Source organism: Leuciscus leuciscus (assembly GCF_965113295.1).
Source record: "Leuciscus leuciscus genome assembly, chromosome: 22".
NCBI lineage: Eukaryota > Metazoa > Chordata > Actinopteri > Cypriniformes > Leuciscidae > Leuciscus > Leuciscus leuciscus.
Genome location: NC_138746.1, coordinates 8640778 through 8770735, shown reverse-complemented (window position 1 = coordinate 8770735; position 129958 = coordinate 8640778). Strand labels below are relative to the sequence as shown.

Here is a 129958-nt window from a genome sequence, read left to right as displayed (position 1 = left end):
GGTTGTGAGAGTGAAATGCACAGACTGATGACACCCGAGTATCACTGTCAAGTACGACAAGAGCCAATTGAGATGGGGTGAAAAAGATTGTTTTGGTAGGTTTGTTTTGAGGCCATCAGATATCCAATCCTGTGTGCAGGTGCACACATCACATCCTCTGTAGCTTTACATCACACATTCCATGCATTCCCTAAGAGCACTCTTTCCTCTGAGAAAGTAAAAAGACTGAGAAAAAGATGGATGTTTGTTTGTGCACATGCGACACAAAAGAGTGCAAACACGCATTTCATTTTGTGCGACCTTAAAAACTGAATAATCTTAGGAAATTTGATTATAATTTTACATTTTAATGGCAAAATGCTACAGTAAAAACTAAGTCATCATGGAATCAAAATTGAAAATACTTTTTTTTATGGAAAATTGCAGCTGTTACAAATTATTTATCCGAATACTTTTTAATTAATGTGCTCTAGTAATCTTTAATCAAAATAGCTTCCCCTCCCTCTTACAATGATATCTCTTCTCTCCTCTGATGATGCGTTAACTGGCGCGAGGGCGGGGCAAACTGTCACTTACTTGAGATCGACCAATAGCAATCCACAAAACTATCCAACCATTCAATCAATTCCTGATGGACAAAATCGAATCCCAACCAAGAAGCCGTTTATAGGATATATGTCACAATAGGGAAAAAAGATGATCATATTTTCCTTTTCATCTATACGATGAAAACTGTAATAGATCTACTGAGATATTTCATGTAGTTTAACATTAAAATATTGTTAAATGTACAGTTTAAAAAAAAAATGTAAACTGACATTCCCAGAATTGTGTGGAAGCTCACATTTAATGTTTTTTTCATTGAACATTTATTCAGCTTTCTTATGAATTAGGTTTTGTTGCATCTTATGTTGTTAAATTTATGTCCATTGCATTATTTTAGTATTGTGTGTTACCATGATGGCGTTTTGCATTTGTGGGCACCTTTTATGTATTACGATTTACCTCAACTTGTGGAAAAGCTATTTGTGATTCACTTTGAAAAAGCAGATTTTATTTTATTTTTGTCAATTTAAAGGGGCTACATGTCGAATTCAGAAAGCCTTGTTATTAGCGACACCGGTGGTCGTTAAGTGAACTACAGCTCATGCACACCCTCCATAGTGATGCGAGTTTTAGATGGCCAAATCAGTCACATAACGTACAAGAGACTGAACATGATTCAAGGCCTAATTTACTCACAGGGAAGTTCTTGTTCGTTCTTTGCTATAAGTAAAAAGAAGTTGGAAATATCTTTGTAGTAATATACTGTTAACGGCATCCTGACACCATGAGAGCGACATTTAGATGAGTAAATATGTGCTGCGCATTTTCCTCTCAGTAATTCCAATTACAATATTGATTTTGTTTGGTCTTGGTTATTGTCTGTTATTGCTGCTGCAGAGCAAGTAAGGGACTTGCTACTGCCAATACATACAGAGTCACGCTGCTGTGAGCAGTAAGACATGCTGCTGCTGTACAATATAGTATACATGAATTACCCGAAGCAGATCTAGACAGGTGGAGCTGGGGAAGGTGGAGGGTTTCTGAAAGTGCGCTGCTACAGCAAATGCTGACCGAGTATTTGAAGGCTGAGCAACGAGCTAATTGGCTACTGATACAGCAGGAACCAATCAGCTGTGCTCTATAGAGAATGATGTGCTTGCAAGCAGTTAAGGACCTATATCAGCCTGTGCCATCTAGTTTCATGACAGAAGCATCTGATCATAGCGATGTGGATATTTTTGCACAAGCTCTGCAATTCACCGGCATAATGTCGACAGATGAAGTAATTAAAATGACACTGTTACGATAGTTTGATTAAAAAGTATATTTGAAACTATAGTTTGAATTAATCCCTTTTCTTTGCATTAAAAACTGCACAGAACGGCTCTTTTGGAATTATCCTGAACATTTTATAAGCATTCATTTCATTTGTCATTGAACAGACATAAACGTCACATCCTTTTGATTTTCCCGGCAAAAACGTCCAGAGTCATTACATGAAAATTCTTACATATAGCCCCTTTAAGTTCAATCTATAAAACTTAAATTGTTGCTACCATATTACCATATAAAATTCTGGCAACAACAGCTGCAGGTTTTTTATGATTATTCATATTTTTAGGTACATTTCACAGATCTTTACAGTGTGAACTGCTTTAAGCACAGTGGTGTAATGGAGAACCTATGGTAGGTAAACAAAAGCTTGTTGATGTAGAGTGCCACTCTAGTGGAACATGCTCGGCTGCTCGCTGCAAGAACTCAGTCTTCTGGGTTAACAAACTATTATAAAAAAAAATTATTAAAAAAAGTTGCAAATTGAAAGGATCCAGTTGAAAACTTTATCTTATGACAAATTACTGAATATATATGACAAGTGCAAGTGTGACACTACAAAGTGGGTGCATGTACAACAAGTAACTACACCAACACTGGAACAAAGAAAATGGTATTTTATGAAATATTTAGATAATTATTTTATTGTTTTTTCTGAAGATGAGAATAGATAAGCCAGACCTGTCTGTCACAGGACAGATCATATTCTCATAAACCTGATTCGGTCATAACTCGATTTTGACTAGATGTTTTTTCTTTACATGGCACTGTTGTGCTCACAGGAAATCCAATTTTAATTAGGCAAAACCCCATAACCATTTTTATCTTGATTTTGAAATTAAAGCAAAAGCTAACAAAAAGGTAAGAAAAAGCAACAATGTTCCCCTCATTAATCCGGTCGTGTGCATGTTGTGCAACTGTTTCTGTGTATGGCAGTCTAGCACGGTTAATGATTCTACATGCGGCTTCATGTCATGTCTCTCCTCACTACTGCCCACTGTGATCTGTTACCGTGACAACCAGGTAGAAAAACACACAGGTCCACTCCCTCACTCTAGCGATGGATCTAACGATAAAATAGAAGTTTACAGGAATCATTTTACAGCCCTGTCAAAGGAACTCAAACACATCCAAATAAAAGAAGATATAATCATCTAAAAACAATAGAACAAATGGATGGAAGAGGAAGAAAGTAAAGCGGGAATTGTAGACTTGTGTGCATTGTTTCCATTCATTAACCATGATAATAATGTTTTAAAGGATTTCTATGTATTTTCTCGAACAAAGCCAAAAGGCAAAAGCATGTGATTTTATCGTGCATTGAGTGCTTGTACTTACTGCATTGAAAGAAATTCTAGATAAAATCAACCGAGTCTTATAAAGTATGTTAGTACTAACTTGTATTAAACAGTTATAGAATAATCTTTCTGTAGCAATAGTGCATATTCTGCCATTCTGATATATATATAGCGCTGTCAAATCGTTTAATCATGATTAATCGCATCTAACATTAAAAAGTCTGTGTGTGTGTATATATATATATATATATGAGTGTGTGTATTTATGTGTATATACACACACGTATACATTTATATATATAGTGCTGTCAAATCGTTTAATCATGATTAATCGCATCTAACATTAAAAGTCTGTGTGTGTGTATATATATATATATATATATATATATATATATATATATATATATACACATGCACTCATATTTACAAAATTCGATTATTCCCAATGAATCGATTTATATATATATATATATATATATATATATACACACACACATTCTTCAGACTACAGTAGTTGCAGTAGTAAAAAGAGAAAAAAAATTATATTATAATGCCAAAAATGTAGCAAATAAGGTTTATTAAGTAATATAGATCATAACATAGAATATATCTTTTTCATATGTGAATTCATTATTTTATTTTTTAAATTTCAGTTTACATTCCTATTCATTCTGAGCAAGATTTGTGGTTCGTAAAGGAATTATAAGAAAATAACACAAAGGCAGCTGAATTCTGTGTAAACAAAATTTTTTCATGTTACAATACAAATTACAATACAGTTTAAAATATCAAAACTGGTTATTTATTGTTTTAAGGCAATTACTTTGCAAACATTATAATTACAGGCAGTTAGTACAGAACTGTTTGTGTGAGAAGGCTGATCATTATGTAAAATTGTAAGGTAGATCAGAGGGAAATTCAAATATCTTCAATTTGCCACTGCCATGTTCAAGTACAAGGCAAGAGGATGATTAGCACTGGTGTGAGTCTGTCTCTGTGTGTGGCTGGGAGAGGATTCACACACAGCAGGAACAATCCAGTGAGACGCAATCAAGATTTGCATTTTTACTGTTCGCATTAGAGATTTACAGTGAAGGACAAAGACATTAGTTGCAAGGTGTCAAGCATTTACTGGTTAAAGACCCTTGTTGTAGGTCAGGATCTTGCACTCTGTTGCAGCAGAGATCTCTGGCTCTAGCTCTGACACGTGGATCTGAGAGACAGAAAGCAGGTGCAAAACACTCTTCAGGTCAGCGTTTACAGCTCCATTAATACTTTATTAAAATGCTAATTTATATCTCAATTATATTCATTTAATTCAGCTTCAGCAGGAACAGAAAAACAACATCAAAAAGCGGCAGGATAAGGTTGTAAAATAAAATCGCCTCATATATGAATCTGCTGTTTTGATTACGGAGTGTTTTTATTTTTATACTGACATTAAGATTCAGATCTTTTGGCTACAGTGAGACAACCATTCACAGCAATCGTTAAGTCATTAAGATGTTTAAAATGTTTCATCAAATGAGAATTAAAAGTGTGCCATGTCTTTCCAGCCTCGAGCATTTTTCACAGTCAAAACTGACACTTCTGCCATCATAAAAAGCTAAAATGAAGCAGCGAGCACTGGTAAATATCCAAACCAGGGCCAAAACTTGCAATATTTTGCTCAGAAACAGATGGCAATGAGTGTGTGAGTGTGTGAGGCAGAATCTGAAACAGACATCCTGTGGGGTGTGAAAAGGTGGGGGGGACAGGAGTGGAGTTTTTTGGGAGCGATCGTCTGGAACCCTCGGAAAAGTGTAAAGAGGGAGCGAGAGAGTGAGAGGAGAGGAGGAGGGGAGGGGTGGGAGAGGAATAGAAGTAGTTGGCAGCACATATGTCTGCAGTTCAGTAACCATATGGATGAACAGCTTAATAAACACCATTTTAAACCATAACCGTCAGACAAAGAGAGGGGACGGAGAGAAAGTGAGAGGGAGAGCGAGAGCGGATGGATGGAGGGAGGCGTGTGCGAGTGCTCACCTGACTGTTTTGGGGGAACAGGCTGATGGCAACAGGCAGCGCCAGGCCGAATGCAGAGAGACACACCATGCTATGAACAGGCAGCGCTAGACGAGGGTGCTTCTGCAGTGAAGGGAGCCTAATGCACAAACACCCACAAAAATGCACACGTTATTGGCAGAACACACACCGAACTCTGAAAATCATGAGCATTCCCGCCATTATCGTTATTGAACTCGCTCGCTGACACTTTGGAACTGCTGTGCGCGATTGGTCTCTGACACCTCCCCCCTTCCCTCCCTGGCCGCAGTGTGTGTGTGTGGGGGGTTGTGGGATAGCATGCTCTGCAGGAGTCCTCCAGAGTAGCCCTGTTTTAATGAAGCCAGCGACTGCTTAATGATGACTTCATCAACACATACGCATGATGAGCTTTAATTGGCCACCAGACACTCTCTCTGTGCGCGCATGCTTGTGTGTATGTTAGGGAGAGAAAAGCTGCGGCGAGAAGGATCAAAGTACGTTAAAGACCTTTCATCGTGTCCGTCAACTGCTCTAAATAAATCACTCATCCGTCACACTTACGTGAAGAGGTCAAAGCCAAACTGAAGTGACAGAGCAAACAGTAGCCTAGTGCTGACTTTACACGAAATATACACAGAGGAATTCAATGTTTGCAGGACAGCCAGTCTACAGATGAATTGATCGGGGTGATGTATCCTTTGCTGCTTATGATATAAGGGATGCACGATATTTATTTTCATGTTTCAAACAAGAACCGATAAAATGGCAGTGAAAATTCTATAAACATTTTATTTAATTTTTTAAACAATGTAAACTAATACTGAAAACTAAATTCCATTTTAAATGCTACAAGTGAACGTATTGTATAAAAACTGGGTATTCATCTTGAGATTAGCTAAAGATTACATTTAACAGTTCTATTATCCACACATTTTGTGTTGCTTTACAGAAGAAATTAGTTCAGTTTGCATCTTTGATCATTTTCTTCCTTACATAACACAATACAATCTGTATTGTATTAAGCGCTATATAAACAAAGGTGACTTGACTTATTAAATTAGTGTTTTTGAAGATTAACTTTAAGTGGATTAGATGGCAAAGGTAATCTCAATGTAAAAATTAGTAAAAATGGCATACACAATTAAATCAATAAAATAAATGATATAATAAAAAATAAATATATTTTCGAATAATTTTGAAATGGTACAAATTACTATATTATTTATTGGCAGTCAATCCCTATAATATCAGCATCTGAAAGTAGAAAATTAAATCATTAATATCCTTTTTTTTCTCCAACTTGTAATATTTCAACCAACAAATAAGCATTGTAGTAATGAAATATTTGCTAGGTTATGGCTAAAGCTCACTTCAATTTCCTCCAGGTCATTTGATGTGAACCTATTTTCCCTATGGTCCTCCTGGGAAGTTCATATACGACATTTAAGTTACTTTTTTCGGAGTAAGATGGCAGTGTTCCTTCTCTTAATTAACTTCACAAAAATATAGCAAGGTTTTTTAACTATACTTCATGAAAATGAAGAACAAAGAATGCTCATCAGGTGTGTTTTGCTTATGTTTTTTGATTAATTTATGAAAATAAAAGTACCGTAAACTAGAAATGTTGAATCCACTAATTCCGCAATGTTTCTCACACACAGCCAACTCGGAAACTTGATGCTCAAAGAAAATCCTACGTTTCTCACTCATAATTCCGACTTTGTTGTGGCATTCATGTGCGCTCGGAAAATCTTTCCGACATGACTTGAACGCACCATTAGGCGGTACCTTCATGTAAAAATTCCGTCAATAAAGCCACTGACTGTTCAGCAAAGCAGCTGCCTTCGGACAAAGCAAGAGAAATAGGTGAAAGGTTGAAACGCCCCACATATATCACACAGACTCCTCTCAGCGCTCTAATTAATCAAGGATACCCCTGGCCCTGCCACTCGGTCTCACCCTTAAAGCAGTGACCCTCCTGCATCACTGTTCTTGCTCCATTGAGAGCCAGTGAGGGTGAGCTGACAGTCAGCATAGCAGAGCACAACTCACCATTTACTGCCGCTCACACAGACCTACACACACACATAACCGTACACACCTGCGAATCAGAGCAACAAGAATTTGAGGAGGTTGCAACATAGTCTATCAGTCATAAAACCTAACAAATTCTGTTGAAGAGTCGATCCTATACATGCAATGAGGCCCAGAAGTCACAGAGCAAGTGAAAATGTGCGTTTGCCTTTTATAATTTGATATAAAAGGAATTGTATTATCAGCATAGCAGTTTGAGTGGTTATAAAACTTTTTTCCCCATACATTCTAAAACTTCTCTTTAAACGGAAGTTTAATATATATATATTTAACCTAAGAGCTAAAATCTCATTCCAAAGTGTCTATGATTTTCTTTCCTCAGGGAAACATAAAAGTAGATAAACTACTGTTTAAATGTTTGCGCTCAGTTTCATTTTTTTTTAAAGGAGTCTCTTAAGCTTACCAAGGCTGTATTTATCATCCTGAAAATCAGTAAAAACAGTAATGTTGTGAAATATTATTACAATTTAAAATAACGTTTTTCTGTTTTAAATGTATTTTAAAATGTAATGTATTCCTTTGATGGCAAAGCTGAATTTTCAGCATCATTACTCCAATGTTCAGTTTCACATGATGTGAACTCCAATGTTCAGTTTCATCCTTCATAAATCAGTCTAATATGCTGATTTTCTGAAATAGAAATCTTTTGTAACATTATAAATGTTTTTACAGTCACTTTTTTATTAATTTAATGCATCCTTTCTGAATGAAACTATTAATTTCTTTCAACAAAACAAAATTTTGTTGAATGCTGACAGTAGTCGATGGGACCTGTGACTATTTTAACTATATTTTTACTGAATATTGAAGTTGCACAAAGTATATTTAAGAGCTGTGGTAAAGGGGAAGATTTTTGTGATTGTATGGCTTCAGAAGCATATTGTATGTACCACTGTTAAGGAACTTTTATAAATCATATTTTGAACTTGATTGACATCCAAAAACTATTTTTTTGTGTGAGTGCCATTTTGCATTTAATTTATGTAAGCTACTCCTTTAAACCCAAACACAAATGTGTTCACATCAAACTGTGAAATAAAAATATACCAGGACATATGGTACATATGGGTGTGTGAATTCCCGAGGTGATGGAGCTGTAAAAATAACTCTGAAATATCAAATTCACAAGATTTTCTCTGACCTCTCCAGTATGGCCATTACTAAAGGCGGCACCAGGAGAACAGGCATGGGCAGCACGACACGCGTCAGGGATGTCTCCATCAAAGCCTGAACAAAAAGACATTAATCAGAGCAGAACTCAGCTCTGTCATTTGCTAACAACCTTTCCCTTAACACATGAAAAATGTCCATACTCACATGCCTGGCAGCCAGCTTTGAGGTGCCCACCACATTGCCTTTGTCGTCCAGAACACTGATGCCCTCTGATAGCTCGGTGTGGCGCATCAGCAAAACATTACACACGTTGGCACTTGCTAAATGAAGGTAGAATTGCAGTTAGAAAACAAAGGGACTTCCATTTGATGACCAACTTTTCCTTATTTGGATCCAACACAGACAACTGATTATGATTGAAGAGAGAATCGTGTGAACTTGACTCTCTTTGTACGGTCACTATCCCGGATCCGTTTTGAAACAAGAAAACACACACAAATGTAAGAGGCAGTCAATGGATGAATGTCGCAGTGCATTTTAACTTAGGGGAGAATCATGGGGTGAGCTGTGCAATTTTATTTTTAAAATGTCCTCTAGGCCAGGAGAAATGAGACAAAACTAATATACCTAATTATATTTCAGAATACATCCTTTCAATTAGAAGAAAGCTTCTATAAAGTGGGGCCATAGAAAAAAATAGTAAGGGGTAAGCCGTGTCACGTGAAGGGAAAGTTAAATCACTGGGGAAGACATTAACAATTTCCATTTGAAATAAAAAATATAAACATAAGTCCTTATTTAGCAGAAGACAACTTACCATTTACTGCCACACATCAGTCAACATGAACTAACAATGAAAAATATTTCCAAAGCATTTATCATCACTGCATTGGTTATCTATAAAGCTCCGTATTAATTACAAGGTATTGCTACTGACTTATAAAGCTCTAAACGGCTTAGCTCCAGTCTATTTAACGGATCTTCTATCGCCCTATAATCCATCGCGCTCTTTAAGATCACTAAATTCAAGGCTTTTGGTCATACCTAGGATATCCAGAACCACCAAAGGAGGGAGAGCGTTTTCACATTTGGCTCCAAAACTCTGGAATAGTCTTCCTGATACTGTTCGTTGCTCAGACTCGCTCTCCCAGTTTAAAACTAGATTAAAGTCGCATCTCTTCAGCCAGGCATTCATATAATCCTACAGTTCAAACTACAATCCGTCCTCTAGCTCATAAATGCCAGAGGAGAACTGGCCCCCGACTGAGCCTGGGTTCTCCCAAGGTTTTTTTTCTCCATTAGGTCACCTGATGGAGTTTTAGGACACCATTAGGTCACTTGATGGAGTTTTTCGGTTCCTTGCCACTGTTGCCTTTGGCTTGCTCAGTTGGGGATATTTTGGGGATATTTAATTCAATTTTATCAATCAATAAATTCCTCTTGAAACAAACTTTGTTGTATTATTTTAATTTAATACTGTGAAGCTGCTTTGATACAATCTGTATTGTGAAAAGCGCTATACAAATAAACTTGACTTGACTTTATTAATCTCAGATAATGTTAATCTCAACATTTAATAATACATTATTAAAATCAAAAGTTGTTTCTGTTAACATTAGTTAATGAACCTGGACCAACACATTGGGGTAGATTGGGGGTGACACATCTTACCCTACTACTATATACTAAAAATACTATAGAACTAACAGAACAAATTAGAGTACTAATAATATGTTAGAGAGTCACCGCCTGTGAATATTGAAATAAAAGCAATCAAAACTGGAAGACATTCTTGATCTGGAACGTCTGTGTTAAGAGGGGTTAACTGGATATAAAACAAATAGTTTCATATGGTCATGTCAAAGTGCACACATGAATTACAAGCGTAAAAATGATTAGAATAATGATTTACTTTCTGGCATTATCATCTGTGGCATGTGGTGAGATTGGTGTGGGTGTGTGTGTGAACAGAGAAATAAAGAGAGCCTGAAGCATTTTTAATTTACAGACCTTGTGTTGTGAGTTATCAGTGTTCAGTGCTGCAGTGTTGTGGGGCTGAGTTAATTGGCTGAGTAAATAGCTATTCACCTCTGAGGGGTTCAGACCCAGGCCAATTAACCACACACACACACACACACACACACAGAGAGAGAGAGAGAATCAAAAATGGATAACAGTGAAAAACATATGCATACTAAATTTTACAAAGGAAGTCCTGCTTTAAGTCACCATATGGATGCCAAAAATCAATATAAACTGTCTTTATATGCGCTGATTCCAAGTGTGTCATTTTGAGGTTAAGAAAAATGATAAACGAATGCTGTTTTACATAAAATGTATATAAGTGTGAACGCAAAAAACTAAGCAAAATAAAATCCAAGGCAAATTTGTTTCCACTGCGTTTCATTAGCTGTGTTTGATTGCCTTTTATAACTAAACACTGAAAAACAACAACAACATGGCGGCCTGGAGACAGGGAGCCCAGTGCTAACACAGAGAGCACTTTAGGCCTAATTAACCAATTAGAGAGCGGCAGCCGAGAGCTAACAAGGTCCCGTTACTCCAGTCCAGAGAGGTGAGGGGGGAACCTGCTGATTTAATTAAAGGGGTGGGGTGGGGGACGAAAACAATTTAATTACAGCCAAGGATCCCCAAGGCATTGTGGGACAGTCTCCCTCAGCCCCTCTGGACCTGTTTGAGCCTCAGCACGCTAATGGAACACTGAGATAACATTTCAGTAGCGTCCCCCTCTGACAACAGGATCAGTCAAAACACAACATGAGAACAAACAACAATAAACAAACGCTCAAGGTTTAATGAAAGTCTGAGCCAATGCTCATTTAGAAATTGAGTGTCATTACAAATGCAAAGACGTGCGCTTTCAGACAGCAAAAGAGCTGATAGAAAACGGCATGCATTAATTAATATCGTACATTACTGAATCAATCATTTTATGTTTTACTAATCAGCAGTTTAGCAAGACCACATGACAGGAAGCCGTTGCTTGATTTGTGTCATAAACACATAAGGGTGCGGGAAATCAAGCTCACATTAAACGCTAACACGTACATAAGTACACTCTCGCACACCAACATACCAACGGCAGGGAACGGGATGAACCTCTGGACCAGGATTCTTGTAGCCGGACTGAAATGCTCAGCTTTCTTAATAAGAATATTCAGCCCCACCTGTGCACATAATTTCATTTAATTTTAGTATTTTTATAAAAAAAATAAAATAATTTTTTTATAAATTATTTTAACATGATAAATGTTTACATTTGTAGTTTTGGGTCAGTACAATTTTTTTTTATTTAAAAAAAAAAGAAAAAAGAAAAAATTATTCAGCAGAGGCATAAAAACTGATCAAAAGTGAGAGTAATAACTTTTATAGTGTTACAAAAGATTTCCATTTCAAATAAATGCTGTTCTTTTAACCTCTCTATTCATAAAAGAGACCTTAAATACCACAAAAATATGAAGAACACTAATATATTATTATTATTACTAATTAATACTATTACAACATTGACAATAAAATAATAATAATTGTTTCTTGAGCAGCAAATCATCATATTAGTATGATTTCTGAAGGATCATGTGACACCAAAGACTGGAGTAATGATTTGCATCACAGGAATTACATTTTAAAATAGATGAAAATGATAAATTATCTATTTTAAAATTAATTGTAAAAATATTTGATAATGTTACTGTTTTACTGATTTTTAATCAAATAAATGCAGCCTGGGTTAGCATAACAATTTTACAAAAACGCATATACACATATATACATACACATATATATATATATATATATATATATATATATATATATATATGTTAAAAGAATCTTACCAACCCCAAACTTTTGCACTGTAGTGTGTATATATTTTTTTATTAGAAAACATAATTTTTTTTTTTTTTTTTGAGTGCCCATGAACACAACAGCTTTCACATAAAAAAGCTGTGCCACAGCTCTGAACTGAATTGTTTTTTCCATGTCTTCAAATTCAAACTCAAATGAAAAACAGAAACATGTGCCTATAGTGAAACAATGAAAACTTACATTAATCTAATATGGCAAATATGACACGTGAAGTCAAAGTCGTTATGGTGACAATGAACACACATTTGTTTTCATAGTGACCTTAAAAAACTCCCAGTGGGCTTTATGACAGGTCGTGACAGGCTATGCTAAGTTGCTTCTGGTCTCGCCTTGTGAGTCTCTGGTCATCTCTGAGAGCCCGTCTAACAAACATCTGAGAACACATCGCTTCCCTTCTCAGCAGGGGTGTTCAGAGGGATTGTAGTTTTAATTAGTGCCCCCCTCCCGCATTTCTCACAGGCATGGGGCCATTTGTAGTTGTCGTCACCATGGTTCTGCTTGTCATGCCCCTGGGCATCAAACTGCCACCCAGCAGGGCAGCTAATTGGCTCTAGAGGACACATGGGCGTGACTAGAAGGATATGCAATTCAGCAAAGTGAAATACAGCATAGGGCTCTGTGTGCCTATACGTGATGCTATTAGACTCCATCAGTTTGCTTATTAAAATTAAATTCACATAGTACCAGAAAAGTCACGGATAACATTATTCTCTGTTAGCGTGAAATGGCAATTCAAAATGTAAGGATTAAAAGAGAATTCTTTCTACACATCAAATTACGTAATACAATTGTGTGTAGCAGACATGTGAACTCACTGCAATAGTAACTGCACTGCTGACTGCACCAAGATAACCCTGGAAAAATGTAGACATTGGTGTGGGCTGAAAACAAACACAAAAAATATATAAATTAATTTAAAAACAATATTAATATGGAATTTTTGGTAACAATTTCCATGAAGCCTGTATTTATAATGCATTATAAGTGTACTCTTACAGCATTATAAAGCATGAATAATGCCATAAAAAAAAAGTATCCCTTTACAAGGTCTACTTTGTAAATTAGTTAATGCATTAGTTAACTTGAACTAACCAGTATTATCTTACTCCTAAAAGTTATAACAACATGTTTTATTATGTATTAGAATAGTTTTTATGATTATTCATAAGATGATACAACATAGTATAATTAGTATAATATAATTTTTAGTACTTCCAGTTCCAAAGATCTGAAGTCAATGGGTTTTTTGAATGGGCGTTTGGTTAAATATCTGAAATAAGGTGTGTGGTTAACAATCTCAAGACATTTTCATGTTTTATTCTATGACATAAAATACATCCATAATACCACCTTGTGATTTTTTTAATCCTCATCATTTTTATACTGTGTTGCTAACAGTGGTTAACTGGGGTCGGTGAGGACAAGTCGAACAGGTAAACTCATCCACTCGCTAGTCCGCTTTCACAGTCTCGGTGTGTTTAATAATCATGCTCTTAAAAACTATTCTACCTCAAACTTTAAAAATTAAGACTGAAAGAGTCTTCAGAAGCTTAATGGTGGTGTATTTGAAGTCATGTGGCAGTGGTACAGTTCCTTATAGCCTACTTTTAGCTTTTTACGTGTATTTAGGGATCAAAAAGTTGTTCATATGTGAAGAATATTATGATGAACTTATTTTCTGCAATAATCTAAAAAACAATGTAAAAATCCTGTATTGGTTTTGTCGAGGGAACCAGGGTGATGCTAACTTATGGGTTGGCCTACAAAAATATATTATCTCTGCAGCACTCGTTTCATTGCTGCTGAACTTTAGTTTGCATGTGAACATAAATATGCCATGTCATCATATGTACTGGTCAAAATTACATTAGTTACACCATACCTTAGTTGCATTACGATTGCAGTAGTTGACACAGGCGTTGTGACTCTGGTTCAGCCACTGTGAGAAACAGTGAGAATGAGTTCATAGTAAAGCGAGTTTGAGGTTAAAGTCAAGCATAAAGACCAGAAAAACATGTATGAACCACACCTGCCAGAAGATGGTGGAAGCAAATGTCTGATTGGGTAAAAGAAGTCCCACAACCTATAAATGGAGGAATGAGTGATTTGACATTGATTTGATGTTAACATTTGGTGACCAAGACAAGGAAATGTTAAAAAAATGTCCACATTGACCTACCACTGGAGTACCAAAGGGCACAAAACCTGAAAGAAAAAGGAAAAACATGTGCCAACACAAAGAATAGGAAGGAGATGATTTCAGGAGAAAAAAAGAATCCTTATTCAATAATGGAATAACACTAAGAATGTAATTTTGACATTTGAATATGCTGGATGAGGCCACATAAGTACATTTCAAGTCATGTTTGGTTTAATAATCAGAATTATAGTCTCTCATATGACATTATGACTTTATTACTGACCTTTAACAGATTAACAAAATCCTCATTACTCATAAAAGATAGCATTGTTCAGAGGTAGCCATCATAATTGTCAGGCAGGTCTCTCCCTATCTGTTCTCCCTTTAAATAGTAGTGTTAAGAGAAGACTAAAATACTCCTATTTCTGAGTGGCCCAACAACACTTCCAGACAGCAGGAGGGAGAGGGTTTAATCAGAGCCCAGCTGAGTGTGACCTTTGCCAACAGATCGGTCCAGAGAGACCCCCTACCACCAAGCTCTAGTCTCCAGAGCTGGTAACAAGCAGAAAACTGCCTACCACCCATGACACAGACACACACACACACACACACACACGGAAAACACACTTACACCCTTACCTGACATGCGAAAGGGCATGGGGATCTTCTCTCCTGTGTCTGGATGGATGATGGCCTGAGGACATAATGAATCCACAGACAGCAGACAGGATGAAGAGGAGAAAACGAGAGAGAATAAGAGGTGAGAGCGGACTGATGGGAGAATTACCATGCTGAGTTTCTCCGCAATTCTCCTCTCATTACACCACTATTCAGAACCACAGCTTGCGAGTGTGTGTCACACTGCGCACGAAGATGTTGAGTGATTTGAGCGGGTTCTTTCATCATAAGAACCTGTAAAAAGGCTTTCAACGCTGTTCACACTCACCTGTTTAATCTTCTGTGCTTCCCAAAGCTATGTGAAAAACAGAGAGAAACATGCATTCCACATACATGAAACATTCTTTACAACTGAATTGTCAAATTCTGATAATCTGATTGGTTGATGTCTTCTATTCTAATTACATTCTCATTAGCTAGACACACTCTTTAAATACACTCTTTAACTGGCATATATGGCTCCATGAATAGCCTTTTACATCCAAGAAACCTTTTCATTCTTCATAGTGATTATTAGATTATTAAAATGTTCTCCACATAAGAAAAACATGGTTCTTTTAAGATCTGTTTGCTGAAAGGATCTTTGGGAAATCTAAAATAGTTCTACTGTGGGATCACTGTGAAAAAACCCATTATTTTTAGGAGTGTACCAAAAATGTACTTTTAAATGGGCCCCAAACTTACCTGTACATTAGTCACACCCGGAGGCAGAGTTCCATTTTTGAACTGATCCAGAAGTTTCATACATTCATTTAAATGTTTCTAAAATAAAAAGAGAGAACAGCATTCACAGATAAACTATCAAATCAATTGAGGCTTACATTTCAGGAGACTCTCGCTTACCTCTGAAACAAAGAGCGTTCGAGGGTCGATCACATTCAAGAAGTGTCTTAATCTGCCAGAAAATGAACCCTGAAGTAACAAAAAAAAACATTAAGAAATAAACCAATAAAATGCACTCCATTAACATGTTGGGAGTTTCAAAACACTCTCATGGCAATTCAGAACTACATTTTGGTGAACTGGTGCCTAATTCATATACATTTTATACAAAGATTAGGTTTAGGGGTGGACCTTTCATGCCTAAAAATCGTGGGTTTTCATACGAATCACATGGAACGGATTTATACGAAATTGTCACCTTGTAAAATAGTTAAGTTTTCTCATATCAGTTGGAAGTTAAAGGCTTACAGATTGTTTAAAGATCTTAAAAGTTGAGAGAATGCAATAAAAGTAGTAAAATCATCATAAAACCCCACTTGTCCAAAGAATATTAATTCCACCTAATTAGATTATAATATCATCTAATATAATTTATAAGTTAAACATCTGCAGTGCAGTGTCCAGATGAACCTGGTTTGTTAAGAGGGTCCATTGTTTTTAGTTTAAAATGCAATAGAGATAAATGCAGAATAGGAAACATAGGAAAAGTAAGACAATTTTGTATTTTATATGTCTTCCTTTTTACTGAGTATAGTGTAGTGGAGCAATTTAACTGTTTAAAATGGCATTGTGTGATCATCTAAGCCATTTGGCATCATATTTGAAAAGGTCAATGACAAATAATCAGATATTTGTCTCAGCTTACTTGAACTAACCCTATTACCACCATATCTTCTAAACTAAACTATCTTGTATTATTTATTGGTTAATTTTAAGCTTGTGATTGTTTAGATTGATTTGTTTACTTATTTATTGTGTGAAGAAAAAAGAAAAAGAAAAAAAAGATTCCCCCCAATGAATTCTACAAATACTAAGTTACAGGCAACTCATCTTGAGGGGCAGGTTTGAGTGGAACAAGAACAGTTCTCCCAAGAATAATAAGCATGATTATTAATAATCATATGTTCACAATTTCTTTAAATTATTCAACAAATTATTTCTGAGGTCCCAGAAACTTTCTCCAGACGCGGGAGTCAGCTGCTGATGCAGACTCTGACACCAGGGCCGAACCAGTTGTTTTCGCACGCCAGGTGTGTCCGCCTCATTATGCGTGCGCACCAACTGCTGCTGGCTGATCTGTGGACCTAAAAAAACTTCTTCCAATGCAATTAAAATGTTCAAATGTGTGTGAGAGAGAAAGATTTCAAAGCAGCACGCAACATATTCTCTGTTTATCACATCTAACAGGCGGCCCTTTACACATATGAAGGACGGTAGCGCTAGAGCAATAACAGCAGATGTGAATCATCTGTATTAAATAAATCAATGAATAAATAAATTACCTCTCAATTCCTCTTCCTCTGAGGTTAAAGTTATTGAATCACTAATGCATATAAAATGGCTTAAATTGTTTTTTTGTCGCAGTGAATGTTCGAGTTTCCACATGTTTTAGTGTTGCTAATGAACTTGCTTTGGCAAAAAAACAGTTGACGATGCTTTATCTCTTCATATTTGATGCTGAAGTTTGAAAAGAATTAATTGAGGCCGGGGTTTGAATTATAAGGGTCTGGGGCCTGACCTCAAATAAAACTTAACTACTAAAGACTGTCAAGAAAAAAAAAGTTTGCAAAGGGTCTCTAAATATGTAGTTTTTACATACAAGTTATGTTATGGTATGTTATGTTATATTATATTATATTATATTATATTATATATATATACAAAAAAAGTAACTCTGAAAAAAATAATCTGATTACGTAACTCATGTTACTTACGTGTTACCCCCAACACTGCGTGTTATATATATATATATATATATATATATATATTAATGCAAGTTATAATCCGATTACTTTTTTCAAATGTGAGCATGCATTTACTCACCTCACTTGCACAAAAACTGATTCAGTATTCCTCAAAATTAATAAAAACTGTAAAATGCAAACTCAGAATATTACACAAACCTGCAATAATTAAATGTTAAATAACACAATTTGTGTACTCTATGTATTTAAATTCACTTTATTAACCAATGTCTTTGCCTCTGACCTTCGATAATCCAATTCAACCATACTAAAATGACTTAAACATCACATTTGTGTTTCTTTTTTTCTTTTCATTGCTTAAGAAAGAGTGTTGAACTTTCTTCTCCTGCATCCTATTCTTTTGCCATTCAGAACGACAGAACCGCTGAAAGGTTTGTTTGAGCTGCGCCCTTTTATAGTTATTAAAAAAACAAACAAGCAAGCCCAGTGAAAAATTCATGCAAAAGTAACATTACTTTTCATAGAAAGTAACTAAGCAACAGTTAGTTACTTTTGTAAGTAACTCAATACTGTAACGCATTACTTTTAAAAGTAACTTTCCCCAACACTGTGTGTGTGTCTGTGTCTGTGTCTGTGTCTGTGTGTGTGTGTGTGTGTGTGTGTGTGTGTGTGTGTGTACACTTTTGTGTATATACTTATACTATATACTTTTGTGGCTATGTTTTGTTGAAGATAGGCCTATATATAATGTAGCCAGTAGTCACACCAGTTAGATTACAAGTTAAGCAGGGTATACTAGACAGACCTTATACGAACAGGGGCCAGTTGCATAAACATAACCACTAAGTTATACGGTGTCTAAAGTTACAATTAAATCAAAATAGACAATTCCTAAACTCCTATTTTCATGGAATATTGCAGTATTTATTATAAAATATTTTTATAATATATAATTATATCTTTTTGCAAAACTCATTTATCCTCGTAATCTTTAACCAAAAATAACTTCCCCTTTCTCTTGCAGCGACATCTCTTCTCTCTGTTGACGTTTTTATTGGCGCGAGGGCGGGACAACCTGTCACTCACATGACATCACAGCAATATCAAACCACAAAGATCCAATCGATTCCCAATAGACAAAACCAAGTCCTGCACTAAATTTCTTCTAGTTCGAAAAGCCGTTTCACTCGGATATAGCCAACGTCACAATACAATCTTAAAAATAAAGGTTATTTATTGGCATCAATGGTTCAATGGAACCTTTCTATTCCACAAAAGATTATTTATAGTGGAAAAAGGTTCTTTAGATTATTATAATGCTTTTCACACTAAGAAAAAAAGTGTACCTTTAAGAACTGTTCACATAAAGTTTTTGGGGGGAAACAAACATGATTCTTCAATGACATAGCTACGAAAACCCGCTTTTGGAAGCATTAACGTTATTTAGCTAGAGTAGGGAAGAAAAGACTACCGCAACTTCTGTTTCGTGCCGAGCAGTTAACCGCGGTGTAATCAGTCTTACTTTACAGATTTAAACTAGATTAAAATATTTTTACGTAACTGACCTTTAAAAGTTATGAACAGTTTTGAAGAATTGGTACAAGACGTGCATGTACCGTCATTATTTATCACAAGAAGTACAAAATAAATATATTGTAGCTATATGGCATTTTGGGCTGACCCATTGTTTGAGGTTATACTATTGTATTTGACTTATTCTAGGCAACAACATCAATATTTATCACATTTTGCAAAGTAGTAATGTTACCAACAGAGGTCACTGTTAATACGACTGAACCAGAGTGTGAGGGAGGCAGGCGGAACAGGCAAACACTGCAGAGCACTGTTTGGTCTGTTACCTCTTGTTTTCATTTGGTTTTAGCGAGTAAAGTGAACGGCAGCTCATTCGAACAGCAAAATGAGATTCCTCTAAAACAATTCACTTGAAACATTCTGTCTCCAAACCCGTCTGCAGTGAGCCTGAAGAAATCCACCAGATACAAAAACACAAAGGTCTCACATTCGTATGGACTGGGTCCGGTTGTTATTTACCTGATCAAACCGAGACTCACCGAGTCTAAACGGAGGGCAGACAGTCGATTCAGGCATGGCAGGTTTTGCATTCAATAAAGCTGTTTTACCTATGTGTTTTACTGAGCTCTGAAACTAGAGTAACGTTAGACTTCCCTCAGAGTGGGCGAGTCATCCGTATCGATGCATTTTGGGTAATGTCGTTTTCTAACAGGTCAAAGGATAAATTACCCCGTGGGTGTGATGAATGTGCAAGCTTGTTTCCGCCACAGAATAAAAAATTAAAAGGGTAATTGTGATTTAAAAAAACAAACAAAAAAAACTAAATTTAATTTACATTTACATTTCTGCAATTACGAATTATAAAGTCAGAATGCGTGATACGCAATTCTGAGGGGAAAAAAGTCAGAATTTCGAGATGTAAATGGCCTAAGTTATATATTTTTTTACCATGGCAGAATACCATCTTCCATATGGTTGACGTTTGAAGAGTAGTTTTAAGATTTGTCATAAACGTCAGTAAAACATTGCTTTTCTTTTATTAATAAATTAGTTAATTAATAATTACATTTTCAATCGCCTTAACTACATACATCATGTGGTTCAGTTTAGTCATTATGACCTTGTTATTGCACAGGGTGTGACATATATAGCTACATCATTTATCCAAGATAGTCATTCCCCAAATTGCTTGTCTACAAGCTGTGTAGCCTAATATTAGTTGTGCTAAAAATGATGTTCTCCTAGTAATACGCTCTAAAAAAAAAAATTTAAATGAACTCATTCAGTGTGAGCACATCAAAACACTTGATCACAAATATTCTTGGGGAATCTTTTTAGCATATTTGTTTCACTAATGATTGCTTGAAAGATAAATATATCATCTAATCATTGAGGCAAATATAATTTAGGAGGATATATAACTACAGTAGTGTAGTTCACATAGTGTTGTTGTGTTTGAATAGTGGTTTAATTTTCAATATCACTGCATACAAAGACATATGAGTGCTTTGTCTTTTTTGTCAAATAAGGACAGTCAGAGATGCATCCCAAAGTGAAAAGTTTATTTCATCAACAGAGACCTTTTCCTAGCAGAGATGCATAAGAGTACACCAAAAGTCAATTGAACATCTCTCAGATGAGGCATTGGAATTAAAAAAATACATCACAACCTCCAGTGGACACTCATGTAACTACACCCTAAACATCCAACCAAACAGAACCTCAGGGAAGCACTTCAAATATTTTGCACCTAAAACAAATTGTTCATCTGAACATTCCTATCATGTTTGGTGCTTATACGCTACTTAATAATATGAGGTTAATTTATGCCATTCTCATCCACTGAAATTTACAACCAAGAAGGAAGAATTGAGCCTAAACTTTTAAGAATGAGGATTCGGGCATCAAACTTCTTTCCAATGCATTCTTACAACTTTAAAATAACCCCTTTGTAATTCTTTAAAAAATATCTAGGTTTTAAATTACCTTAAAAGAAAAAGGACATTCCGCACCTCTAAAAATAAAATGAAATGTAGTCTAGTAAACACAAATTTTTATTTGCAAGTTCCAGAGTTTGTACTACATAAAATGTAGCTTTGATTATCAACTTCACCATTAAAAGCATACAAATCTTCTTCTACACACACATCTCATGACACATCTCATGATATCATTCAGCCAAGGGCACTTGAACACTTTCTTATTAGGCTGCAGGCTGTGTGTGTTTGTGAATATTTATTATATAAACTGTTGTTCGACACAGTGGCAATCTAAGCAAATATTTCATATTACATTCCATCTGTTTAGACTTAGAAAAGTATGAATCTCTTAAATTCTCTCTTAAACACATCTATTGCTTTCTGTTACTACTGACCTTTAGAAAGGGAATCCTAGGCTTAGTAATCATGATGTACATAAACAGCATTCAACAAAATGAGCAAAAAAATATAATAATAATAATAATAATGATTGTACAAACCTTATTACCACCCCAAAATAAAGGTGACAGAAGACCTTCCCACAAAGCAAAATACAATAAAAACCATAAATAGATATTTGCATGATTAAAATGTACCATATTCTTGAAAACTTGTAAACTTTTAAGTTTAATCCTTATTAAATGAACATTCATTAATCCACCTTCAATAGTCTGAGAGACAAACCTTCAGAGCACACAAGTCCTTAAAAGCTTCTAATCACAGAAATATGTTGATAAATCTCAAGCTTTCTAGAGAGACTAGCACTGAAACACCATTAATATCCTGTGTTTAGAGGATTATTAGTCTGTGCAATGAACGTGTGCGTTTGACTGTGTGCACTTCCTAAGCTGTTGAGAAAGAATTGTTGCAAATGCCTCAGTGTGAGGTTTGAAAGTGCTGCGGCCTACGCCTCTATCACATATCTACATATAGTGCTACATTGTACACAGACAGTGGCAACACTGATGGTGGCGACATCATAAAAACACCAGAATAACATTACAGTGACATTAACAGAGCCGTTGCGGTATTGACAATCCTGTAACGTTAATTTAGAGCAGATAGTTTCTGGCATTTGCATTTTCATGGCTTTCGTTCTCTCTTCAGATCCATTTGATCATTTTGTTATTTAACAGTCTTGGGGAAAGTTAAACTTTGAACACTTCATCACCTTTTTTTTGTAATATAATGTGCAATTTAATTAAAAGTGATGAGTTTAGCGACAACAGAATGGAGAAAATACTGTATGATAAGGCAGCATTTGGCATTTTGTCCGAGTGGCATATATGCAATGAATACAGTATTATATATCCTATTCATTACACCTGAAAGCACTGGCAGCGATGTACGTGCATTGGCTCAAGCAAAGGAAGGAAGAGGAAGGACACCGACCTACAAAACAAAGCTAGAAGGTCGGCTGGTGTGAGCCTCTGCCCTTAAGCTCTTAAGTAAAGTGCAGGGACATGTTGGGAGGCACAAGCAGATTCAAAACTGGCTGATTCGTCTCACGCTCCCTCTCGCACGCTTTCAAGCCACCTCGAGTTCTCAAACCTGTTCTTTTGTTTAAGCAGCTGAGCGTTACATGTCAAAACATGATAGAAAAAAAAACTAAAGATAAAGCAATGCTTTTCTTCGTGCATTAAAAACCATTCACACTAGCACTAGAAGACTGGCACGTCACAGTCTTGCCTTCCTTTCGACTGACAGGTGGTTTTGGTGCTTAGCTGGACTATCATGTATCTTAGTGACATGTCTGGTGAGTGAATGGATCATACCAGCTTTGAAGTTTAGCAGCAGAGTGCCGACCTTTAACCATCAATGCAAACCTGCAGTACTATACAGACCCCATAGAAGCCCAGGTATTTTCGAACACAGTTAAGTTAAGAACAGCAAATCTACATCCTCTCCTCCATGTCCATCACCTAGCTCCAGATACCTCTACATTTATATGGTTGCTGTAGCAGTGCAAGGTTGTGACGTACACCTGGGATTTATGGAAGGATAGTGAAGGCGTTTGTTGTATCATTTCATCTTGTTGCGGACCTGCAGCAGCGTGGGGGTCTGCTCCATGATGCGTACGAGCAGCGTGTCGATGTAATCCTCGAGATCTCGGATCAGAAGCTTCATCTTCTTTATCTCCGTCTCACGTTTCTCCAGCAGCGCCCTTCGCTTCTCGTAGTCCTCCCGCTCCTGCCTGAGCTCAGTATCTCGCTGGATCAGCAATTTAACCAGATCGCTGTGGTTTAGGTGATAGTACGAGCCTCCTCCCTCCACTAGTGGCTAAAACAAGAAAGACAAGCAAAGATTTGCATTGCAAGACTATTTTGAAGTTGAGAAAAAAAGTCACTTCTGAATTATATTTTGATTTGTGATCATGGTGATGGATTTAAATGACAGATCTATCATAGAAGTACAGTAGTACACTGCAAAACCTAACAATCAAATTCATTAAATGAAAGGGGTTAATTCACTCAAATATTACTGAAACTTCATTGCACTTAATAGAAAATGTTTTGTGAACTCAATAACTGATTATATTAAGCAGAACTCAAACTGAATCAAGCTTAAGGCAGATTTCTAGTTCCCAGAATACTTTGCTTCAGACTAGTAAATGTTAAATGAAATGCTATTTTATGTTTTTGCACAAGATTAATGCAGGCAGAGATCTGTTAGTGTTTATTGTTGCTATGTTGGGATTTAAAAGGTTTTCTGTTATGTCTGAATTTTTGGGGCGTTACCATTGTGCTGAAGAGTAGAGCCTGTGGTTAGCTCGAGGATGGGCCAAAACATGTTAAGACTATATACACTGCTCTGTTTAAAAGTAGTAACTGCACTTACCAATGCAGTGATACGGTGCCACCAAAATCATGTACTGTCTGAGTAGGTATTACATTTGCATTTAAACTTACTTCGCGAAAAAGGATGTTTTATATAGTATGAATGTGTGTAGTATGAATGTAATCCGGACGTACTACATCCGCCATCCATCATTATTATGTAACCTACCAGCGTCAGTTGAGTCGCTTCACCTCCATTCATAAATCCCCTCCCGTGGCCTCATGGGATAGTAAAGTGTCCATTGAATGTGCACTTCAGAATCTCGCCGGAAGTAGTAGGTCATCCGGGGACTTTTCGCCTACTGTTTTTCGAATACTATGTATTTGGACATACTACTTTGTTGGCGTTCTGTTTTTCGCATGCTATATAATAGAGAAGCGATAGTCTCTTGTGGTATTAGCACATGTTTAGCAGTAGCCTGCTAAGTAGCTAGCTAACTAACAGGTAACTATAAGGGAATAGTTTAAATTGAATAATTTTAATCAATTCAGTTGAGTTTCAGCAACAAAAAATATTTGAGTGAAGTTTAATTGTATTTTAGGAAATATTAATTAAGTGAACTCAACTGAAATAAGTTTACAGAACTTATAACTATTAGTTTGTAAACTTAAATGAATTGAAGCAATCGGTTTCCTCAATTGAAATTAGTTTACAGTTGTACTATTTTACATTGTAGTAACTACTAGTACTAGTGCTTGTTTTAATTTGATTAACATTTAAACATTTTAATGTTAGTAAATTAATATTTACAGAATGTTCATCTAAATATATAAAAAATATATACATATATAAAAAAAGAGTCATGTCTGAGCATGATAGGTTTCTACAAAAATGTAATGGTTTCTGCAAAAATATTAAGTAGCACAATTGTTTGATAATAAGAAATGCGCCAAATCAGCATATTAGAATGATTTCTGAAGGATCATGTGACACTGAAGACTGGAGTAATGATGCTGAAAATTCAGTTTTGACATTACAGGAATAAATAGAAAATAGAAATAGAAAATGGTTATTTTAAACCGTAATATTTCACATTTGTATTGTTTTACTGTATTTTTGATCAAATAAATGCAGTCTTGGTGATCAGAAGAACATGTGGGAAAATTACATCTAATACTTTTGAAATAAATAGTGCAAAAATATTACTTTTACTAAAATAATGACAGAGTAGGAAAAATGTTTGCGTTGTATTGAACTGTAGATGCCAATAAGGAGACATGACAAGTGAAAGTTGACAAAAATGTTTTTGGGTTCATCAGTGTCCATGAATTCATGTGTTAAATCCGTTTACTCACAAGGCAAATTTACCATAAAAAAAACAGACTGCTTCATACTCATGCTGTACCTTCTTGTCAGCATCCTGATCTGAGTGGTGACTTCGTCCTGAGTGGATGGTGGATTTAAGCTTCTCTAGTACGGAGCGACCCTCGGACCTTTTCTCATCAGGGGGTGTCAATGGCTTCACGGGGTGTGGACTACAAGACATATTGACACAGCAAGATTAGAAAGGGTACAGGGCAAAAAAGAATGGTGACAGCTTAATATAATAAGTCAATCAATTTATTCACAACAGCACACCATTTAACATGTTTTCAAGAAAAGCTCTTAAGGCCCATTCACACTAAGGAAGATATATATAATGATAAAGATATAGTTCTAAAAATCGTTCTAAATATAAAAGAATAGCAAAGTCCACACAACAACTATAACGATAACAGCACAGAGAAACAATATAATTGGAATTACTTTAAAAAAAAAATCTGAACAATTTAAACACCAGACAAATTAACTGAATGATATAATCCGCAGGTGTGGACGCTAATATAGTTATCGTTATAATGATCTTTAAAGTTATAGTTCTTGGTGAGAACAGCCTTTAGTTCTGAGACAAGGAGATCTCTTCTAGGACACAATAAATGTTACCTTCAGTCATCATCCAACAACTCATTAGACTAGCTGCAGTAAGGGTAATCAAGCAAACAAAATATGAAGCTAAAATTTACTCAGGCAAGCTTCCTGTGGACCGAACCAAGTCACTTGATTGGTTAACACCTGCTAATTGAAGTGAGGCTCCCCCATCCCAACCGTAGGATCCACAAGAGAGTGTGAGCCTATGTGTGATTGTCCATGGAGAAATCAGTAGACATGCTGCTACCACAAACAAATTAACACAAGAGAGAAGATGTGGATGAAGGGAAAGAGAATCACCCTGCAACCTGAGAAAGTGAAGTGCATCGATTGCACATATAATAAGGAGTCCCAAAAGACACCTTGCCCAACCCCATAACACCATTTTCACAAGAAACATACCTTGCACCACATATCTGCTAAAACAGGAAATCTGTAGTTATTGAAACTGGCAAGACTGTAGAAATAGTAGATGTATGTGGAACATCAGTTTATAATGCTGTAGTCCATGCATACCCCAAAACCAAAATCATTTCTAGCATTTCTAGTCTTATCTGTATCAACCAATAAATGAGAATTTTTTAATGATCCAATATATTTAAGCCTATACATAACAGTCAAATAATCATGGGACCCCACATTATTTCTAGTTGGCCTACCTATCAATAATTATTAGTTTTCAGCAGCATTAGCCAAAATGTCCATATTACTGTGGAAATTATCCGTTTCAGTAATTACAGATTTGACCTTTAAACATCATTGAAGACAATACGTTTTAAAGCTGAATGGAAGTGACTGGAAAGCCCAAGGAATAAAAAGATCTCCAGATGTGCCCATTAGATGTGCACCAGATGTGCCGATCTCCCATAACAACCACAACAAAACGAACTGAGACCTCACCTGCTCTGATGATCAAATGTCTGTGTTTTATCCTGGATAAAAGGATTGTATGATGTAGAATTCACAGGCTGCATAGTAGGAAGAGGAGCATGTTCTGGACGTGGTAATGACTCTGCTGTGGTAGGGGGAATTATGGGAAAGGGGAATACTGCTATATGTGGTGTTGAGGAAGCTACAGGTGAAAGGTCGAACAAAGAAGATGTAAAGTTAATGTTGTGGTCATGCCTTGAAGCCAGCATTGGCTGTTCACAGACTGAAGGTGCTGATGGCTGGGGTAAAGAGGGCCAGTTCACTGGAAATAAGTCAGGTGTCTCTGAATCTTGACCAGCTGGGGTTGTCCACATTTCAGCATTTCTATCTAGACTCTCTGCAGATTCAAAGTTTGCGACTGGACTTGTGATAGTACAAAGAAGGTGCGTTTCAGTTGGCTGGGGTAGAAAGATGTTTTTCAGGCCAGAATCAGTTATGACAAGGTCCTGTGTGATACTGGAGGTTTGTTCTAATGCACAATCGGATAAAAACACGTCAGGTTCAGTCAGCCTGGATAAATGTAGGTTGCCCTCCGATAAAATCCCAACAGATTTAATATTATGGGATTCGTCGTTTTGCAGTTCTTGGGAATCGTTTTGTTTGGTTGGGCAGGTTTTACAGTTATTTACCAGACATGTTTCTGTATCTAATGGTGCAAGCTGAGCCTCAAGTTCTGCTATCATATCTGAGGTAACAACAATTGGCATCATATTTTTGGAAAAGTCATATTTTTCAACATTGTCCCCTGAAGGGTTGCACTGTACCATTGCTTCATCAAAATCTGACTTTATCATGTCAGACATGTTCTCAGATGATGTATTGCATGAGGGGGCTGATTTTGGTGTAAAGGTATGTGTTTCTGGCAGGATGTCCAATAAACAATTTCTTGGTTGAACATCCTGAGGGGATTCTGGCTTTGGCAAGACTTCTTGAAATGGTTTAATGTTTTCTTCTATGACCTGATTTTGCTTACAAGCCATTTCTGGTAAAGCCTTTACAGATGTGTCATCTTTTGGCATGGCATTAGAGATATGGTTTGGCAAGGACTCAAATATTGAAGTGTCCTCTACAGACCAATTGTGTCTGGGTTTCACATCCTGTGTGAGCTCTAAGCTAGGGGAAACTGAATCCTGCTGAGATACACAAGTAATGTACTGGTCTGATTCTGCACTCTTGTACAGGCTGTGGAGGAGCACACTGCCAGGTGAAAGCACAAAGTTTGGATCTGATGCATCCTTGTCTGTCCCTGTTTTAATTCCAGTGGTGGGAAGGAGATGTCTTACAGGATGTGTTGTCCCATTAGAATTTGTTATTTCTTGCTCTTCACTGATGCTGGCGAGTAGATTACCCATTAAGACATTCTTGCATGGACTTGTGGGCAATTCACTGACTTTCTGTTTGTCCTCCTGCATGTCATTAGACATGGTTTCTGAAAGCCTTGGAAAGGAAGGGCCATCAAATAGGTTCTCAGGAACAGACTCTTCAATTTCAGAACGGATATCTTTACTACTCTCACTCTCTAAGAGACCATCTCCTGATTCATTCTGAAGCATGGTGTCCATAACTGCATTTGTTTTCTCCCCATTCTTCACTGGCAAAGCAGCTGACACTAGGGAACTCGGTGCTGACTGAACATGGCTTCTTGAAAGCTCAGTGGTTTCAACTAGGGACTTTCCACTTACTGCCACAGTTTGAATGAGTGAGACATTTGATCTCCAAAATTCTTCATCACATTGTATTATATTACCTGGAATGATGTCACTCTGTGGAGAAAGACAGGGCTCAATAGACTGGTGGTCTAGATCTCCACCTAGCGAATCAGATTTCACAGTGGACTGTTTCAGGGTGTCATCTGAGCTGTTGTCTCTACAGAATTGCAAAGGATCCTCATGGTCGATCACAGACTCAATATCTGTAGCAGACTCGGGTGCTTCGGACCTCTGTGATGTTTCAGGATTCACAGACACCCCCTCTGAGAACTCAGTGCAGACACTATGAAGAAGGTCAACAGTGTCTGCTTCTGATAATGATGGCTGTGTGACATCTGATTTGGCATTTTCTGAGTTTAGGGACATCTTTGGTTGGTCTTTAAGAGTTGTGGCATCAGAACGGTCTTCATTCATGGAGTGAGGTGACAGTGCAGGATAAGGGCATGCAAGTGTATTCAGTTCAGAAAAATCTAAACTGGAATTTTCGGGTAAGGAGATTTCGGATAAATTCATATTAAATTCTGGGAAGCCATGTGCCCCGTGATCGGTGTGGTCAGGCTTGTCAGAACTAGAGCAAATATCAATAACATCACTTCCTGAAACTTGAATTGAGTCAGCAGCAGTTTCCTTGGGTGTCTCTACAGTACTTGCTGAAGCAGTTCGCTCTAAATCAGTTAGATCATTTGTATCCGACACCATTAAGCCACCCAAAGCACCTGAGGGCTCTTGATTATTTGTTTTCAGAAGGAGAGGAGGGGGTGTAACCAAATTCGTTGTTTCATTCACCTCATCTGAAGACTTCAGTCTATCCTCAGCTAAATGTTCAAATTCATCCTTTTCTGTCTTTCCCTCGAAGTGAGAAATTAAAGGATCAAATGAAAAATCCAGTTGGGAAGGTCCTTTTTTGTTTCCAATCCTTAGCAAATCTGGGGTGGCATTACCGCCAGACTGTGAGCTAAAGAGAGAGGGCACATCGGGAGTTAAAGGAGCAGCAGAATGAAGCTCCTGAAAAAAAGGATTCTGCTGTGCAAGTGGGAGGAAGGGATTGGCTTCAGAAAAGGGTGGAAGAGAAGTGAAGGGATTAGCGTGTTTGTCAGCCATACTCTGTGAAGGGTCATTAAAGTTCAAGGGTACAATTGGACAGATTGCACTGGCACCTGAGTGTGACCGAGGAGACACCAGCGGGCTGTGAAAGGAAGGTATATACAGTGCACTTCATTAGAAACCGTGACCTCCATTAAACCCTTAATAACAGTGAGAAACAATGATGGCCAAGTGCAATGACCAGTGACCTTCACCATTTAAAATGCAAAATCCCTAAAAAAAACAATTGTGCATCATGCATTCTAAACAAAAAAGATGTTTGCTATAGGAAACTTCTAAGTAGAGGGCACTAAGTAATTGTAATAACATTGTGTTGTGCTCAAAATCATATTTCTTATAAAACTCCTTAAAGAAAAGCAGTTTCCAGTGTGCATACTGTGGATAGTATGTTTGTTTTTGTATATATGTGATATCTTATTGACATTTTATGATGAATTTTATGTGCAGTATAAAATCAGAGCACAAAAGGTCAGATAGTTTCCTAAAAAGCAATGCCAAACATCTGGAAATACACATGATAATATGCCATATGACAACTACTAAATATATTACAGTTTTATAAATTTACTAATGCGTACTCAAATGAAGTTTAAAGACTTAGCATGCAATAGTGCCTTGTGATGTGGCAAGCAGTACACTAAGACATGTAGAAACGCTGAGATTTAAAAGGCCATAACAAATCACCCAACCGTACTAGAGGGGGAGGTGAGCGATAGAAAAAAGAAAGAAAGATTGAGCAAACAACAGACTTTTACAGACTGACATCTTTGCCCTTTTAGTTAAGTTCATACATAAACTAAATCACTTTTTGCTCCAAGCAAGTAAACATAAGAGAGCATGTGATATTGGTTGGGGTATTTGACATGTTCCAGTAGCTAAACTTAAAAGAAATACCTATGAAATAATTTGAACTAGATGTCACAGTTAATAAAAACATGCTAGAAGCCAGTTGCTTAGGAAAATATTAACAATACTTGTGAGCTAAACTGCATTGTAAATGGTGATTTTCAAAAGAAAACTGTTTTTATGTTAGGTCAAGGCTTAACCTGTATCCATTTAATAGGTCATTAGCCATGAAGATTTAGTCTGTTATGGGACATTTCATGGGTGAATAATAACTTGATCAGCATATTATCTTTGAGATCTATGTGTGTAAATCCGTTTATCTCACTCCCATCAGGATTTCAAGGGACTTTTTTCAAATTATTGCAGCCCAGAAACGGCACTGCTATTTGATGAATTTTTGTGGTTTTTTTGCATTGAAATTCCACCATAAATTATTATGCAATTAATGTCAGTAACAGCAGAAGTGCAATTTTTACCTGTAAATATGTTTGTGCATAATAACTGAATATGCATTAATAAGCGCGCACCAACTAGGCTCAACAATGAGTCAATAAATTTGTATAGTAAACAGTTTATTTTTGATCTTTACATAATCAAGTATCAAATTCCAAAAGGATTTCTGCATCTTTGACAGATGCAAGAATGCAAACATTTGTGCGCAAATATGGCACATTTAGTAGGGTCAAATGTAAGCAACTACATTCTGCCAAAAACCCTTCCTCAGGGCAATTAGCGAAGAGTACAGATGACTGTCATTTCAATGAAGAATTGTGCAGTTTATGATAAGTCAAATCAAGTATGATTATTTTAAAGGAGAAGGTTTTACTTGGACTTTCACAACCCAAGACACAAAAGAACAACATTGGAAGCAAAAGTATTCGCCTGTTTTGTTTGATTAATAGGATTTAAAATAAAGTGGCAATGACGTCTTCGCACATGGACCAAATGTGAAAATATGAGATGTAATGCTGCTCTCTTCTGGGTAATCTCACTTCAAGTGCCCTACAGAGTGAGTACAACATAATGAAGCTCACTGTGGAATTTGCTCCAAGACCTCAGCAGGAAACTTCAACATGAGATTAATTTGATAAGCCTAGAATTCACAGACCTTAATTAGTCAATATTGCTTTCTTTTTTCCTCTCAAGATTTCATTTTTTGTAGATGTGACATAATTGCAGCCTTTAGCAATTAATGCAGGGATTTGTTTAATTAGCCAGTTTTTGCAATTGCAAAAGTTAATGCAGTTTATGAGCGTGTGTGCACATTTTTGTTGCACAGCATGAAGAGGCATTTCCCTGCTTTTCAAAAACCCAAACCAAAGCTCAGAAAAATGAAACAGAGTGTGATCACCAGCACCCATGAAAAAAGAAAATATTTACCAAACAATGGACAGCATACACACCTACACCAGAAACAAGAATGTAGTTACACTGGTTTAGGTCAGTGACAGATTTAAACTGATTGACTCCTCCCATTCATAGCGAACACAAACACTCCCACACACACATTCAGACCCATCTGTCTGCAATACAAAAATAGTACTTTCCGATTAAAATTGAGAAATCATAGCTTGGTATTTAGGGAGAACACGTGTGAAAGAGAGAGAGAGAGAGAGAGAGAGGGAGAGAGAAAGAAAGTTAAAGGAAATAATTCAAGAGTTCAGGTTTCCAGGCAACACCTCCCTCTGCAATGCAGATGCTGAAACTAAATCTATGGCTGTATGTCACAGCGTTTACTCTCACCGAACCACAAATACACACGGACACACTTCTATTTGGCATCTGTAACATAAATATGGCAAAAGTAAGTTACCTTGGTTTACTGTGCGAGTCCTTGGAGCCGAACCATCCTTTGTGTTTGACTTCTACAAGTGGTTGAGCGTGTTCTGCTTCCTCTTTACTCATGATTGGCCGTTTCCCAGCCAAATCACCTCTCTCGTGTGAAAACAGGCCCCTCCTTTTCTTGCTCTGAGTCTCTGTCTCTCCAGCAGGTATCACTGTTTCCATCGCCGCCTCATCCGTAACCCTTCCAGCATGCTCTAATGCTGCTACGATGGCAGCTTTTTCTTCCTCTCCGGGTTTATCGAAGGACCAGCGACGGCCATCCACAGGGCCGCCGTTTTGCTTTTCATCCCCACGGCGAGGGAGGTTCTGTAGGGAGAGGGAGAGAGAAGAGCCCTTCTGAAGCACCCCGAGGGCTGGGAGCTGGGACTCAGGCCTTGGCTTTGACTCGGACTTGGAAAGCCGGGTTTCTTGGGATTTCTGTTCATTTGATTGAGTTTTCTGAGGCTTAACTGGCAGCTTGGTTGCCTGTGGTTGACCTGACTGAGTTACTGGTTTGGTTGACTCTCGTTGAGGTTGCTGTAGTATGAGTGACGGTGGGTGGTGAGTAAGAGGAGACGTTTCCACCGGATTCCCGTTCACGCACACTGAAGGAAGTAGAATAGGGGTGTCGTTCTCTGACGTCACAGAATGAGGCACTGGTAAGCTGATGTCGTACATCATATGTCTGACAGGAGAAACCTGTGGTGAGGGAGCCACTGTGTGTTCTGAAAGAGAAAGAGTTTTATTGTTTTCTTAAAGTTGCACTGCAATGGACGTAGTAACATCTTTTCCATATCACGATCCGAGTGAAACAGATTATTGAAAAACAAAATGTAGCATGGGGACTTGATTGGATGGAGGGAGATCTGAATGCAAGTATGCAGTCGATTGTAAGAAAGGATTGGAATGACTGGAGAGTCCAGCATGTGTCACAAGAGATAAGTCTGACATTTCACCAAAAGGTTGAGTTTATTTATTTAAGAAAACGAGGGATAAATCCAAATAATTTTTTTGTGGTACATACAATATAACTTAATGGGGCCAATTTTTGAAGGATTTAAATGCAGAAATGTGAAGCTTATATTTTAATAAAAGCAGGGTCACACTTATTAATAGTTGATAATGTAGTTGTTAAGTTTAATTATTGGGTAGGATTAAAGGATGTAGAATATGGCCATGCAGAATAAGGCATTAATATGTGATTTATAAGTACCAATAAAAAGCCAATATCCTAGTAATATGCATGTTAATAAGCAACTAGTTAATAGAGAGAATTGGACCCTAAAGTGTTACCAAAAGTATATACTAGTATTAGTGCTGTCAAATTGATTAATCGCATGTAACATAAAGGTTTGTATTTCTATAATATATACTGTACGTGTGTGTGTGTGTGTGTGTGTGTGTGTGTGTGTACTTGTACAACTATCTTTGTGAGGACCAGTTTGAGTTTTAGACCACTGGAGTGAGGACAAAGAGAGTAAAGTGAGGACATTTTGGCTGGTCCTCACTTTCTGAGACCCCTTTAAAGGCCTGTTTGAGGGTCAAGACTTGGTGTTAGGGATAAGGTTATAATTAGGTTAAGGGTAGGTTTAGGGTAAGGGTTCGGGTTAGGCACTTAGTTGTGATTGGTAAGGTTAGGGGAAGCGGCTAGAGATTGCATTGTGTCAATGAATGTCCTCACAAAGATAGATGTACAAGAATGTGTGTGTGTGTGTGTGTGTGTATAAGGCATATTCCAATGGCGGACTAAATCCAGAAGAACTGTGGCAACGTCTCTAAGACACATGAAGACACCTTCCTCCAAAGCTACAGTACTGTGAAAAGTTTAAGGCACTTGTGTAACAATGCCGTAAAGTCAGGATGCTTTTAAAAATAATTCCATAAATAGATTTTATTGATCAATTATCTTCTATTAAATAAATCAATATTTGGAGAATAGGTACACTTGCAAATAGTTTTTCAGGTAGCTTTGCAGGGAAGGTTTCTTCAAGTGTCTTGGAGACATTGACGCAGTTCTTCTAGCTTGAGTCTTTTTTTAAAAGAGTATTATTATGTTTAAATCAACACTTTTACAATCATTTTAGTGTTTTAGAATTTTTGACGTTACATGGTCACTTCAGCAAAGTTGTACAAATGCATACAACTTTACACAGAACAGGTTAATAAGCGATTTTAACTTAAACTACTTAACTACTCAACTACTTAAATGTTAAAATACTTGCTGCTTATGGATGCCTCACTGTAACCCAGATTTTAGCTTTTTGTTTTTTTAAAGGAAACCAGAGATAAGTTGAGATTAATTGTTATATTGATTGAGTTGAACTTGTACTGAACCCAGGATATTCCTTTAAAAAACATCAAATGATGTGGTGCATACCTGGACTGCTGTCTGCAGTCAGGTTGCTGCTGTTACTCGGAGAGTTGGACAGATCTGAGACCACCACGCTGATTCCTGCCGTCGGGCTGAGGCTTCCGCCCCGCGATGAAGACTCGCTGCTCTCGGAGCCCAGTGACGTGCTTGAGCGTGTGTCTGAAGACTTCCTCAACCTCCCACGCAGGAAAAAACTTCTCATCTTACTCCTGCGGATCTCCCCGCCTTCATCATCCTCGTAGTCTTCCTCGCCGCCCCCATCACTTGGCAGCCGCCCCCGCACACTTACCGTTGACCCGTATCCTCCAGAGACGATGGCAGAAGAGGAATCTTCTTCTCTAGAGCGCTTCTTCGCCCGCATGCGTTCTCTGAGCTTGTCGAAAGCAGAGCGAGGTTTGTCCTTCATGGAAAGGTCATACATGCTGGCCGTCAGGTTGTGCCGAGTGAACTGCACGGTCAACTGAAGCTCCCCTCTTTCCTTCTCCTTTTTGCCAGTTTTAGAATGCAGCAGGTGCCACCTATGAACAATAATGAGTAAAGAAAACTGTTAAAGGGAGGCACAAATAATATAGTGGCCAAAATTTGTTTTTAAATTTTAATGACAAGTTTAAATAAATCAACAAAATATGCGGACAATATTTTATATATTTTAAATATTTTACATATGAACATTTGGTTGGTTAAGGTATTTATCTGACAAAATTATTTGACAAAAAAAGGCAAACAGGTTTTTTACCAAGCAAAAAAAAAAAAGAAAGCTCACAGGAAAAACTAAACACGGACTCGTTTTTGCATGTTCATAAGTTTGTATGAGAGCCTGCCCAAAAATTATGTCCACACAATTTGGCATGTTTCATTGTGTGTTATCACAAATAAATTGACTCCAAGCACAACTACGCCATATGCTTACAACATCTTTAACAAATTGTTAATAATATTTGAATAAAGGGTGAAGATGGCAAGTTTCCTAGACCGGACATTACTTTTGGCCACTGCTGTACATCCTCTCACTCTGTTAGAACAAATAATAGGCTACTTTAAACGAGAACAATATACTAAGAGAGATCAAAACAAAGCATCAAAGTATTAGGCATCTAAAAAAAAAACACAAGTTCATTCATTTCCAAATATTGCTAAGCCAAAAGTAATTTCAGCTATGAATGCTGACCTTGCATATCTGCATTACATTTTTACATTGTGAAACCTTTGCCATTTTTTATATTCAGTGATGTGTGATGATTTAGGAAGACACACATATAGATTAAAAAATATGAATCCTCAAAAAACATCATAAGGTGGGCTTCAGAGGAGATCCTCAGGGTATCTACACCAATATTATATTAACATTATATATACCTGTAATATACAAAATAAACATTGACAAATATTATAATAATAGATATTTAATTCTGAATGCTCATTTCCTGTTTTTACATTTAGAATAGCTTTGCCGTCATCATATTTCCACATGAAGTTAATCTTTAAAAACACATTGAGAACTATTCCTTTAATTTGATTGATTTAGACTTTAAAAAAAAAAAAAAAAAAAATAAAAAAAAAAATTAGTATGGATTTTAATACCGGCCATTTAACGGTTATATAACATGAAAATAATGATCAGCTTATCAGTTCCTTTATTTTAATATTACACCAAAAAATGTCTGTCTTTTGGATTGGTGGAATTGTGAGAGAAACATTATATTTCTAGCAGTCAGTCTACTGAAGGTTGAACTTGAAGGATAGATTAATTGATCTGATGTTCCAATGTTTTTCCAAGTGCCCTTTCCCCTACATTCACATTCCCATATAGAGCTTTCATTTTCAAGCAAACACAAATACACAAGCTTTAGGTTTGAACTTAGATCAAAAGGTCTCCCTGCTAAATTAATTGAGGATTTCCATGATACTCAGGTTTTTTTTCTTCATGTAAACACATACAGACAGACACACACACGCTGACAAAAGCAGAGCTGGGACAAGAAGGTCAGCTTTCTACAATCAGCATTATTTCTTTTCTAGACACTCCAAGAGACAGCACACACACACACACACACACACACACACACACACACACTAATATACAATTTTCTTATTGTTAGACACTTGGCTGACACATTAAAAGAAAACAATTAACCAATTAACAGATGAACAGATAGGCGGATCCACCCACACATGAATGCCCATTAATTATTCACATTTACTAATAAACACATTTGGCATTCCTCCAGTGCACTTCTGTTGCTGTGGTAGAAACACATTGAAGTGACACTGGGATATGTTGTTTTATATAGCAATTAGTAAAGGTGATACATACATTATTATTTTTTTCGGTGTTAAAAATAATTTCTCCAGTTCAAATTGAATGCAGACACTACTATATGTAGGTTGAACTATATGTAGATTTGATGAACATTGTAACTTGGATTCCATCCAAATCCATATATAGCTGAAAGTGAGGAAAGAGGACGTTTCTTTTCTTGTTTTCTTTTTGCAGAGTGTAATTCACTTATAATTCATTACGTACATTTTTACAACATGCACACTGTCTCATTGGACTATGGCTTGAAATGAGGGTAGTTTGATGTTCTGATTCCAAAGCAAATTAAAATGTTGTCAGCCGCAGTTCATCTGGGAAACGCAAATATTCACACACATATACACAAACAGAAAAATATACCGGCCTTGCGATGTCATGGCAAAGTATCAAAGACCACCAGAATAATGACAATCTCTAACAGGAAATCAACCTTCTCCTTCTAGGTCGTACATCTACAGCATTTCTGATACTCTCGCTTTAAACACAGAGCAAAGTCACTTCATCCAAAAAGGAACACAATTTATGTCTCATAGATGCGAGTACCTTATTATATTCCATCCATTCTCACTGTTGCCTTACCATGCCTTTTACAGTCTTTAAAATCCATATATTTCTATATAATTTTCTTTCATTTTTGCATAGTTCCTTTGACTAATGAACTAATGAACATTATTACGACCTATACTCAAAATGAGCAGACACAACCTTCTCAAAGCACAATAATCTATTAGTATGTATAACAGACACTTCGAATTGGGCAGCTTGTTGAACAGGGATGTGCTATTTTTAAGTGATCAGACTGAAGACTAGATAAAACCAGTGAATACCATATTCCATAGAATAAAGAGAAAGGCGACAACGTTGTCAAAACGATCCGTGAAAACGATTAGAAAGGCTGTTTTATGCTGCCAGGTCAGTAGTTGACGATGTCACTAAAACTATGCGCCCATTGACTGAACAAGTAATATTCATGCGCATGACGTCACCGTTTTCACAAATTCGTGTTTTTGGAGTTTACACAGAGACGATAAAGGTTTAGTTTTCAAAAGTCTGCGTCTTCACGCCTCCAAAACCCCGTTGTCGTGTAAATGAATGGCTAAAACGCATAAAAAAGTTTTCCGTTTTTAGTTGAACGCGGTTTTGTGTAAATGGCCCCTCAATTAATGTTAATCTCAGCATTTACTAATACATTTTTAAGATCAAACGTGTATCTGTAAAAATGTGTTAATGCACTGAACTAAAATGATCATGGACATTTTTATAAAATATCATTAACAATTGATAAAAAAATGCTGTAAAAATAGCTACCTATATAATATAATATAATACCTATGTTTTTTATTGTTAATTTGCATTAACTTTTTGTTAACAAATTAGACCTTTTTGTAACATTTTGCCAAAATGTACAAAATGTTAAATAAATTAAGCCACCATTTTTCCTTTACCACCTGCAAAATACCCTTTCTGCAAAGTTTATTAAGTTACAAGAGGAATTATGTACTGTATTATGCACAAAGGTGTGATCAAACAATGCCTGGCCAACTAAGCAAAAGAAAAGCAACATGAACCTACTAAACTAGAAATTAGTTACTGAATATTTTGTCTTCTTTTACTTTTTATTAAAAACTTTGTGTGGTGGTTGAAGCTCAAAATGTAACTGCCTGTGTCTTTAAAGAGCTTAAGATTCAAAAGCGTCTAGTCAGCAAGTCAAATCAGTTTCCTTTATAGCATCTTTTATGTTTACCACACCAAACCAATGGGCCCCAAACACCCACTTGTTCCAGTATCAATGTGAATAACCCAGATTCAACGCTACAATCATTTCACCTCTGACTGAGGTGAGCAGCAGACTCCTGCCCAGTGTGGTTAGATGTGGGCTTTATTACACGGCATCCAGCGGAACTAGCTCTTTCACAGTGTGGTCTTTAAAAGAAAAATTCTGTAAATACAAGGAAACACTTTTTTATATCAGTGCCAAGTATAGAAAACTCACATCTGACGGATTCAAGTTTTAATCATGAAGTGCAGAGTCAAGAGTAATCTAATCGTTACGTCTTACAATTTATGGTAATTTGCCAACCCACACACTAACTACATGATTCATCAGTATACCCGACTCACCCCACCTACACAAACAAGGGGATATACCAACACGCAATCTGGAAATCACCAGGAACCAAGAAGTGAGCAACATATACAGCAAATATTAAACCCTCAGTGTCAACATTTAGTGCACTTAGTAAATTGAGAACAGAGATCTGCTACCCAGGCCTGATGGTTTTGGGCCAGGCTCAAGTGTTCTTCCATGTATAACTTTGGGGTTGTAGTTTATATGGGCTAAAATAAATTTATCCTAAAAATTTAACAACTTAATTTACATACACCCTCCATCTTTGAGTCAGAGCCTGTGAGAATCTGTGCATCTGATCTACTCAAAAAATAAATAAAAAGAAAGCAAGCGAGCGAGCGATTTTGGATAGTTCACCCAAAAATTCTGTCATCATTTACTCACCATCAAATTGTTCCAAATCTGTATGAGTTTCTTTCTTCTGCTGAACACAAAAGAAGATATTTTGAAGAATATGGGTAACCAAACAGTTGATGTGCCCCATTGACTTTCATAGCATTTTTTCCTACTATGGAAGTCAATGGGTGCCGTCAACTGTCTGGTTACCCATATTCTTCAAAATATCTTCTTTTGTGTTCAATGGAAGAAAGAAATTCATACAGGTTTGGAACAACTTGGTGAGTAAATTATGACAATTTTCATTTTGGGGTGAACTAGCCTATCCCTCTATGGCTAAAATCAAATGTCATTCCTGTGCATACATTTAATTGGGAGCATTATGTAGGCCTTAGTATACAGTTACAAAATAATTATCATTGTGTCACATGACCTACTCTTGAGGTATTACTACCTATTCGTGTCTTATATAAAGGAGTAGGCCTACCTTTTATTAAAACCTTTTAAATAAGTTAAACACATCCGTTCTGGTTACATCTCAACAGAAGTGGTGTCAGAAGAGCACTGAAGGGCCTCTATATAATAGCCTACAAATAAATGATTTCATATTTGGAGGCCAGTTACAGGAAGTGGGGCGTATACTGTGAATAAATATCTCACAGTTGTAGTGTTAGAGTCTAGATATAGTGTAGAGCCTCACTCATCCACATCCACCCAGGCAAATAGATTTTCTCAGAATCATACACATAAATATATGCACAGAGACTCTACACAAAGGTTAAAATGCATCTTAAAACACTTTCCTCTGCATGCTACAGTGAAACACATAATAATATATTTTCTTTAGCCTCAGGATGAATGAGAAATGTTCAAAAATGTATCAATAAATGAAAAATGAAGAAGTCATGCTCCACTGGTCTGATCAAGCATCCATCTTGAGCTATTCTGAGCCTCTGATATCTGTTATCTAATACCACAGATGCTTTTGTTATTGCTCAAAAACTCTTGGTTACTGGAGGATAATATCTTAATGTGAATGGACAAGTATGGCACATCCTGTAGCTGACAAATGGTCGTGCAATGTAACAAATTATTTTTGTAAGTATAAAAAATGCATTTTAAAATGGTTTGAGATGCTACATAGAGTTTAGTAGCTACACTGCAGTCAATGCATGGTAACTTAATTAATTAATAGTGTGATACTTTTATTTTGTTAGGAAACTTAAATGTTAACCACCTTTGAATCACTAAGATTCTAGCATAAACGAAAGAAGAGCAAACCCCAAACCCCATTTCGAGAAAACAGCTATTTTATGAAGTGACGATCTCGTATTAATTTGTACGAAGTGAATCGTACGGGGGAAAAAACTATTTATTTTGAAAAAAGTAAGCATAAAAAAAGTCTATACCTAACCCCGCCCGCCCCAACACACTGGAGTGTACGCAGATAGAATGAAAAAGTAAGATTGTGCAAATTCATACGAATTAGCCACAAATTCCCCAAAAAGTGAAATAGTTACATATTGCCATGCGACTGTGTTGGTGAAGCCCACAAAAAAGGGCATTATGGGTAAAGAGCCCTGATGCACCTGGTAGAGTCAGCACATGACCCAAGCCTTCATTTTCCTGCTTGTGCCTTTATCTTACATAATCAGAAAGCTGACAGAGCAAAACTAGACTTCATTCGCATAAGCAATGAATACAGATCTAAACAAGCATTTCTCAACACTGATCCTGGACGCCCTCTAAGATATGTTTAAACTGTCAGTCCAAATCTATTTATTTGTGTATCCGAATGGAATCTGATCTAAATGATTAACTGTAACATTAACATTAAATGTATCGCAACTGTTCATATCCGATTTGTGTGTCCCGCCACAGCACACTTTCGTTATTCTTACAATATGACAATGTGTAGCCACGGCACTGGACTACTACGTCTAATGAAGCAGCGGCAGAAACGCAGGAGACTGGCATGAGCAACTTTATTCCATGCTGCCGTCTCAAAATTCAAAGAGGGGTCTTGACCAGGCCGACTAGCAGTGACTGGAGGACTTGTGTGGCATCACCTCATCACTGGACCACGGTGATATCTCCATTATATTATCATTTTCTGAGCGACCTGCACATCGACAACACACCCTTGTTTCTGTAATGACATCTGACGTGTTTACGTGGCGTGAGAAAAAAAGCTATGCAAAATCCAATCAGAACGGTCAGAATAAAACAGATTTTCAGAAATGAGATTTGAATAGGATTTCAAACCACATATGAACGTAGCTTGAAACTAATTTGTAAAAAATTTAAACATAATTGGAGTTATATTAAAAATTATCCTGGCTCTTCCAAGCTTTATAATGGGAGTGAATGGTACCTTAAATTTTGAAGCCCACAACAGTGGGTTAATAAAGCTGAAGGGGGTTAATAAAGGCCTTCTGAAGCGAAACGATGCGTTTTTGTAAGAAAAAAAATACATTTTTATAACTTTATAAACTATAATCACTGGCTTCTGGGAACGACCATGTGCGAGTTGAGTTCCGGCATAAGAGTGACCCGGCGTAGGATGTAGGAGTAGCATAAGCTTTGACGCCTCTCGCAGTTCAAACTAATAGGGCTGAGCAACAAACTCAAGCTTCTCTTCTCTTATATCGAAATCCTTTGACATTTCTCTTTAAAAATTTTGTTTTAGACTTCCAATTCGTGACCGGTGTTTTGTTTTGCTCTATCCTCTGCGCTTCCGTGTTCATCATTACATCATGCGTCGGGTCAGGGGTCACTTTTCTGCCGGAACTCGACTCGCATATGGCCGTAACCAGAAGTCAGTGATTTTAGTTTATAAAGTTATAAATATGGATATTTTTCATTACAAAAACGCATCGATTCGCTTCAGAAAGCCATTATAAACCCCCTGGAGCCGTATGGATTTCTTTTATAATGGGCTGATGAGCTTTTTGGGGTTTCAAAAAAAATGGTACAATACACTCCCATTATAAAGCTTGGAAGAGACAGGATATTTTTTTTTAATAGAACTCTGTGTTTGGCTGAAAGAAGAAAGTCATACACCTGGCATCATTTTTATTTTTGGGTGAACTAACCCTTTAACACATTTAGGCTGTCTCCCTTGTGGGACACACCCATCTTCAGGTCTCAGGGGTTGAATGTGCAGTGTTTGATGAGAAAAATGTTAAGAAAATGTACCATTGATAAGCCTCCAGAAACAGGAAAGGAAAACACCAATGAAAATTCCCCTACTTTCCTCAGTCAACATCCAGGCCCACTTAAGAGGGCGTGACTGCAGAGGAACAGATTGCAGCACTGTCTGAGCAAGACATATCCGACTGGGCTAATGGCACATATTAACCCTTATTCCTTGAGCCACAACTGCTGCTTCAAAACGAATAAATACATAAACAGTCAATGCAAATACAAACTTACTCGTTTTTCATGCTTTTCCGATTCTGGAAGGCTTTATCTACCGGTATAACAGCCTGGCCCAGGAACACATCTAGTCCTATGAGAGCACGGTGCATAACGGTGAGGGTCAGGTCGCCACTACCGGGTGGGTACGCGTCTCGCCCTCCCTCCTCCAGGATCCCCGGCTGCAACTCGAACGCGCATTCCTCGCCCCATTCCGGGTCCGTAGTCTTCTCCATCACGCACGTGGAATATTTCTCTTTGCCCAGCTGGATGATGGTGTACACATCGCTGGTGCCGTGTTTACCCTTCGCGCGCAGCCCTCGGGCCCGTAGCACAGTTACCTGCACGTGCGTTGGCACCCATCGCTGCTCCTCGTCATTCTTCACCAAGGACATGGTCACCGGTGCACCGCACACGGACACATAGACAGTGGGGCGGCTGATCTCCCGGTCGAGCGTCGCTTAGTAACCGCCAGCCTATCGTCGTGGTCCACAGTGAAACATTTTTAAGATTCAGCTCGCGATAAAGTGGCTGGTTTGTGTCCGGGTCGGGCGGACAGGTTTCCCTCTGCAGCGTTACAGCCACCGTGCAGACCGGTCCACCGACGTCACTGCTGTATCCTCTCCGCAGGACAAGGAAGTGACTAGAAGCGGTACGGTACCCCGGCTACATCATGCTGCATGCGTGTTGCTCAAATACACGTTCTCTCGTGTGCATTTAAGAAAAGCAGTTTCACTTGGCAACCTCAGATTGAATAAGCAGTCGTTCGTTGTCGAACTTTGCGAAAATGCCGTCCAGGCGAGCTATCCTGCGTGAGAATCCGAATACTGCCTTACGATGACATAATATTGCAGATATACGAGGATGCGCGGAGTTTAAACCGGGAATCCTCTGATACAGGGCAGGGTTTTAACCCTCATGCTATCTTTTTAAAACCATTAAAAATTAATGAATTCTTTAGTAGGATGTCATGTTGAAAAATGTGTTAGTTGTTTAAAGTTAAAAATAAGAAGATAAATCATTTAATATTGAAGGAGAGACACAATTTCTATACAAATAAATGTTAAAAAACTTAAATGTTAAAGACTCAACTTTGGCACATGGTGTTTCTCTTCCTGGTTCATTTCAGTCATTTCATAATATCTAATTTAATAACAACTTATGTATTATTGTGCATTTAGTTTATTAGAGCTAACACTCCCCATGTAGTTTTAGTTTTAACACAACTAAGATTTTAGTTAAACTTTATATATTGGTATAAGGGATCTTTTCAATACTACACTTAATAAAATGTTTAAGGTATTTTAGAGTTTATAGACATTGCTTCTATCACTAAGCATTCCACATAAACATTACAAATGTAATTATACATATAAACTCACACACCCTCTACCTAGCTTAAAAGGTTGAAATATTTCTTACTTCCTGTTCGGGTCCTAATTAGCAGCATCAATGATCCCCAAGAGATTCCCTTTTTTTAAAGAATTTTTGGTGACAAAATGTTACATTTAATGTGTAATATGACACCACAGGACAATTTACACATTTTAAAAACAATAAAATGAAGCATCTGTTTACACCAAGGTATAAAAAGGTAGATTACAGAGTAGATTGTGGTAGATACTGTTTGCACCCAATAGCAGATAGCATCCTGTTTACAATATAGCGATATATGATTTTCACACAAATTATAAACAGAAGTAACATGCTATACTAAGGTAATATTGTCTGAGCAATGGTTGGTGGAGTTTGTTAATAAAGCCTTTGCCAATATTTGCACTTAGAGCAAGGAGATTTTAATCAATGATCAGTCATGAACCGGAAACCTGTTGTCAGGACCTCTGACACGTGAAGTGGGTTTGAAGCAATGCACTAAAATAGCACTGACAACCACAACTTCAAAGGGTTAGTTCACCCAAAAATAAAAATTCTGTCATTAATTACTCATCTTCATGTCACTCAAAACCCACAAGTGTTCGTTGATATTTGGAACACAAACAAAGATATTTTTAATGAAACCTGAGAGATTTCTGTCCGTTTATTGAAAGTCCATTTGCCCAAAACTCTGATGCTTCAAAACATTCATAAAGAGATTGTAAAATAAATCCATATGAAACTAGCAGTTTAATCCAAGTCTTTGAAGAAACACTATCACTTTGTATGATGAACTGATTTAATTTAGGCTTTTATTCACATATAAACATTAATCAACAAACATACATAGCACTCAAATTTGGTAAACGGAACCTCAAGAATAAGAACCAATGAGGTTCATTCTTGCGCATCAAGCAAGTACGGTCGAGCTTCTGTTTACTTGATGTGCTCTATATGTTTGCTGATCAATATTTATATGAATAAAAGCCTATTAATTCACGCTTCTTAAGAGGACTTGGATTAAACTGCCCTTGGATTAAACTGCCCTATTCATTTGGATTTATTTTACAATCTTTAATGAAATATTTGAAGCATTCGAGACAGAGTTTTGGGTGAATAGACCTTCAATGGAGGCACAGACAAAAATCTCTCAGATTTCATTAAAAAGATCTTCACATGTGTTCCAAAGATAAACAAAAGTCTATGGGTTTGTTACAACATGAGTGTGAGTAATTTATGACAGAATTTTCGTTTTTTGGGTGAACTAACCCTTAAATTGTCAGTTTAATAATGCAATAATCTCAATCTCTGCTTTTGCTTGATGACATTACATGACAATTAAAAAAGAGAATAAGCTGCCTCCCTAATGATGTCTTACTTTAGACCTAATTAACTTCTAACTATGCTATTCTTAGAGATAAGATGTCTCTTTCCACAAGAATCCCTTACATGCGCATTGTCCTCACTTCGATCAAACACACACACACACACACACACACACACACACACACACACACACACACACACACACACACACACACACACACACACACACACACACACACACACACTAAGCATTTGTGCACGCTTGCTAAATGACAGTGGAGACACAGAGGTGCAGCTGACATTCATAAGCGCACTATCTGGGCCAAGAGAAACACACACACATGGACCCTCTCACACATACTTATCTGGAAAGGGTTCAACTCCAGCACCAAAGTGCAAATAGACCACTTACAGTCTAAACTGGGTAATTAGATCCTTAATCAGGGATCAGAATCACAGAGTGGCTTCTACATAATGAAATTCCTCATTCTTCTGAACATACTCATATTCAACCTGACCCAATCTACTTTCAAGCACACTGCCTTAAGTCAAGTCAAGTTTATTTGTATAGCGCTTTTCACAATACAGATTGCATCAAAGCAGCTTCACAGTATTAAATTAAAATAATACAACAAAGTTTGTTTCAAGAGGAATTTATTGATTGATAAAATTAAATTAAATATCCCCAAAATATCCTTAAACAGCTGTGACTGACACACTTCCTGTCACTCAGAAATAAACACTTGCACGCACACACAGACTATTTCCCATGGTCTAGTCGTCAAGCATTTGACAGAAGAATTGAAATAGTGAAATTTAATAAATATATATAGGCTAGGTCGAATTTTGTCAAACATGTATATTTGCACTTAGGCTAATGCATTTTGAAAGCAAAGAGTTTTATAAGGTTTAAGGAATGGTCAGTCATGAACTGAAAACTTGGTCAAGGCCTCATATAGCCCATATATCCTTTGTTAAAGGGATAGTTCACCCAAAAATCTAAATTTTATCATAATTTACTCACCCTCCTGCTGTTTCAAATCTGTATGAGTTTCTTTCTTCTGTTGAACACAAAATAATATTTTTTTCCTACTATGGAAGTCAATGGGTGACATCAACTGTCTGGTTACCAACATTCTTCAAAATATCTTCTTGTGTTCAAAAGAAGAAAGAAACTGTACAGATTTGAAACAACATGAGGGTGAGTAATTTATGACACAATTTTCATTTTTGGGTGAACTATCCCTTTAAGGTAAAGATTAAAGTGATGGAAAAAGCCCATAAAGGCAGTGAAGCCTCAGAAGTTTTGAAGGAAAGGTAAGCTACATGTGTCCCATTGTCTTGCTGCTGGTTCTTCTATTTGTTTATGAACTGGTGGTCTCATGGGAATAAACCGAATTCGAAATCCCCAAGTGAGACGATTAATAATATGCATGTTTCCGCTCGCTCAGACGGATATTATCCTGTCAAAACAGCTCGTGAGACTGCAGACGCGTCCTGAGGCCTTGTCCTGTACTAGACTGGCGTCATGGCCGCTGCTCCCGGCTCAAAACGCACACTTGTTTGACGCAGCTGGCCGCACGCTGCGCTTTTCTGTGTTCTAGGGCTTTACTCGCGGTGTCGACTTTCAAACTAGAGGCATCAAGATTTTCTTTGAGCGGTTTAACTCGATTTAGAATTTAATTATCCGCTAAACTGCGCGCGGAAGCGTTTTGTGGGAACAAGCGGCACTTCACAACCTCTCGTGTCAATCATACGATAAAGAGGGAACACAAATAATCTCAACAAGCGATCACGTTACCCAAATCAAAATAAGCTTAAAATTATATCTATTATAAAGCATTTAAAGCATAAAAGTCTTTTAACATTTCGACAGATTTTATATTAGGCTACTAAAGTGTGGATGGTGGATTTATAGAATTTGATTAGATTGAACTGTCTAAACCAGTGAAACATGGACTAGGCCCAAAACAGAATTCAGTAGGCCTATTTATATTTTAGTGGGATTTTTTTTTTTTTAAACAAACTGTAATTTTTCCTTTACTGTTAAAACTTAAGTTTAGTTGCTGTCTTACATGTTCTAATCATAATCAATTTGGCTGTACAAGTCATTTACAATTAAATTATATTTAACTTAAAGTCAGAGTTGAATCTTGTACAACTTATTAAACAAAAGTTGTAATTGCTTAAATTATTTTGATGAGTTAAAAGTAATATAAAACATATTTTGCCATGACTTATTGATCATTTCATTTTGACAGTGTTGTCACTCAAATTAATTTTTAGTTTAATTTATTTTATTAATTTATATTTAATTAAAATAAAGTAAAGCAGCACAATTCAATAAATTCTTGCATACAATCCACTTAATTTTGTAAATAGAAGTTTAATGCATGTGTATTGGGACTATACAAAAATAGTATTTGTTTGCATTAACTGAAATTTGCCAGGGGACTGCTAATTCCCAGCATGCTTTGCATTGGACTGGATTGGAAGAGTGTGTTTTTGAGATGAGAGTTGACTTTTTAGAGTTTAATGGTTTGTTGGGGTTTAAAAGTTTCAACAACCTACATTACATAGTAGAAATGTACATATAACATGCTAACATGCACTGTTGCTTGCTAGCAACTGAAAAAGACTAATGTACTTTTGGTTTGTGCTACACAAGGTTTTAAGAGGAGTTAATTAGAACCCTTAACAACAACAACAACAAAACTTTTCTATCCACATATATATTCAGTTTAGTCAAATAATTATTTGTTTGAGTGCAGTAAAAAAAAGTGTACTTCCACTAGCAATGTTAAAACATGTTATTCAGTCACATTGCCCTCCACTGGTAGGTTTTCAAAACAGAAATGTGTACTCATAAATGCCAGAACTGGTTCAGCAGTACATTACATAACACACACAATAACTTTTATTTATCGGCACTTTTCGCAGCACTTAAGGACACTTTACAGCATAAAAGAAACAATCAAGCAAAATACAAAATAGCAATAATCAGTTATATAAAGAACAAGATCATTTGAACAGACACGTTTCAATCTAAGATTTAAACATAAATTTAAACATGCTAACTTATATAGTTACAAGTTACATTTACAAAGTTCTCAACATCATGTTCAAATGCAAAAAAAATAAATAAAAATAAAATAAAGTAAGCCTGTAAACGAAAGGAAACTGATTAAGTGCAAATAATGGCCTTTAATGTTGCGGATAAAAAAAGAAATAATTATGCACCCTTTTCCAAGTATCTGTGTATCATTCTGATGACAGATGTCTCTTTTGAATACATCACTTAATTTCTATCACAGAATGATCTTTTCAACAGAGAAAGAAAGATTACAGACTCAATTTGCTTTAGGTTTTTGAGCTAACTGTGGTGTGGCGTTTGAATGAGGGTCCGTGTTTGAATCATAATGGTCCAATCTGTCAGTGATCTTCAGTGTTTATCTATCAGCTTAGACAAGGCAAATAGACACTTGGGTTTGATCTTGAGGTCTATTGTGATTGGACACCACAATGAGCAGACACATTTGAGCAGGTTACAGGTTACAGGTCAAAGGTCACAGGGTTTGTGGTCATGATCATGGGTGGCATATCCCCACAAACATCATAATTTGAGATTCCCCTAGCCATCTGTGTGCATTTATGTGTAAGATGATGACTGAGTATGACAGGATAGAAACGCAAAGCGCACATTAACCTTTCTCCTCGTCTCTGAATCAAGGGAGATGGACCTCAGCAGAAAATATTGATTATGAAATTGTTAAAGATTCTTTGCTTTTGCTCAACACTCTTAGAAGAAAAGGTTCTATGTAGAACCTTAAAGGATTTTGTCAGGTGCTTTATATTTGATGGATTTAGTTTTAATTAATTCAATTTTATTTGTAATTAAATCTTATGAATTAAACAGCTCGTAAACATACTTTATCAAAAAAAAAAAAGTAAAATAACCAGTTAAACATGAAAGTATTATGTAATCATTTAAGACATTTCTCTTTATATTCTGGCATAAAGGCTTCTTTATAATAAAAAGAGTAAAGACCCCTATTCAACCCTTTTTTCTAAGAGTGTTGGGAAAAGTTAACTGTGATATGAGGACATTTTAAACTAAATTATATATATATATATATATTTACATAAACACACCACACATATATAAAATATCATTGCATGTGAATTTATATTAAGAATATATATATATATGTGTGTGTATGTATATATATATATATATATATATTTCCTACCTAGCAAAAGGCCTTTTCTTATCAAAAGTATTCTTCCCATGTTCATATTGACCCGCACACATGCTCCACTTCTGTGTGACCCTGGATTAAAGGCGTACATACACCATAAACTCTGGAGCTAATCGAACAGCGTCTGCAGGTTTAGTTGTGTCATTTGTTTATTTGTTTAGTGGGAGACCATCATCTCTGGCAGTCCATATGTTGTGTCAAAGCCAAAGGCGAATATCTCTGTGCATTAATCAAAAGGATTTTAGTTCATTTATGAACATGCTCGCACGGCACCACTGTTTTAAACTCCGCTGTCTTAATCTGAGTGAACTGTGCGTCTGCCGTTGTTTTGGTCTTTGCCCTTGACCGCTGATTGATTTGTGCTCAAACAGGTCGGTAGTGATGCATCTGCTAGCAGTTTGAAAGCCAAACATCATTAACCTTTCTAAGCATGGCCTTCGATTTTTAACTGAGCATAATCTGATGACCACAGAGAAAATGTTACTGTTATTAAGACTAAAATTAACGTTCATTAAAGGTACACTATGTAACTTTTTTGTTTAAAAAATTTGTTCAACTCTGAAATTGAGTCAATATCACCATCAGTCCCTCTTCCAAAATGTGTTTTTGTCTAAAATTGATTCGCTATTGTAAGCATATTATAAGTGTTTATATTTTAGACCTGACGGGATGCCGAGCGAGAAAGGTTGACATGGAGCAGCTAAATCTCAAACCTCCGGAGAATTTTATTTTATATTTGACTGAACAGATAAATTGCCATATGTAGCTATCTAACAGAGTTCATTGTAATGCATTATCTATTGTAAAGGGTAATTTCATTATGGTTGTTGTAGAGCTGCCCTGGAATTTATTTTCAAGGAAGTACCGTGTCTATTAATGAGTAGCAATAGTAACGCCTTCAGCTAGTCAGCTTGAGATCATTTCCATCTAGACTGATAAAATCTCTTAAGCCTAGTAGTGAATGTTTGATGAGCAGTAGGATAATATCTCTCTCTTTTTTAGTTATGAATAAGAAACATATTCATCCGCACAGTCAAGCAGAGCCGAATCACACCCAAAACAACGTTCTTCCGCAAAATGCATGCAGTTTTATTTTTAACTGCTAGAGGGCCAAAAGCTACATAGTGTACCTTTAAACAAAAATAGGCAGCTATGTAACATGTTGTCCATAATATATACAGTGGACAATATATTGGATAAAATATCTCACAATTATGTGACCATAGAAGTAAAGACTTGTTTCACTACTTCGTTTTGTATGGATTTTGACATGTCACTGGGTGTTATGTAACTTGAAAATGTATTAAGAAATGTGTTTTTCCATTTTTCTAATCAAAATGAATGAATATATATATATATATATATGTATGTATGTATATATATATATATATATATATATATAGTCCTTTTTTTAAACTTTCTAACCAAGTCTTTTGTAAAATCATTTTAATAAACAAAAGCTAATTCCTTATGGAAGTGAACACCACTACTCAGTCTGGAGGCCAGAGCCCTTGAAATGAGCTGTTTGAAACACATTTAGCGAATTGAGTAATGGAAAAACAACCACATTTTCTCTTTATATGGATTGACCTTTTCGTATGACATCCAGGCCTTATTGTGACATTATCCTCCAGGAAGTGAATTTTTTTTGTTAGGAAAACCAAGCTAGTTTTTTTTTAGCAATGTGATGTTTTGTGCTTAAAGTTTTGCCTCATTCTAAAACATTCCATCCCATTACATCAGAATTTCAAAAGATATTTACATAGAATTGACACCATGTAAACAAGTGAACTCACGTTGTTTAGTTCTAGGGGTGAATCTAGGTTTATTGGGACACTTTTTGCCATTGAGAGGACTGGGAAAAAGTGTCCCACTCAACCTGAGTTCACCCCCTATATTTCTACCCTTTTAGGCAGCTGTTGGCATCCTGCTCATTTTCTTGCAATGTGTAAATAAACAAGCTATAATTAATAAAGTTTAAGGGCTTGAGCTTGACTAGAGCATATTTCTGAAAGTTGAGTGTATTTTACAGTAATATGGGAGGAAAATTAAAATAGTAACACAAATCGTTAAGCTTAGTTACCACATGCAGTGCCAATGGTTCACAGAAGGGCCTCAGTGTTTATATAGGAGACGTGTAAAGCAACAATCAGAGAATATTCAAAGAGTTTCAGGAAACGCATGCAGAGCGCTTAAGGGCAGAAAGCAAAGGAGAGGATTACCACAACTGAGCGTAGGAAATGACATTTAACTTGTTAATATTTCTAGCTTTAGATTAATGATAAATTGTCTATTATTTTTTCCGTAAAAGAAAAAGATAAAACTGGTGTTTGGCCGTGGGCCCGAGCGCCGTTCGTATGCAAAGTGACAGCCAATTAATGAGCGCTGAGTTCGGCTAATGACGTCATGCCTTTCAGCGTCTAGTTTCGGGTAATGACTTTCAAATGAATCTACTGATTGAAATGTAACTTGCCTGGCCTCGGGCGAGCAGCTAGAAATAGCTAGAACAGAGGCAATCAGAAGATGGTTGAAGACAAAGGATATACTCCCCTCCTTACAAATCAGTTTCTCCGTACAGAGCTGCTGCCAGCCGATGCTGGGAATCTATAGAGGAGATATGCATAGGCCTATATTGATGAAAAAATTATTACGCCACAGACTGCTTCCAGCAAACATGCATTAGCATATTCATAGTAAATATGAAGGCTGTTTACGATAATAAGGTCGGATTATTCAATTCAATGAATGTTAAATAGATGAGCAAATAGTGAATGCGTTATCTACAATGACTTCTATTTATTCTTCATCTCTTCCCAATTGAACTCTTCATTTCATTTAACTTTTCTCCTTTTTTTAATTTCAGTCGATTTTTTTATTTTATTATTTTTTTAAGGTCTACCTAACGTCCGGGTTATGTGCTGAGTATCTTATTTGTGGGAGAAAGCCCGGCCTGCGGCCAGCGCGCGGGATAAGCGCTTTTTATTATACGCCACCACAGATAACCGTGGAGATTAGCGCGCGAACGCTGCTGTGCATAAAAGTATATGCGTGTGGATCAAGATAAACATTGTGCCATTTCTGCGCGTTTGGCGTCTCACTTTGTGTCACAATTACTCTGCAATTGTGTGAGGAAAGTTTTTAAAGCAGTGTGTCAAACTCAGTTCCTGCAGCCGGCCAAAGTCCTGCAGAATATACACTCTTAAAATAACCCTTTTTTCTCTCAGTGTGAAGAACATTTTAATAATCAAAAGAACCTTTTTAGGGTTCTTTAGATCATTAAAACTACTATAAAGAAACATTTGTGTAAAGGTTCCATGGATGTTAAAGGTTCTTCATGGAACCATTAATGCCAATAAAGAACCTTTTTTAGTGTAGCTTTAACCCGCTCAGAATTACTTGAAAACAATGGCAAGTGGATTGGAGCAGGTTTGGCACAAGACTGTGGGCTGTGGTCCTCCTAGAGCTGAGCTTGACACCCTTTTTAAAGTGGAACTTGTTCTCTTGCCAAATGTAAAGAAAGGCTATGTAGAAATAGACCATGAGTTTAGCGTGGCTATTCCGGGGCCGGTTGCATACACCACTAATATTAGTCTTAGTCATCACATTTCTTGTCTTTAAGACTGTTTAAACTGTTTTAAGTCAGTTAGGCTACATAAAACGTATTGATCTAATTTGATACCAAAAAGTAAGACTTAAGAAGTATGAGTTAATTAAGAAGTAAGTCATGCTAGTACTTAAGACACAGATTTAACATGGCTATGTTTATGCAACTGGCTCTACTGAATATTTGTTCCAAGAAAGAAAAAACTTAGGCTACATTTGATTTAGAGCCATCATATTAGCACTAAACGGAATCCGAGTCATTTAGCTCTTCAAAATCATTTCACATGCAATATTAAAATATTAAGGTTTATAGAGCCTCTAATGTAATTCTAATTACGTCATATGATCGTAATCTCTTACCGCTATGGTATTTGGCTTTATGGACTCTGCCTCCCTCTTCAGGATAACTACATGTATTACAAATATCTCTCTTTTTCATTCAAAATATGGAAAGCTGTGGAGATTTTAAACATTTGCAAATTATTGAATGTTTTTGTGTAATTTAACTTGTTCTTAATGTATTGGTTATCATTTGGTGTAACCTGATAGTTGTTGCAAAATTGTCAGTATTAGGCCATAAAAAATAGGCTAAGTTGGATAGGTTGTGGATTCATGTGATATATTTTATTTTAAAAATAATTATTTAAAGTCAATTTAATTAATTGTATCTTTATTTAATTGTTCATTATTTAGAGAACATTATGAAATTTCAAATATAATAAATGTAATAATTACAAAGAATAATAATAATACACTGAATGGTTTAAATTATTGTTTAACTTCTTGATTCTAATAAAAAAAAATAAAAAAATAAAAAATAATACTAACTATACTGCCCTCTGGCACTCCAGATTTATTTGATCCAAACCCTGAATGAAGTAACTATTTTCGTCATTGTAAACATCATTACAGATTCAAGTTTGGGATGGCGGCATTCTATGATCACTAAGCAAATTTGCAAAATGGAGATTCAATCCCTTATAGAGATCACCTGTTAAAGTAAGACAAGTGAGAAAAGTGCTTTCGAGAAACTAAGTTAATATGAGAATGCTCAATATCATGAATGATTAATTAATTTATAGCACCTCAGCATTGCTCAGTTATGTATTAGCATTTGTTTCTAATGAAAAATGGCAATAAAGGTCATGACATTTAGCTAAGAAACTCCATGATGGCTCAAGAAGCCAAAAAAAAACATAGCCCTATCAGTGGGTGTTTTTTTTGTTAGTTTGTTTACACAAAAAAAAATATTTTTTTATATTGAAAAAAAGGAAAGTTTTCCTGCCTATGGACCAATACTCTAGAATAGGCTCCAGCGTCCACACAACCCATACTGTGCATATAAGACCAGCAATTTGGAGAATGGATAGATGAATGGGAAGTTTGATTATCTGTTTGTCTCAACCAGAGATCATATTTTGCTGTTTTCCAAATACATAAGAAACCTCTCGCTGAACCCCTGCTGAAATTCATTCCATTGAATATGCTGCCCTGATTGTCAAAGAGTGTTATTAAGAGATTTGTAATGCCCCAGGGGCAATTACATACATAGGTCTAAAAGCACTGACTGACAGCGGAGAGAAAAGGCAAGATTGTGTGTGTTTGTAGAATCTTGTAAAAGCTGGTCCCTCAAGTAAAAACATTACTTTGACCGTCAGAGAAATTCTCAGAGATAGATAAAAATAACCTCCCCGGCTGTCTTTGTGCACATTAAGCAAACATTTTTTGCTCTTTCTTTGTTGTTAGAAATTGCAAAAGCAAAGCCAAGGGCATTGTCAAGAAGAAAGTACATACACTGGACCTGAATTATAAAAGCAGGTCTGAAAGAGTGACTGTAGGGCCACAAGATGCCTGAATACAGTCAGAAAAAAGAAAAAATATGACAAAGCAAAACACTTTTTTTCAGTGGTAAGTCACACAGGAGATGCTATAGGCCTATCTATATGACATATATATATATATACAGTATATATATACAGTATATATAAGCAGACATGATGTTATTTTACTTAAAATAGTTTCCCCCAAATCCTGTAAGTTTTCAGACTCCACTGTAAACCTCAATTTATTCATAATTCTTGAAGTGGTAAAGATCACAATGGGAGTTAGGCTATGTTTTGATAATTATCTGAACGGTTGTCTTCTCAAATGTTTTTGTATTTATGATCAGTGACTTCAGTCACCAATTGCACAGTAAAAACACAATCCACAAAAAGTATAGCCTAAGATTTTTTGGGATTGTTTACTTCATTCAAGCTGCACTGGTGAGAAAAGGGGAATGCCATTAGTATGTTTCAAACACACAATAGGCAAATCTGGGTTTGTGTTTCCCTACAGCTACGATGACGTTGATGCTGGACGACAGTGAATGGCATCTCTTAAAATATAGTTTGTGCAGCCAAGCGCGCGCACAAAAAGGTGCATCCACAGCCACAGCAGAGTAGTTCCCACTGGATTACGTCTGGGATTGGACATGGCAGCAAACAGCACATTTGTGAGCTTCAACGGTGGCATTCAGCAGTTAGAAGGTGAAGATACTAAAGTAATTGTACCGGCTATTATCAGCACAATCAGTGGGCTTGGGATCGGCGGGAATTTTTTGGTGCTTGTGATACTAATGTACGTTTTTGCCAGCCAGAGTGCATCCGAGGCGTATATCATGCTCGCCAACTTGAGCGCGACTGACTTGTTAATACTCTCTCTGTGTGCTCCTGCGCGCGCTCTCACATACTACAACCGCTCTTGGACACTCGGACCACTGGCTTGCAGAACTACTGAGTGGATCCAGCATAGTTGCATGGCGGTCAAAGCTTTCACACTGTTTGCGACGAGTCAAGCACGCCATGAGTTTTCCACCCATCCCGAGGACCAGTCGAATTTCCGTCAAAAGAACGTTGTGATCACCTTAGTGCTCATATGGACGGTTGCACTCGTCTTTCCAGCTCCTGATATCGTTTTTTCCAGGTTAAAGGAAGAGGGAAATATCAGTCTGTGCGTCTCTGAGTTAACCTTTCACTCCCAAGATGCTATGCGAGTGTTCAGTAAGATGCTACCATTGGGTATCTATGTTCTTCCCATCATCCTCTCTGCTGTGTTCCACATCAGGACCATCTTCCTCATCAAACCGAGTACCAACGAGGAGGTTTTTCTTTCACGCCAATATGAGAATTCCTTGATGTATTTAAGTGTCATCGCCGTGAACACGCTCATGATGCTTCCTGAATGGGCCTCTTGGGTGTGGATGCGTCATAGTTCTGGCGAAAGCTGCAAACCTTCAGCCGGTTTGCTGATTTTCTCTCAGGTGTGCATTTACTTGAGCAGCATGTTCTTTCCCGCCATCCTTCTCACCATGCATGTGCCGCTCAGAGAAAGTCTTAGCAATCTGTGTTCGCTGTTGGCTTGTCGAGGTGCCAAACACAGGCTGAAAATTGAGGGCAACGGAAATGAGATGCGCACAATGGTTATGAAGGTGTTGGATGAGCGGGGATGTGTGACCATAACAGAAAGGCATTCAGATGCATTCTGTCAAACTCTCCCAGATCTCGAGCATTTTTGGAGCGAACGGCGAAACACCACAGTAATGGAGGAAAGTGACCCGTTACCATGGGAACGACTAAATCAAAGTAATGTTGAACTCTAACTCTTGACCTCTTTCGTTCCCCTGTTGGAAATTCCAGTTTAAGATGATCGACTAATCTCGCTTGTCTAAAGGCATTAGCTGGTCCAAACTGGGAAACCATCAACAAACCAGCTGCCAAATGGTCATACCATCTTATGTTGGTCTTTGGAACATGAATAATGTAATTCTTTATTAAAAGTGATGACAGAAGTCTAATAATATTTTGTACATATGACACCTTGGAAAATAAACTGTGCAGTCATATACTGACTAATGCATGTAGTGACTTTTGAAACCTTTTCTGCTTGCCCTGGATAGTTACACAAGGACCAAAAGTTTTATTTTTATGAAATAATGAATGTTATTGTCATTAGTCAGCTTCTGTTTTGTCCGTTGTATGTTTAATTAATATAGCACATGTTCTGACTCCGAAATGTTTTAAGTATGTAAACAATAAAAAAATGCTTTACAAATTATGATAATGTGTATAGTTTATTCCCATTGTTGGTTAATTTCAAACGCAACTTAGAATGTTGGCTAACATTTCAGAACATTCAACATCATGAAAAATGTTTCATAGAAATATTACATATTTACATGCATGCATTGCACTCTTTTTACCCATGCTAAAAAAAATCTAATCCAGCATTAATTGCATGTCCAGGCTGGTTTATGCTGGTCTAACTGGTGGACCAGCATAGTCAAGCTGTTCTCAAGCAAAAACTGAGCTGGTGTACCTGTTCCAGCAGAACTCCAGCTACCAGAAACCATAGCTTCCCGTGCTGGTCCCAGCATGCAAAACATACCTTATATGCTGGTGACCCGCAATGCTGGATTTTTCAGCAGAGACCATACAGGTATATATATTTAATAGGGCCTATATGTCTTTATTTGTGGTATCAGAAGATGTGATGAAAAAAGATGAAAGGAAAAACTGTGGCCCATAAAAGCTATGTGAGCTTGCTGTATTATCAGTCGAGCTCACAGTGGATGCTGTTTTAGTGGAGGCTCTATTAGTGCCGAATGGATGATTACCTTTAGGTGCTTTTTGCAAGAGAAGATTACGGTGCTTTCAGCTAAAAGCCTTCTTGGTTACTACAAAATACACTCTGACATTTACTCTTCCGGTGTAAACATATTGTGACATACAATATGCCAGCAATGAATGCTCACCACAAATGTGATTGGAATACATAAGCAAATGCATATGTTTACTTAGAAGCTCTTCAGTTAGATGTGACCCTAACCAAGCTGAATTTATTTTGTACAGCTAATCTATAACCTATAGCAGCTTGGCAGATTTTTTATTTTTTTTGTTGTTGATTTTTTATTTTTGTTGATGTTGGTGAACATACCACTACTTTTGAAAATCTTAGTACGTGTATTCATGCCAACAGTATTTACAGCAGTTTAATTTAGCCTACAAATATTTATTCACTCAATGTATTTACTTTAGAGAGTATGAAAAGGAACTGTTATACAATATTTGAAGTAGGTATTTGCATTGTTTGTTTTAGCTAAACATACGTCCATTTGTTACACACAGTATTCTACCTTTAGTGGCCCATACTGAGACACATACTTAGAGGGATTGGCTGTAGCCTCAGGAGATATTCTCATATTATTCATGCATTTTCATGTAGTAGTAGTACAGCTCCACTCTGTGTACATGGCCATGCCCAATATTGTGTTAACCCCTCTGTCATTTTTGAAAAAAAAAAGCTTTGTTTCTTTAAAAATTGTAACTTCATCGGAATGGTATGAAATTTGACTTGTGGCACTTACACTTACGTGTAGCTCCTCCTTCTAGAGCTCCAGCAAGGAGGAGTGAATGAAATTTGGGTCTAATGGGTCGAGCTAGAATATCCAACCACAACCTAACCCTACCCACAACTCTATCCCTCCACCCATAGAGCTCCAGAGAACAGGAGATGGACTAATCCCGCCCCATTGGAGCTCCAGAGAGGAGGAGCTGGTCGTCATTTGACTCTGCAGTGAGCACCACTTTACTTTTTCTGTCAACTGTGCAAGCATAAACGCGCATGTCTGAAAAAAACGCGCGTCTGCGCAGTGAGTGCCCGTACGTTCTATTCATATCTACACATTTAATATATATTTGTTATGGTGACAATATCACCCGGGCCACAAAAACTTTGGCTTGAGGGACTTAGACCCATAACTGGAAGTAGCCTATGGCACGTTCAGCATATCTCTCTGTCGTTACCTCGGAGAGTTTATCAGTTTTTCATTGGCGTCTTTATCAGCTTTTACAGCTACCATACCTAGAGCTGTATAATTAAAATATGTAATCATGTATTTCAAAGTCTATCTGACCAGGCATCATTTTAGTTTACTTTCGAGTTTCGACCTCACAGTTTGTCCCCTCCGATCACTATACCTGCCACCATAAGATAGCCCACAAATAATAATAATATTAAGTTTTTAAAAGTCGTCCAATTCCAATAAGATTCCAAAATAATTTTATCGACACGGAAATACGAGAATTTAGTGGCGTAATGTAACAAGTTGAAACACAGTTCGGAGATCCAATGAAAAAGACAAACAGCGTGTGATGACAGGGGAGGGTTGTGCCTTAAATGCTGAAAGGAAGACGTGCATATCGAAAGTGTCTCAGTCTGAGAAAGAATTGATAGACTGACCTTCTTCTAAAGGGTAAGCTCAAATACACTTTACATTTCATTAATTTGAGTTGTTATGTGCGTTAATTAGCCTATAGCCTACTGTAGGCCTACTTGTGTTTCATGTGTAAATGCATAAAGCTCGCGCACCAGTTATGCTAAGGGTTCTCCTTACAAACAGCCGGATTGTAGCCTAATACCCGTCGCATAAACTCAAAATGTTATACTTTTATGCTTGGGATTCAAAGGTTTGTTCCTTGTTGTTCTAAGTCAGGCACAATGTAGCATAGCTACTTTAAAGTGTGGTATACTGTATATCAAGACTAGTAGGTGCTTCCTGGTCACCTCAAAATACTTGACAAGGTTTCTTCAAGATTTTACAGGGAAACGGTACGGTCGTTTAGAGGACATTCCACATAAGAGTAGGTTTGCCAGTTTCCTTGAACAGAAGCCAATTAAGCAGTCTGTCATTGTGACCTCAACCTCGTGCTTTAAAGCCTATAATAATTTATTAAAAACTGTGAATAGTCTTGAATCTGGCTGACTGCACCTGAATACTTGTCTAGTTTAGTGTGTCTTTATTAGAAGAGTGAATGGACCCTCATGTGCCTGTTATCATACAAGATGACAGATAATACACATGGCTCTGTTCCAGTTAAATTATTTCATGTTTGACCTTTGAGGGGCATGAACTGTGGATTAACCTGCCAGTGCCTTAGTTTAGAAGAGCAGGACTGTCATTGAATCTGACAACAGATTATAATTGCTGAGCTGTTTAAGTGCAAACAGACCAAAGTCTCTGATGACCTGTTCCCACTTCACCGTTATTCTGTCGATTGAACCTGTAGTCTACTTGAAAGTTTGGTTACACATGACTGAATACTTTTTTGAAAAAGTATTCACATTCCATCTCTGTTTTCAGTTGTTGACTTTTATTCTGTTATACTTTTTATATTGTATACTGTTATAAATGAGTATTATACATTATGCAGTACTATTATACTGTATATTTCTTCTATTATTCTATTGATATACTACTTATATACTAATAATCTAACATGTGGAAAATAGTACTAATAATGAATGAGTACAGTAGGTGTGTCCTGGTAGTTTATAAAATGTTATATGCAGTGTATTGAATGGGAATTTTTTTTATTTATCGCTAGTAAATAGGCAGACTGAACAGGTCAAATGGTATATGTATCTGTTGAAGAGCAGGTCTTCGAGATGTCATTTTACTCCATTGGCTTTTGGCATGCCAGTTTTGTACATGATTTTCTTCCTTCTAGGAACAGCATATGTTTAACTCGACATTTTGAGGGAAAGAGGAGCAATGGTTGCAGAACAGCAGTAGTTTATGCTTTGATGTTTGGAGATCATTAATTTTTCCACTAGCTGGGTAATGTCCAGGTCACATCAGTTTTGTGCTTTCTACCAAACAGAAATACTAAATTATTCATACATTTCAAGGTCACTTTGCTGTGTAGTTCTAGATAATATGCCTACTAATGACCATTTTTAAGTGCAAATTATTTAAATGTTTAAATGGTAAAATGTTTAACACAAATGAAAATGATTTGCACACATATTGATTAACTGGCATATTATATGAGGTAGAGATCTGATCTGTCTGTCCCAAAATAACATAAAATATATATATGTCCACTTTAAATGATGGCACAATTTAGAAATACTTAAGACATCCACATCAAGAACATCAAATACTTTATATTAGTCACATTACATTACAAAAGGGGGGGCTGGCAGAAAAAGTTTGAGAACCACTGCAGTAGAGAAACATATTTTCATGCCCCGAACATGCACCCATATATAGACACTCTCAGACATGACCTTACTTGTAAAATCCTATTGGATTTATTTGAAACATTGTAATTTATACAGTACTACAACTTCTCAACTTCAATGGGCTTCTCTTTGTGTGATGTGAAGTCTCTAGGGCTATGTTCACGCTGTCCAATTATTTGTGTATCCGATTGGAATTTGATCTAAAATTAGACTGTCTCTACATTGTGTGTCACAACTGTTAAGATCCAATTTGTATGTCCCATGCTTCTTTCATTTTCTGAAATACTGTATATGCATGGCAATCTATGGCAATAACGTTGCACTGTTATTCCCACTGATGCCGCAGTCGCGAAGATTCTACTAGACAGGTAAAGTTTGGCATGCTATTTGGAGAAATCCATTTAAAATCACTGCTAGTAAAAGTTAATGTAAGCTTAAGCTATGATTAGTGATGCTAGCACTGGCACAAGTCATGCACCGCGTAGACACGGTAAACATCTCAATTTGTCTAAAGTAGCCTTATGACCAAATGGTAAATGGTATCACGCTGAAATGTTCTAAATCCTTGTGTGTTCATTTTTGATAATTCCAATGTGTTCACCATAGTATTTATTACACAAATGCAACAAGCTACTTCTCCATTGCATATCATGTCTTGAGTCCTCGGTCACTCAATCGATCAGTATAATAAGTAAATAAAACACGGAAGGGTATTTGACATTTTGTCTTGCATGAATGCTCTCTCGTGCACACGTTTAATAGGCGTTCCCTCTCGGGAGCAGATAGAGTGTTGCGCATGTGCATTTTTAAAAAAATTGGAGAGGGCGGGTCTTTTCTAAAATTCGGAAAGATCCTCCACTATACCTTTAACTGCAGAGCAGCAGAGCCATATGTCACAGCAGTCTGAGGACAGCAGTGCCAGGCCAGCCCAGCAGTCTCAGACCGGTTTTGGGGAGAAGCTTATAGCGTCATTAAGGGTAGGTTAAGTGGTTGGGTGGGGCATGGTATGGTGTTGCCCTGGTATCCCAATATAGTGAATAATGTTGTACTCCTGTGAGTTTGGGCAAATATGGGGGCATTCAGGGACATCCCCTGTACTGATGAGTAAATGTTGCAAAAATTATCTGCTTTACATTCATCACATCTGGTCTACATTTCACAAACATTTATTTCTGGTTTAAGATTGCAGTGATGTCAGATGAATTTTCATTTTTCTGTTCTGTTCGAAACTCTTTTTTTTAATGAAGGCCAAATGGAAACTTAAGGATTTCCCTAAAATTCTCAATATACACCAGTTTCACTTTCACTTTCAGTTGAAAGCTTTCCTCATCCAGAAGTTCCATTCATGATGGATTATGAGATGATCAAATTTCGTATCATATAGCATTGTCAGTAGATTGTACTCTGCCTAGCTGATGATATAATTTAAGCCAATTCAGTTAACCTTCACATTAAACTTTTTTTAAAAGCTTTTAAGGGTTTCACAACAAAGATTTGAATGAATAAAAAAATTCTAATTCTTTTCCCAGGGCTAATTTGGAGTCCAGATTCAAGGAAACAAAGAAGAGGCTGCTGAATTTTACTGTTTAAAGCAGGTACTAATATTCAAGTATGTGTTTTTATTTAGTGTAATTGATGACAATAAATCACTAAATTAAACTCTTTTTCTATCACTCTCTTTCGAAGTGCAAAAATGTCATTGACACGTGAACAATTTTATAACAAAGCGATCAGGCCAAATATGGCTCGCTTTTCATCAACGGTCAAAGTGAGAGCTATTGTAGCTCACCTGCCATGCCTCACACTCACTGATAAGGTAAGCCAGATCACATTAACCACAAATAACATCACCACTATAACCAGATTTGCAAGAGTGAAAAGCTCAGTTAGCTAAATTGTTTTTAAATTATAATTTTACATTTTGCAGGAAGAGATCGAAGCCAAGAGAGAAACTTCTGGAAACTTCACTGCTATGCAGACACTTCTGGACAATCTACGCAGACGAGACAACTGGCCTAATGAGTTCATCACTGCACTGCAGAACTGTGAACATTCGGAACTGGCCTCTGAGATGAGAACTGCTTATGACAGTATCAGAGGAATCACAAGTAAGAGCTATCTTGCTTGTGTTCAAAGCAAATTTTGAAAAGGATGGACATTATTTATGAATGCCTTTTTTGTTTATGTTTTGTCTATAGATAATCCAGCTTCTGCTGCTCCTGTGCCCAGACCTGCACCTACTCCAGCTCCTTCTTATTCTCCAGCTGGTGCCACAGCAACCGTAATCACAGCAACAATTCATACTGTCCCAGCGACCACTTCTTTGCTGATTCCACCCGCAGGGGACGTCCCAGCTGCCCTTTCCAACATGCCAGCACCATCTCCTGCTCCTGCTCCTGCTCCTGCTCCTGCTCCTTCTCCTTCTCCTTCTCCTGCTCCTGCTCCTGCTCCTGTTCTCGAAGTTCCAGAGACACAGCAAGTGCAAAAACTTCCTACTCTGGATCCAGCTCCTTCTCTTGAACCAGTATCCCAAGCTGAAAATGCACCTCTGGTTGTTGCCCCTTCCCAAACACCTCCCCCTGCTGAAGTCTCAGTCTCCAAAGTCCCAACCCACACAGGGCCAGCTGAGAACAAAACGCCTGTTTTAGATACTCCAGATGGCTTGGCTTTAACAGAACAAACCACCAACTCTGCATCAACTGGTGAAACTCTCCTCTCCACCTCAAGTGCTCAAGCATCCTCCTCAAACACCTCTCAAATTCAAATTACACATCCTTGCACCACCTTCCAGAGTTCTCAGATGTCAGCGAAGATCCAGGTGCCAATCGCAGTCAAGGACACCAGCACCTCAGTGAATGTCCCTGTCCAAGAAAGTAATTCCCCATTGAGAGAGGAAAGGACAATTCAGGGGCCTGAAGAGATCTCTGACCCAACTGCAAACGAGGTAATGCTCAAACCAAAGCAATCCACTGTTGTTCTTAGCCAAAGCTATAATATAGCAAGTTTGTTTTCAATTAAATTCACAATTATTTGTATAGCACTTTTCACAATACATATTGTTTCAAAGCAGCTTTAACAAAAATCTACATTACGGTACAATTTAGAGCAGGGGTGGGGAATGTTGGTCCTGGAGGGCCACTGTCCTGCAGAGTTTAGTTCCAACCCTAATCAAACACACCTGAACAAGCTAATACAATGTCTTCAGGATCACTAAGGCTACAATCAGTTGAGGTTTTTTTTTTTCAGGGTTGGAGCTAAACTCTGCAGGATAGTGGCCCTCCTGGACCAACGTTCCCAACCCCTAATTTAAAGTAATCTGCTATCAGATGTAAATGTGTGCCCAAGTAATGTCCATATGTCAGAATGTACAGTTCTAAGATGAAACAAATCATGTAGTTAGCTAACATCATGTATTAATTTAGGCAGAAACAATGAGCTCATTGAAGCAATTATTACAAGTTGTGATTGTAATGATTACAATATATAAAAAAACTTTCTCAGTTTTTCAATGGTTAATCTGTTGTATTCTGTGCCTTAATCTTCTGTTTTCTCTGCAGCATGTTCAGAGGAACAACACTGCTGGATTACCATTTTTTAATGGCCAAACAAATTCGACTAGAACAGGTCAGGCAACATCATCTGCACCTACTGAGGTGCACCCTCCCTCTTCCATCGACCAGGAATATTTCAGCAAACCTGGCATCCTTCAGCATCCAGAACCCCAGCAGAACAGAGCAGAGATTCTTCCTGGCTTGCCAGAACAGCCTTGCTCAGTGGTTTCAGGTGATTTGGAGATCAGCAGAGCAACAGAGTGTTCCACAGAACCTCGACAGTCTCTTAGTCTTGCAGAGCAGACCTCCACTCCCATTGCTTCCCTTGATTCTGCCTCTCAGTCCTTAAATTACATTGCTGCTCCCTCGACACCTAATAATCAGCCTGAGGAAGACCACTACGAATCTTCCTATGAGAGTCAGATACTGGTCGATGTAATCCGGTTTTCTGAGGAGCCACCTGCTGAAAATTTCAATGGTCAGCCACCAAGCATGCTGCAACGTAGCAGAGACCAGCATACCCTGAACCATAGCGGCACAGAAAATTTAGTTCCTCTCAGTGATCCATCTGGGCATGATTCAGAGCCATCAGACCGTAAGAAGTCAGCCACCATCAACTGCCGAGAGCAAGAATCTAATGCTAGGCCAGCAACTATTCTACAGCCAGAGCAGAGAGAAGAGGACTATGCAGGGTTATTCAGGAAAAACAACTTCCAACTCATTGCTGCTGCTGCTGGGATTGCTCTATCTGCTGTTTTCTTGGCCTGGAAGCTCAAGCATTAACTGAAAAGGTCTTAAAATGATCACCCCAAAATGATTTTTTTTTTTTTTTGATGAAACGCAAAAGGGACTTATTAAGAAGAATGTCCAGGCTGCTCTTTTCCAAAGAACAACAGTGGATGGTAACCGCTGCTGTCAAGTTTAGAAAAGGACAAAACGTACCATAAAAATATACCATACCACTATATACCAAGTATTTTAAAGCCGGAGCAGATTGAAATTTTAGTTACTCACTGAAAATCTTGCCTTCAATCCTACATAACTTCTGTCACCAAACTCTTTTGTGGTTTCATCCATATGTATTTATTTTTATGTGTGTATATTTGGGGCTATATATAATACTTGTCTGCCATGTGCCTAATGCATGCCTTGTATGCCAGGGCCGTTAATGAATTTGACTGCCGTTGCACCTGTAAAATCAGATTCACTGATGTACCTTTTAAATAATTTGGAAAAACTAGCTTGACAGGTGGTATTACATTGTACAACAATTGGTTGTATTGTCAATTGTAAAACATTGCAAGAATATATCCTGTGTGACAGACCATGAATATAAGGAGCTGTTGCATAACCCCTGTTGGACATTAATAGAAAGCTCATTTGGAGCACTTGCTCAAGCATTATGCAGTAGACTGTGCAATTGTTCCAACCCTCTCCGTTAGCCCCCTCACAGAAGATTCTGGAGCAGTGTTTGTTCTCAAACTTATCTTGTTTCTCATGAATCCTCTTTCACAGACACCTTAGTGAACTCTCTATTTCATCACTGTCCTGTATTTTGAAAACAGTTTGACCTCTGTGAGACTGTCCAACAAACACTTTCTGTTTTACTGGAACATCAAAGCATACACGCATGCACACAGGAAGCATTTCACCATTGACAAAAATCAACAAAAAAAAAAATTGGTGGCACTGAGTCTAGGGAGTGAATTTCAACGGTATGAAATGGCCTCAAAAAGCTATTCATGGATTTCATCAGGTCCCTTTCCACAGGTGTATTATCAAGCACAATGCAGTCTGCATTCATAATCTAGGTGCTTGATTTTAAACACCTGTGGAAAGGGACCTGATGAAACCCATGAATTCAAATTTCATACATAAATGAAATAGGATTTTTCGTTTTCATTTCGATTTTATGTTTTAAAAATATACAATATGTCCCCAACTAGTGTCCCCTCAGTAAATCTCTGCCATGTCCACCACTGGCTGTAAGAGGTAGGCCTACCTATAGCGGAGTAACTGTTAAGATGGATAAAACTAAATTCAAACAAAGCCAAGTGCCTAATGTGTGGATGGTAAAAATATGTTAGGTTTATATTGCAGCCTTGATATATATAAGGTTTGTGTCTGTATACATGTTTATGTCCATTTTGAAGTGTAGTTGAAGATCATTTTTGTCAAATGCATTTCTTACATCGTATATGCATGTGTTTTTTTTGTTGTTTTTTAGTTCACACGTTCTCTTGCATTCAAACTCATGTTCTATGGGGTTGCTAGTGGCATTTGCTACCTTTTGAGCTGGAGAATGTGATAAGGTTCATGCTCATAGCATCAAATTATCTGTGTAAGAGTAAACTGAATTATATTGTATGTAAACATTGTGAATGACTCTGAATGAACAGAGTACACTTAAATGCCCGGTTTCACAGACAAGGCTTAAGCCTTATCCCAGACTAAAATGCAAGGGTTAAGCCTTGTCCCAGACTAAAATGCAAGCTGTCTTCATTGAAAGCAACTTGCACTGACATATCTTAAAATATATAAGTGTCATTGTTTTGTCTCAAAATGCACACAGTAATATTTTTTTCTAAGGCACGTTTATAAAAGCTACTTAAATGTTCTAATTTAACGAAGGCCTAATCCTGGCTTAATCTAAGCCCTTTCTGTGAAACTAGGTCTAAATGTAATATTTTAATCAGCAATTGCACTTGTATCTACACTTTTTGGTATGAAGTTTAGACATGTATGATTGAACATGATTTTAAATGCACTATGTGGTATTGTTACTACTGATCTTTTTAAGTACTGGTATTATCTCTGGGCCTTTATTTTAGGGGAATATTTATACTTACTAGGCTAAACTGTCTTGTTTTTTGTGTTCTGGTCATTCTTGATGATGCGCAGCCTTAATGATTTTCTGGAATGCTTCTGAATAAACTGTCCTACCTTGTGTCTTTCTGGTCAGTCATCATAAGCATAGAAGACAGTAAAGGTTTTAACTCGATGATGCGTGTAGTAGTGTTGTTATTGTGAAGCGCGCCATCTGCAGGTGATGAAGAGAACTTGATCGCCAATGTAGACTGAGAACTTGATTGGCTCAATGCGATTTCAGTTGACAGGAGAAGCGCATTCATTGGTGACTCGACTAACTGTGTTGTAAACACAGCGACGTAAACATTTTCTATATCGACCTAAATAACAAAATGAAATAATGACAGTGCATTTATTTGTGTTAACGGTTATTTTTCTGCTTGACAATCGATGTAGAGATTTTTGTCAAACGACATAATGGAGCTGAACGGCTTTAACTGTGACGGCGAGGGATGTGCCGAGGAGCAAGAGGAAGAATCGACAGTGCTCAAGCTGCCTCGATCAAAGACGGAGACGGCATGTAGCATAATTGCTACACCGGGAGCAGACAGTGCAGCGGCCGGTGGAAGTGCACCCATAGAGCTGCGGATGTCAAAATCGACGCCGGCGATGCTGAGGCTCGATTCGCTGAAAAAGAACAGGCCGCGTAGGTGAACCATCTTGTGTTATGGCGATAAGTAACGGGGTTAACGGAGTTCATGCTCACATCACAGTGATAAAAATGTAGAATATAAATAAATAAAACCTGTAGCAGCTAGTCAGATATTTGATAGCCAAGTATGTCAATTTTGCACGCTCACAATTAACATCGATTAACACTTGCTAGAATTATTTTATTTTTTTAAATCGGAGGTTCCTTTTAATCGGCAAAAACCAAATAAGCACTAACGTTAGTTCTGGAATTAAATATTGTTTAAATGATAAATGATGTATAATTGGATTTAGAAATAAACGTAACACAATTCAGAATATTTGCACAAGGAATTGATACAGTCTAATTTCCAGTTTATGAATTAGGCTAATAAGCAAATGGTTCTTAACTAGATTTTTTTCAGGTATTTTATAGGCTATTGGACAATAAGTGGCGACTCAACACTAAAGTAAAATTGTGCAGAAGTATATACATATACACAGTATATTCACACATACACATTGGCCACTTTATTAGGTACATCTTGCTAGTACTGTACATATTGGCTGGGTTGGACCCCCTTTTTGCCTTCAGAACTGCCTTGATATGATCGCATCACACAGTTACTGCAGATTTGTCGGCTGTACATCCATGATGCAAATATCCTGTTCCACCACATCCCAGAGATGCTCTATTGGACTGAGATCTGGTGCCTGTGGAGGCCATTTGAGTATAGTGAACTCATTGTCATGTTCAAGAAACCAGTTTGAGATGATTTGAGCTTTGTGACATGGTGCATAATCCTGCTGGAAGTAGCCATCAGAAGATGGTACACTGTGGTCATAAAGGGATGGACATGGTCAGCAACAATACTCAGGTAGGCTGTGGAATTTAAAAGATGCTCAATTGGTACTTAGGGACCCAAAGTGGCCCAAGAAAATATCCCCCACAACATTACACCACCACCTGCCTGAACAGTTGATACAAGGCAGGACGGATCCATGCTTTCATGTTGTTTACGCCAGATTCTGACCCTACCATCTGAATGTTGCAACAGAAATCGAGACTCAGGCAACGTTTTTCCAATCTTCTATTGTCCAATTTTGGTGAGCCAGTGCAAATTGTAGCCTCAGTTTCCTGTTCTTAGCTGATAGGAGTGTCACCCGGTGAGTTCTTCTGCTGCTGTAGCTCATTTGCTTGAAGTTTTGACGTGTTCTGTGTGAAAGTTGTGCATTCTGAGATGTTCTTCTGCGCCTCGGTTTTAATGAGTGGTTATTTGAGTTACTGTTGCCCTTCTATCCGCTCAATCAAGTCTGGCCAGTCTCCTCTGACATCAACACGGCATTTTCACCCACAGAACGGCCGCTCATTGGATATTTTATCTTTTTCGGACCATTCTCTGTAAACCCTAGAGATGGTTGTACATGAAAATCCCAGTAGATCAGCAGTTTCTGAAATACTCAGACCAGCCCGTCTGCCACCAACAACCACACCACTTTGTGTCACTTAAATCACCATGTGATTGGCTGATTAGATATTTGCATCAACAAGCAGTTCAATAGGTGTACCCAAAACAGCCGGTGTGCGTGTGTGTGTGTGTGTGTGTGTATATATATATATATATTTTTATATATATATATATATATATATATATATATATATATATTTATATTTATATTTATTTATATATATATATATATATATATATATATATATATATATATATTTGTGCATCTGCCATCTCAGACGTTTTGATATTATGATGCAGTTACAATAATTTTAATAATAACCTATTAAACTAATATTTAATATGAATAAATTTGGCAATTTTACTCATTGTAGTGTTGACATTGTCAAGTGCCACCATTCAACCCTGCCCAAGTGATTGTACGAATAACCAATATTTCTACTTAATTTATGAGAAATATAAGTTAATCATTAACTACATTTCAATTTATTTAAAAATAAGCTTAAATAAGCTTTTATTTGTATTCTTGTTTACTAGCAGAAAATGTGTTTAGAAAATGGACAAGGTACTCAAGTCACTTACCTGTCATTGGTCCCCCAGCTTTCCCATGGTTTGGCATGGACATTGGTGGCACATTGGTGAAGCTGGTTTACTTTGAGCCCAAAGACATTACAGCAGAAGAAGAGCAGGAGGAGGTGGAGAGTCTGAAAAGCATCCGTCACTACCTCACCTCACACACCGCCTACGGCAAAACAGGTATTCGAGATGTCCACCTGGAGCTGACTGACCTATCCCTTTGGGGTCGCAAGGGCAGCCTACACTTCATTCGCTTTCCTACGCACGAGCTGCCTACCTTCCTGCAGATGGGCCGAGACAAGCACTTCTCCAGTCTGCACACCACCCTCTGTGCCACTGGAGGTGGTGCATTTAAATACGAGGATAACTTCCGTACAGTATGTCCAAACTCACGTTGTTTCACTTTGACCTCTTCTATGCAATCTGTTTAACTAAATGGCTCACTGTGCTGTCTCTCTTCTCTTAGATGGCCAATCTGCAGCTTTTGAAGCTAGATGAGCTGGACTGTCTGATAAAGGGTGTTCTGTATATTGACTCGGTGGTCTCAAGTGGTCTATCCGAGTGTTACTATTTTGAGCACCCAACAGAACCTGACCGTTGCGAGCAGAGGGCATACAACCTGGAGAACCCCTATCCTTTGCTGCTTGTCAACATTGGCTCAGGTGTCAGCATACTGGCTGTATACTCCAAAGACAACTACAAGCGTGTCACTGGAACCAGGTTGGTCATGGCTTTATAATTTTGCATTCATTTCCTAATAAGTTTAACAAAACAGTTTAACAAAATAAAAATGGATTTTACTGTAAAGCTATGGTAATTTTTTCTCAATCTCCCCTCCAGTCTTGGTGGTGGTACATTTCTAGGGCTGTGTTGCCTGTTGACTGGATGCTCCACCTTTGATGAGGCATTGGCAATGGCCACTGAAGGGGAAAGTACACGTGTAGATAAACTAGTCAAGGACATCTACGGTGGTGACTATGAGCGATTTGGCTTGCCAGGATGGGCTGTTGCCTCCAGGTACAGGCATATACACTACAGTTCAAACATTTGAGGGCATTTGTTATGTTTTTTAATGGGTTTTTTTATGTTAAAGGGTTAGTTCACCCAAAAATGAAAAAAATTGTCATCAATTACTCACACTCATGTTCTTCCAAACCTGTAAGACTTTCGTTCATCTCAAAACACAAATTAAGATATTTTCAATGAAATCTGAGAGATTTCTGTCCCTCCATTGACAGCTACGCAACTACCACTTTGTCGCTTCATAAAGTTCATAAAGAGATTGTAAAACTAATCCATATGAATTGAGCGGTTTAGTCCAAATTTAGTCCAAAATTCCAAATTAGGATCTTTATTTGTGTTTCGAAGATGAACAAATGTCTTATGGGTTTGGAACAACATGATGGTGAGTAAATGGTGACAGCGTTTTTGGGTGAACTAACCCTTTAATGGGCTGCATCTATTTGTAAAAATGTTTTTTGAATAATCATTTATATTATTATTATTATTTTATAATAACTGGCTTACAATTCAAAATAAGCTGAATTTTCAACAGCCAATACTCCAGTCTTCAGTTTCACATGATATGTTGATTTGGTGCTCAAGAAACATTTCTTAGCATTATCAATGTAAAAAACACTTGTGCTGCTTAATATTTATTTTGATTTATATAATTTTTTTGTTGATAAAAGAACAGCATTTATTTAACAAAGAAAACTTTTGTAGCATTAAAAATGTTTTTTGCTGACATTTTTCATCAATTTAATGCATCCATGTAGAATAAAAGTATTAACTTCTTTCCAAAATAATCATTGACCCCAAACTTTTGAATGGTACACTAAAAATAAAGGTTCCAAAAGGAGCATTTCACAGTGATGCCATGTTTTTCTTAGTGTGAATAACATTTTAATAATCTAAAGAACATTTTTCCACTATAAAGAACCTTTTGTACAATGGAAAGGTTCCATGGATGTTAAAGGGGTGGTTGATTATGATTTCACTTTTCTAACTTTAGTTAGTGTGTAATGTTGTTGTTTGAGCATAAACAACATTTGCAAAGTTACAATGCTCAAAGTTCAAAGCAAAGGAAGATATTTGCTTTTAAAAGAAATAGTTTTTAAGGACTTCAACAAACGGCTGGTAGGGACTACACGACATTCCTCCCGGGTTAGTGACATCACCAACCCTAAAATGTACATAAACCCCGCCCCCGGGAGCACGCAGTCCATGTTGAGAAGAGGAAGAGTTGTTGTAGACAAGCACATTTGTGAGTCTGCTCAAGCTGTCACATCTGTCTTTTCACATGCAATACAGTACGTAACACAAATGCAATAGCATGTCACTCTGTAGGCATCTTATAACAGTTCCCACACAGCGATTTATAGATTATCATGACAGAATATGCTAATCAATGATTTGAAGATAGTTAACTCCACATCAGCAACATAAATTCATCAACTAACCATTCAGAAACATCCTGTTGTCACTTGAGTCTCTCCATCATTGTCCGACTCCAGTTTAAACATAAAAGGTAGAACAGTTTCTGACATTTTAGTGTTTGTCTGCTGCTGACACACACAAGCTGTTGAAGCTCCGCCCTCTGTGCCGGGAGCAGCAGCTCATTTGCATTTAAAGGGACACACAACAAAGGGAAACAACGTGTTTTTACTGACCCTCAAAAAGGGACAACTTTAACATGCTGTACAAAATGATCTGTGGGGTATTTTGAGATAAAACTTCACATACACTCTCTGGGGACAACAGAGACTTATTTTACATATTATTTTACATGCATTATACCACCCCTTTAAATGTTCTTCATGGAACCATAGATGCCAATAAAGTATCTTTATTTTTAAGAGTGTATACTACTAATACATGTAGGCCTATATGGCGAACAATTACAACGTTATTCATTATATGATACTGTTATCATTTTAAAATGTTTCTGTTTTGACACATATAATCAATATAATGTGTATGTATGTTTTTTTGTAGCTTTGGGAACATGATGTGTAAGGAGAAGAGAGACTCAGTCTCAAAGGAGGATCTGGCTAGAGCAACACTTGTCACCATCACAAACAACATTGGCTCAATCACGCGCATGTGTGCACTTAACGAGGTACACATGTACACCCACACTATACATCGCTATTATGTTGTCCTTGCCCTTGTCTGTCAGCCTCTTTACGGTGCTGCCTTGTGAAATCTGGATCAAGCAGCATTGTACAGGGCTATGAGAGACCAGGGGCCAATCAACTCGTTGGAAACTTCTCTTAACAAATTTGCATTTTCAGGATGAATGCTTATCATGAGTTTCTTCTATTTAGAACATTGAAAGAGTGGTGTTTGTTGGGAACTTTCTGCGAGTGAACACGTTATCCATGAAGTTGCTCGCTTATGCTTTGGACTACTGGAGCAAAGGACAACTCAAAGCCCTTTTCCTTCGACATGAGGTGTGTGCGAGTCTGTATAATACATCCAAAGCTCAAACAATATCTAAACAAATCACTCATAACCATTTTGTTTTTGTTTTTCAGGGATATTTTGGTGCGGTTGGTGCACTTTTGGAATTAACAAACCCATCCTGATCTACTAATCAATCTTAGTTCATGTCTTTTACCAAAAGACATATTTATGCAAACAGACCAAAGTTGCCTTAAAATATCAGAACATGTCCTCAACTATAAAGACCAAGCCCTGTCATCTACCACATACCAAATATATTATAGTCACTATAATAATATTATACATTCAGGTCAAACAATCAGGATAAACCGCATGGCAATACTAGTTTTAGGAATTGCTGCAAGCTTTAAAAATGTTAAACCCTTTAAACTTTTTCAACGTCTTATATTATGGTATGTCAAAATCAACAGCTGATATGAGAATAAAGCAATAAGATCTGATCTATAGCTTTCACTCGCAACACTTTTTATATACTGAAATGTGTCAGCTATCATCTTATACCGTTTATGGTTATGGATTGATTTTGCATCAAGCAGCCGTTTACTCAAAAGCGTGCAGATATTATTCAAGCACCTTCTATTATTTATTTAACTGATGCAACGTAAATGCAAAATTAGTAAATATAATTGCTGTAGAGGTCTGGTTATGAAAACAGTTATTTTATGAGTGTGCAGAATCAGATTGTCATGGATATACGTAGCTCATATGTTTGTAGAAAACAAGTGTTGTGTTGCTTGACAGCATTTTGCATAAAAAACTATTAGAGAGAAAGGGACCAGGCAAAACTTTGACCAATTATTAGGGAGGTTAACAAAATATATTACAATATGGATAATTCTCCTCTTCAAAGATGAGAGCCTGTCTTATCGTTTTTTGTTTTGTTTTTTACCTTTGGAATAATTTTGGTGTCCCTGTTGCTGTTACATTGTATGAAACAACACAAAACCAATCTCCTCATAGTCTTTTGTATATTACTTGCTTGATTGCTCTGTACAAGTAATAGGCAGTTTGTTCCTACATCAGTAAATATGCCTTGCGTATTGTGTTCTACAAAATGTACTTTTCTAATCCAAATGATTGTACATTTTCTTTGTAATAAAAGATGTAAATCACAATATAATTAGGCTTCTTCTTGCTTTTTTGACAGGTAGAAACATTTAAATCGTATTTATTACTGGTAACACTTTACAGTGAGCAATACATTTGTTACAGTATTTATTTGTTAGTTCAAAATACAGTTCAAAATAAACTGTTCATTGTTAGCTCATGTTAGCTCAGGTCCATCAAATAATATTTACAGATACAACTTTTGATTTTAATAATGTATTAGTAAAAGCTGAAATTATTAACTTATGAATGCTTTAGGAGTATTTCTCATTGTTCATATAGTTAACAAATGAAACGTTATTGTAAAATGTTAACCTATTACTAGCAACATGTGATTTTTATTTATTTTATTTAAACAATTACGCATATGATATAAATTTCACGAAGATCAAAATCCCTCCATGCAATTTTTCAAAGGTAAAACGTGTCTGACCAGAAGAACGTTCCGTTATGTGGACAGTAGGAAAATCTTTTCCTGAACTGTGAAAGGGCTATGTGTTTTTCCTCAAATAAATCCTGCCCCTTTTTCATTCGAGTGAAGTCGTCCACGAGTCAGCTCCACCTCTCCCTCCTGCTCCCCCTGTGCCCCGTCTTTCCCATCTCTCTCTCTCTCTCTCTCTCTTTCTCTCCCACCCGCACGACTGTCCAGCTGGCAATTCACTCCCATTACAGTCATTTATCACCGCTCATTAGGTGCCTTTCTTTGCTTCATACAAGTTTTCGCTCCTGAAACAGGTATCCCATTCTTTTCTGGATGCTTTTCGGGTTCTGTGCATAAATACAAACCGCTTGAAACTGTGCTAAGATTGTGTGGGAAGAAACCGACTAACTTGAGGTAAGGGAAAAATGAAAATGGTCTGCCTTTTTTATTCGTCTGTGAGTATTGCAAAGTTACAAAAGTTTACTCTTTTGTAAAAAGTGTCAAATAGGCTACAGTTGAAAAGCGTGTTTGATCATCGGAGAAAAAGCAGCTGGACGCCAAGTAGCCTACACTAGACTTTATATCTCAGTTTTGTCAATAAAAGATATCAATGCATTTTTAACAATATAGGCTATGCATACTTGTATATGTTTTAAAGAATACTGTAACGGAAGTTTATTTTCTCCTCATCCGCTTGTATTGCTTAAGAATGGACAGCAGTGTTCAACGGTCCTTTCTTTGCGCAGAGACGTTGTTTAAGACCTGAACTAGATTTGGGGTCACTGTAAATTAATATATAAACATTTGTATTTCGCCGTCACATGTTTAGGAACTTTATGTTAAGTAGTAAATTGGTCCACTTACTTACCCCTTTAATCTCCTCATACCATGGGATCCACATCTGGCTCGAGTCTCGCCGTTACCTCAGCACAATTGTTTATGTAAGCATTTCAACTTGATGTTTACAGATGACATGATTTAAAATCGTGTACTTAATGGTGTCAGTTTGATTTAAATATGATTATAGTTGAAATACCATTAGCCTATTATTTCATGTGCTTGGGAATCATGTGTTCCTGAGCTACCGAAAATCTGTTTTCAATTGCGCGCCAGTTTCTTTACTACCTTGTATAATTGGATCCATCCACGGTAAGAAAAGTCTTTTGTCTATTCAAATTTGACATGCTTTGACACGTTTTGCACATGTAACATTCTTGAAATTACTAATATGACTTGTTTTATGAAGATTGAATAGGCCTATGTGGATCAGCATTAGTACTTTATTACAAAATTGACAAAGGAAATATGAGACATGATGTAAAATAAAGGAAAATATCTCTTGTGAACAGAATAGTTCATTTGTATTTCATATCCAGTCAAGCTTTCATGTTGACAAATTATGCAAGTATGAACATTTTTGTGTGTGTATACCATACATAAATGCTAGCTATGAAATTCCCATTGCAAAACAAATGAGTGCCATTTTATTCCCAAAAATGTTTAGGCTACATTTTGATTTCCATCACCGTCATTTCCATTGTACGTAATTAAAGATGTGGTGGAAATAATACCATGGTGCAAATGTTCATAACTGAAATGAAAGAATTCCTGTGGGATACATTCCCCCAACTGTGTGACATTGATAATAGTCACACTTTATATTAGGTGGCCTTATATTAACAATAAAGACCTACAAGCCTGTTGTTCTGGAAAATTCCCACATTTACTTCTAATGAGTTTGATGTATGGTTATATTTGGGAGTAAAGGTATAGGGTTATATTAGGGGTTAGAGTTATTGGGGTAATGGTTGAGTTACAGTACAGTACAAATGCTAATTAAATGCAAGTACTTTTAATGTAATTACAATGCATCAACATGTAGCTACATAGTTGTATCAAATGGTATAGTTAAGGCCACCTAATATAAAGTGTGCCCAAATTAAGTAAAGCTAATTGAAAAGTGAGTTTTAAGAGTCTATTTTCTTAAAGTTCACTGGAACAAAAGTGGCTATATTTAAAGGAAATATTAGGGAATCACCCTTATATGAGAATCTGCATGTAAAGGACATAGAGTTAGTGAAGTTTTATATGGATTTAAGTTTGTGTTATGGCTTACTTGATATTCAAATGAAGGTAATGCAAAGATGCTGTCTAGTCCCAAAGCTGACAGTTGAAGGGCATGTGTTTGGGTAACGGGTCTGTACCCGCTCACAGCGCAGCGGTACTCAAGATTTACATTCCTTTGTGGGCTACAGGCTCCAGAGTGACTTGTCTGTCAAGCTGTTGTTACATTAGTGAAATCCCATAACTGCACTGGTGAGGGGCTGTTATATCATCATCACAATTTTCAGTCCAATGTTGTACTATATACAAAGGATTTAAACTATTCTGTCTACAAACACTATAAGATGAACCTCGTGTCATTCACACATGCAGTCAGTGGATGGCTCAGTTAAATGTTTTATTGCTTCCTTTAAAGTCAGTATACCAGCTGGTAATACTGGCTACTGAATCAAAGGAGAGTGCTGTATACTGCTGTATTATATTTTGGCGTGTTTTATTGCTAAATGTACAAATTCTGCTTTGAATCCAGAAAATTACATTCAAAGCTTGTTCAAGCCAGGTTTTTAATTCATGTACCTTTTTTGTAAACCCTGAAACAGCTTATGGTGTTCAAAATATCAAAATAGGTACTTGTACACGAAAGTATTGAGTATAAGTTTATGTTGACTAGAATGTGTGTGTGTCAAAAGCAGTAATTGTCAGTTTCCTACCCACTTTTTCTACAATACACCGGGTACCCCAGGGTGTGTTGGGAGTTCGGGAGACATGCTAAATCTTTGATCTGTGGGTGAATCTCAAGAAATCATTTCTAAGACACATTTTTGTTCCAAATAAGTTATTATAAATCATTATGATTTCATGCTGACTTAAATTTTCTTTAAGTAATATACGATTTTGCAGTGAAATGTGACCCAGACATAATCCCAGGTTTAATTAGCTTCATCCTATCTCATCGAATTTGCTGTAGAAGTGACCAGCATGCAATTTAAATTTAACAGTGAGCTGGAACATGTTCTGTGTGGGCAATTTTGTACTAATGATAGTGAACAAATCCAAACATAGTCGCACTCACACAACAGTAACTGTGTTTCCCCTCTTTGTTTTTATTCTCTGCTGTAGAGCCACACATGGAGCCGTGTCAGTGGTTGCTACACATTGTTGTCTTCTTACATAATGCTTGGATTCAATCATGCTTTGCCCAAACCCCACCGCCTGTACGCTCGAGCCCCACACCGACACCTCTGACGGCACAGGGGCCAGAGACTCTGAAGTTCCGTCTGTCTGGTTTCCCCAGGAAACACAATGAGGGGCGAATTGAGGTGTTTTACAAAGACGAGTGGGGGACCATCTGTGATGATGACTTCTCACTGGCCAATGCCCATGTCCTCTGTCGCCAGCTTGGCTTTGTGTCCGCCACGGGCTGGGCACACAGCGCCAAGTATGGGAAGGGCACAGGTAAATGTGCCTGCTCTCATTCGCACATTCACTCAGACCAGATATAAAGCGATATCTGCATGCCTGGTATGTGCTCAGAGAGTTTGTGTTTGTTTCAGGGAGGATTTGGCTTGACAATGTGCAGTGCAGTGGCAGTGAAAGGAGTGTGTCGGTGTGTAAGTCTCGTGGCTGGGGCAACAGTGACTGCACTCATGATGAGGACGCTGGAGTGATCTGTAAAGATGAGAGACTGCCGGGATACGTGGACTCCAACGTTATAGAGGTAAAGGACCCTACACCAGTGTTGGGGAAAGTTACTTTTTAAATCTTAGTGCTTCAACTTTAACTTATTTAAGTTAGTTGCAAAGGCAACATTTAAAATTTTTAGTTTAGTTGAAGTTTATCGTCTAATAGTTATATTTTATTTTATTTCAGCTTCATTTCAATTAACATTTTTGTATAATTTTTTTTTTTTTTTGCTATAGTTTTAGGTTTAGTTAACAATTATAACCCTGATCTAACATGCAGGAAGCACTCCAAGCACTGCTTTCTCACATGCTTCTTCACTCTGTTCTCTGTTTCTATTCTTTGCATTTTGCATCTCTCTCAGGTACAGGTAGATGAGAATAAAGTGGAGGAGGTCCGTTTGCGTCCTGTGTTTACCATGGCAACTAAACGGATGCCGGTCACAGAGGGAGTGGTGGAAGTCAAGAATAAGGACGGGTGGGCTCAGATCTGCGATAATGGTTGGACACCCAAAAATTCTCGAGTGGTTTGTGGCATGATGGGATTCCCCCACGAGAAGAAGGTCAACAAGAGCTTCTACAAGTGAGTGTTGATGACATGTTGAAGATAAGGTGGGAATTTTATCCATCAGGATTGTGATTGGCCATGGAAACATTGTTACAAAAAAAATAACCTACTAAAACCATTTTTACATAGATGAATATTTTAGACTTGTCTGATTTGAGCATTTGTGTATTCATATGTCTTGTGTGTGTGGCATCTCACTATACTGTGGCTGTTTTGCCAATGTGAGAGGAAATTATGTTTACTTTCTCAGTCATCCGTGAAATGCAGTTTCGCCTAGCAGCATACACACAGTTTAAACCACAGACAAACACCTGAAGAAGGAAACTATTGCGTAGATGCACGGCATTCATGCACACTAATTAGTAGAAAGCACACTGGGGTCTCATCCCCCAAATCCAGAGGAATGTTACAAGAATATTCCAGTTACAGAAATAAGCCCTTTGTAAAACACATAGGGATTTAGTTTCCAGACCTAGACTTAGACAAGACAACCAGTGAAGATTTTATAATGAGTAGAAGCTTAGAGGATGTCTGTGTGCCTCCACTGGACGCCTGTCTGCATTTATTTCCCATGTGTTGTTTTATAGACTACATGAAGGTTTCATTTCTGAACCTGTCTCCCTACGGCACGTACGCACCATTACCGACCTCACATTCCTGAATCAATGGCACACTGTGACTGATGAGGTTTCCATAACCTCAGGAAATCAGAATCCGAAAGAATGTCATAAGTTGACATCTTTAAAGCATGACAAAAGATTATTAAAACTTAATGATTTAGAATGTACTTTAAAGTAAAACTTTTAATTTGACCATTACAAAGTGCAATTTTTAAAAGTGCGTTAAGAAACAGTGAACGTATACTCTCTTTAAGTACACTTAAGTGGCCTTTTATTTCATTAATATTATATTATCTGCAAGTACTTTTTTTTTTAATTGTACACTTTGAAGCACACTACAAATGTACATTCAATACAAATAAGCAAACTTCTTTTTCACAATAGTATGACCATTTCTATCAAGTAAGTGTTATGGTGATGCAGATGCTACACAACCTTTCCTATCTCAAACAGCCTGAACTGGCCTGAAGTGGACAAAGAGAAAGAAAGATACAGTAGTCCGTGTGTATGTGTGCTTGACCCCATTTCCCTGTTTTCAACAGGCATCTCAGAAAGAGATCTGCTGAGCCAAAAGCTAAAGTTAAAGTAACAGCGGCCAGGTACAATCTGAGGGAAAGAAACCAGTAGTGTTCTTTCCCTAGAAGACTGAAGCACATATCGTGGCTTTAGTAGTGATCTTAAACGCAGCACTATTAGTGTTTGTCATCCTCTAACTAACTTCAGTCTAATGCGTGCTTTAGTCAATTATCCTATTTTGTGATTGAGTTGTGTTGATTTGCTCTCTCAGTAGGGTGTGTGTGTGTGTGTGTGTGTGTGTGTGTGTGTGTGTGTGTGTGTGTGTGTGTGTGTGTGTGTGTGTGTGTGTGTGTGTGTGTGTGTGTGTGTGTGTGTGTGTGTGTGAGTGAGTGAGTGAGTGTATCTGAGAGAGTGGTGGACGTAACATTTCCCCATGAAGAACTTATTACCATCTGTTAGTTTTACTCACATAGTTTTGAGATGAGGCTGTGCTTGTGTAAGAGTTAAAGCTTTTGAGGGAGATAACTTGAAACAGAATCCCATATAATAATACTAACACAAATCCCTTCTTCTGCTTACTGCACGTTCACCTCAGATATGTGCGCTTCTAACGTGCTTGTTTCAATGTGTATATAACAGGCATGGGAAAGTTAAATTTTTTTTATTGATATGGTATTTTGTAGTTCTCATTTTACAAAGTTTCTGTTTCTGTCACTTAACGTAATTATTATATACCAAATAACAAACACTGCATCTTGTTAAATCTAAAAAAATAAATGAGAAAAACTTAAATCTCATTGCCTTCTTTTCCATGCAGCTGGTATGCATATGTTTGCACATGCATGCTGGATGTTGCAGTGGACATTTTAGTGTTTCTGAATGCTTAATGGATGTTTGCATTACAGGCAGGGGCCCAAAGCTAAGGCTATCACTAAAACTAGCTCTAAGCCTAAACCGGGCAAATCAGCTGCAAATAAAAGGTAACCTTGGTAAAAAGGGGAAACATACAGTATAATGCCTTCGTGTCTCAGACCTTTCTAACCTTTTCTTTTGTTCTCTAAATCTAAATGTGTTGCCAGTCAGAAAGGCTGCATTACAGGTGATTCTGCAGACTAAACAAAACCTCTAACGAATTATAACGAATAATGGGTTAAAAGATAGAGAAGCCTTGTGGAATAAAAAAATATGTTGACATACACTGCCATTCTAAAGGTTTGGAGTCAAAGATATATTTCAGAAGTGAGACATTAAAGGGGCTATACGTAAGAATTTTCATGTGTTAATCACTTTTTATTGCCAATGTGTGAACAGCTTGTAACGAAACTTTAAAAAATGAGACCTTCCCTGACTTTCTAGGTTGTCTATGAAAGCCTGATGACTGAGACCTGACATTTTTATGTGAAGGACTCTGGATGTTTTTGCCAGGAAAATCAAAAGGATGTGACGTTTCTGCCTGCTCCCGAGAGCTTCTTCTTTTCAATGATACATGAAGCGAATGCTGCTTATACAACGTTCAGGATAATGCCGAAAGAGCCATTCTGTACTGTAATGTCAGTGTTTAATGCAAAGAAAAGGGATTAATTCAAACTATAATCTCACATAGCCAGATCTATATAGTATATAGTCTCAAATATAGGCCCAAACTATGATAACAGTGTCATTTTAATTACCTCATCTGTTGACATGATGCCGAGGCAGAGATGGTGCAAACATTGCTATGATCAGATATTTCTTAACTGCTTGCTGTTTTCTCACCATTGTCATTTTTGTTGTGTGTATTTTGTTATTGTTAACAGTATTTGGCTGCAAAGGTATTTCCAACTTCTTTTTACTTATAAGCAAAGAACAAAAAAGAACTTCGCCATAAGTTGGCATTAAATCACGTTCAATGTCTTGTACGTAATGTTACGCAGTTCACTTAACAGCCACCGGTGTCACTAATAACAAAGGTTTCTGAATTCTACATATAGCCCCTTTAAATTGATCAGAAATGCCATTAAAGACATTTATAAAGTTACAAAAGATTTGTATTTAAAATAAATGCTGTTCTTTTGAAATTTGAAACTGTTTTTAACATTGATAATAATAATAAATGTTTCTTGAGCTCCATACTCAGCATATTAGAATGATTTCAGAAGGATCATGTGACACTGAAGAATGGAGTAATGATGCTGAAAATTCAGCTTTGCCATCACAGGAAAAAAAAATGTTTTAAAATATATTCAAATAGAAAAGTTATTTTAAACTGTAATATTTCACAATATTACTGATTTTACTGCACTACTTTGATCAAATAAATGCAGCCTTGGTTAGCAGAAACTTCTTTCAAAAACAAAAAAATTGTACCGACCCCAAACCTTTGAATGGTAGTGTACATTATGCAATTTTGTTGTGCTGTTGTATGTCATTGTTGAGGACATGAATGAGAATGAGATGAGTTTATTAAATATACTGTCCAAAATTAATATAATGCAGCAAAAAAAGCATCTCCAATATTTCAATTGAAAAAATCTGAGAAAAAAATGTGTGACTACACAAGAATATTGCTGTAGCTGTTGAGTGTGTAAATAAAGTCTTAACCTGATTATGGACCTTAATCTGAAAAGGATGTGCATGTAAACATGGTAAGTGTGTCTTTCACTTCTCCTCTCTCAGGCTGTATGCTGAGCGGCAGAAGAATCGTTTCCTGGTTCATTCAGTGGCATGCTTAGGCACAGAAGTGCACTTGGCTGCATGTCCTCTAGAGTTTAACAATGGCAATGCCACAGAGTCGTGCCCTGGAGGAATGCCTGCTGTGGTCAGCTGTGTACCTGGTCCACTGTACGCTCAGAGCTCTGCCATGAGGAAGAAACTCAAGATGCAGGTAAAGTGTGTTCTTGTGTACGATACATGCAAAAGACTCACTTTTACATGTATTTCATTAGCGCTGTGGTGGTTACTATTCATTTTAAACTTTCTTCCTCTCTCTCTCATCAGTCTACTATACGCCTGAAGGGTGGAGCGAAACATGGTGAGGGCCGTGTCGAGGTGTTGAAGGGCAGTGAATGGGGGACGGTTTGTGATGATCGCTGGAACCTGGTCTCTGCCAGCGTCGTATGCAGAGAATTGGGCTTCGGCTCTGCCAAAGAAGCCCTCACAGGTGCCCGCATGGGACAAGGTAAGAATGCAAAGGAGTAACCAAATGTAATACAGAGGTTTTTTTGTCTGCAGCGATGGAATGCAAGGAATGCCTTATTACCTATTCAGTGACTTGGACTCTCATCTCTGAGGTCATCAGAGATAACAACCCATCACTGAATAATATAAATGCCCTCATTTATTAGCCTACTGCCTGGAATATTTCATTCTGATTGGTCAGTTGCTACAATCTGATAATGACCAGGAAACTATAACTGACCGTCATCCCTGGCAAACCAGTCCTTATATATAGCTATGCTAGTTTTATATCGTGTAACTAAAGCATTGATTTCTTGAATCTGCCCTGGATGTAACAGCTTAAAAGCGAATGGATTTGTGGACATCCATTTTGTCCAGCCTTTCATTTAGAGATGTATTTTGCATTGTAGCGACATTCATACATTTTTAATTGTGGCCTATGTGTTCTAATACTTTTTAGGGCCACTGTTTTGACATGGGTAAAGTTGCTTTTATATTTGTTTTAGCTGTCGGTATGAATTTGACATTTTACTATGCATTTGCTTCTGTGTTTTCTCTCAGGGTTGGGGCCTATCCACATGAATGAGGTGCAGTGCACAGGTCATGAGCGCTCTCTGTGGAGCTGCCGCTATAAAAACATCACTGCTGAGGACTGCAAACACACTGAAGATGCTTCAGTCCGCTGTAATGTCCCATATATGGCCTATGAGAAGACGGTCAGAGCAACACGCATATACTCATACTCAAAACCTTTCTTCTTTTAGTTGTGTATTTGTTATACCAAAATTAAATAATGTATTTATACGCATGGTTTACACGTGCAAAATAATTTTTACATGTGTTAATTTTATGGCATTTTAACACATTCGTAGATCATGTGTCTGTCATTCTGATGTTTTCAGAAACTGTATATTACACCCACTTGCATCTATTGCTTGTTTCTCAATTCAAGGAGAACACAGCAATGATCAAATGAATGAATGATGTTGTGCTTAATATTCAATTTGACTCAAAATGGATGACTGGAGTGTTGGGTATCATTGTCTGTTTCAAAAGACAATTACTGTAATTAATCATCTGTTGCGATTTACGATTATGATCTCAACAGATGCAACACACCTTAACCATTATGCACCTACTGCTAGAAAACCTCCTTTATGCATGCAGTGGTCACCGGGGATAGTTGTCACACTATATATATACTTATTATGTTGTTTCCCATAGCATGTCTTTATGAGTGAGTCACTGAATAATTCACTCAACTGATTTATCTTATATATATATATAGTCCAATTACACCAAAACAATTTTTTATGAATTATGTCTGTCAAATTAAAATTCAGATATCAGACATTCAGATAAAAACAAATTTTATATAAAAAAAAAAAAAGAAGCTGTTTGGAAACACATGATTATTTATTTTTTTAAGGTTAATACTTTCATTCAGCAAGCAGATTGATCAATACAATTGATCAAAAGTGACAGTAAAGACATTTCTAATGTTACAAAACATATCTACTTCATATAAATTCTGTCCTTTTGAACTTTTTATTCATCAGAGAATCCTTAAAAAAAAAGGTATCATGGTTTCCACAAAAATATTTAGCAGCACTATTTTAAACTTTGATAATAATAATAAATGTGTCTTGAGCAGCAAATCAGCATATTACAATGATGACAAGACTGGAGTAATGGCTGCTGAATTTTTATTTTAGCCAAAACTGAGTTTCAAAACAAACAAAGAAAAATACAACCTGAGAAATATTCACTAGAGTAAAAAGTGTGACAATTAGCCCCAGTCTCCCCTAAAATCTAATTGAACTCCCTCTTACCCCTTGTCCCTGGTTGTGCCCTGCTCAGGTGCGCATCTTAGGGGGCCGATCTCGCTATGAGGGCCGTGTGGAGGTGTTATATACTGAGGCCAACGGGACGTTGCGCTGGGGCCTGATCTGTGGAGAAGGCTGGGGCACTAAGGAGGCCATGGTTGTGTGCAGGCAGCTGGGCCTCGGGTACGCCAACCATGGTCTACAAGTAGGATGCTAACAGTAACAGCAACACACACTTGCATGCTAACAATGCCTTGAACTTCCTGCTACCATCGAAAAAAATCAGATGGTGCTGGCTTACACACTCACTCATACATGTTCAAAGCCTTGAACTTTGAAAACCACATGAAAACACAGAGTCAGTGCATGTTGTACAGAGACAGAAGGAAAAAACCCTGCTGAAAAGATCAGTCACCACAATTTGCTAATGAACAACTTGGTTATACTAGCTAGACCAGCACCAAACTAGTACTAACCAGCCATGCTGTTCTATACTAAGGCCTCCTTTATAAAGACATGCATAGAATGATCCTAAATGTGAATGAACAACAATTTCCAAAATGTTCCTATGAAGGATTTATGAAATAACACAGAGACCCAAACAATTATCATTAAAGGGGCAATAAGTGATTTCTGAGAAACACTGTTGAAAATGTAAATCAACACCTAAACAAAAAAAGTTATGTTTGCTGAAAAAAATATTGCGTTTGTACATAGCCCTGGCTGTCTAAATAGAAGACAAAAACAAAGTGGATCAAACCAATCCACGGAACACCAAAACACTCTTGTAGCCAATCAGCAATAGGGGGGCGTGTCCGCTCATGATGGGGGATTAGCAACTATTTGTAGAAAGATTGTAGAAAGAGAAATGTCTGAGAAATTACTTAATTAAAGCATATTGTGATTGTCTCAATTATCTCACAATTTAATTAACAATGTTGGGATTATTTTGATTACTGGTATATACGTGGTCAAACAATTTGTACGCTTACTCTTCAGTTGGCATATGCATACACATATTTATTTATTTTTTCACTTTTGAAGGGATGAAATCCTGGGAATTTCGGTTCAGATGAAATTCTGTGTTTTATAAATGAGGCTCTTGGTCTTCTCAGCAGGGACGTCTGTCTTGGTATGTGGGTTAGCATTGAATGGCAGGAGCCAGATTGGTGAGCGTGATAAGAAATGAGTGTGTTTGACGTTGCGTAGGTTGTGATTTCAGGTGCGTCTGTCGGGTGGGCGCTCACAATATGAAGGGCGAGTGGAGGTGCGGGTGGGGCAGCGTTGGGGCAGTGTATGCAGTGAGGGCTGGACCACCAAAGAGGCCATGGTGGCATGCAGGCAGCTAGGGCTGGGGTTCAGCATGCATGCTATTACAGTGAGTACATGACATACACACATGCTGACGCAGAAGCAGCTGTTTACCTTCACCAGGAATGTTGTTTTTAGGCAACATGAATGATTAGGAATAATGTTTCTTGTATTATTTTTATTTTATTTTTATTTTTCAGGGAAATGAGTTGAACACTTTTGTGACAACTGTATAGACTAGAACAGCCATTTACGGTTTGGATGCTTTGTCCTGTTTTTGTCTTGACCCACATGTCTGGGTCATATTTTACCCCAAATGAAAGAAATAGCCTAAGTGAAATAATATTTTAGGATCTAGATTTTTTGCATTGTGACATTTATTTTCATAACAACTGAGCACATTCCACAACCCAAGCCCCCTCCCCTCCACACCGCAAATTCTCATTACCGTAATGCAAAAAATAAATAAATAATATTTTTTAAGGATAATTTTTCTTTCTTTTTTTTCTTCTTTTTATTTTAGAGTGAAGGATGACCTAATCATGTTTTTCCCTGACATAAGGAAATTACAGAAATAATATTTTAAGGACCAAGATATTTTTTCCATTTTGACATTATTTCCATGACAGTTAAGCACATTTCCCCCAAAATTATCATTACCGTAATAAATAAATAAATAATCTTTTTGTAAAGTATAATTTCTTTTTCTTTCTTTCTTTTTAATTTGTTGGTCATGTTTACCCTAAAAGAAAGAAGTTATAGAAAATAAATTTTTATAACCAATTTGTGACATTTTTTATGACAATTAAGCACATTTCCCATAAATTCTAATTTGAAACTAGAAAAAATTAATTCTCATTACCATTATGCAAAAAAAAAAAAAACTAAAGTGACTTGGTCACGTTTTCGTGAAATTCACACAGTTGTAATTTTTTCTTGAGTATAAAAGGTACAGTATTCAACAGTACAATCTTCAAATAGTTATGAAAATGGTATTTGAAAATGGCATGTTTACCATGTAGGTCTGTTTTGGATTTTCATTCTCTTCATAGTAAACTACTTATCATTACTGTCTGTCTGTGTTTGTTTGTTTTGATGCGTGTTTGCTAAGGAAACATGGTATTGGGATAGCAGTAACGTGACAGATATGGTTATGAGCGGAGTGAAATGTACAGGAGATGAGATGTCTCTAAGCCAGTGCCAACACCACAGAACGGTCAACTGCCAGAAAACAACTGCACGATTCTCAGCAGGAGTTATCTGCTCAGAAAGTGAGTAATCACATGCACACACGGAAACAAAGTGACCCATTTAAAAGGTCCTCGAATTTGATTGGCTGAGCAGCTGATATTATTATAAGTAGTAGTATTTAGACCAAATGCACCAGGACTTTTTACTGATTTTAGCTCTTCACCGTCTTTGTTTGGTGTGGTATAGTAATTTTCAGTGACTCTTTCTGCAGGTTACATTGTTAAACCAGTAGTTGACTATCTTTATAAGTGAGTCATTGAATCATTTATTCAACTGGTTCATTCTACAACTCTGAATAATTCAGTGACTCTCTGCGTCCGAATATGCCTACTTCCCTACTATATAGTAGGGGGAAAAGAGTAGTATTTCCGAATTCATTGTATTCATAAAACAGTAGGCGAAAAGTACCCGGATGACCTACTACTGGCAAGATTCTATAGTGCGCATCTTATGGACAATTTACTATCCCATGAGGCCATGGGAGAGGATTTGTGAATAGCAATGAAGCAACACAACTAAAAAGTAACTTGTCAAATGTCAAAAGTACGTCCAGAGTTCATTCATTCTACATACATTCATACTATATAAAACATACTTTTATTAACAGCCTCCAAGTAGGTTCTTAATTAAATGTAGTACCTACTTAGTATGCGATTTTGCATAGTATGTCATATTGACTACAGTCACTGAATCATTTTCTCAACTGATTTGTTTAAAAACCCTGATTCATTATAGGATCGAAACACCACTACTGTGTGTTGCTCGGAAACACACAAAAATAGACTAAGTAATTGGCAATATTGTGTCTAAAATGTAGGTTACTCAGTATAGACTTATGGTTTATGGAACTGTTGTATAAAAGCAATGTCATTTTTAGAATCTAGTTTTAGAGTAGTACATTCAAGTCATTATATTTTTTATGGATGACTGGAATTCTCACCTCTGAGGCGGTCAGTCTGCTGCTGATGCTAGACCTAAAAGCTGTGGTCAGTCTTGTTTATCTTTCTCTGAGCACTAGGCTGTCATTAGTGAACCTCACATGGCAAAGACTTGACTTTAAATGACTTACACCTGTCTGGATTATGTATAAATGAGACAACATATCATTTTCTTAACTGTTGTACTTTGAGCAAAACTGTTTGTTCAGACATCAAAACCTCAGAAATCCAGTTCAGTTTCCAACATGCAGTGCCATAAAAATAGAAACAAAACTCTAAATCAAATTCCTGGACCAAAAATATATATTTTTTATAACTTTCGTTTTAAATTGCCTGCATGCCATTACAGAGTTTTCATGTTTTAGCTTGATCTTGATATGTACAAGTTTATTTCCCCAGCTGCATCAGATCTAGTGCTGAACTCACCATTAGTGCAGCAGTCGACGTATATAGAGGACCGGCCGTTACACATGCTGTACTGTGCGGCAGAGGAGGACTGTCTGTCCAAGAGCGCTGCTAAAGCTAACTGGCCTTACGGTCATCGCCGCCTGCTCCGCTTCTCCTCTCAGATACACAACATCGGACGAGCTGACTTCAGGCCCAAAGCTGGTCGTCACTCGTGGGTGTGGCACGCATGTCACGGGTAACCGTACTGTTAAAATGTATTTTTTCAATAGAGTAAAATTAATTGTTATTCATGTTGTGTTGAACATCTGGGTACACCTTTTGTGTTGCTGGTCAAACTGCCCCCCCATTGGTTTCCATGCAATTTGTATGAAAGATTGTTTCTGCCACAGAATAAAATAATAATAAGGGTAATTGCGACTTTTAATTTCATAATTCTGACTTTATAACTTGCAATTTCGAGTTTATAACTTACAATTAAGATTTCTTCCTCAGAATTGCAAGAAATAAACATGCAATTCTGACTTTTCTCTCGCAATTGCGAGGATATATCTATATTGTGAAATAAAAATTGCTATTACCTTTTCTATTTTTAATTCCGTGGCAGAATCAAGCTTCCATAAATTTGGCTAAATCAACACACACACACACACACACACAAAAAAACTAAGGATACATGGAAAAACAGAAAACCACTATTATTACAAGTCAGAGATTAAAAATATCACAAATGAGAAATTATAAACTCCTATTGTGTTCAAAAAAATTCTTCCTCCCTTTGTGTTTGGGGTATATTTTACCCACATATTTTTTATGTTCAAAATTAGCTGCAGACACAAAATGAAAAGATTTCCTTGATGTTTTAATTTTGTTATGTTTACTTGTGGTGACTATTTGCACACTGATGTGTAACAACTAAGTATAAATAGTATCTAACATTTGTACAAAGTGTAAATAGTATGTATCAATAGGCTATGTGTAATTGGTGTAAATAGCTTCTGCCTTTTTATGTCTGGTTCTCAAACCTTTGTGAGAGTAAAATGGGTTTATCACACTACTTTTAAGTGCTGCAACAGACTAGTAATTGCAAAGACTTTTTGTCAAATCAATTAGACGGAGAAACAGCTAATTTACTGTTTGACTTTGCATTTAATGTTTCACCAAAATGAATTGTTTATTAAGTGTTTCAAGCAGTTTAACAATCAAGTGTGGGTTAAATTGACCGACAACACAACATCCACTGCTTTTCTAGCTGGTTTCTTTTCAGTCAGTTCTGATGGGATATGGATATACAAGTTTATATATGTTTGATATGTGTGTATGTGGCTCCACAGGCATTATCACAGTATGGACATCTTCACACACTATGACCTGATGTCTGCCAATGGCACTAAAGTGGCAGAAGGACACAAAGCCAGCTTCTGCCTGGAGGACACTGATTGTGAAGAGGGTAAATCACACTCATCCAAAAACACCATTTACAGTCAGCTATGTTTATTTAGACACATTATCAGCGATTAAAAATCTGTGTTAATTCTAGGCGTTTCCAAGAGATATGAGTGTGCTAACTTTGGTGAGCAGGGCATCACAGTGGGGTGCTGGGATTTGTATCGCCATGACATTGATTGCCAGTGGATCGACATTACTGATGTCAAACCAGGAAATTATATCCTTCAGGTCAGAAAATGGGTGCAGATCATTGTCCCAATCCCCAAAACTCATCTTTTATTGATTCAAGAGTATCCAGACTTGTTTTTGCTTGCTTTTTCTCCTAGGTTGTCATAAATCCTAACTATGAGGTTGCGGAGAGTGATTTCACTAACAATGCCATGAAATGTAACTGCAAATATGACGGCCACAGGATCTGGGTCCATAATTGCCATATTGGTGAGAAACAAATACAAACAAAGCCTCAAAATTACTAGAAAATGTCAATGTTTGGAAGAGAATACTACTGTCGCTTACTACTTACTGAATTCTTTTCAATATATACTTTTAAAAGTATTCATGTCACATGACCTCATGTGATGCAATAACATCGTATGTAATTCAGAGAGTGTTGTCATATTATCATCTTGGAATTAAACTGTTATTTCGCATTTTGACAAACTTTTTTGGCTGTCTAATGAAATAATGATTCAAGAAAAAGATTGTGGTTGATATCAATTCCAGTTCAAGTGTGTACTCTGTTGTAACAAGATAGATTATGCACTGAAGATAGTAAGAGAATATGGTAGTATGCTATTCTGAATATTGTCAAAGTGTTCCCATTGAATGTCAAATTCTGAAAGATTTCTTTTTCCATGTCTTCATTTCAGGTGATGCTTTCAGTGAGGAGGCTGAGAAGAAGTTTGAGAAATACCCTGGACAACTTAACAACCAGATCTCGTAATCATATCACCAGATTGATCTAATTAGCATATTGAGACAATCTAACATTATAGGTTAATCCAGAGTAAAATATTTATTCATTCAAACCAGCCAAAAACTAATTATCGTCTCACATTTCAAGTTACAGAAACCTTAAAATCTACAGTATAATTGTATTGACATTACCAAAAACAGAACTCCAAAAGACACTCTGGGCCACTGAGTCTGGCTTAAGTAGTGTGAAGATTCAATGTAAATGAACATTTGCCTCAGGCGTGCAGTGGTACAGGTACAGCCTGCTCTGTGTTTACAGCGCAACCAGGTGCTTATTTTCTTAAAAGGTTTAAAAAGCCTTGTTGATACATCACAGCCAATGTGCTGCTGTCTCTGTGAGTTAAAAGTACTTGAATGTTTCGTATTCCAGATGAGCATTCGTGTTTAAAAGCTGTTGCAAAGTGTGAATGTATGTTATGCTTCAAAGCTCTGACTCAATGTAGGATCCTGTTTTACTTTCAAATGGTCTTTTATGTATGACTTGTTAAAGCTTCAGTGACGTTTTTTTTTACACACTATCCTGTTTATGCATTTATGTGTCCAGCTACAGTAAAATTTACATTTCATAGGCAACTTTTAAAGATGAAAAATAAAGTTTTTAAAGTTGTAATACAAATAATTTCAAGTTTCATGAGCCATTAAACATAAATGGTCAATAAATGATTAGTCATACCTTACTTTACAAACGTACGGAAGCTTGTAATTGTGACTAATCTCACAATTCTGACTTTTTTCTCATCATTCCATTCTGCGATTTACCTGTAGTGTGAAATGTGTTTTGACTGGAACTGACATCGGTGACGACGGTTGAGTAGAGTGAAAAGAACAGCATTGGACCTATTGCACACGTTTCCAGTGTTCTACTTCCAAAAGTTTTCTACATTTTCCTTAAAAACAAAATATACATATATATATATACAGTAGTCAACATTTGAAGTGGATCAAAAAAGTTCATTAAAGTTGTCCTAAGACAAGAAACAGGTATTGTTCAAAATGCATGAATAACTTCAATGAAAGATTTTGATCCACTTCAAATGTTGACTACTGTATATATATATATACACACACACACATTTATAATGCTACTTTGTGTTATATAAACTTGGCAGTTACTGAACGCTGCTAGGAGGGTTTCTAATAAAACGGTTGAGGGAATGAAGGCAAATTTGACACTTTTATTCTCTCCTCTGACTCAATATTTTTCCCTCTTTTGGAAAGTCTTGGAAACGCTATCATGGATTTTTGCTATTGTAGAAAATAGGGATAGGGCCTACAAAATTTTTTTGTTTTCTCTCATTTCCTGTTCATCATTATAGAGGTTTACCAAACTGATGATTTCCGCTTCTGGAAATGTGAAACGGTCCATACAACTTTGAAAGCTGTGTGTGGGTGGCTTAACCAAGTTGATATTTTCTGGATCAAACTCTATTTGGTTTCAGGCACATGCGCTCTTGCACATTCAGAATGGAAATTCAGAAACCACGAAGCAGGAGTTGATTACTTTGAATATATAATGGAGATGAGCCAAATACTTTAATATTCCAATGTTTTACTGCAAAATCACAGCTGTTTTTGAAATGTATTCAAATACAAACGTGGAAAACAAAATAAATACAAAACATCTGCAATGTTGTAATAATAGCACCCACTTTTATTAGGGTAGTCAAATGTTCATTGATCTTTTGACAGTCCCAAAAACCAATAATTAGTGGTTTTCCTTTAAAAACAATACTGATACAGTGTAGTTTGCGAGAACTCCGTTTTCAGTCATCCACACTAATTCACATGCGTCCAAAAATGTGGACAAACTGCACAATAAAAAGATTTCAACTACATGATTGTACAGCTTTGCTAAACAAACTAGACTGTTCAGCCTAGTCATTAGTTACCTTCTTAAATCATTTCCAACAATAATTTTTCCTCACATGGATTCTCAAATTATCTCTCGCTTCTCATTTCTCACCATCTATCCTTGGCAAAACCATTTCTTACTCTCTTTTTCAAATTCATACGCTTCACGTAATGTCACTCCGTGGACTCTGGGGTCATGTGCAGCATAAGGAGGTCTTCACCCCGGCGGACCACCGCGTTTAAGCTGTCACTTGTCCTCACAGCGTTATAGATCTCCTCTGACGTGTTCACCTTTGTCCCGTTTATCTCAACAATAACATCCCCTGATTTCATTCCGGCTCTGTGAAACAGGAAATGACATCAACAATAGGGGGCCTATATCAACAGACTGAGAAGAGCGCAGTTGGGTCAGAGTCAGACCATTGCTGCTTACCTACTGGCTGGAGATCCTATAATAACACGGTGGATAAGAACTCCGTGAGAAACATCAGGAAAGGACATGTCACGCATCTTCAACTCTTCGATTATACTGAGGGGAGAAAAAGACACCATTTAAAGTTTTAAAAAGTCACTTGACTCAGTGTCCCTCTCACAAATACTTTAAGACCCGATATACTTCAAGCGAAATCGAAGAACGAACTACTGTCATTTCCAACAAAATCTGGCCAAAGCAAAGTTTGTTTCTGGAAGAAACTTTCAAGAAGAGTTCGCTCTGGCTTGTAAATGTCTTTCGAACAACCATCGATTATGTAATAGGTATATTTGACACTGAGGGTACGCCTTCTTTGACATGGAAATCTTCAGGTGCTGATATACTTCAAGCTAAATAGAAGAATGAATTGGTGTGACGTCATTTCAAATAAAAACAGGGCAAAACAAAGTTCATTTTGTGTTCGTTTCAGGAGTTCGAAAAGGCTAGCCAAAGCAAACTTTCTGGAAAAGGCCGTTAAACACCTTTGTACTACTATTGGTCTGTGGCGATTACGTAATAGGTAGGTGTGAGCGGAAAGTCAAGTCAAGTCAAGTCAAGTTTATTTGTATAGCGCTTTTCACAATACAGATTGTATCAAAGCAGCTTCACAGTATTAAATTTAAATAATACAACAAAGTTTGTTTCAAGAGGAATTTATTGATTGATAAAATTAAATTAAATATCCCCAAAATATCCCCAACTGAGCAAGCCAAAGGCAACAGTGGCAAGGAACCGAAAAACTCCATCAAGTGACCTAATGGTGTCCTAAAACTCCATCAGGTGACCTAATGGAGAAAAAAAACCTTGGGAGAACCCAGGCTCAGTCGGGGGCCAGTTCTCCTCTGGCATTAATGAGCTAGAGGCCGGATTGTAGTTTGAACTGTGGGATTATATGAATGCCTGGCTGAAGAGATGCGACTTTAATCTAGTTTTAAACTGGGAGAGCGAGTCTGAGCAACGAACAGTATCAGGAAGACTATTCCAGAGTTTTGGAGCCAAATGTGAAAATGCTCTCCCTCCTTTGGTGGTTCTGAATATCCTAGGTATGACCAAAAGCCTTGAATTTAGTGATCTTAAAGAGCGCGATGGATTATAGGGCGATAGAAGATCCGTTAAATAGACTGGAGCTAAGCCGTTTAGGGCTTTATAAGTCAGTAGCAATACCTTGTAATTAATACGGAACTTTATAGGTAACCAATGCAGTGATGATAAAATCGGTGTTATATGATTATATTTTCTTGATCTCGTAAGAACTCTAGAAAGAACTCTGGAAAGACATTCATTCATATTTTCTTTCACGTTAGACATTCTTTCTTTCATGTTGGAATTTTTTCTGGTTCACTTCGAGTTCAGACGTCCGTGGGTAAAAACACAAACACACAGAAGAGTCACTTTAAAGTAGACAATTAAAGTTGTACTTTTGATGACACTGTTCTTCATGTTTAATACTGTAAATTTGCATGCTTTTCAACAATCTTTTGTATAAAGTGTTGTATAAATAAATGTGAAGTGCCGATTTGCAGAGCTCAGGCAAACATATCCAAATAGCTTTGATCAGAAGCTTTTCTTAAAAAAAAAAAAATGCTTGCCATTTTCTCAGTTATATTTACATATTCATCTAACCGTCGCTCTCAGCAGTGTTGGATGTTCACTAACAGTATAGCACTGCTCACGTATTTCAACCTTCTTTTTAACCCTAAGTGAAGAATGAAAAAGAACTTCGCCGTGAGTATATCGAGGCCTTTAGGTTCTGGTATCAAAAAACAGTTTGTCACCTGGGGGTCAAAGTCAACATCATCACGCCAATGTAACGCCGTTTTGATCCCGATTCTCCAAACCAGGACTCTGGAAACAACAAATACATATCAAAAACAATCAATGAGCTCAAAACAAATGATAACAAGAACAAGAACCTCTGAGGTCAAGGGTCACTCTTACTCTGCTTGTCTGCAGCACGCTCAAGGAAGAGGCGGACTCTGTCTGAGGGAATAGCAAAGGAAATCCCTGCAGTCACTTTCATGGTGTTAATTCCGATGACCTCCCCATCCTGAAGGTTACAAACATAAAACGTCATTTCATTCCATGAGGCTAACATGTGACCAGTCATTAGGTTCTCAGATAGGTTGATCAGATATTTGTTCTTGTTGGTTATAATTGTTCTTCTATTATTAGTCAAATGAACTATAAATTAAATTTGATGAGCGAAATGAAACGCCTCAATTTCCTCGTTCTTTAAATCCAAAAGGCACAAGCCTTAATTAAAATGTCAGTGACTCACCAGGTTTATAAGGGGACCTCCTGAATTTCCAAACTGTAAAATAGACATTAACTACTGAATGATGCAATATATTTATTAATGAAATAATTATGACACAAACATAGCGTTCACATGCAATTACACTCAAATTCTCCAATGCCATTTCCTGTGCGCTTACATCTATGGTAGCATCAGTCTGGATGTAGTCTATGTTGGAGTTTGACAGGCCGAGTTCTTTACCACCTCTGTGGGCAGAGCTGACGATTCCAGATGTGATTGTGTTTTTAAGAGAAAAGGGGCTCCCCATGGCAACCACGAACTCACCCTGACGCACATCAGTCGACTGACCAAGACGCAACGTTGGGAGGGGATGCTGGGATGAGACACAGAGAACACCATGAGAGCATTGATGCGTCCGAAATCGCATACTGAGTAGGTACAAACACACACACATACACTACCATTAAAAAGGTTTTTGAAAGAAGTTTATTATGCTCACCAAGGCTGCATTATTATTATAATTCAAAATAACTGTTTTCTATTTTCATATATTTCGAAATGTGATGTATTCCTTTGATGAGCTGAATGGTACCTTAGCATTGATTTTGATGGTGGCGATGTCTGCAGCCTGGTCTACATCCTGGACTGTGGCATTGTAAGTCTCTCCATTGGTCAGTTTGACACGGACGCCACGCTTGTTGGCAACCACATGGGCATTGGTCACTATCAGGCCATCACTACTTATGATGAAGCCGGAGCCATTCGAGATGGGCACCTCACGGCCAGAAAAAGGGTGTCTATAAAGAAACATTATTTAATATAAGACACAAAGAATCAATCTACACATGTTAACTGATTCAAAAGTTCCCTGTTGAGTAAAACAACTTGAACGAGCCTAAACTGGTTTGCTCGACTCCAAGTCAAGTCAGGCTGTCTGGTCTGTTGTCTAGTTTAAAGAGTTAGTTCATCCAAAAATGAAAATTCTGTCATTAATTTAACACCCTCACGTCGTTCCAAACCCGTGAGACATTCGTTGATATTTAGAACATAAATGAAGATCTTTTTGATGAAATCTGAAAGTTTCTGTCCCTCTACAGACAACCAACGTTTTGACGTTTCAAAAAGTTCATAAAGAGATGGTAAAACTAATACATATGAACTGAGCGGTTTAGTCTAAATTTTCTGAAGAGACTCGATCATTTTATATGATGAACAGATTGAATTTAGGCTTTTATTCACATATAAACATTCATCAACTCACACATCAGTTGTGGTAAACATAAGCTCAAGCATGTTTGCTTGAGGTGCGAGAACCAATGAGGTTCATTATCCTGTGTTACACAGCAGTTTGAGCTTCAGCAAGAACCAATGAGGTTTGTTCTTGTGTATCAAGCAGGTTCGGTTGAGCTTCTGTTTATGTTTTCTGATCAATGTTTATATGTGAATAAAAGCCTAAATTAAATCTGTTCATCATATAAAGCGATCGTGTATCTTCAGAAGATTTTGGACAACTCATATGGATTAGTTTTACGATATCTTTATTAACTTTTTGAAGCATCAAAGGGGTAGTTGCGTAGCTGTCAATGGAGGGACAGCTCTCAGATTTCATAAAAAAGATCTTCATTTGTGTTCCAAATATGAACGAAAGTTTGGAACGACATGAGGTTGAGTAATTAATGACAGAATTTTAATTTATGGGTAAACTTTTCCCTTTGAGGAAGGCTTGGGTAGTGTTTCAGCAGCTTGACCACGGTAGGAGACCATATTTAACAGACTGCGAGACCCTTTTAAACCAGCTAAGACTATTTTAAGCTAGTTTAAGATGTTTTCAGTGGAGCTAGTACAGTTTCATTGTATTTTTGACAGACTCACCGCCCAACGATCTCGATGTAGACCACAGCAGGAGTGGACTTCTCAACCACATCCGCGATGAAATTGTACTTGTACCTCGGACTGTCAGGTTTAAATGGAGAGGCACATTGGACAGTGGGTAGTATGCTGTCAATCAGCAAATTTCTGACCGAGACTGTGCTCTGTAGGGCATCTTTATTGTTCTCGTTTCTTAATGAATACAAGGCTGCTGCTCCTCCGAGTCCCAGTCCAAAAGCGACTGCCAGGCGAGCGTTGCGACTGTTGTCTCCCGAACTCCGGTGTGAAACTATAGTTCGCACTTCTACATGTTCCTGCTTACCTGAAGAGGAGTTAGAAAAGTGTCCTAAAGGTCTTACTGTCATCACATTTGGTTGGCGACGGCTGTCCCGGAGACATCTCGTGATCGTCCTTATGAGACATCGATTTACATGTGTACTTGCCATGTTGCATCAGACGTAACTTACCGTAGTAGAAAACAGTCAATCAATATGGATGGAAGCAGGGACTTGACCGCTGGGTCTAACACATTAAATCAGCAAAAGTTTCTTTGAAAATCTTTAAATAGTTCATCTTTATTCTATATAGGAATATGTGGTTAAAATAGTCTTCACATACGCTGGTAGAGGTGACTATATCCAATCCTCGGCTCTGACTGTAGTCTGTGACACAGTACCGGAAGTGGTAATTGGTCAAAGCATCTGCGCATGTATGGACATGTCTGATGAGATGATGAGAGTGGGAAATTCCTGCTAGAAATGATTAGAATACCCTCCGGTGTGTAATGTAAAACTTATCTCATCGGAAAATTTTTAATATTTGAAATATGAAAGTGTAATAAATATAATATAATAGAATTAACGTTACCAATTATCTAAGATACTATTCATGTAACTATTAATGTATTAACAATGTAGTATTCATATTAATAATAACCTATTATTGAGTGGAATTATTCAATCTGCATTTATTTTGAAAATATGTAAGTATTGTGAATGTTATTGCTATATCACGTGAACGAACTGTAAGAGCTGGTCTGGAATATGATATGTGTGAAGCGGACGGAGACAGAGTTCTCCTCCCCGCTTCTGAAATCAGTCGGCTCCAGCTTTTGATCCATTCCGAATTTTCGATTTCCTCTTTGCCTTCAAGCAAACTCACGTAGTTCTGCTTTTACTTTAAAACAAACCCGCTTTTCGCTCTGGGCAGAATCACACAAATTTCGCTCTACTTAATATCTAGTTCACAGTAATTAGATTATGCACCGTTTGTCCATGTTAACAAACAATTAAAAAAACTTGTAATAAATTTTTTTGTTTGTCTTGTTGTAAGTAATCAAATTACTGTAAGTAATTTTCATGGTGATATCTAAAGGTTAACATTTTTACCCTTTTCACGTAAGAAAAATAATGAATAGGCGTATGAATAGGCTATATTTGGGTCTTTTTCGAAACTTTCCCATAATGGGACTCTTCGGGGCTTTTTTTCCCCTTACTCAGTCAGGACTTATGCCTGTAACCCGTGTTTTTCCAACTCGTAACTGGGAGTACATCGATCTAGTTCGAGTTCACGGGTGGGAAGTCACGGGTTTGACTGCCGTTCCAGTGCACTTTCACGGGTATAAGGTTGGAAAAACACGGGTTACAGGTTGCCTGGAACGATGTACTCCCAGTTACGAGTTGGAAAAACACGGGTTACAGGTTGCCTGGAACGCGGCAATATTGAGGATACAAAATCAGTTAAGTTTGCTTCTGTTGCAATTTGTTCAACCTTTTTTCATAAAATGACTGGACTATAAAAGCTGATGACCCCTGCTGGTCAGACCAGTGTGTATGCTGCGAACACTCAGCAGACATATAATATTGGCATAAAACACCTTTTACAAACCAATTGCAAATGTTTTATTGAAGGTTTAATCAATTAAATGCAATTAACAAATAATCTAATACCATTAAATATTAAGTGTCTTTATAATATGCGATATTTTATTCAATTGTAGGGCTTGTTTTGTTCATTTTATAGAGTTTAGTAAATCAGACTTTTAAATACAACTCTTCCCTTTTATTATTCCAATGTGTCGTTAAATGTGTACACATTTATAAATGATCCGAGATCAGGTAAAAATCATAAGATAGACACTGGTTTATGAGATCTCTCCTAGTGGTGAACCATTGTTTTGGGGGTTTTTTGGTGAATCATTTTGAAACAATTATGACGTGGCGCAACGAAGCCTCGTTTACTTAAATCACGTGATTTTGGCAGTTTGATTTTGATACATGTGATCACAACAAATGATTCGCTAAGGTTTTTTTCATGAAGTGTTTCAAAAAGCACTCATCACTACAGCATAGGGAACTTCACTTCTAAATGGAACTCATCCATAGTCTATTGCTAACATGATGCTGTTTCCAAAATGATCAATATATATGATAATGTCTTTTTAAGAGGGTGTAAGTTTCCCCCATAAATATTAATTGCTCTCACTTCTGCTGTGTCTCTTCAGCCTCTCTTTTGTCCTTTCTCTATACTCTCATCTTCACAATCTTCATCTGTTAGATACAATACTTTGGATTTTATTATAAACTAGATTTAGAAAGGTAGACAGACAGAGACAAAATTATCCTTTGTGATCATTTCCTTTTTTTCTACATTTAAGGTATGATGAATTTACTAAACACCACATCCCTTAGAGGAACCTTTTGGCATTTTTAGATGCCAATTAAGACATCTGTTGTTTCATTCACTTTTTTAACTAATGAACAAATCACTTCCAAGAGACTTTAATATATTTGAGACATTCTGAAAATGAGTTTCTCACATAGTACATGCACACACAAAGATATCACTCACTACATCCACCGACTTTAGAGGGTCAGAGGACAAAGAACTCATGTGAATCAATTCTGAGAAAAAAAGAAAATTGTCCAAACAAACAGTTTAAACTATATCACTGACAGTGTATATTTTATGTACATAGGTATTTTTGTTCTTTAAATGGTGTATTTATCACTGTATCGCAGTCCGTTTGACAACACGTCCTTCTCTATCAATGGCAAAATTGTAGTTTTTCGGGTTGTCAAGAGCTTCTTCGATCCGTTCATCTAGATTGTCCATTGTGATGAAGTCCTTTGCCTCTTCCTGAAAAATGAATGCAAAGGGTTGAATCATAAAACCATCCACTCAACAAAAAAAAAAGTGTTTTATCAAATGTACTTATTAACTGCACAATCATAATAAACATCCTTTTCAAGAAATATATCAAATACACTTAAAGCATGCCAATATAACTCATTCTTAGTTTAAACTTGGACAAAATGTATACAATATACTGTCTTTGTCAGAGGTCTGATATTTTGTTCTGTTGCATTCCATTATTGCACAGTACTGAAAGATTCACCTGTAGTTGAAGAATTTGTCTTTCTTTCTCTTTAATGTAGTCCTCCAGCTCTTGCTGGCGTAAGATGACTGCTTCTCTCCTCTTCAGTTCCGCGGCCTCAGTCTCCTTCTGCACGCGCTGCTCTCTGGAAGACCAGATGATACACATCCATTTTAATCAGCAACAAAATGCGGTGTATCCGACTGCGTCTCGCAGCACTACATACGAATCAGAGCGGTATTTAAGGCTAAAGGCCCGTTCACACCAAGAACGAGAACTAGAATGATAATGATAAGGATATAGTTCTAAAAATAGTCCACACCACGACTATAAAAATAATGGCACAGAGAAACGATATAGTTAGAATAACTTTCAGAACGTGTTTTATATATATATATATATATATATATATATATATATATATATATAAACACTGACAGCCAATTAGAATCCATCCTGCTTTAAAGAGCTCACACATTTAAAGCGGCAGACGATAAAACTGCAGCACACACTTAGAATAAACAGAACGATATTGTCCGCTGGTGTGAACGCTTATATAATTACCGTTCTTGGTGTGAATAGTTTAACCTAAAATGAATAGTAAGTAATTATTTACTCACACTGGTGTTTTTTCTAATGCCGTATGCCCTTCTTTCTTTTGTGGACCAAAAAGGAGAATTTAAAATAAATTCCCACTCGCTCTTATCCTTATAATGGCAGTGAATAGCGACCAGCATCAAGCGTTTTGAAAAAGATGAAAAAGAATCACAGCATGACCCCATGTGACATGTGTATTATATATTCCAAGTGTTCTGGGGGTATACGATAGGGTTTGGTGAAAAACAAACAAAAATGTAATGCATTATTTAACGAAATTCTTGACATTGGCCGTTGGTCTTCTCTGCACGATGTGTGCGTTCGTGAGACGCTATTAGCTCCGCAGTTCACTTCGACTCGCCCAGAAAAAGCACACAAGTTGTGAGAAGTCAAGATAAACAAGATACATGGGTTGTATTTTATGTCTTGTTTTTGTTCATCTTGATTTTCACAACTAGTGTGCCTTTTCTGGGCGAGTCGAAGTGAACTGTGATGCTAATAGAGTCTCATGAACATGCACGTCTTGCAGCCATGCAGAGAAGACCAAAGCCCAAGGTCAAGAATTATATTAAATAATACATTACATTTAGTTTTTCACCAAACCTATCATATACCCCCAGAACACTTGGAATAGGCCTATACGACACGTGTCGCATGGGTTCATTCTATGATACTTTAGGGTCTTTTAAAAAAAAAAGCTTGATTCAGGTCGTATTTACTGACATTATAAAGATGAACATGAGTGGGACATTTTTGAGGTCAAGGGCATACGGCATTAGAACAACACCAGGGTGAGTAAATGATGATTTTATTCTAATTTTAGGGTGAACTATCCCTTTAAGCATATCCCAGCCAGAACTCATCCCCTCACGACCCACATATCTGATATCTCACAGCATCACATCTAAATGACTCACCGTATTTGACGTAATCTGAGGTTTTCAGCATCATTCCAGGCCATTAGTGACCGATGCTCTTCAGCCTCCCTTTTAGTTCTCTCCTCTGCTGCAGAACCAACCTCATCTTCATATTTCTTCCTCAACACCTGCTCCTTGAACTCAAGTCTACATGCATAAAAGGTTCAAGCATGTTAATTCGTCAACCTCAAACGGCAAAAGTAATAATAAAGAGACAATTAGAGGGGTAGAGTGACCTTGGTAATCGCAGGTCTACATTCACTAGTCATCATAATCATGGCTGGAAATCATAATCAGTTTTATGATTTAATGTCATGCAGTCTTACCGCAGGGCTCTTAGGATCAAACTGTACTCAGTGAAACGCTCCTTTAGTACAACCATTTCCACTGGATCCACGGGAGGGGGAGTCTTGATTCGGCCCAGTTTTGACTTCGCTTTGGGGTCTGTGCGAGATTTTCTTCCCCTGACAGTTTCGATCAAAACAGTATTGCGAGGAGCGAGAAGACGGACAACAGGATCATGACACCGCGATAAAGCCCGCAACATGTTGAAGATTATATATAGTTATGATTAACGGTAAGCGTTTATACAGTTAAAACCTAAAATAATTAATGAATGGATATAGTACAAGCAACAGATTCCAGCATGGCTATATAACATTGAGCATCTTCACATAGGCCGCCATGTTCTTGAACTTTAACCACGGAAGATGTTTCTTCGCTCGATGTAGTCACGGCTGAGCTGAACGCAAAGCGCTCTCTACTGCCGCGCGCTGGAAATGAACAGAACTGTCTGAGAACGCTTTCAATAACTGCTACAGGGATGGAGATCGTGAGGTAATTGACGATTCTGTATCGATTCTATTTCATCTTTTTGATTTTCTGTTCCTTAACGGTCTATTAAATGTTCTAGCCTACTTCTGAGGAAGAAAACGTCTAAAAGCGGGTGGAGGTGGCATAAATTACAGTAAGTTCAGGTAATCAAATGGTTGTCGGAGAAAAATACTAACTTAAAGTGCATTTTGTAACATATTTCGATCATTCGTTTTTGATTAAACACCACTGACGAAAACGCATAATCTTTACACAATGTGTTATGAACAGCCACTGATACTGAGAGACTGATTTATATGGAAGGTAGCCTATGTTTTTTGTCATAATTATGACCTCTTAATATGTCATAATATGTCTCAAAGATGTGGTGGAATGTGTTCGTGATTTTATATATATCAAAAGAGCCACTTGCATGTTCTTGATTGAACTAAAAGAAGCCAGTTCAACATTACTTGAAAACCTGATTATCCATCATATCCAGCATAAATATTCCAAAGAGGTTTTAATGAGCAAGTTTCTGACTGTCTTGCACACAGGCTCACACTCAAACACACAGCAGAAGAGGTACTGTTGCTTTATTCAGTGTGTATTTAGGTACAAACATACAGCACCATTCAGTTCAGAGACTGTCATGATAAACAGACTCGGTTTCTTGTTCATTTTCAAATTACTGATAATTGACTAACATTATAACTAAGATAACACAACAAAAGCAGATGAGAGCCAGCTGTATTTTAACCACAAGTCTAAAAACTCCAGTTCTAGAGCTTTTATTATTTCTACTCTCGATTTTTCAGTCATGCTTTTATCATGTCAAACATTGTAAATGCTAAAGCAAAATAATAAAATATCCTCAACAAAACAAAAATATGAGAAGCAGAACACAGACAGATAGCAAACTAAATGTTATGCTACTACAACGTTTACAAAATAATAATAATATATTCTAACCTAACTAACATAGCTAAAACATAACTGTTGCACTTAATACATATAATCTAAAGAGCCAGGGATGGTGGACAGTGTCCTGATGGCTGATTCTTGGTCTAATTTCAAATGAACAAATTGGCTTTAGTCTATTCCTAGCATCCAAAGCAAGCTGAGATCAAACAGCGATTCACCTCAACAAACAATTGGTTAAAAGTTTGCATATAGGGGATCATTGGTGAATCAGATGCTCAATGGGTGCTGGGAATCAAACAAAGAAGTTACAATTTAGTGAAAATTTCAATGGATTTATTTGCAGAACCGTATAGTAGGCCTATATAGTGTTCTTGGACTGGAACCTTCTATGGTCCTCCACGAGAATCGGCCAACATGACACTGAGCTCTGGCTGAGTGAGTGCTGCCCCTAGCGATGTCTCCAAGGTGGTCATTTTTCCATTTCGAGTGTAAAGAAGAAGGGGGACCTCCTTATGTGTACCTCTTGTGTGACACAAGGGCTCGTCTGACTTGAAAGCAATGATATGCTGAGGCTTAGTTTCATGGTTGGATGGTGTAATTTGGGTGTAACTAACTAATAAAGAACTAGGATCGGAGGTTAAAACAATGGTTATGGATGTGATTTTGACAAAGAGGGTCATAAATGGTGGGTCCAGTTTAGTAGTTTTTGGAGAGAAATAGTAGGTTTATTCACCTATCAATATTTGAATCTGGGGGATGATGTTGTAGGTTAGTATTTTAGGATCTTAAAGTGGGTCTCTCCCTCAGCGGTATATGAATATGATGAATGTGAGTTATTAGGATTTTGTGTTTTAGGGAGTTAGGCAAGGGCTGGGAGGGTGGAATATGTAAATCGAATTTCTTCTCCCTCCAGGAGTTTCCTGTTAAGGCAAAAATGAAGGTCAGTTCAAAACAAACTACACATCAATACCCATTTGTGATTTACCATCCAAATTACTTAATTCAAGTTAGTACTCCCATATTTGTGATTCTATAATCTCTGATTAAAGAAACTACAGGTGTCCTTCTGTCAAGAATATTACCTGTAAGCTGCAATTTCAACATCCAAAGCCATCTTCACGTTAAGCAGATCTTGATACTCCCGCAAATAGCGTGACATTTCCTCTTTCGCATCAGCAATGTCGCTCTCTAGGTCACTTATCCTCCCCTAGAAGTTATTCAGAGAAAATTTCAAAGCATCAATTCATGCCTAAATGATTAACTGACAGAAACATTCCCTCATTCTGGATTTGTGCCAGAGATACAGAGAAGCATCATAGATCTAACAGATTTTGCTCAGCAATACCTTTTTCCTCTAGAGTCAGTCTCATTTGTTCTACTCAGTTTGTCAGTCATGACTCAGCACTGATGGAATGAGTCAGCATCAGTTACATTTCTGCAACTATCGTTTGGACATTACAATGACAAAAGCACAGCAGAAATAGTATTCCATCAATGTTGAATCTGTAGAATAGTAAAGGTCAGCACACTGACTTATGTAAAGACTTAAATGATGAAACAGACTTGACACAGAGACTCAGGAATATGTTTTCTCGTGAGGAAGCACAAAGACTCTAGACAGAGAAAATATGCAACAATTGTTTTTTTTGTTTTTTGCAAAAAAAAAACTTGTATGGGTACAACAGCTTATCACTGGGGCAGTACCCTTAAAGGGATAACTTTAAACCTTTTTGTCTGTAAAATTATCAGAGTAGTACCTTAAGGGTACATATTAATATGCATATTTTATTGGTAGATACGGTACAAAGTTGTCCCTTTAAGTGTATGGCCTTAGTGAGGCTGTTGTACCACTAAAGGTCAATTTTTTTGCACATTTTGTTTTATGCCCCTAAATACAAATAAAGATTGTTCCATTTATTTTATGTTTGTATTAATCTTCTCTTTATCTATAATGTTTCTGCAGTCAAGAATGACCTTACTTTTTTTTCAGTGTCTCTACAGAGGCATTTATTTGGTTATATTGCACGTGTTGCAATTATGATAAACGACTGCCAGTGATCTATACCTGGTGTTTGGTGACCTCAGTGTTCTGCGTCTCCTCTTGTTCCGCTAGTTGTGCATTCAGTGAATCGATGACGTTCCTCAGTGCTTCGACCTCAGCTGAATGGGACTGCAGCAGCCGCCGGTACTCATTGGTCTCCTCGCGTACCAAGCGCACAGCCTCCTCCTGCTTATCTGTGAGCTCCACTACGCTCGCCACCTTCCCCTGGAACCAAGCCTCTGCGGTTTGCATGTTGCGTCCAGCCAAGGTCTCATACTGCGCTCGGATCTCTTTCAGAGCGGCCGACAGGTCCGGTCTGCTTGTGTCCAGCTCCACGCTGAGGCTGGCGACCTGTAGCTGGACCCTCAGCCCCTCCTGCTCCTCAGCGAACACTTGCTTCAGGAAGTCCATCTCTTTTGTCAGGGAGACAACGCTGGCCTCCGCATCACAGCTGCACAGAGCGGCTTGGCCTGCCTCCTCTCGAAACCTCTGCAGGTCCACCTCGGCCCGGTTACGCAGCCGTGCCTCTTCCTCCCAGCGCGCGTGCAGCTGTGCGTGCGCCTCCCGCAATGCCTCCCTCTGTGCCTCCATTCGCGCTTTAGCCTGGGCCTCCTGGTGCAGCTGCTCCCTGAGGCCCCGTACTTCCTGCAGGTAGAGCTGCTGCAAGCGGGACGGCTGACTCTGCCTGCGCCGCAGGGCCTCGAGCTGCAGGAGCAGAGCCCGGTTTTGCTGCTCGAGGTGTCGAACCTTGTCAATGTAGGACGCAAAGCGGTTGTTCAGACCCACCAGCTGCTCTCGTTCTTGGGCCCGCAGGTCTAATAGCTCGGCGTTCCCTACGGTCACCTGACTCAGGTCGCTCTGCTCCCAGCGCTGCAGAGGCTCCAAACGCATCGGCCACCTGGAGGAAGACAAGGGCCCCCGGGAGAGCCGATAGGTGGTGGTCCTGGAGTAGGAATGTTCCCTTCTCCGGGAGAGGGAGGAGGAGATGAATGGGTCAAAGCTCATGATGCAGGATTTTTTTGTTTTTTGGTTTGGTTTTCAAATGATGTTAATGTTTTGTTGGTTGAAGAAGTTTTTCTTTTTAAGTCCCCCTTGTTCTGCACACCATTAGTGGAGATGAACCGGCACTGCACCAGTTCAGAAATGCTGCAGAGCAGTCTGCTTTATACAGGACACACATACACACTCTCTCCGCACACACACACATAGATCCTCAGCCAATCAACAGCTCAGCAGTGTCATGATGCTGCCGATTGGTTTTGTGTTTCTTTTTTAGCTGGAGAAGCATATCAGGAGGAAGGGCTGATTTATATATTAAAGGGTCACTCTGCATGTTTTCAGTTTGAAATGTTATTCAAATGGCTATATGAGTCTGTGTGTGATAGATATTTTAAAGAAAGCCATGCAGTTCGATTTAAAATATGGGAATAAACAATGATGTTAAGGTAAGTTTTTCATATACAATTATTTATACAATTCATTACTCAAAGAATCAGCAAAACAACATTTAATTGTACAATAATGCTTGATTTTTCTATTGAAATATATAGAATTAAATAAAGTTAGCACTGGATGGTTAACATTATAGCTCATCATACATTGTGTTATTGCTTAAACTGAGATTTTAAACCTCTAGTTCTCGCTCTCCCAGGAATGGTGCAGCCTCTGGCTGACATCTTTGAGTTTCAGAAAGGTGAATCTCTGAGAAATTATCTGATGCACCAATGTCTCCTTCCTGTAATGAACACACACAGTTATTTCAGGATTTATAGGATAAATGTTAAAGGGATAGTTCACTCAAAAATGAAAATTGTGTCATCACTTACTCAACCTCGTGTTGTTCTAAACCTGTATGGGTTTCTCTGTTCTGTTGAACACAAAAGAAGATATTTTGAAGAATGTCAGTAACCAAACAGTTGATGGACCCCATTGACTTCCATAGTATTTTTTTTTTTCCCACTATGGAAGTCAATGGGATCCATCAACTGTTTGGTTACTGACATTCTTCAAAATATCTTCTTTTGTGTTCAACAGAACAGAGAAACCCATACAGGTTTAGAACAACACGAGGTTGAGTAAGTGATGACACAATTTTCATTTTTGAGTGAACTATCCCTTTAAGAGCAATAAAAGTTTAGTTCCCTATTGAGGAGTTTTCCCACTAGATTCTGGCATCAGAGCCAAGCTATTAGGGTAACCCATATTACTGCAATGCAATAACATGCTTTTAAAAAGCGTTTAACATTATTTTAGTCCCTTAATTTTGTTACAGAACAACTAAGTAGTAATCCAAACAACATAAACCTGTGACTTCACTCTTTGCTATCAAATATTCAGCCTCTAAAACAGTTACCTGTGGTGTGCACTGTGCCGCAAAGTCCCTCAGCGCATACAGCTCCTTCTGTACACTGAAAGACAATCAATTAACACTTGGTAAAGCAATTAAACAGTGCAAAATAATGGCTTTAGCTGTGAAAAAGTTCCACTGGGTCATCATATATACTGCTGGCTTCAAATCCCGCAGGTAAAAAAAAAAAGGAAACATTTAAACTTACTCTCTCCCTGCAACTGCCCCTGTAAATCAAGAGTAAAGACAATGACAGTGAGCTGTGTCATTAACATTAACAGCTCTTATACATGATTTCAAATATACCAATGAAACTTACAGTATGCATGGATCTGTAAAACCAGCCACACACCAGACATAATGCTTTCAAACGGCAGCACTATTACACGCAGATCATCCACTGTTCTCTCTCCCTTGTCTAAACAGAAGAATTTAGTGCTCTCTCCAACAGAACCTTACAAAAATATTGTTTAGGTGTTGACACTTACACACTTGCTGTATTAATTCTGTGGCAAGAGAAACAGAGTTGACCACTGGCAGAACTGCCACCCCATACATGAACAAAGTAGTGTAAATGACATCTGCAAAAGAGAAAATGTAAGAATTACTGCCGAATAAGGATGCATTTTTAAGCCCTACTAATTCATTGAAATTGTTTACGAATGCCACAAAGTAACCAAAAATCTGTATGTTTTCTTGACTTTCTTATCCTCATTTGTTACCAGGAACTGTTATGGGGAATCGTGAGGGTGCAATCGCAGTCAAGACGTGGAGCAGAACTGTGACAAAGATCCATCCAAAACGCTCTATGATCAATAACACGTTATAATAGTCAGGTTACAATTGCTGGAAAGCCATGCTATTCCATAAAAATGAACAAAAAAAATTAAGAAAATGTTTGAATGACAAATTTGGATGATATATTAGCATAAACCACACAAAACATTTAAGTAACAATGCAAGCAATTTGTTTTGTTTTTTCAAAATGAATAGGGCAACTGATTTTGATGACATTTGAAACCAACTTACCGTTAGTAAGTTGATACTCCAGAATCTTGTTAAGATAATATAAAATAAATGCACTATGCCCGATGAGCGTGACAACCATAACGTTGACCCAAACTAAATCTAGGATAGCGAGAGACAGAAAGATCATCATTAATATTTATTTATTATTTATTTATTATTTTAATTCAGTCCTCTTTTTTGTCTCTGAAGAACCAGGATTTCCAAGGTCTTGAAAAACCTTGATCTATGAGGTGGCTTCATTTAAAAGTGATTTGTAGATTATTTGTAAATTAATAAAATCTTAAAACTGTGGGCAATTTTAGAATGGATATGCATTTTTAGTTATGCCAACCTCTAAAATATTTTTTACAAATCTTATCCAGTAAATTATGAACAATTGGCAAATTTTTGGGGCCTTTGAATATTGTTGTGGACAACGGGGGGCCCTGAATTCAAAAAGGTTCGGAATAATGTCCTACAGCATTTATTTCCTGACCACCATTCTGATTTAACAACGAAATGGTTTAATATTCAATTTAAGCGGCCTCACCAGTCAGAGGAACATGACAAATAAACATTTTGATTTGTGACATGTAAAAGGAAACATTTGTTTGTGTACTTACAGCATCTCCATATAAGTGCATAAAGTTGATTTTTGTCAAGTTTAGAACAAAGGTACTGCCGAATTGCTGGAATTGGAAGAACTATGAATGAAATGGCAGCAGATATTCCCCCAAGAGCATATGTCATTGTAATCATGGCTGAAAAGAGACACATTTTAATGACTGTCAGTAAATAAATATCTAAAACAAGAGACAGATCCTGGATAACTTATAAATACAATATCTACTTACATTCATCAACGCTTGGTGATCTATAGAATAGGAGACGCATTTGAAAAAAGTTGCTTAACTGCATGAGAACATGTCCTAACGACTCTACATGACAAAAATCACACATATGACCATTACACATAACATGCAGCCTAGTGGTTAAAGACCTGAAAACCTGGCCTTCATCTAATTGTAGATGATTTCTAAAGCATAAAAAATACAACAGAATACATTTGTACATACTTGTTACAAATTGAAGGGAAAAATGAATATCAAAAAAACGTATAAAGAAAACGTTGCTTAAAGCTAGAAGAGATGCTGGCATGGATGACAGCAGAATAACCCCAACACTGACAACCACAGCTTCACTCCACTGAGATGCATTCCAAAGATCATGAAGAACAGCTACAAAAGAAAGATGATACAAGAATTACATATATCCATAATACAGGCCCAGGTTAATGTATTCTGCAAAATTGAAGTGCCCCAGCAGTCAATCATTTAATCCCTTAAAATTCATCTTTGATTATCAAAATGACATTAAAGTATACGGTTTTTTTCCTTTGGAAATAAATTCTTTGTAACTATTCCATAAATATGCAAATTAGACCCCACCTCCACTCAATCACACCATCTGATCCACTCGGTCAACTGTAGTAAACGCAATGGTTTAATTCAGCCATATATGTTTGAACCAGAAACTGATTCAGAAGAAGGAAGAGCAAATTACACTTGATCATCTACAAGTCAATGTATCTGATTGGTAATGCGTTTTATGTATCGCTCTCTAGTCTCTACAACGTCGAACAGAGGCTAATGGTAATTGATATTATTAGCTTTTGGCTTGACTACATTATCAAACAGCTAATAATGTGTTTTTAATTATGTAATTTTAATTATATTGTGCTTTTCTCAAACCCAAAGCACTACAACACAGTAATTATAATAAAAACAGTAATACAATTAAAAAACAAGATTACAAATACAACAAAAACAAGCAAAAGAAAAAGACACTCAAAGACAATAAGTAGAATATGAGTCTAAAGAGATTTCTTAAAACAGTCCAGCGTTGCTCGACTCCCCCATAGACTTTAATTTAAATGAGGGCTGCTGAATAGTACAACCAGAAGAGCGAAGAGACCCATGAATGGCTTTATATGTTAAAATCAGAGTTTTCAGAATAGATCAGAATAGATACGTGTCTGTATGGGAAGCCAGTGTAATTGATAAAAGTACAGGGGAAATATGCTGGCAAACAGTTGTATGAGTCAGTATAGTTGAATTCTGAATATTTAGCAGTTTTTTTATTAGGAGGACCAGAGTAAAGTGCACTGCAATAATAAAGCCTAGACATAATAAAAGACATGAACAAGCCTTTCTGCATCGGGCAAGGAGAGAGAAGTTCTATGTCAGTCTGCCAATATTTCTAAGGTGGACAAAAGCAGTTTTCGAGACCATTTTAATATGAGCATCGAATGTCAACTATTTTTCCCAAACATACATACTTGGAAACTATCAGTGAGATTGGATTTAAACCAATCAAACACAACACCAGAGATGCCTAACCACCTTTCAGAGAGGATGGAATGGCATACAGTGTCAAAAGCAGCACTAATGTCTAACAAAACTAATAAGTTAGAAGGTCATTCGTGGCCCAGACAAGAGCGGTCTCAGTGCTGTGTCCTGATCTAAATCCAGAATGAAATGGTTCTAATAGATTATTTATGGACAAATATTTCTGTAACTGACCAACAACAACCCATTTAAGGACCTCAGCCAGAAAAGGTAGATATAGGCCTATAGTTAGATAAGCTTTCAGCATCACACCCAGGCTTTTTAGGAACTGGGTTGATAGCCGCTGTCTTAAGGGCCAATGGAACCTTTCCAGTCATTAGAGAATTATTGGTAATTGCAGTAATAGAAGGGTATAAAGATATTAAGCACTTTTTAAGAACCTCGGTAGGCAAGGGGTCAAGAGAACATGTAGATGAACTGAATTTTGAAATGTCGTCAATACTCAGTAACAAAGTTGTAAAAGAAAAAATGGAAGGTGGATTTTAAAGATAAGTCCCAGAAGACAGCCAGGTAGAGCCAGATTTAATGGAGCTATACATCTTTTGGACTTTCTCTGTAAAAAATTTCTGGAATTCTCAACAGAAGAGATTTTTGCTGTTTTGTTGTTTTGTTGTTGTAAAAGTTCATGTTCAAAGCCCCGCCCCGCACGTTATTGGGATGTGTTACATATTTGTGACGGGCAGTATCAAACTGCAAAACTTGATTTTCACCACAGGAGGTCTTTAGATATTTGAACATAGTAAATTAATAAATTCTTTACATTAAGACTTTGAAACTGGCCACCTTACCTGAGCAAAATGCAGTGGAAATCAGAAGATATGCAACAGGAATAGCTGTATATTCAATTATTCTGTGGATGAAACCTGGAAAATCAACTGAAAAAGCAAAAAACAAAACACACATAATTTTTTTTTTTGGGATTTATAAAACTTTCCAAACATTTAAAATTTGTAAGAATTTCAGAGAACCATAATTTAAATGTAAACCATTTCATAAAAATTTAATCATATTCATATAGTTATATTTACACATTTATATTAGTCAGTTTAACAGCCTCTAATTACTGTAGAATTTTCTGGCAAATTAAGAATTCTTTTTCAGACCTCAAATTTGTGGGCTTATCACAGATCCCCAAAGCACTAAGTAAGATGCATTTATGTACAATGTGATTTGTATGCGTATTACATAATATATTTAATGCAATGTACAATCAAACAATGTCTTTCATTAAAATGCACATACATACCAGAAACTGTTGTATTCCAATTATAATAAGGGGCCACAAGAAACAATAAAATGATCCTTGTCAGATTAATTATTGCACACATTGTAACCTCAACAACAGACCCTGAAAAAAGCAGTAACAAAACAACAAAGTCATCAGAGGGAAAAAAAGATGGGTTTATAAAACCTTTGCTGACAATGCATGCAGACTTAGAACAGTTAATGTCACATACCTTCAATTACACCCCACAGAATAAATGCAATAGATAAACAGATGTTGGGACAGACAATTTGTAAATAATTTATGTACATAGGCTTTGTCCCAGTATCTGCAGAAGAACATAAGCGTCATGTACAATTATTTTGTGTTACTGTTTATTACTGTCTTTTTTTAGAGTTGCTCTAAAGCAGAATTGAGTTAGGTTTGCATTATTCAATCATTATCTTCCCGTTTATCACTGTAAGCTGCTTTGAAACAACTTGACTTGATGTTTACTTATAAACAGTGATGCAGTGGAAGAATAAAAGAACCACAGTTTAATATCTTTTTAATTTACATTAGCAATACATTAATATAACACTTTAAAGGATATTTCATATTGCTTGGCCTACCTTTTCTGCTTATATAGATTGCGACTGGAATACTTAATACAAAAGTCACAAGGAGGGAAATAAAGCAAAGCATCAGTGTAATGATGTGCAGAGCAGACATTCCTACATGAGAGAGACATAGATTTTACTGGCATTAGATTTAGTTCACGTTAAAAAGAACAATTCAACATAACATTTGATAAAAAAAATGTTTTCACTATATAGAATTATATAACAATTATATATACTACTGTTAAATTGTTTGGGGCTGGTAATATTTATTTTTAAATGTATTTTTGAAAGAAATCTCTAAGGTTCAACAAGGCAATTTAATACAGTAAAGGCTGCAAAAATACAGTAACATTGAAAATGTATTGAAATAAAAAAAAATAGGTTTTCTTTTTTCATATATTTAGAATTCATTCCTGTGAAGCAAAGCTGAATTTGCACAATTGCTCCAGTCTTCAGTGTCACATCATCCTTCAGGAATCATTCTAATATGCTGATTTGCTGCTCAAGAAACATTTCTTATTATCAGTGTCGTACAGTTGTGCTGAGGCTATTTTAGTGTTATTTATATACAATTAATTATTATTATGTTATGTATTAGGTTTTCATTTTAGTTTAAATATTAACAGTAATCATTACATGCTTTTGACATTTCTCTTATTTAGAAAAAAATATATACCTTTTAGTTTTAGTAATTTTAGTACTTTAACTTAAGCAAGACCGTTCGCAAAGACCCGCCCCCTTTAGTTACTATTGCTATGTCTGACAAGCCACGCCGCTCTCACGCCCCACCATGTTCTCACACAGTAAAAAATACATTGCGGAGCAGAGAGGACAATGATAACGCACTGACAGAAAGGACAGACCAGGTTACTTTTGATATGAAAAAGTCTCACCTTTCAAATTTGGTAATTTCTTAAGCAAATTTAACAATAAATACCGTTTTGTGGCTCTTTAATGCGTCTCTGACAGATCGCTGTAGAGCAGAGGTCTTCAATCCTGCTCCTGGAGGGCCACTGTCCTGCAAAGTTTAGTTCCAACCCTAATCAAACACACCTGAATCAGCTCATCAAGCTCTTCAGAATCGCTTGAATATTCAAAGGCAGGTGTGCTGAAGCAGGTTGGAACTAAACTCTGCAGGACAGTGGCCCTCCAGGAGCAGGATTGAAGACCTCTGCTGTAGAGCCTCAGTTAAAGCTACTCGTGAACCGATCATCTCTTCCTTCTAGTTAATTTATAGCATCAAATAAACATGAATGAACATAAGAAGGAATGTTGTTTTAACCACGGAAAGACGTCAAACTTGTTTTTCAAGTTTAAATCCTCCAACGTTAATCTACTAAGGCCCTGTCCCAAATGGCACACTTCGGACTTGTGGACTTCCTCAGAGTCCACACTTTGGTGATGTCATGTAGTGCAGACCTATAGGGCCCTTGGCGCGAGTCCACGAAGGCGCATTGAGAGGTATTTTTGGGACAGACTCGATTGTCACGCTGGAAATCACGCCGGTCTGGTTGTTGTTGGACAGGAGAAACCACATTTTTGCGCTCCGACGTCTTATCTCCATGTCAACTACACAGCCTAATTTTACAGTTCTGTATTTTGATATTATGCATGCCACCTGGGCATTAGACAATAGATACATCATGCTTATTTAAATGATTTATACAGTTGTACATAATAATACATAATGTTCCATTTGAACTGATTACAATTTTAACACATAATGAGAATGTGCATGAGCTCGGTTCTATTTATTTAATGAATCATAATGCGATCGTATTATTCAACGCGCTATTATTATGTTTGAGACATCAACCACTGGTCGATGACCATAATGTTTGTGTAAACTGTAGGTAACAACTGGTAAAATGTACATCTAGGTCATAAAAACCGTAATATTTTCTTCTCAGCCATGTCAACAATTGTCCATGAGCGAAATCTCCTCCCATCTGTTGTCTGATTGGCCTTTCGCAAGGATTCCTGGGTAGTTAAAGTGCGTGGAGCCTGCATCTATGCGGGCTTCCCGGAAGACCTCTTCAAGGGTACAAAGGGGGCGCTGCTGAGCACACTTCAGAGCGTTAAAATGCTGAATGGGACGGCCTACGGACTCGTAGACTCAGCGAGCACGCGCAATTTAAGTCCACAAGACCAAAAGTCCACATGAAGTGTGCCATTTGGGACAGGGCCTAACACTCTCCTGACTGTTTTGTCGGACAAAAATGGCGGATGGCAGATTATGATTGGTCAGACCGCCTGTCAATCAAACTCCCTGCCAAGGGTCAATTGGACTGCTTAATATTTTTGTAGAAACAATTATTTGAAATAGAAATATTTTAAATGTCTCTGATGTCACTTTTAATCAATTTAATGCATACTTGCTGAACAAAACTTAATTTCTTTCAAAATAATTTTTTCAAACTTTCGAACAGTACAGTGTATTTTCTCAGATGACTTACCCAACCGCCCTATTTCCACAGTAGTAGAGCTCACTGAATATTCTACGTGGACTTCACACATGTATTCTCCCTTGTCGGCTGTCTGGACATTTTTTAGTCTCATTGAGAAGTTGCCTTTGGAAATTTCTTCTCTGAAGAACTCTGCTCTGTCGCTGTAACGCTCGTTAAGCGTTCCTGGGAATATTGTCCCATTTTGGAAAAGCAAGACAGGGACGATGTCTGACTTTTTGTCCACCTTCATCCATGAGACCTCGTCAAAGTGTTGAGGAGGAACATGCGAGTCAACCATGCAATTTAGAACAACCTCCTCACCAACATGTGCAAACACAATTTGATCTTCTCCTGTCACAACTACACGCTCTGTCATAAATAAGACAAATAATCATTCTAAGAACAAAATAGGCATGTTTAAAGACTCTTTTAAAATTGGATACTTACCCACATGTTGAATTGTAACAGGGATTTCCCCAAAATCCTGGTCAAAGTAAACTACACATTTGTAGATACCAGTGTCCTCGACTGTTATATTTTCCAACAGGATTGAAAAGTTTCCTTTAAAGATCTGCTCAGGAAAAAAATGTGCTCTGCCCCTGTAAGACGGATACTGAGCCTCGGGTCTGTCCTCACCATTCTGAAACAAGTGCACTAATGCCTCTTCATCTGTCTTCTTCCACTCGACCTCCAGCTCCTCCACAGGTAATGGGGTTTCCACAGAGCAGGGCAGGATGATTGAACCCCCCAATTGTGCAACCAGAGACTGAGCAGGTCCTTGAACCAAGAGCCCTTCGAAAACAAAACATGAAACAACAGCAATTCAGATGGGACTGTTAGTAAAGAACAGTGCACAAGTCATAAACACAATGCAAGCAAGTATGGAACAAAGCATGTGATCCTTACCTTCAGTTGTAAGAAGAGCTGCTGCTGATATCAAGACTCTAAACATGTTTAAGGTGCACATATATACAGAGCTGGGAAAATCTCTGAATTTAAGAGTAAAAATAAACAGCCCAAGTAAGAACTAACTTACATTATCAAAACTTCTTCCTACTTTCATTTTTTCAAGTTGTGCAACATGGCCTTTGACCGAGGATGCACATGACTGACTTCATACAATCATAACTCAGCAGCTGAATTTGCTCTTAATCTCAGTTGATGGCTCACTCTTCAAAAGCTTGGGGTTGGTGAGATTTGTAATGTTTTTGAAAGAAGTCCCTAATGCTTATCAAGACTGCATTTATTTGATCTAAAATGCAGTTAAAACTGTAATTTTGTAAAATATTATTACAATTACTAATATTGCAATTTAAATGTAGCTGTTTACTACTTGAATATTTTAAAAAGTCATTTATTCCTGTGAAAAGCTGAATTTTCAGCAGTCATTACTCCAGTCCTTCAGAAATCATTCTGACTTGCTGTTTAAGAAAGCTGTTCATATCAATGTTGAAAACACTTATTTTGCTTAATATTTTTGTGGAAACAGTGATACGTGTAATTTAAAAAATAAACTTCATAGTCCTGAGTTGATGTTTATCTTTGTGACAATATGTGCCTGCAATTAACTACACATCTTTTGTTTCCAATATGTCAGAAACAAATGTCAGTATACACTAGTGAATTCAGACAAGTGAACAGAAATTATCATTATCAACACTGAACTGTTGAATGACACAATTGTCTTTTTTAGAGCTGCTTTACAGTAGAATTGATGTTTGCATCATTGATCATTATATTCCTGTTTATCACTTTGTAAGAACTACCCAATCGGTCCAATGACAGTTTCCGATAAGCGGGTGAAGGTTTACTGCGTGTTACTGTCTTTTCATTGTGACAAAGTAATTTATTCCAAAAAAACTTTTATCTGACTCCATTTTATCACAACCTCGAATTTAGGTTGGAATGCCAATTTGTTATTGGTCATTTATATAATAGTTTAGCAAAACATTAGATTATTCTATATAACTCTTTACTCTTATTATAATCATTCATTCGGGTGCCAAAGTCGCACAGGGTCCTCGCACTGACCGCTATACGGGCCTACGATCACAAACTCGTCAGTCTGAGCAATAACCAGAGGTTATAGCTACAATGCCACCCACGCTTGCTATTGTTAAAAAGTACCCATGTAGCCCCCTACAGTCGCCTATATAACAACTTAGTTAAAGCCCAAATAATAACCAGAGGTTATGGCTAGTACATTAAGATAATGCCGCTCCAATGCTTGCCATTACCTCAATAGTACTTTTATCTAGCCCCCTATAGTAACGCGACTGCATAACAACTTAAAGTCAAGCAGTTAGTCAGGAATCTAGAATCCCACCTGATGTGCCTCATGCTCCATCTAACCTGGGATCTAGTATGTATTTAACCCTGAACGCAGATTTGCGGAAACAATGGATACAACGAAATCTACTAAATTGAATTGAAGTCAGAATAAAATCAAATGTAACAATTTATTATTAGTCAAGTAAATGTATAATGCCAATTACATAATCAGTTCAAAGATAATAAACACAAAACATCAAATGCTCTGGAATAATGGAAAAGATGTATAAGCTACCTGACATAAGAAAAATACATTCAGCATCAAGGGCTGATCTGGCTACAAAATCACCCTGGGACAGAAACTTCTTTCAAAGGGAAACATTTGCTAACAATGGGAATTTGCAGAGTTTACACCTTTTGAGGGCAGGATACCATTTGCCTGGAAGACACCCTCCTCTGTAAGCAAGATATCTCTAAACTCTTAAAAACTTTATTACCTTTTTATTTAGCTCTTTGGGAATAAGACCTTTGTACCAGTCGCACTGACACATTTCAAATGACACCAAACATGTATAGTGTAAGTGTAATTGTTCACATTAAACCATATAGCTTTTTGGGTTGAATTTCAGGTGATCTCAGCATGAGAGAGAGAGAAGAGATGGGGAAGGGAGAGAAATGTAAATTAATACAATACTGAGTTGATTGACTGTGGTTCCATCTTGGATGGGGATGCTAGTTTCTCAAGAGAAAGTTCAAAAGTTAATTTCCTTAGTTTTCTCAGAGTTGCCCTCTCTTCCAGTTCTTCCAGTCTTACAACTGTAAAAGCTGCTTTGAAATGCTATATAGATGGAGAGATAGATAGATGGAGAGATAGAGAGATTTCACTTGAATATCTACTTATACCAGTCAGTTTACACAGACTCAAACACTAATAAGGCTCCAGTATTTAAATCTTTTATGTTGATGTTAGAATTATTATTTTGAGATTATATCAATCAGATTAAAGCTAAACATCAGTGTAAATATGTTCCCTTTTTATTATAGGAGTTTTGGAGGTCTAATGAACCCGAATATACATTTTCATTTTAATGAACTGAACTGAAGTTGCAGCAGAAAGTCTATGTATATCAGTAACGAGCACATTTGTTTGAAATGTGCAGTCACTAGTATGGAAAAGGAGCCAGAATATTAGGTCACAGACATTACGGATTAAATAAAAGATCAACAATAAAATGAAAATTCAAGATTTTCCCATTTTCAGGGCACCTTTTATTGTATTAGAGAGCCATTTTCCATTGCTTTACAGGTACAATTACAATTTATTGCAAACTTTTCCTCATCAAGATATATGATAAGATATTGTTTACGCCAAATCGTTTTTATATCAGACTTGGCACAGGTGTTTTGAGAGATTTGATCTCAACTCGTGACACATTTAAACTTTTACAGAGGCAGGTTAATACCAGCAGGTTAGAAGTCCAAATAAAACCTCTCAGAGAGAAACAATACTTTTGGTTTGAAACCCTCAGACTGGGTCATAAGGCAAATACTTTTCCCAATAGTAAAAAAAAAAATCCCATTCATGTGACCGTTCATTAAACTTTTGACAGCCTTAAAAATTATATAAAGCTTCATGCCACCATCTTGCAAACCATTAAAACCAATAACTGACTTAAAAGGGAATGTATTATTTTGTGGGAAGAAATTAAGTTAAAATCGCAGCCATCATGCCTGTTTGTCCAAACTCACTCTCTTTAACTTGTATATAGACTGATAGTAAGACTTAAACTATTTTTAAACAAAAATTATGAAATATTCAGATGAATGACCAAACACGAAAGCCCCACGCTGTTTTATGCATGTGAAAGTTTTTACTGTATCCAACTAATTACACTGATTTTGAGATGCTTAAACCCCTCTGTCAGTGTGCTGTGAATCAGGGGTGTGATTTGGCGTTGTGTCGCTCTATGCCCTTGTTTTCTGGAATATGCTTGTAAGTGCAGCGATCATTCTTTAAGCACCCAGTTGTCCTCCAAAAATAACATTCATCAGGTTGTTTGCTGAGGGAAAAAAAAAGTAAAGACAAATTTCAAATTACCATGAAAACATTGCACTAAGTGCAATATATACCATTTATACAATTGCTCAAATACTATCTATTTGAATCTCATTGTATTGTAGTATACTGCAAAACAGCATGCAATAACATTCATTGTATATGATTATATTTATTAAAATCATAAATGGATACTGCCTTATTGGGACATTACTTGTCCCTGTCTCTCCCGTACACCTAACCCTAACCACATTTAACCTTCTGATCAGTAAAAGTGTCCTCGAAGGCTCAGGAAGGAAGCCATGGTTGTATATGGCATTTATAACCACTAAACACAGTGATATTTAAGTTTTGTGCAACAATTCAAAATCAGCAAGTTTACTCACTCAATCTTCCCTGAGGTCTCTGTAGATGCATCTCTGGACACTCCAAGACGCGTGTGAATCCTATCAGGATAGCGCACCACTAGAGTTGTCCCATCAATGGCATAACCCTGCAATACACAAGAAACATACATAAACTGTAATGTTTCCCTCATTGAAAAGACAAAATGTATTCTATCCCCACTGCAAGATCTTCATTTGACCTTCAAAATCACTGGACAAGGGTTAAACATATTATAAGCAGCTATATTATCACCAGCATGTTTAACATTCAACTGAACAAAGCAACAGAGCAAACATACTTACATGAAACTCTTGTATGGCTTTCTCACAGTCCTCCTTCTTGGTGTAGTTAACAAACGCACAGTGTCTCATTTGTAACACTCTGACACTATGGACTTGTCCAACACTGTTTCACAAAGATGAGCTCCATTACATCAATACTGAATTAGCATTTTACTAGTTTTACAGTTTTCAAAACCAATGAGGTCACTTACAAGCTGAATAGGGAATAAAGCTTAGCATCTGTTACAGAAGGCACTAGATCTCCAACCCAGATAGGGAATAGCTCTCTGTTTAGGGATGAAAGACACATCAGGATTCAGCTGATTTTAAGGTGAAAGGTTGTCTCATGAAAGCCTGCATGTGTGCATCTTACTGGGCATGATGACGAACTGGAGCAGCGACTGGCATACTGGGTCGAGGCTGATTCTGAGGAAGAGGTCTGAGAGGGAAGTTAGCTGGAGGTTTTGGGTGACGCTCTACAGACACAAACTCACTTTCTGTGGGAACTAGGACAGGGGCTAACCCTAAAAAGAAAGAGTTATCAATGCAATATCAATTAATGACTTTTATTTATTGTCTTCCTCTGTATTTGCATATATATATATATATTCACATATGGAAATCTGAGTGTCTTTCAGAGTGTTCCCTCAAAAAAAAAAAAAAAAAAAAAAAAAAAAAATTATATATATATATATATATATATATATATATATATATATATATATATATATAATAATAATAATAATAATAATAATAATAATAATATATATATATATATATATATATATATATATATATAGGAGTGAAGGAAATGTATCAGGGTCAGAAATAAACAGGGGTTTGATGCACCAAAATGAACATTAAATGCCACCCAAATTCAAGATACAGGAGTAAAAAAAACAAAACAAAAAAAGCTCCTTCAGTAATAAAATTACATTAATCTCAAACCATTCTGAAATTGTTGTGTAAATACATTTTTGCCATATTCAAGCAGAATTAAACAGTCTGTAAATGTAAATAAACATATCAGATTCAACTTTGCAATGTAAAGATGGCATTAGTTGAACAAATTTTATTAGTAACAGACTACAGTATTCTGATTAAGTGAATTTAATAAATGTAAATACTGGATACAAAAATCAATTATATACTTATTAAAAGAGAATTATAAAAATGACAAATGCTCCAGGAAATCACTTTACTTATTTGTTAAAGGGGTGGTATAATGCCATTTTCACAAGATGTAAAATAAGTCTTTGATGTCCCCAGAGTGTGTATGTGAAGTTTTAGCTCAAAATACTACACAGATATTTTTATACAGCATGTTAAAGTTGTCCCTTTTTGAGGGTGAGCAAAAACACACCGTTTTGTGTCTGTTCCTTTAAATGCAAATGAGCTTCTGCTCCCAGCACAGTGGGCGGAGCTTCAACAGCTTGTGTCCTTTTACCTCACACAGACATGCACTGAACATTTCAAAAACTTTTAGCCTTTTATATTCAAATCGGAGTCTGATGATGTCAACGGAGTCAATGATGGAGAGACTCAAGAAGTGACACGTAGAAGCAACAGGACATTTCTGAATGGTTAGTTGATGAATTTATGTATCTTATGTGTAGTTATCTTCTAGTCATTGATTAGCATATTCTGTCTTGATAATCTATAAATTGTGTTCCGGGGGCGGGGTTTATGTAAATTCTAGCGTTGGTGATGTCACTAACCCGAGAGGAATGTCGTGTAGTCTCTACCAGCCGTTTGTTGTAGTCCTTAAAAAGGAATTTCTTTAAAAGCAAATATCTCCCTTTGCTTTGAACTTTGAACGCTGTAACTTTGCAGATGTCCTTTATGCTCAAACAGCAGCATTACACACTAACTTAAGTTAGAAAAGTGAAATCATCAACCACCCCTTTAATATGAAAATTACTTATTACGTCACAATATTATTTACCCATGGGGCAAATATATCCCCTGAATAGAAAAGTTAATTTCTGTATGCATCTCACTGATATGTAGATGTATTATCATACCTGATACCCCAGAGAGAGCTTCTAAGGCTTTTTCTACAGTTCCATAAAGAATAAGGGCATTTGAACTCTGCTCTTTGGTGAATCCCATTTCCTGTTGAAGAAGCAAGCGTATATTGATATGCTCATTCAGGTGATTTATAACAAACGGGCAACTTAAAACCGATATTCAGCTGCTGACAACATTGAAGCAGTAGCAACGCTAAAATAAAGTGTGGTCCATTATTTACTCATATCCACTCACCATAAGCTGCATCATCTGCACCCTCATCATCTCCTCAGCTGCTTCCTTAATTGTACTGTCCAGTTTTAACACTTCATTATATGTAAGTCTGGCTTCATAATATCTCTGACAGAGGGGGAAACAACAAGATTGTGTGAGAATAAAATAGCAGAGGGGAATTTGCAGGTCAGTCTGTACTCTAAATGATGGATGACATTGGCAAAAAGTTGTGGCAATACCTTCAAACCAACCAGCGCTTTGCCTTTTCTGTAAAGCCCTTTAATCCATTTGGGGTCCATAGAAAGAGCAATATCAGCATCATTTAAAGCTTTCTCATACTCCAACATCTGTTCATAGCAGTAAGAACGATTTCCAAACAACCTGCAAAGACAGACACACAAACACATTATAAATGTAACCTCTTCAAAGACATGCTCTGCTTGATTTAGAACTAGTTTTTTTTATTCATAACTCAAGTTTTAGTTTAAACTGTTGACATGGACTCTTACTTATACTCTTTAGGGTTGTGTTTTATAGCATCTGTAAAATATTTCACAGCCATCTCCAGGTTTCCTGAGGTGGCATACTGGTTACCTATAACTATAGAAAAGATGTGGGAATTAGGAGGGCATTTCATGACTAAACCATTTTTAAAGAAAAACCTCACACACCTGCCAGCTCCACGCTTCTTGTAATAATATAATTTGCATTGACTGTCTCCTCTGACTTCTCCTCCTCTTTGTTGTTATCAATCTACAGGAATAAAGAATTTAATGTTATGGAAATACTGTCAAGAATTGGCAGCTTCAGAAAGGCTGGCTCAAAAGGATCATGGTTATATAAAGATACTTTTGCAAGAATATGGTAAATAAGCCCCTTATGCTCACCAAGGCTGCATTTATTTGATAAACAAACAAACAAACAGTAAAAACAGTAATATTGTGAAATATTACAGTTTAAAATAACCCATCTACTTGTATTGTAAAATGTTATTTATATTCAACTACAATTTCATAGTCATCGTGTGAAAATCCGTGCTACTGCATCCTGTTCTGCAAGTGCTTATGTACACAATGTTAAACAGTAACTTTTGAGAAGAAAGTGGCACTTCTGCTTTCAGAGCTGCTCGGGGTTACTGAAATAGCCTTCTTTGAAAATTGCATCAGGTTTGCTGTATGAATGTTATTTTCATCTCTCTCTGGTTTCCCTTCTGAAATATACATGTATTCTCACTGCCTTGTACAGGCATATCAATCAGTTTTTCTTTTATTTGTTTTGATCTGATTAAATGTATATTTAGAGAAATTATTAACCATCATCTGTCAGGATTTGATCTACTGCCATTTCAATACATTCTTTAAACTACCCACTTTTTGTATAATGACAACTATTAACTTGTTCTCCTAATCTCCTATTTCAGGTTAAAGGTCAGTTTTATAACAAAGTACACTGCATCACGCCTATACCCGTCTTTTTGTCATCTTCCCACCAATAAAATTTTTTATAAAAATAAATTAACTCACAATCTTGTGAAAACAATTTCACAGTTTATCAAAAAATACTGGACATAATGGATTACATATCTCAGTTCATTTAGAAATTTGTTCAGTTTCAACTTAAAACTACTTTTATTTCCACTAAGATATAAGAACTGTAGCTATTACATATTCACCTGGTTGTCTCCAAAGCTCATTTGTATCGAGATAATTAAACATGATACAACACAGAATCACTAGGCAGTAAACCAGCTGATTTCTATTTTAGACATGCCCAATAGCTATATTTTCATTCAAAGTTGTGATTTTAACTCAAGCATAAAATTGGAACATTGCATAAAACATCTGCGAATAAAGCAGTGCTTTCTTCCCATGTGAGCAAGAGAACAAAACAGTCACTTACTGGGAAATTGGTGCAAAATATCTGTAGTAAAAAAAAGGAAGTTGCCGCAATCGGGGAAGCTACCCTGGCTCTTTTTTCCTATATCATAAATGACTTGAATCTCAGAGCGGATGAAACAAACGCAGGAGTATCATACCAAGAACCTTCCCTCAACCTATTATATATACATAAAAAAAATAAAAAAATCCTACATGTCCTCTTATTTCATCCTTTCCAAGCTGTTTTTGTGGCGTAGTGGTGGCTTTCTGCTCCGACCCATGCTGTTTTCTTGAGTTTGCTTGAGCAGGTTTCTTGTCAGGTTTGGGTTTTTGTTCTAGTTTGCGCTTGGCGATAGCAGCTGCGTTTGACACGAAGCAGCTATTCATGTCAAGCTCCTAAGACACACATAAAGCACTGTCACTGAAGAGCTCTTCATCTACAGTATAAATCATATCACTTCTGTAAATGACAAGGAACATTAAGTCATATTGCCCACCTCTGGTTCCATAGTTGGCTCTTCCTCTTTGTCGTCTTCATCGTCATTACTGCTATCACTGCTCTCCACAGGTTTTGAGGTGTGTTGAGGACCAGAAGTCACAGATGAACAATTTTTGTTTTTTATTTTATTTTCATTTTCATCTTTATCTTTATGTTTAGTCTTTTCTGGTCCAGGGTCAACTTGTACCTTAGAACAAAGAAAGAAACGCCAAGAGAAAATTAAGTCTGTTGACTTTCGGTGAGACAGACTCAAAACGATGGAGGCATGACGAGTGACCATAAACCGCAGCATCATTCTAATGAATACTTAAACCACACAACATAGCAGTCACACACAATAACATTTGTTTTCTCTTACCGGTTTATTTTTTTCTTTATCTGCATTTTCCTTCTCTAATTTTTCCAGCCGACGTCTCTCTTTCTGTCTCTGTTATATTTCAGAAAAATTTAACTCAACAAAATATTCCTGCTTATGATATCAGACAAAAATACTTTTTTTTTTCTTTGTGTATGCCCTCACCATCTTTTTCTGTTTCTTCTTCTCTGCCTTTTTCTTAAGTTTTTCTTCTTCATCCACTAGCTCTTTTGCATTTCTTTCTGCTTCCTAAAAAGAAGTTAAATAATATGTTAAATGAAAAGTTAAATAAAACAACGAGTGAATCACAGGTGTTAGATACAAACCTCAGCTGTTATGTGTTTGGATGGTTTTGGCAGGGCTCTATCAAGGAAGTTGTGAGAAAAGCCACAGTATCTGTTGTTTGTACGGACATCATACTTATCGTTATCGTCGTCATAATCATAATAATCCTCATCTGATGAATCTTCATATCCTGTAAATTGAGCTGCAAACTGGTCCAGTTCTGGAACTGTAATACAAAAAATAAATAAAAATTGCTTAAATGCCACACAAACCTAAAGTTCATTAAGTGGAAATGAGTAGAAAAACACTATAGTTCTGAAGATTATAATGTGACCCAGTTCATCTTTTACCTTAAAACAAAGAAAATTGATTTACAAGAACTTTAATGTTGGCATGAAATGGAAGTTAATATAAATAAGAGTGGTCAATAAGAGTAATTAAATAAGAGTGGTCAATTATGATTTCATGGTGACTTTAATACCATTGGGACATTTGTTTTTTTGTATCCAAAGAAAAGACATCATGCACTCAGTCAGTTTTGAATATTTCAATCTGTGTTGCTGAACAAAGTTCAAGTTGAAACCACATGGTTTGTCTTTTATTGCATTTAAAACTTAAGAGCACTAGAACAAACAATATATGGAGTAGTTTTAAAGTATTGCAATTGCACTAATAGCCAAGTTTGAATATCAGACCAGCCCTATTATATATGTTTTAAATAAACGACCATGTATGACTATTAGCCTAGGTCATGTTTGTGTAAAATAAAGACGTTTCTTACCAAATCCACAACCAAAACTTAAAGCATCTAAGAAGCTGCGGTTTGTCTGTCTACCGTTGATCAAATCGACCATAGCCTCCTAAAAAAGGGCAGCACAGAAAAATATAAATTACGGACTCAAACTCACCAACCCAGATTAATTAGAATTTAAATAACGCTGAATAATGTGATCAATTAATGCACAGAAACGTAATCACTCACGTGAGTCCGCATGAGGCGCTCATCATCACGCATCCGGAAGTATTCTGAAATAATCATTAGAAAAACATCTTTTAAAAGTTTGAACAGGACATACATTAACACAGATACACTAAAAGTGCATTGTGTGGCTCAATCCGCAGTATGTGATCAAAACATGGCTTCTCTTTCGTATAACGTACTGTTAAAGTTTGAGATATACAAAAACCGAAAATATACTAAAGATTAACAAGACAGTATAAATAAAAATGGAATTGGGCAACTCTTTCAGAGCCTCTGCACAATTTTCAGGCCTGTAATTGTTAAACGACACGTCCTCTCTATTGTGTTAGAGCTACATGTGTTCGCATGAGCTGGCGAAGTTTTAGTAGACGTCATGAAAAGAGCCGAGCAATACTTACCCGGTCCTATGGTGTTCTTTCTTGACATTTTAGCGAATATATTTATATATGTTAAGTAATTCTAAATTATAAAATATTTAAGTAACTTCTATATGGTGTTACATTCCTTCCAATCCTAATGTTTTCTCGAGATTCGTCTCCACCTTTGCACACACAAACAGTGCACGTTTACACGCATGCGCACCTACTTTCTAGACGTACGCGCGCAACCATGATGCACCACGTGGTGCGGTTGGGAAGAGAGAAATAATTTTATACGTTAAGATAATTGAATTTATGCATACTGTGCAAATTCTTAGTTTGTCAACTAAATATAATAGACTATATTTTATTGTAAAGACCTTTTCTAATTTCTTTGTTTGTTATGAGGTTGCATATTTTAATTACACAATAAAATGCTAAATGAATCATCTGTACAGAAATAATATGTCTTTTTGGCTTGTGTTTTCTGTCAGTATTTGGAAACCTTTTAATTATATAGTCATGTGGAGTGAGGCAATAAACATAAAATATATTTTAGAGGGTGGACTGTGGGTGTGCCATTGAGGAGAATCCAAGAATATAATGAAATAATTGTGACAAGAGTTTAGGGATGTGCCAAAAAAGACAGGAAGGAGAACACCTTGAGTTCATTAACTGTATAAAAGTGAAAGATGCTACGGGGATTGGTAGATGTTCTGCAGGCATCTCAGC

The 129958-nt window shown here is 37.1% G+C and overlaps 11 protein-coding genes across 16 annotated transcripts; 4 read left to right on the top strand and 7 right to left on the bottom strand.

Annotated features, from left to right (window-relative positions):
- Positions 1-3835: 3835 nt before the first annotated feature.
- On the bottom strand, positions 3836-19982 carry sfxn5a (sideroflexin 5a). The gene is made up of 14 exons (XM_082153655.1): positions 19815-19982; positions 15958-16026; positions 15799-15876; positions 15383-15409; positions 15076-15130; positions 14476-14501; positions 14326-14379; positions 14179-14235; positions 13112-13177; positions 11506-11596; positions 8613-8728; positions 8437-8522; positions 5202-5319; positions 3836-4389 (listed from the first exon to the last, which is right to left on the bottom strand). Exons 1-14 carry the CDS (start codon positions 19869-19871, stop codon positions 4312-4314), a joined length of 978 nt encoding a protein of 325 aa, XP_082009781.1. The 5' UTR covers positions 19872-19982; the 3' UTR covers positions 3836-4311.
- Positions 19983-20842: 860 nt separating this feature from the next.
- rab11fip5a (RAB11 family interacting protein 5a (class I)) lies at positions 20843-44031 on the bottom strand. Of its 2 annotated transcripts, XM_082153605.1 has the most exons (6): positions 43021-44031; positions 34811-35322; positions 32423-33158; positions 26921-29845; positions 25458-25587; positions 20843-23554 (listed from the first exon to the last, which is right to left on the bottom strand). In XM_082153605.1, exons 1-6 carry the CDS (start codon positions 43395-43397, stop codon positions 23297-23299), a joined length of 4938 nt encoding a protein of 1645 aa, XP_082009731.1. In that variant the 5' UTR covers positions 43398-44031; the 3' UTR covers positions 20843-23296. The 2 variants fall into 2 exon arrangements, with proteins under 2 accessions (XP_082009731.1, XP_082009732.1); XM_082153606.1 differs by lacking the exon at positions 26921-29845 and having other exon boundaries at positions 43021-44022.
- Positions 44032-56361: 12330 nt separating this feature from the next.
- Positions 56362-57204, top strand: LOC309486896 (G-protein coupled receptor 151 protein; the record flags this gene model as incomplete). The annotated part of the gene is made up of 1 exon (XM_082154364.1): positions 56362-57204. One exon carries the CDS (start codon positions 56362-56364, stop codon positions 57202-57204), a length of 843 nt encoding a protein of 280 aa, XP_082010490.1.
- Positions 57205-59615: 2411 nt separating this feature from the next.
- On the top strand, positions 59616-68126 carry mavs (mitochondrial antiviral signaling protein). Its single transcript, XM_082153642.1, has 6 exons — positions 59616-59856; positions 63158-63223; positions 63315-63444; positions 63556-63736; positions 63827-64572; positions 65186-68126. The coding sequence occupies exons 3-6, from the start codon at positions 63322-63324 to the stop codon at positions 65960-65962; spliced, it is 1827 nt and encodes a 608-aa protein (XP_082009768.1). The 5' UTR covers positions 59616-59856; positions 63158-63223; positions 63315-63321; the 3' UTR covers positions 65963-68126.
- A 148-nt stretch (positions 68127-68274) lies between these two features.
- pank2 (pantothenate kinase 2) lies at positions 68275-75310 on the top strand. The gene is made up of 7 exons (XM_082153649.1): positions 68275-68693; positions 70747-71099; positions 71189-71442; positions 71563-71739; positions 73720-73843; positions 74052-74177; positions 74262-75310. The coding sequence occupies exons 1-7, from the start codon at positions 68465-68467 to the stop codon at positions 74310-74312; spliced, it is 1314 nt and encodes a 437-aa protein (XP_082009775.1). The 5' UTR covers positions 68275-68464; the 3' UTR covers positions 74313-75310.
- Positions 75311-75914: 604 nt separating this feature from the next.
- On the top strand, positions 75915-93421 carry loxl3b (lysyl oxidase-like 3b). Of its 3 annotated transcripts, XM_082153635.1 has the most exons (17): positions 75915-76132; positions 78902-79237; positions 79336-79499; positions 79827-80044; positions 81192-81248; positions 82071-82145; positions 83821-84028; positions 84142-84322; positions 84883-85037; positions 86182-86352; positions 87370-87525; positions 88570-88729; positions 90047-90290; positions 91387-91502; positions 91593-91729; positions 91828-91939; positions 92371-93421. In XM_082153635.1, the coding sequence occupies exons 2-17, from the start codon at positions 78910-78912 to the stop codon at positions 92442-92444; spliced, it is 2556 nt and encodes an 851-aa protein (XP_082009761.1). In that variant the 5' UTR covers positions 75915-76132; positions 78902-78909; the 3' UTR covers positions 92445-93421. The 3 variants fall into 3 exon arrangements, with proteins under 3 accessions (XP_082009761.1, XP_082009760.1, XP_082009759.1); XM_082153634.1 differs by lacking the exons at positions 81192-81248; positions 82071-82145; positions 86182-86352 and having other exon boundaries at positions 75916-76132; positions 92371-93412; XM_082153633.1 differs by lacking the exons at positions 81192-81248; positions 82071-82145; positions 87370-87525 and having other exon boundaries at positions 75917-76132; positions 92371-93403.
- A 685-nt stretch (positions 93422-94106) lies between these two features.
- On the bottom strand, positions 94107-99608 carry LOC309486365 (serine protease HTRA2, mitochondrial-like). 2 transcript variants are annotated; one of them, XM_082153647.1, is made up of 8 exons: positions 98929-99608; positions 97649-97853; positions 97235-97429; positions 97078-97110; positions 96738-96846; positions 96575-96644; positions 94761-94856; positions 94107-94667 (listed from the first exon to the last, which is right to left on the bottom strand). In XM_082153647.1, the coding sequence occupies exons 1-8, from the start codon at positions 99369-99371 to the stop codon at positions 94502-94504; spliced, it is 1317 nt and encodes a 438-aa protein (XP_082009773.1). In that variant the 5' UTR covers positions 99372-99608; the 3' UTR covers positions 94107-94501. The 2 variants fall into 2 exon arrangements, with proteins under 2 accessions (XP_082009773.1, XP_082009774.1); XM_082153648.1 differs by lacking the exon at positions 98929-99608 and having other exon boundaries at positions 97235-97484; positions 97649-97791.
- Positions 99609-101689: 2081 nt separating this feature from the next.
- Positions 101690-104527, bottom strand: mrps26 (mitochondrial ribosomal protein S26). The gene is made up of 4 exons (XM_082153660.1): positions 104142-104527; positions 103816-103962; positions 102323-102446; positions 101690-102063 (listed from the first exon to the last, which is right to left on the bottom strand). The coding sequence occupies exons 1-4, from the start codon at positions 104360-104362 to the stop codon at positions 101932-101934; spliced, it is 624 nt and encodes a 207-aa protein (XP_082009786.1). The 5' UTR covers positions 104363-104527; the 3' UTR covers positions 101690-101931.
- A 680-nt stretch (positions 104528-105207) lies between these two features.
- neff2 (neuronal intermediate filament family member 2) lies at positions 105208-108740 on the bottom strand. Its single transcript, XM_082153653.1, has 3 exons — positions 107618-108740; positions 106635-106759; positions 105208-106472 (listed from the first exon to the last, which is right to left on the bottom strand). The coding sequence occupies exons 1-3, from the start codon at positions 108596-108598 to the stop codon at positions 106412-106414; spliced, it is 1167 nt and encodes a 388-aa protein (XP_082009779.1). The 5' UTR covers positions 108599-108740; the 3' UTR covers positions 105208-106411.
- A 189-nt stretch (positions 108741-108929) lies between these two features.
- Positions 108930-118690, bottom strand: LOC309486356 (uncharacterized protein). Of its 2 annotated transcripts, XM_082153637.1 has the most exons (17): positions 118537-118690; positions 118078-118422; positions 117640-117999; positions 115193-115294; positions 114814-114909; positions 114603-114704; positions 114145-114231; positions 112025-112186; positions 111803-111886; positions 111572-111709; positions 110970-111068; positions 110663-110746; positions 110429-110521; positions 110260-110358; positions 110149-110167; positions 109947-110001; positions 108930-109328 (listed from the first exon to the last, which is right to left on the bottom strand). In XM_082153637.1, the coding sequence occupies exons 1-17, from the start codon at positions 118595-118597 to the stop codon at positions 109218-109220; spliced, it is 2097 nt and encodes a 698-aa protein (XP_082009763.1). In that variant the 5' UTR covers positions 118598-118690; the 3' UTR covers positions 108930-109217. The 2 variants fall into 2 exon arrangements, with proteins under 2 accessions (XP_082009763.1, XP_082009762.1); XM_082153636.1 differs by having other exon boundaries at positions 111803-112186.
- Positions 118691-121140: 2450 nt separating this feature from the next.
- LOC309486359 (uncharacterized protein) lies at positions 121141-129449 on the bottom strand. Its single transcript, XM_082153641.1, has 18 exons — positions 129266-129449; positions 128868-128911; positions 128667-128745; positions 127927-128111; positions 127766-127849; positions 127604-127672; positions 127244-127432; positions 126960-127142; positions 125541-125622; positions 125379-125469; positions 125109-125250; positions 124891-124995; positions 124650-124740; positions 122999-123149; positions 122838-122912; positions 122647-122749; positions 122344-122450; positions 121141-121961 (listed from the first exon to the last, which is right to left on the bottom strand). Exons 1-18 carry the CDS (start codon positions 129291-129293, stop codon positions 121838-121840), a joined length of 1932 nt encoding a protein of 643 aa, XP_082009767.1. The 5' UTR covers positions 129294-129449; the 3' UTR covers positions 121141-121837.
- Positions 129450-129958: the final 509 nt, after the last annotated feature.

Excerpts from the sequence above, each read along its gene's own strand:
- mavs (XM_082153642.1), top strand. The coding sequence starts at position 63,322 with ATGTCATTGACACGTGAACAATTTTATAACAAAGCGATCAGGCCAAAT. Across the intron at positions 63,445-63,555 it reads GCCTCACACTCACTGATAAG|GAAGAGATCGAAGCCAAGAG; the intron begins GTAAGCCAGATC and ends TACATTTTGCAG. Across the intron at positions 64,573-65,185 it reads CTGACCCAACTGCAAACGAG|CATGTTCAGAGGAACAACAC; the intron begins GTAATGCTCAAA and ends TTTTCTCTGCAG.
- rab11fip5a (XM_082153605.1), bottom strand. The coding sequence starts at position 43,397 with ATGTCCTTGGTGAAGAATGACGAGGAGCAGCGATGGGTGCCAACGCAC. Across the intron at positions 35,323-43,020 it reads CGGAAAAGCATGAAAAACGA|GTGGCACCTGCTGCATTCTA; the intron begins GTAAGTTTGTAT and ends TATTGTTCATAG. Across the intron at positions 23,555-25,457 it reads ATCAGGATGCTGACAAGAAG|CCACTAGTGGAGGGAGGAGG; the intron begins GTACAGCATGAG and ends TTCTTGTTTTAG.
- LOC309486356 (XM_082153636.1), bottom strand. The coding sequence starts at position 118,597 with ATGTGCACCTTAAACATGTTTAGAGTCTTGATATCAGCAGCAGCTCTT. Across the intron at positions 118,423-118,536 it reads AGCTCTTCTTACAACTGAAG|GGCTCTTGGTTCAAGGACCT; the intron begins GTAAGGATCACA and ends TTGTTTTCGAAG. Across the intron at positions 114,910-115,192 it reads AATCTATATAAGCAGAAAAG|ATACTGGGACAAAGCCTATG; the intron begins GTAGGCCAAGCA and ends GTTCTTCTGCAG.
- LOC309486365 (XM_082153647.1), bottom strand. The coding sequence starts at position 99,371 with ATGGCAAGTACACATGTAAATCGATGTCTCATAAGGACGATCACGAGA. Across the intron at positions 96,847-97,077 it reads GAGGTCCCCTTATAAACCTG|GATGGGGAGGTCATCGGAAT; the intron begins GTGAGTCACTGA and ends TGTAACCTTCAG. Across the intron at positions 94,668-94,760 it reads ATAGGATCTCCAGCCAGTAG|AGCCGGAATGAAATCAGGGG; the intron begins GTAAGCAGCAAT and ends CCTGTTTCACAG.
- neff2 (XM_082153653.1), bottom strand. The coding sequence starts at position 108,598 with ATGAGCTTTGACCCATTCATCTCCTCCTCCCTCTCCCGGAGAAGGGAA. Across the intron at positions 106,760-107,617 it reads CTGAGGTCACCAAACACCAG|GGGAGGATAAGTGACCTAGA; the intron begins GTATAGATCACT and ends AATAACTTCTAG. Across the intron at positions 106,473-106,634 it reads GTTGAAATTGCAGCTTACAG|GAAACTCCTGGAGGGAGAAG; the intron begins GTAATATTCTTG and ends TTGCCTTAACAG.
- pank2 (XM_082153649.1), top strand. The coding sequence starts at position 68,465 with ATGGAGCTGAACGGCTTTAACTGTGACGGCGAGGGATGTGCCGAGGAG. Across the intron at positions 71,740-73,719 it reads GGATGGGCTGTTGCCTCCAG|CTTTGGGAACATGATGTGTA; the intron begins GTACAGGCATAT and ends GTTTTTTTGTAG. Across the intron at positions 73,844-74,051 it reads GCATGTGTGCACTTAACGAG|AACATTGAAAGAGTGGTGTT; the intron begins GTACACATGTAC and ends TCTTCTATTTAG.
- sfxn5a (XM_082153655.1), bottom strand. The coding sequence starts at position 19,871 with ATGCCTGAATCGACTGTCTGCCCTCCGTTTAGACTCGGTGAGTCTCGG. Across the intron at positions 15,877-15,957 it reads GAACGCTCTTTGTTTCAGAG|AAACATTTAAATGAATGTAT; the intron begins GTAAGCGAGAGT and ends TTTTTATTTTAG. Across the intron at positions 15,410-15,798 it reads CGGGTGTGACTAATGTACAG|CTTTGGGAAGCACAGAAGAT; the intron begins GTAAGTTTGGGG and ends TTTTTCACATAG.
- loxl3b (XM_082153635.1), top strand. The coding sequence starts at position 78,910 with ATGGAGCCGTGTCAGTGGTTGCTACACATTGTTGTCTTCTTACATAAT. Across the intron at positions 84,029-84,141 it reads GGAAGAAACTCAAGATGCAG|TCTACTATACGCCTGAAGGG; the intron begins GTAAAGTGTGTT and ends CTCTCTCATCAG. Across the intron at positions 90,291-91,386 it reads GTGTGGCACGCATGTCACGG|GCATTATCACAGTATGGACA; the intron begins GTAACCGTACTG and ends GTGGCTCCACAG.
- mrps26 (XM_082153660.1), bottom strand. The coding sequence starts at position 104,362 with ATGTTGCGGGCTTTATCGCGGTGTCATGATCCTGTTGTCCGTCTTCTC. Across the intron at positions 102,447-103,815 it reads CTCAGATTACGTCAAATACG|AGAGCAGCGCGTGCAGAAGG; the intron begins GTGAGTCATTTA and ends CTGGTCTTCCAG. Across the intron at positions 102,064-102,322 it reads GACAAATTCTTCAACTACAG|GAAGAGGCAAAGGACTTCAT; the intron begins GTGAATCTTTCA and ends TTCATTTTTCAG.
- LOC309486359 (XM_082153641.1), bottom strand. The coding sequence starts at position 129,293 with ATGTCAAGAAAGAACACCATAGGACCGG. Across the intron at positions 124,996-125,108 it reads AAGCGCTGGTTGGTTTGAAG|AGATATTATGAAGCCAGACT; the intron begins GTATTGCCACAA and ends CCCCTCTGTCAG. Across the intron at positions 123,150-124,649 it reads AGCTCTCTCTGGGGTATCAG|GGTTAGCCCCTGTCCTAGTT; the intron begins GTATGATAATAC and ends CTTTCTTTTTAG.